The sequence below is a fragment of the Mustela putorius genome, unplaced genomic scaffold (genome assembly GCF_011764305.1).
Source record: "Mustela putorius furo isolate JIRA1106 unplaced genomic scaffold, ASM1176430v1.1 tig00000129_pilon_pilon_pilon, whole genome shotgun sequence".
NCBI lineage: Eukaryota > Metazoa > Chordata > Mammalia > Carnivora > Mustelidae > Mustela > Mustela putorius.
In genome coordinates, this window is record NW_025421290.1 from 21,631,825 (window position 1) to 21,774,247 (window position 142,423).

Here is a 142,423-nt window from a genome sequence, read left to right on the forward strand (position 1 = left end):
AGCAGGAGAGGATGTCCCCGAGAGCGCTTTGGTTTTCCTCCCTGCTGCTCTCCACCTGCCATGCGCTGTAAGGACACACTTGGCCACTGGAGGGCAACATCGACCCAGCTCATGTTAAGACCCGCTTTCCCAAATGGCATTTTCAGGTAGTAGTGTGCAGAGGGAAGATGGAGGCCCTAATGGGGGCTTACTGGACTCTGGGTACGTTGTTTTACCGAATGCCCGCCCTCCTCCAGGCAGCGCTTAGTGGACAGATGTGCCCTAAATATAACCTATAAAGAAAAGTTTTGCAAAAACAACTGTTTTCCCATTGTCTTGAATTATAAAATGGGAATTTTGCTCCTAAACCTGGGGTCTCCGGCAAGCGCCCAGGGACAGTTTTCTGAGTGCCCACCATCCTGACACCAGATTTCCCCTCTTCTCTGCAAGCCCACAGCAGGCTCCCTATCCACCCCCCACCCCAGCCTCCAGCCACCAGATTCACGTGAGGAACTCGCGGGGTGCAGCCTAGAGAAAGGAGACGGCTCCCTCCCTGCACACTTGATGTTTCTTTCTCAACCTGGCAGCAGGGATAGGTTCTCCCCAGGTCCCAGTGTTCTAGGACAGTGTTTGGACTGAGTGTGAGAATCCCTTGGAGTGCATCTCAAGGGTCAAGCTCTCAGGTCAAGTTGCTCTCAGACATGTCCCTGAGAATGGGCTGTGTGTTCATTTGGCTTAGCCCCACAGCAGTCTCTTGGTGGCTGTTTGTGCTGTAAGCTCAGTGGGCAGCTGGACTGACTCCTGTTGGGGTAACACTGTGAAACTGCAAAACCCGAGACTCAATGCCATCCGAGGAGGAGGGAGCTGGTACGCCTTCTTCCTGGAAGCTTCTTCCTGGTAGCCCGCCTTGTCCTCGTCCTCAGCCAGCGTGGTGCTTGGTGGCTCTGGGAGCAAAGTCCCCAGGCACAGAGATGCAAGAGCTCGAGGTGAAAGTTGACTGGGTACGAGTAGGACAGTGACAGCAGTTGCCTCTGACTCAGATGCTGGCCACCCATCGTCCCAGCCCCAATTCCCCTGGCCTCCAGCTGCAGCCCCTCATCAGGGCCGGGAATCCATTCTTTCCCACTTTCGTGGAGCATGTCCTGTTTGTTGGCTGGCCAGCATCCACCTCTGGAGAGTCCACTCCTTATGAGAGTTTTGTGGGGAGGCAGAGGCTGTGTGTCGCTGGCAAGGAAGAGTCCTGTCACACCCAGACCAAGTCCAGGTGGCCTGAGTGGGGCTGCACCCTCCACTCCCGGGGAGCACACAGGCCAGGCTGAAACCAGAGAGCAAATCCCATTGCCCTGGCTGAAGCCACCATGTTCCATACCTCTGGGGGACTTTATCCGGGTACCCCCGCAGCTCTGCCTCAACCTACTTCTGTGACCTCAAGCAAGGCATTGCTCTCTGGCTGTAATCTTCTCCTCTGTCAAATGGCAAGGTTGGACTCCGTGACCCCCACATTGCACACTAACATTTCACATTCTGGTCCTTCATCCCACCGTTCGCCCGCCATGGAGGCCCATTTAAGCTTCCCTGGAAATCTCTCACCCCTCCCGTGGCACTCCCCATGCTCTTACCTTGTAATGGCTCCTTCCTCTCTTCCTGAAATGCTGCTTTCCCCACTGGGCCCAAATTTGGAACTAAAAAGAATTTTTGCCGTGAGTAGAGCCTGAGAGGGCTCCCAGAAAATTCTGGGAAGGACAAGGGGACAGCTCCATTAGATCTGATCCGAGACGACTGAAAACGAAACAAAAACCTCAACTCCTGATCTTCTCCAACAACTTAGTGTCCAGACTGTGTCCTGCTTGCAGCCCTCAGCCCCGTGCCACCATCCAGCTCCCCCACCTCCTGCTGGGCCCAGCCATTCTGGCCCTTTTGGGTGTAGCTTCCATCTCCCTCCTCTGTGGGCTACTGTGTTTAGGGTTAGGGGGTCTGGTCCAAAGGCTGTGTGGCCACCCCCCAAGCACCAACATCGCCAACTCGGGCCTTTGAGCCTGGAGTGGTTTCTCCAGAGCCTCAAGCGTCTAACCCAGGCCACTGATATCAGGGAAGCAGTCAGGCTTCCCAGAGACCTGGACAACAGAGCATGAATTAGTTTCCTACTGCTGCTGTAACAAACTACCACACACATAGTGACTTAAAACAACACAGATTTATTATCTGTGTCTAGCTCGGAGCTCCCCCGGGTTCCATTCTAGATCCGGACCACAACAGAGCAAACATCACAATAAAGCCAGCCAGCTGAAATGTCTGGTCCCCCACTGCACAAAAAAGTGGTGTTTGCACTATACCGTGGCCTAGTATGTGTGCGATTAACATTGTGTCCAAAAAAAACGACGCACATGCCTTAATTTTAAAATGCTTTATTGACACAGAGACATAAAATGAGCAAATGTTGGAAAAATGGCACCAAGACTTACTCAACGCAGGGTGGCCACAAAGCTTCAACCTGTAAGCAACACATTATCTGCGAAGTGCCATACAACAGGGTATGCCTTATGCCTATGGTTTTGGAGTTCAGAAAGCCAAGGTCAGTAGCAGGGCTGCATTTCTTCGGGAGGTTCTAGGGGATAATCCATTCCCCTGCCGGTTCTAACTCCTACAGGCCGTCCACATGCCTCGGCTTATGGCCCAACAGCGTTCCAGCCTCTGCCTCCATCATTTCTCCTTCTCTGACTTAGACACTCTGGCCTACTCTTTCTGAAGGCCCACCCAGACCATCTAGCATAATCTCCCCATCTCCAGACCCTTAATTGCCTCTGCAAAGTCCCATCTGCCATGCAAAAGATGTCATCACAGGCTCCAGGGACCAGGGCCACGATTCAGCCCACCGCGGAGCTCTAAGACTGGAAGAGCACTCCCCTTACTAGGATTTTTCTAGGGCCAGGCCTTTTTGCCTTACGAATATTTAAAATAGCTTAACAAAGGACAGATAATTAAAAAAAAAAAAAAAAACTGTGTTAATACTTACTGTCACCAATTAAATGCCTACCACCGGCCAACTCAAACAGAAAACAGCATTGTTGACACCACGTGGTGGGGGGGTGGTTAAAGATTTTATTTCTTTGACAGAGAGAAAAAAACAGCAACAGGGAACACCAAAAGGGGGAGCAGTAAACAGGGGAAGAAGGAGAAACAGGCTCTCTGCTGAGCAGGGAGCCCGATGCGGGGCTCGGTTCCAGAACCCTGGGACCAAGACCTGAGCCGAAGGCAGATGCTTAATGACTGAGCCACATGTGGGGAGGTTATGCGCCCAGCTGGGAAGTAGCAGGGCCCACCCGAGCCCATGTCTCTCCTCTGAAAGGCACTGATGTCGAAAGAGGTTGTATTTCTTCCCTTGGTGACAGGAAGCAGACCTGTCTAGGGCTGGGTATAGGGTAGGTGACCCAGAGGCATGCCCCACCCCACCTTTCAACACCATCCATGCCCAGCAGCCCTACCCTTTGGCACAGGCCAAAGAACCCACAAAGCCTCTAAGCTCCTTACAACCTAAGGAAACCTTATTTGTTCTCAGTTCTGGTAACTCGCTCACTCTACTGACTGTACCCTTCGGGCATCAGTCTTGTATCCAGGGGACTGTTCTGAGTTGGCCCAGTGACAGGACACAGCAGATTCCTGAGACAGGCCTGGGATGTGGAATGTTCGCAGCATTTTATGGAAGGCTTGACAGGCCAGAGAAAGAGCAGCTGTATTTACGGACTGGCCTTTATCAGGCTGTCAACAAAATCCCTCCAAAGGTATGCGGCAGAGGCAGATAAAAACACAGAAGAAATCCATGCCCTACCTCGGCAGGAAAGATGCAATGTGTTCATCCCACCGACGCAGGATCAACCTTCGTCGGGGTAGGAAATTCCATGCACCCAATCATTCAGAGTAAGCTGGAATGGTTTATGATGAAAAGTGGCCAACAGTGAGACACAAAAGACCATCAAGGGAGTAAGGCGACAGGCTGCAGTAGAAGTGCCCGAGGAAGGGCCTGGGCTCAGGGGCCCTGGTGACCCAGCAAACAACACTCGACTCTAGAATCGATGCCCTGAGATCCCGAGGGCCCTGGGGAAAACCCGGAAGTGGGTGAACGCCTCATCTTGTGTCCTGCTTCAGACTCCCCATGTGACACATGTCACAATCCTCAACCTGTAACCCGAAAACCCAGCAACGAATGCCAGGGGAACTTGAGATCTCCTAGGTAGAAAGAAATAGAAGGATGAAATAGATCCAACTCTTGGCATGAAGATTCAGAGGTTTTATACTCATGAAAACCTGTGGATTAATTTAAGGAGCTTGAAGTCCTAAGAGAATCTGGCATATATTCACTTTGGGGTTTTTACCTGGAATGTGAAATTGAGATTAGATGTGATTTTCATTTTAGAGGTAGAAGGGAACTGTCAGTAAACAGCTTTGAGCTGCCCCAGAGGACTCGATTTCCATTTATAGTATTTCAGTTGCTTTGTGCTGAGCAAGAATTTGTGGCCTCAATTTAAATTTGTCTCAGTGGGGAGCCTGAGGTACCGGGAATAATTATTAAAATCTGTAAGTATGTTTAAAATATTTACAGGAACTTAATTATTTTGGGAGAGTTAAACGGGGTTGTTTGGGGAGTGGTTAATTGTTACATGTGTGAATGATTAGAAGCAAGAGTGTTTTTATTCTTATAGAAAAAAATGACATTATCCATATAAGAGGAGTGTGATGACCTAACCAGCTTCAGAAACGGATTTTAGAATGTTTACCTCTTTAACAGACTGAAAATTTTAAGTAACTACAGCCATCTGCACACACATAAGCACACTTGAATATTGGGAATATCAAGTAAGGGCATTTCTTTAAAGGATGTGGACTAACTCAGTAAAAGCATACTTTCGTCCAAATGACACTTACACAATTCTTTTCTAACCTGAGTGGTGAAAAGGCCGATTGATCGTACCTCTAGAAACTGTGGTATAGTCAAGTGCTTGTACCCTGGGTTTAGGAAACCTTCGGGTTGGAACAATTTCCCCCTCCTCTACTCCTCTACCACTGTGCTCTCAGTTAGACTTGCAAGTAAATAGCTAATAAGACAGGGAATCTTGTGTATTAGCCTTCTTTAAAAGGACTTTGAGCTTCTGAGGCCAGGTTCTGGCCTTGTTCCATGTTCTTCCCCCATGGGGCTGCACCCATGGCAGACCAACAGTGAGCATTTACCGGACTTTTAACCAGCTAGTGGTTAATCCGACAGGAATGTCCCCAAAGCAAATGCCAACCTCTACCCCATGTCCTTCCTTCTAAACAGTCTGCTTGCCTCTTTCCCTGGGCAGTGAGTATTCTAGAATGTTCTAAGATTCTAGGAGCTCTATGGATATGCACTGGCTTTCCAACAGCACTGTTATTGCCACTTAATGGCTGAAGGAACTACAGTACAGTCTCCCCACTTTGGAAATGGCAGTCTATTGCACTGGTATTACCACCGATAGTCTTCTCTCCCTGTCCTGTAAATAAGATACAGCCTCAGGGAGGAGATACAGGTAAGGAGGAAAAACTGGAGAAGCTAGAGGGGAGCACACAGATGCCCTGGGGAGCTTGTTAAAATGCAGATTCTGAAAGTCTGGGGTGAGGCCCAAGACTGCATTTCCAGCAAGCTCCCAGGTGATGCTGGGAGGCTGCTGTTTGCAGGACATTTTTTTTTTAAGATTTTATTTATTTATTTGAGAGAGAGAACGAGCGCAAGTTGGGGAGGGGCAGAGGGGGGGGCACAAAAGCAGACTCCCTGCTGAGCAAGGGAGCCAGAGATGGGGCTTAATCCCAGAACCCTAGAATCATGACCCGAGCCAAAGGCAGACACTTAACCGACTGAGCCACCCAGGCGCCCTGACTGGATGACATTCTGAATAGCGAAAAACACGAGGACTCTTTAAGACAGTTCAGTGTGGGGGCGCCTGGGTGGCTCAGTGGGTTAAAGCCTCTGCCTTTGGCTCGGGTCAGGATCCCACGTCGGGCTCTCTGCTCAGTGGGGAGCTTGCTTCCTCCTCTCTCTCTCTCTGCCTACTTGTAATCTCTGCCTGTCAAATAAATAAATAAAATCTTTAAAAAAAAAAAAAAAAGACAGTTCAGTGTGTTCCCTTATAGGAAAAAATAGGGAGGGGCACACAGGTATCACAGAGCTGATGCCACAGAAAACAAAGGTAGGACTTATCATTACAGAGTCCCTTCCTTACACATCCATGACCTTATCTTCAACTCATTTAAGAGACTTCTGAGGAAACCACTTTTTTTTTTTAATTAAATAAACATAGCGAAATATAGGAGGATGGAATGTGCCAGAGTCAAAAACCTATTAAGGTTGGGTAGAGGTGGACCCCATCATCCTTGACCCCACACACCCTCCTGGAAAACAGTAAGCAAGGAGCAGGCCAAGAGAGGTCATGGTAGCGCTGTTGCTTTAATACGGTGTGTGACAAGTGGTATCAAAATCGTCCACACTCTCCAATCTTGTTCATTTTTAATCAGCAACATTAAAACTAAAGGAAAAAAGTGTGTTAACCACACCTCTGGGCTTAAAAACGAGAAGACAAGACACAGAAATTCTCTTCCTTAAAAAACAGCCATTTCAAAAGATTTTTTTTTAATATCATAAAATATTTTCATGGACAAGTGAGCTAGCAAACACACATGCACCAATGTGCCTTTTGACAAGATATCCCCCTACCCCCACCCCTCCACTCCCACAGCAAGGTGGACATGAGATTGGAGAAATGAATACAGCAGATGATACAGAGAGAAAAAAAATTGATAAAAAGTATAGAATAGAACGTTGTGCTTGGTTATTGTCCTATGTCACAATAAAACAAAACATTTCGGTGCAAACAGTTAATTTTTCCTCTTTTCCATTTAAGTCTGGTGGAGAAAAAAATACTTTTTCTATAATAAAATATGTGGTTTTTTGGTTTTTTGTTTTTTTACTTTTTTTAACGTAACTTTTCTTTTCTTTTTTGCAGAAAATAATTATGTAAACTGTCACTTTGCGGGCAGGGAGGCTCGATGCCACGTGGGTCCCAGCTCTCCCGGTTCGAGGCAGAGCACAGAGACCACACCTGGGCGGGAGAGGGGGCAGCGGGGGCGCAGGGCAGGGGCGCACAGCGGGCAAGGCAAGGGCGCTGGCCTGGGCGGGCGGGTTAGAGGTCGCTCTCGCCGTAGAGCGCCGTGGAGAAGGACATGTAGTCCAAAGCACCTGGCACGGCATCGGGGCCGGTGTAGGGGGCCATCCGCGCGATGCAGTACTCGGCCTGGTCGGGCGGCAGCTCTCGGCGCAGCTCATCCACCGTGATGTAGTTCTGGGGAGAGAGCCGGCAGGGGGACCCGGATGTCACTATGGGCGACAGCACCCCGCCCCGTCCCCTACTCCTGCTTCTGGATACAGAGACGTGCGCACACGCACAGATCCACAGGTGTATCCCGTATACATATATAACGTGTGTGTTTATAATGCATACACGTGCATACATACACATGTGTGCATATACAAAATACATGTTCCTTTTCAATCTCCTGTTTGCCATCTCTGTAGCAGTCTGGCCTGTTTCCAAGCTAATTCAAATGCTAACTGCACCTGTTATTTCAGGTATCACTCTGGTCTGCAGCAATCACAGGCTAGAGCCACCCGCAGGGACTCTGGTAACACAAGGGAGGCACACCCACTCAAGCAAGCACTCTGAAGATGATGAATATCCACAAATACAGTGAGCATCCAAGTGGGACATCGCTGCGGGGGGACAGCTACCTCCACCAGGTTTGCAAGATGCAGGCCTGCCCGCGCCTCCCTGGTCCCCAGCCCAGGTCTATGCGCACCCGTGACAGGTCTACTGGGAAGTTGGTTCTCTGGGGAGTTTAGCCTCCAGAACAGCTCACTCGGAGGCTTGGCCCCACGAGGTGGGCCCCCAGCACCTTGCGCTACCTCTGCCAAAGCCCCCTACGAACCAGCTTTGAGGAGAATGGGGTCACCCCTAGGTCACTCCAAAAGCCAGGAACCCAGGCCCCTTTCTGGACTTGAGAGACCCAGAGTCACTTGAAGGAGATGGTTTCCAAGGGTCATTCCAACTCCAGGTGCCAGGACTCTAAGAGGGTGTCCTTAAACTTTAGGAACTGACCTTCAGGAACTTCTCTTGGCTCAATCTTTCGCTTTTATAGACTGAGACATTTCAGAAATGATGCTCCCCACTGGCTTTGGCTTTTTATAACTCCATCTTTTCAGTCTGAAGGAAGGACGGCAGAAGGCCTATCCTATGAATTTTACAGAAAGGAAATCTGACCTCCAGACATCCCCGCTTTGCCAGTTTCTGCTGGCACTCCCACTGTTCCACTGCCAGGCAGGGCACTGCAGGGAACTTGGGAAATTGGGAAACCCAAACTGACTGCTGCTCAGGGTAGACCAATCAGACACACGCTTCCCTCCCACTCCCTGATGGTGGTCCGCGCCGACGTGCAGCGCAATAGCAGGGTGAAGTCTGAGTTCTCAGACGACCCTTCCATCACCCGGTCACGTCCTCACCCCACTCTACCCGCCTCCACGACTCACCACTCCCACCTGACTACGAAGGGGTCCCGCTCCCTGGAAAGAGACCCCCTTAGACTCACGCTGTGCCCGAACACCTTAGCTGATCCCAAAACATTACAGAAATGGGGGGAGATGGACAGCAGGGGGAAGCCCAGTGGAAGAAGGGGACGCAGGGTGCAAGTGACCCCCCCCCCCACACCCTGCACAGACAGCACCCACGCCACCGGAGACCTACCTTGTCCCCAGCCAGGATCTTGAAGGAGGCCATGACCTGGTCTGCTGTGTCTGTGTCGGCCGTCTCCCGAGACATAAAGTCAATGAAGGCCTGGAACGTCACTACACCCAGGCGGTTGGGATCCACGATGCTCATGATACGGGCAAATTCTGCCTCTCCCTAGAGAGAAGAACCAACCCCAGGCCTGTCAGCCTCTCAGCCGCAGGCTGCCGGGAATGTCTCATACGGACCTACGCCCCTGGGGGCTCAGAGCTGCCTGAGGCTGCTGGGGGGGGGGGACACAGCGGCCCCTGGGGGCTGTCCTAAGGGCATCACAGGGACATTAGACCCAAGAGCAAAGACTCCGTTCAGGCTTCCCACACCCCCCAGGCTCCCATCGGAGCACATGATGACAATGCTGACGACAGCTGTAACGGCTGCCAGTCACAACATGTACCGCAAACCGCACTCTTCTGACGGCTGGATGCCTTTCACCTCTTTTCTCACCCCGCCCCCCCCCATTGTATGGCACAGGTCCTTATTACTTCCATGAGGTTTCCAGATGAGCAACTGGAGGCCCAGACAGGCTTGGTGACTTGCTCAGAGTCACACAGCCAGCAGGTTAACAGAGCTGGGATTTGAACTTGGATGGTCTGGCTCCACAACCTGCGCCCCCCCCCACCACAGTGTACTTCCTGTGTGTCAGACCCAGGAGCCACACTCACAAAGTTCCTTTGGTGAAACCTGGCCGCAGTCCCGTAGGGGTCCCCTCACCTCACCCCGCTCCCCAAGCTGGTGATGACAGAGCTGGGGTTTACTCCTGGGTTCCCTGCGTCCTAAGCCTGTGCCCTGGCCTGGCCTGGGGCAGCCCACAAGCTCTGCCCTTTGCACTGAGGCCTGGCACCTGCCTCGCGGCCCAGCTCAGGCCCCCGAGTGTGAGGTTATACCATGGAGGAGGCCGTAAAGGCCAAGGGGTGGTGGGCGTGGCTGCAGCCACCCCCAGGGCAGCCGCAGAAATCTCTGTGCTTCCTGAAAGAGGAAGTCGAGCCAAACCCTACCCGAAGTCCAAACCTCCAGTCCTTCTTGCTAGCCTTGGGGGCCAGCCCCACCAGCCACCATGGGAGAGGAAAAGCCCACCACCACAGGAAGTACCAAAAAAATACACCAGCACAGAGACCGAGGTGAGAGGGCCAGACCTCTGGGACACACGCAGTCCACGAGGCTGGGCCCAGCCTGCAGGGCTCCATCTTCCCCATGGACCAGAATCATGAGGCCCCTCCAGGGAGGGCAGCCCCTAGCCTGAGGGCTTCCAGCCTGCTCTCGCCAGGCCTCGGCTTTCCTGGCCAGACAGCGAGCCCTCGTCAGAACAGAGGGTGGGGTTTACATTACCATGTTGTAACCCATGGAGATAAGGCAGGCGCGGAAATCATCCGTGTCCATCATGCCTGTCTTCTTCTGTGGGGCCAGTGGCACCAAGACACAGGAGGGTCAGAGGCAGGAGGAGGAAAGGCCGGCCCAGGGCCAGGAAGACAGGGCACAGATGGCCAGAAGGGGAGGTCAACATGTATGATTGGGGGCGTTAGGAAGGGAAAAGGAACACAGGAGGAGATACATCCACGGGGAGGAGAGAGAACAGGGAGAGGCAACAGTCCGTCCACAGGATGGAGAGTGACGAGGAGAGAGGAAGATGGGCCCCGGGCAGGTTCCCACAAAAGACGACCGAGGGCAGAGGTCAGAGGTCGGAGCAATTGGAAGAGGAGCCCGACACGGGCCAGGCAGGGACAGCAGGAGAGGACGAGCCCCCGAGGCCCACGGGAAAGGGGAGACAGGGAGATCCAGACAGAGAGAGAAAAGAGAAAGGAGAAACGCGTTATTTCTCGCCCCGGATGCCACCCCTGAGTGTGCTCCATGCAGGAGGCGAGTACCTGGGGGTCGTTGCCAATATCATAACCCAAGCTGATGAGGCAGGCTTTGAACTCCTCGGGACCCAGCGTGCCGGAGTGATCCTGGGGCCGCCGTGCGCCAGGCAGCGAGCCATGCGGTGCCAGGGAGGTGGAGGCCGTGAGGGGAGGGGGTGGGCCATGCCCCAGGGGGGAGGGTGGTGCGTGTGGGGAGACATGGGGACAAAGGCATGCGGAGGGAGAGGGTGGTGGGTGGAAGGGGCAGGGGAGGAGGGGAAATAAAAAGTGCACACAGTTAGACACACGGACGAGGCCCAGTGGGTGCCCTCTCCCTGGCACACGCAGCCCGGCTCCGGGAAGCAGGCCAGAGGGGACCATGGTGAGCCAGGAGGGTGAGAAGCTCCCCCAGAAGGGCCCAGCCCACCCCAGCCCCAAGGCCCTGATGCCGCTTTCCAAGAGGGCTTCACCCACCCAGGAGGCTGGAGGACAGGGAAGCAGGCAGGGGTGGTGGGCAGCACCAAACCCCAAGCGCCCAGCCGTCTGGCTACCCAGAAACCCCAGGGCACTGGGAGGGATGGCCCATGTACAGCTCAACCTGTCCCAGAGCGGGGATGAGAACCCAGGACAAACAATGCTGATGCCCCCAGAGTCCCCCAAAGGCTGCTGGGGAGTGAAATAGGGGAGGGGGCCTCTGCTCCTCTGTCCTGAGGCAGAGGCAAGCTACAGTCCCCACAGAGAGGGGACAGCAGGCCGGCCCCTGAGGCTAGGGTAGCCTCGCTCCCAAGGACTGACTCCTCGTGGCAGGAGAACAAGTGTTGGGGGCCAGTGATCCTCTCTCCACTCACTGTATGAGCTCTTGGTCCAGAAAAGTGGGGAAGTTCACAGCCACACCAGGACAGGCTTTCTGAGACCAGCTGTGCGGTCCAGAGTCAAGGCAAGCTGCCTTCCTGCTTCCCTCCTCCTCTCCCTCCCTTGCCCAGGAACTGGCCCAGCATGGCTGCCCACCTCCTGGGCACACTGCCTTCCAGGGCCCTGGGGCAGGGGCTGGGGACTGCTCTAAGTGCGGGCAGTGGGGCTCTCACCCGGTCAAAGTGGTTGAAGGAGGCCCGGAACTCATTCATCTGCTCCTGGCTGATGCCCTTGGCATCTCGGGTGAGGATCTGATTCTCCACCTCGTTGATGGTCCTGGCGATGGTGGTGAGGAGCTGCTCCCAGCCCACACGGATGTGCTGGGGGAATGAGGGGCCTGTCAGTGAAGGGGCCCCAGGCCTGGGCCTTGGCTGCTCCCGGCGACTCCTCCCCCCAACCGCGGAAATGGCCCAAGCCACCAAATCCAGACTTCCAGCCAGATTTATAGTATCACTGGGCCAGAGGATCCAGATGATGAAAGGGGAAGCACAGGAGGGCAGTGGCCTCCACCTGAGGCAGCAGAGACCAGAACTGGTGGCCTGAGTCAGGGCAGGAGGGAGGGCCCTGCATATCCGATTCCATAGCCACACACACTTTCCTTCATGGTCCAAACCAGTCACTGCTTGGAAAGCGGGTGTCTAAGCCAGTGTCTGGAGATCACCTGCAGCTGAATCACAGGGGCCTGTTCAAAACATAGACTCCTCTGCCCTTGCCCAGACCTAGGGAATCAAATCCTAGAGCCGAAGGCTTGAAGTCTGCATTCTCGACAAGCTCCCTGGGAAATTCAGAAGGGCCCGAAGACCCAGAGCTCCAGAGGAGAGCAGTGGCGAGTATGCCCTCACTCCCAAGCGAGAGCTTGTCCTCCTACTGTGAGCACTTTCCTTGGAAGATGGGTAACTGCCCCCCTGCCCCAGCCTGGACGTCCCCTGGAGAAGCAAGACCGGTGCCACCCACCTCCATAGTGTAGTTGGTGTGCTTGTTGTCGAAGATGAGCGCCTCCTGGATGAGCTGGTGGTCGCCCTCCAGCTGGTCGATCTTGGGCTTGTAGTTGACAATGCTCTTCTCATACTGTCGCAGGTGGCTGAGCTGGTCCTCCAGAGTCCCGTGCATCTCAATGGAGATCCGCCCGATCTCCTGCTCACCGGGAAGGAAGCCCTTGTCAGACTGTCTGTACCACTCTTGTCGCTGGGGTAGGGACTGGGGCATCCAGGTCATTGGTCAGCCCCTCACATGATTCTCCTTGGTGCCTCCCCTTGCCTGCCACCCCAGTATCAGGGAACCCATCAGTGATAATCAGTCCAGCAAGAACAAAATCCAGTCAGCAGGGACACACTTTGGTATGGAAACAGCATCGTAAAGGGGTATGAAAAGCACTATCACTAGATGACATACCTCCCGTCTCTCGGGTGCCTCTCAGGCTCAGAAGGGGGCGGCTAGGTCAGTTCCTAACCTAAATGCTCGCTCCTCTGCTTGCCATTCAAACTCCCCGCCCAAGCTGTGTTTCCAATGATCACCCACCTCAGGGACTCTCTCTGCCCACAGAGCCAGCTTCCCCACAGCCTCAGAGCCCTTGAAGTGTCTCCTCAGTGGCCATGCACCTGCTGTTCTGCTCCTAGGCTGCCTGCCTCCGCCTGCCTCAATCCTACCTGCCCCATAGGCCGGGCCTCAGCCCCCTTTCTGTCTGTACGTCATCTATGGAAACAAAACTTGTTTGTAAAAGCCTTTTCTGTGCACTCAATTCGACCCAGCAAGTATTTCCTGAGCAGCTACTATGCACAATGCATGGTTAAGCAGGTGGGGCTGGGGTGCAGGAGAGACCACCATGAGCTTGACATGGTCTCTGCCATCAAGGAGCTCACGGGAACACCAGGCTCTAACCCAAACAGGGCCCCTTTCCTGATCTACATACAGTACCCCAGGATCTGGCCCAATAATTCAGCAAAAAACCTCCACACTTGCCCAAGGCCCAGTTCTCTCTCTATAAAGATCCTTCTCTTTGACAAAGCTCTCTGCTCAGAAGGAAGGGACACCTGGTCAGCCAAATAAGTCAACGATATATCAGCGATTCAGCAACGATACATCTGTGGCACTTTCTCATGTGGCTCTTTAGTGGCAGCCCTGGGTGGGTCTTTGCGCCCAAACCAGAGATCGGGATCAACCCATTGGCCTTCCCTGACAGGCTCCATACCCCCTGTAGGGCCACAGGCCCATCGTGGGCTTGGGACCAGCATTCCTCCCGGGATCCTGCCTAGGAGGAGAGAGGGCAGCCTGACTGGCTGGGACAGTGCTGGGAAGGGGCGGAAGCCTCCCGTGAGGAGAGCCATCCCTGCCTCCCGTGAGGGGACCCACCTCCATCTTGGTCTGAATCCAGGGCCCGATGACATTGGCCTGGGCTGCAAACTGCTTACGTAGCCTCTCATTGTGCTGCTGGCGGGCGTGCTCCTCCGTCAGGGCCTGGTCCCTCCGTGGCACCAACTGCCGCACCTGGGGTGGGGACAGTCACAGGACGTGGGTAACGGGCCAGCCGCGTGTCCCATACTTCAGACTGAGGAAATGGAGGAGGCATGAAGGGAAGGAGTGAGGCAGTAACAGAACAGGAGTGACCAGTTCCAGAAACTCCATCGCTCGTTAACTGGACAGATTGAGTGCTTACCGTGTGATAAGGAAAAAAAATAAAATCCATGAACATCAATAAAAGTCAACCAAAAAAGGGGACAAAATCCATGCCCTTATAAAACCTTCTGTAGCCCAGCCAATACCCCACCCAGCCCTTCCACTCACGTGGTCCCATTTGCCATTGATCTCCTGAGGAGTGATGGTTGTGTAGGGGTTGGTGCCCGCCATGTTGACGTGGTAGGTCTGGACGATCTTGGACACCTCGTTGTGGATACCCAGGATGGCCAGGCGCTCCTTGTCGGCATCAGGGAGGGTGGCCTTGAACTGCTCATGGGCTGTGGTCAGTCCCTGAGTTGAAGAGAAGTAGAATGACGGTGCCTCGTGTGGGCAAGATGAACTAAGGGAGCCCTACAGGTCCCACAGTAGCGGGTGGGGGCAGGAGGGCCACTGAAAGCCTGGCTCCACACCAGCAGGGAGATGCAGAGGCATCAACCAAGGATGCTCATGGCTGAGAACCAAGTGGGCAGGGCTGGCCACAGGGAGGTGAAGGCAGAGCCATCTAACAAGAGCTTCATCCTTAGGACTGGTGAAATCAGGAGCAACCACCCCTAGAGTGTATACCACCCACTGTCAGGACAAGGACAGGGTCTGCTCCCCCAGGTGACCTTCCGTAACCCAGGCTCCCTTTGCAAAATCTCTTAAATCCAAACCCCTGCAGCTGTATAAAAGAATGGGAGAGCTATTTACTGCTATGCAATGAGCTCCAAAATATTAAGTTAAAAATAAGGGTTCAAAATACGGTATATAGTAAGAATGGCTTTTTGCGTTAAAAGGGGTATGAGAAGAACACATTAATAAATATTTTGGGGTGTCTGGGTGGCTCAGTGGGTTAAAGCTTCTGCCTTCGGCTCAGGTCATGATCTCAGGGTCCTGGGATCAAGCCCCATATCAGGTTCTCTGCTCAGCAGGGAGCCTGCCTCCCTCCTCCTCCCCGCCTACCTCTCTGCCTACTTGCAATCTCTGTCAAATAAATAAATAAAATCTTAATAAATAAATATTTTTGCTTGCATAGGCAGAGATAGTGTGGGCCTACTGCTTCACTCTGGGGAGAGCTCTAGGGTAGGAGGGAGAATTTATGGCCTATCATCTTTATTTTCTAGATTTTATACCATCTGCATAGGTTGCCTAGTCAAAATACATAAAATGCAATTTGTTCAAATGAAGAAAATCCTTGGCTGCTATCCCCAGCCCCAAAGAGCAGTCCTGCAGGGGTGAGGTTTGCACAGGGGCCTGGGGGAGCCAGCCTTCAGGGGTGAGGAGTCTGCAGCACACCTGGATCTCTTCGATGGTGTGCACGATGAAGGTGTCCTGCAGATCCTCCATGGCCCCCTCCATCCAGTTGTTGAAGGGTGCAGCCCGCTTGGCGTACTCCAAGTACAGTTGGTCAATGGTTTCCAGCAGCTTCTCTGTCCGCTGGGAGTGAAAATTGGAAGGGGTGGATAGGGAGGTATTCAGCAGAGTCCTATCCAGAATTACCACTCTCTGCCCCCCGACCCCCATCCCAAGCCTCCAAGGTCCTGCTGTCCTGCCCCAAGGGGTCTAGGTGTGGAAGACCAGACTAAGGCAGGCAGAAAGAATAGGCTTTCTCTGGGACACTGGTTCTTAATGTGAGGTCTACAGACCCTCCCACACTGGATTCACCCAGCCCAACCCTCAGTCTGATCTGCAGAATAGGAAAGTGCTCAAATGGCTGGGGGTGGGCTGTGAAGTGCATGAGACAGGGAGGCCACAAAGGACGCATCTCCATCAGGGCAAAGCCCAAACCAGCGCCAGAGTGAACCTTCGACACATAGGCCACAGTGGATCCAGGGAACCAGTGGGGCCTTCTGGCCCAAGGCAAAGGGAATCACAAAGCAGCAAGAGGCTCCCAGAGCTGCTAGGGGCCGGCCCCCGTCTTCCTCAGGGGCCACACCTCCAGAGCTTCCCTCCGCTTCTGGGTTAGGGCTCCCAGGTTGTCCCACTGGTCACAGATCTTCTGGCACCGGGCGTTGACACTGGGCGAGTCATAATAGTCCAGCTCGCTGGAAGGGGAGAGACAGCAAGAGTCTGATGACCCAGGTTTCCTCCAGGGTCTGCTCCCTTCTCCCCAGCGTTGGGCACACGAGTGGTACAGGGAAGCCAGGCGTGCTCCCCAAGACCTCCAGGGACCCCAAGACCCCCCAACTCCTTGGTTTTCGGAAGACCGCCGGGAGACAAATGAAGGCCAGTTCTCTCCAGGGGCCCCTGCCACAGCTCACTGGAGGTGGTCTTGACCCCCTGAGGCCAAGCAATAGCTCTGGTCCAGCACTAATTACAGGGAAGGACTGGATACCCTCAGGGTATCGGGTAGCAGGGTCACGGGCTCATTCTCCGCCTGAGACAACACTCACTGTCTTCTGTATGGGTGCCCTTCCTGCCCGGGAGCTCACTGTACCCACCCTCCTCGTTTTGCACAGCTACATCCCCTTCCCACTGCAGCCCCAGCCCTCGCCCAGCTGCGCCTACTTGAGCTCCTGTGCAATGGCGGCGATCTGCTCCACGCGGTCCTGGTGCGCAGCCAGATCACTCTCAAAGGCCTCGTGCTTCTTGAGCAGGGCCTTGATCTCCGAGAGGGTGGCGGTCTCGTAATCCTTCTGCCGTAGCATAGCCTCTTTGCCTGCATTCGGGGGAAAGGGATACAAGGCTGAGCAGAAGCCAGAGGCCCCATCTTCTTGGACCTGCCCATCCACCCCTCAGGGCTCCAAAGGCCCCACTTCCAGGGCATGTCCCCAGATGCCCACCATACAGCGATCAACCATCGGCAGTCTGAGAAAGCAAGACGCAGCTGAACATCTGCCACAAGTCCGGGTCGGGGAAGGTGCTACTTTCCATGGGACGTATATGGGGCCACGAGGAGTGGTTACGTCCAAAGGCTACGCTGGGCTATGCCCTGTGGTACAGCCAGGAAAGAACCAGCCAAGTGCCCCATCTTTCTCCAGCTACTGTTGCAGGCCCCCAGGAGCCCTGCAGGGACCCCTCCCCTTGATTATCTGGCTGTGGTCCGCATGTCACGGCACTCTACACAGAATCCAACAGTGGCCAGAACCTTCTGTGACTGTCAGGGGCGCTGCTCTCTCTTTAGGAACAGGGTGGGCTGGCACGTCTGGGATTTCTGCTTCCCAGGAGGAAATGGGATGAGAAAAGAAGCCCCCAGGACTACTGCTACGCGACATCTGCCAGCTGTCTCATGAAGTGTCTGGTCCAGCACAGGGGACCCAGCCCGGCCTGCACGCCCCCACCCTGCACATCTGGCTGGGCCCGTCAGGGAAGCTCAGCCAGTCTCAGCAGATGAAGGCCGGGCTGTGGAGGCTGGAAGGACCGTGCCCAAAGGGGCCTTTCTTTCCTCCCCTCTACCTTTTTTTCTTTTTTTAAAGATTTTATTTTTAGGGGCACCTGGGCTGCTTAGTCATTAAGCGTCTGTCTCTGGCTTTGGTCATGATCCTGGCATCCCGAATTGAGCCCCCCATCGGGCTTCCTGCTCATCGGGGAGCCTGCTTCTCCCTCTCCAGCTCCCCCTGCTTGTGTTCCCTCTCTCACTGTCTTTGTCATAAATAACATAAAATCTTAAAAAAAAAAAAAGGATTTTATTTTTAACTCATCTCTACACGCAAGGTGAGGCTCAAACTTAACGACCCCAAGATCAAGAGTCACATGCTTTTCCGACTGAGCCAGATAGATGACCTGCTACTTCTTATTCTTTAAGTCAGAATAATAATATGTTAAGTTTACCAGGGAAAAAAAATTAATGATGAGCCTACGTATCTACTCTTTTTCCATCTTTCCTTATACAGATGCCGTGTCACAACCCTCAGGGAGATGGAAGCTGTGCTTTCAAACATTCAGCAGCCCATCCTCAGAGTCTCTACTCTGGCTTCAGTTTTCACCTGTGTCCCCTCTGGTGGCTGAGTCACCACCGGTGTGACCACCTGTCCCCCTACCGTGGGGCGTCCAGACCCCTCAGCTTGTGCTATCAGAGAGGGTCTCCCGGCAAATCTCCCTAGACGTGTGATTTCCCCATGTTCAGGGTTCATGCTTCAGACAGGTTCAAGAACTCCTGGGTCAGCAGGCGGCACCACGGCCAGGTGTGGACGTGCCCAGCGAGACTGCTTTGCCTAGAGGTTGTGCCCGCATTTGCTGCCCTCACACCAGCCATTCTCATGTCCCTGCTGGTAATGGACCGGCTGACGGGGCCAGCCCCTGCTCTGTACCTTCCTGTGAGCTGTGCCCGGGTCCTGGGGAAGCTGTAACTGACACACGTGAGTTGGTGTGATTTCTACTTCCACTCTGCACCAGGTGCACCTGGCAGTGGGGGGGCGGGGGGTTTGCAGAGAGCAAGCTTGCACCACTGTGTACTTGCAACATGGAGCTAACCCAGGCCCCCTCAGGCCAACTCAAGCACGTGCCCATCCCCCACCATGCCACAGGATATAGCCCGTCCCTCACCGTCTCCAGCCTGAGATCTGATGGGGGAGCATGGAGACACTGCAACCTACCTCACCAGCCAACAGAGGCTACGCCAGAGGTTCCAGCTGAAATGGCTGGACCCTAGGAGACGGGCAGTGTGGGTCCCTCTCCACCCCTGGCCCCCAGTTCTAGGAAAAGTCTACTCTAGGTATGACTCTTCTTTCTTTGGAGTTAACTTCAACTGCCAACAGGGAGACACCAGGTGTGGCCCCAAGTGCCTCCAAGTTTCACCTCTGTTAAAACGGCAAGGGCTCTAGGTCACTACCACTGGAGGCCAGAAAACAGCATCAGGGCATGCAGTGGAGGAAGAATCCCCAGGGCTACCATTTACGGAGTGTGCTCTACCTGCCAGGCACTCAGCTAAGCATAAAATGTCCTTACGATGCTTACCGCTACAGCAACCCTAGGGGGACGCATACCGAGTTGAATAGTGTTCCCTGAAACCCAGGTCAAGCCAGAACTTCAGAATCTGACCTTATTTGAAAAAAGGGTCGGGCGCCTGGGTGGCTCAGTGGGTTAGGCTGCTGCCTTCGGCTCGGGTCATGATCTCAGGGTCCTGGGATCGAGTCCCGCATCGGGCTCTCTGCTCAGCAGGGAGCCTGCTTCCCTCTCTCTCTCTCTGCCTGCCTCTCCATCTACTTGTGATTTCTCTCTGTCAAATAAATGAATAAAATCTTAAAAAAAAAAAAAAAAAAAAAAAAAAAAAAAAAAAAGGGTCTTTGTAGATGCAATTAGTTAAGATGAGGTCATAGGAGACTAGGGAGGGCCCTAAATCCAATGACTGGAGGCTTTATTAGAAAAAGGAGAAACACAGAAGCAGCCATGGGGGATGGTGCAGCGACTGAACAAAGCCAATGACACCAAGGACAACCACTGAGCACCAGAGGCCAGGAAGCAACACAGACAGCCTCATCCTTGGAGCCTCCAGAAGGAACCAACCCTGCTGACCCTTCTGCTTTGGACTCCCTCCTGACCTGGGAGGGAGCACTTTTCTGCCATGTGAAGCTAGCCAGTGTCTGGCCCTTGGTTCCAGCAGCCCTGGATGCTGACACAGGGGAGGGCGCTTGGTCCCCTGCATGTCACAGATGAGGGAACAAGACCTGGAGGTTAAGTTGCTGGTCCAAACTTACTCTGCTTCTAGGTGGCAGAGTCATGATGAGAACCCAAGCTAACAGCCTCAGGGGAGAAGACATCATCGCGGTGACCAAAACCAACAATGAGTCACACATACATAGCCTCATCCTAGGCAAGGAATCCTTCTCGGTACTTCCGAGGTGCTCATTCATTCTGTTCCCCTAAACCTACCAAGTTGGCACTGTGATTATCCCCACTCTACAGACGAGGAAGCAGAGTCCCCCAAAAGGCCAGTGAGTTTGTCTAAGGAAGAGCAACTAGTAAGAGACAAAGCAAAGCAAAACAAAGAAAGGAGCTGGGGCTGGTGGTCTGGCTGGTGGAGCATGGAAGCTGGTATCCCCTGGGGAGGCAGGAGGCTGGGCTGGCATTACCGTCCGTCCAGGCCTCGTGGATGGAGGCCTTCTGCCGGAACTTCTCTGCCAGGTGGTCGAGCCGCTCCAGCCTCCGGATCTCATTCAGCAGCCACTCCTCGTAGCCCTTTTCCGCCTGCTCTAGGCAGCCCCAGGCATTGTTGATGTCCTGTAGGGATGGGAGGCACAGGGTCAGGCCCTGCTGGCCCCTGAGAACCCCAGCCCCTTCCCCACGTCAGCCAGGCTCCCCCAGCGCCCCCCCCCACCAGTGTTTCCCAGGCTCTGGGGCACCAGGCCTCCTGGGCAGGACATTAGGCCCAAGTCCATATAGGCCACCCAGTTATAGGGCTTTGGCGTGCAGCCCTGTGGGGAAAAAGTCCGAGGCCCTCTGAAGCCCAGGACGCTGACAATCACAGGATGTAGGGCGAACCGGGGAAAGGAGCAACAACTGAGTGAGGGAAGCAGGGATAGGAGCCTCCCAGAATGCCCACATCTATGGATGTGTCATGAGCTCTGGGCAGTCACCTGGAGCCTGCAGGGACCTTGGTCTGGCTGAGCTGGCCAAGCATCTGAGCATAGGGACAGCTGCTGAGCCCAAACCCACAGCCCTTCAAACCTGTAGGGTCGCTCCTACAATGAGCACAGGGTGCCCGCTGGGCAGACAGGGGCAGAACCGGCCTGGATGCTATCTGGGGGCCCAGGAACAGGCTGCACCCACCCGGGGGCAGGAGGGCCCTTCTAACTCACATAGCACCCTCCAGTTAGCAGGGGCTCTAGCCATCTAAAAGCTGCTATTTCAGCCTGGAATCTGGAAAAAGACTGCAATTGGAGACTCTTTCCTCTCCTCCAGGGTCCCCGGGGATCCTGCCTCCTTCCAATTTGCCTGCTTTCCCCATCCCCTGCCCTTACTGCTTTATATCCCCACACTGTCTCAGGACTTGTCATTTTAAAGGGCAAAAGCTTATCCTGGTGAACTTTTAAAATTTTTTTGCTTGTTTCCCTGGCTCATAATGTTCCTTCCCAAGTCTGAGGACAGGATAAGCAGGAAACAGAAATAACCTAAGTAACCTACAGGAAGAGAATTTAACAACTTGGAAAACCATTCATGATATAATTTTAGTTTTTTTTTTTAAGAGGCTTATGAAATAAACATGCTTTAGGATTTTCTTAAAAATGATATTTACATAAAGATGTTTTTCCAAAGAACATTTTTTTTCGTAAGTAGGCTCCATGCCCAGCTTGAACTCACGACCCTGAGATCCAGATCTGAGCTGAGATCAAGAGCTCGATGCGCAACTGACTGAGCTACCCAGGTGCCCCTAAAAAACATTTTCTTAAAGTTGATATTGACAACTGAGATTATGAGTAATTTCTATTTTCTGTTTTTTACCTGTTTGTATCTTTGAAATAGCCTACCCCCTCCCCCAAAAAAAAGCCATTACATTTTTTGTATGGTAATACACTTTGGGTGGCTCAGTCAGTTAACTGCCTGCCTTCAGCTCAGGTCATGATCCCAGGGTCCTCGGATCAAATCCCACATCAGGCTCCTTGCTCAGCCAGCTGCTCCCCCTGCTTGTGTTCACAGTCTTGGTCTCTCTGACAAATAAATAAATAAAACCTTAAAAAAAAATGAAGTAAAATAAAGTGTATGAAAAGATTCCACAGCAGTAAAAAAATTATCCTGACTGCTACGGATGGAGCCCTGTTTGGCTGAATATGTAAAGAGGCATTTTGCTTACAAAGATGTTTTTTTGAGGGGTGGGGGAGAAGATGGTGCTGGGAGGGCGAGTTTGGCCTGGAATAGTGGCGAGGAGGGGGCTGAGCCTGGGGGAGGGGCAAGCGGGGGAGCAGCTGGTGGTCCGTTGGGGGGCCCCGGGCTCCCCTGCACTCACCGAGACCATCCTGCCCTCGGAGGGCATGAAGGCAGGCCGGTTGCTGAGGCGCAGCTTGGTCTGCAGCGTGTTGAAGTTGATCTCCAGCTGGCACTTCTCCTGCACCTTGGGCGGCTTGTGCAGGCGCCGGTAGTCCCGGAAGTCCTCCAGCTTCTGCTGCATGGCCTGCATGGTGTTCTCCGGCGCCCGGTTCTCCAGCCAGGGGATCGTGCGGCGGATCCACTCCAGCAGCTGGAGGGCGGAAGGGGTAAGGATGCTGGGAGCCGGTGGAGGGACTGCTTCCCTCTCCTCCTCGTGGCCTTTTGGTCCTTCCCACACGGGGAGGGCCGGGGGGAGTGTGCCCTCCTGATGGTACACTCTGTCCCGACTCCCACTCCCCGGCCACGAGGCCAGGTCCCAGGCCACTCCCCACCCCAGTCTGGCCACCAGCCTCCTGTTTGCCTGGGGAAGAGGCTGACTCCAGCCCCTGCTCTGCCAGACCTCCTGGAAGGTCAGCTTGACTAGGAGGAGACCTGAGCTCGGGCTCCAGCTCTACCACCTGGTCGGGCCTCCGTGTCCTCAGCTGGACCAGGGAGGGGGTGCCCAGTTGTTTCCCAAGGCCCTTGTCACCTGGCCACCTAGAATTCTAGAATCAGCATCTCTGACTCAAAAAGGAAGGGGCTGGCTTCTGGGACACAGGCAGGGAATGACGGCCTGGATGAGGTGACAATGGTGGAGAAGGTGTGGGGGAGGGAGTGTTGGCGGTCACAGGAAATAGAATGAGTGCCGGAAGGGGTCAGCCTGTCCCCTAAATGAACTCCTTGGTATAATCACCTAACCCCATGGGGTGAGGTGCTGTGATCCTCCCCCAGGTTGCAGTGGGGTGACTGAGGCACCATGAGGTCACATAACCTGCCCAGGTGAGCAAGCCGGCACGGCAGAGCAGAGAGGAAGCCCAGCACTTGGGTACCTACTACGCTGGACGGCAGATCCCCTAATAGGTTGGGCTCAGAAGGCTCAGTTCTTTGAAGGAAGAGGCAAGTGGAGCCTTCAACCCCATACAGTCAATGGAAGAAAGCAGACCCAGCAGTGTCTCCTCCTGTCCCCTGAGTAGGCCCAGCTGCTAAGCTAGCTGGAGCCAGCCCTGGTCCCTCTCCAGTTCACATCCTCCCTGAACCAGGCGTCCTCCTTTTCTAGGCCAAGCCACTCAAAGCACAACAGTATACCAGACTAGAAAGAGATCTCTTGGCTTAGCTCTCACCTGACAAGTGAAAAAAACCAAGACCCAGAGAGGTGCAGAGCTCGCCAGGCTCACTGTTCGTCGATGAGAGAAAAGGCCGGGGACTCGGCTCTCTGGAGCCTGCAGCCCAGCCCGCCTCTGCCTCCTGGGAGAAGGGGAGAGGAGCCCAAGCTTCCCTGGATCTGCTGTGCTGGGACCAAGCCTCAGACTGTGCCCCAGGGACGGGTTTGAGGGGGACACGTTCTGGGGGCTCCCTCTTTCCCCCAGGGTGGGGTAGCAGAGCCTTGCTTGAGCAAGGCCAGGAGAAGCCATGAGGTACCCACATCGCTGGCCAACTTCTCATAGTCTTCCATGAGCTGCTCATTCTCCTGGTTGACGGCCAACACCTTGCAGATTCGATTGGCTGCTGTCTCCGCCTGGCAACAAGAAAGGGGGTTGGGGGGATGCGCACGGTCAGCCCAGGGTAGCGGGAGCTCCCACCCCAGCAGCTCCCCGTGGCAGGAAGGCAGCTCTCAAGGCTCTGAATCCACATCCTCCTTGCCAGCCTCTCTACCAGCCCGTGCTGGGTCCCACAGTCAAGGGAGCCCAGAGAAAGATCTTCGTAGCTGAACTGGGGATCCCTGGAGAAAGACCTGAGTTTGAGGCCAACCATTGCATGTTGGGAAGACACTAACATAGTAATGGCCGATACAATCAAAACGTTCCGCTCAGGTAAAGAGATGAGAAAATGCACACACAGCCTAGAATCCCAAGTGGAGGATTCCCAAAACTCAGGCTCTCAGGCTGGATCGGTCAGGATCTCGGGAGATGCAGAAATTCACAGCTGGGAGTCTGGAATAAGGTGCTGACTGAGAGGCAACAGGGCCTCTCGAGATCGCTACTGAATCTGCTCCTGGCTCAAAGCCCTAAGAATATCAGAGAAGACTCAGAGACCCTCTACAGCACAAAGGATAAGACCTAAGGATCAACCCAGCATGGGAAGAATGGCCAGGCAGGCGCCTGCGGGAAAGCTAAGCACGGGTCTTTGCGCTGAGTGAGAGCTGGGCTTCTGCTAGCCTTTGGGTCCTGGTGACAAGAGGAATGAGAGAGGACTGACTGGAAATCAGAGGCAAAAGCCCAGAAACTCCAGGGGACACTGCCTTCTTAGTCTATGAAGGGTGCTGTGGACCTAACACCAGCAAGGGCCAGATGGCCCTAAGTTACCAGTTGCTCCGGTGATTTTTAAACTCATCTTTTCGCATCATGACCCGCCTCCAAGGGAAGGGGAACGCAGAGCCTTTTTGGGGTCCTGGGATAGAAAGCCTAGGGACAGGAGCAGATAATACCAATGAAAAAACAGATATGCATTCTGGGGCCCTAGAGAACAGTGACCCTGCAGATGGCAAGAGCATAAGGGACAGAAAGATGGGACCTCACAACCAGCTGATGAATAACACAAAATGAGCTTTTATTGCAGCAAGATAAATGGAGGCTAGGCATAAGGAAGAACTTCCAGAGAATGAAGGTGCTTTCAACCGGAAAGAAATATTTAAGATCCAAGTGTTTTTTCTTTGCAGAACTTTTCAAATAGGACATATCCCACTGAATCATGTGACTACGAGAGGCTGCTGGGATGCGTGTGCATGCGTGTGTGTGTGTGTGTGTGTGTGTGTGTGTGTAAGCAGGTCAGCATAAAGGTCCTTTCGAACTCCAAGTCAAGAGACTGCACTCGCCAGGATAAGGTGTTGGAGCAAGGAGACCTCCCCCAGGTTCAATTGTGGGAATGGCCACAGGCCCCCAAGACGGGATGGGTGCTTTGAATCCCAGGTCTCAAGACACCGAGGCAGGGAGTCACATTCTTAGACCCTCACCCCTCTGCCCTCCAGCCTAACTCTGCCCTGGAGATGCCGTGGCCCCTTCTCACGTGGAACCCCTGAGGGATCATCCTTCCTCTTAAGAACAAACAGGTAACCACAGAAAATTCCAAAAGGTGACGAGGAAGGAAATTCCTTCCTTGTGGGGTCCTGGAAAGAGCAAGGTCATAGGAAACAGGCTGATGTGTCCCATGAGGAGGGCTGGGGATAGCAATCCTCCTGAAGTCACCAGGGCCACTTCCCTTGAAGGCTGGGGAGGGAGACCTCCAGGTGGGCGGGGCAGTGGTCTCCATAGTAACACAGGTAAGTCAGTCCAGCGTGCTGAGCAGGTAGGTAAGAACCAGAGACCGCCACGCACCACAGGCAGGCAGCAGCTACCACTGCCATGTTTCTTGGATAAAGCCCTCCTTGGCCTCATTACCTTCCTGATTCATCTTGAAATTCTGAGTTCAGTGGTCCTAAGCTTTGACCTGTGTGCCGCTTTGTCAAACCAACAGACTGAATGAGGCCTGAGTTCATGGCATGGTAGGAGACAGATCCTGGGAGCCTCCCCTGGGAGCCCTGCCCTTCCTTCGGAGCCTGCCTGCTCCAGGGTCAATAGAGGGTCCTTTTGGATAAAGTCTGGGGGAGCCAGTTCCCCAGTGGGCCACCTGGGGATTTTTCAGAGAGTCCCACCTCTTTCCCAAGCCTGCAACTCAGCCTGCTCACACCCAGGTGGCTTTACCTGAGGAGACTGAGAAAAGCGATCATTATAACCAGGAAATGTGCCTTCGGAAAGAAAGCACAGGCGTCACAGAGCAAGAGTTTAGAAGTGGCAACAGCCCATCTGCAAACTCCTCCCAGCTCCCACGGTTCCCTCTAGGAAAGAAGCAGGCTCCTGGAATCCAGACTTGATTTTAAGGAGGGAAAAAAAAAAAAAAAAGACAGAAAGATCGCTGACCCGTTTCTTCCGCTCACTGCATAACTCCCCCTGTAGCAGCCTACAAGGTGACACTTGCTACCACACTGGTCCCTTAAAGGATCCAGTCATCCGCCACCCCCCACCCAGGAGGCCACAGAGGCCACGCAGGGAAGGCAGACCTGAGGGACGCACTCGCTGTGGTGAAGGCAAGTGAGGTCCTTGAGGGTGGGACCGAGGCCTACCTCAGTTGTCCCACTTTCTAGTTTTCTAGAAAAGATTTCTCCCATGGCTACAAGAACTTCATCACTATGGGGGATTCGGGAGAGAGGTACCGAGGACCACCAAGTCATAAAGACACCTCAGAGGAAAGATTTGTTCTAGGGGAGGAAACATTCATTGTCTGAGAGAAAGAGAAACCGAAGCCCCATCAGGGGCTTACCACCCTGAGAAGTGCTGGCCTCAGGCTCTCCTGGGCTCTCCCAGCAGGAGGAGATGGGCTGCTTTGGAACGGAGAGGAGAAACCAGACGACCCAGGCCTCTCTGATGTTAACAGAATTTGCAAGAGATAAGGGACATAAGCACAGATATCTTTACCGGGCTGAGAAAGTATTTTATAACATCAGGCAAAAGGACTACTTGTAAATGCCAAAGGAAGGCTTCTAGAAATTTGCATTTACCCCCCCTTGGTTTATTTTTTCATGACTTGCTTTAAGTTGTATTATTATACAGCTTAATGCAGAACAATCTGTTTAGTTTCCTATGAGTGTTTTATTTATTTATTTATTTTTAAGTGAGGGACTATTATTCTTGGAGTACTTAACAACTTAGCTAACCCACGTGAAATGCAGCTCTCCCAGGCCAGACTGCTGCCCTACAAAGCAACATCAAATTCGCTGGTCCAGGTAGTGAATTCAGGTGGCGTCTCGTCTGTCATCCAAATGTGGCCAAATGACGCACAAATATCTCTGCCACCCACAATCCACAGGGATTCACGTGAATGCTACCAAAATGTCGTCTGTGATCTTTTTCTTCAAAAATTTCCCATATCTACCTAGAATTGCCCATTTCCTTCCTCCTACAGCTCAGCCCTTCCCTGTATTTAAACCAGCACCCAACTCCAGTGTCCCCACCAACAGGGCCCACAGGCAAAGGGGCTCAGCACGCTCCCCGGCTGCCATCTCTGGCTTCCCCTGGGGGCCTCGCTCCAGGCAGTGGGAGAGACCTGGCCAGCAGGGCGAGCTCACCCTCCCCTCGCAGGCTGCACTGTCCCCCACACTGGGACTGCCTTCCCCACCCTTGCCACATCTTCACTTGAGGACCCCTACCCAACCCCGAAGACCCCCAAGCTCAAGGGCCTCCTGTTCAAGAAAGCGTCCGCGTTATGCGCCCAGCAGCCCCCCTGGCCTGCCCCTCCCCTGCTCAGGTCTGCAGCAACGTGGGCACTGACTGCACCACAGCCACCCATTGTTGGCTTCTGGGTGTCAGGGCTTCCCCTAGAGAGACCATGTATCCCTTGAAAGCAGGAATGGGGTTTCTTTCCCGCAGGAGATTCACAACATGAAAAAAAGCAACCGAAGGGCCAGACAGATACAAACATCACCATCTACTCCTCAAAGTGCCCAGAAGTACCTACAGCAGAGCCAGCCTGGGCCGTAGATCGCTATTTCTCATGGTCGTTCCCAACAGACCATGAACTTTAAAGCACCAACTACATAAACAGAAGCTGTTGCTTTCTGTTGATTCTAAATTGACATGGGGGAAGAGGAGGGGAAAAGAAAACTGAGAAAGAATCAGAACCCAAACCATCATGTCAAACAGAAGTTGGTCCTCGTCCGACAAGGAGGACCAAAATGTCATCTGTGATCTTTTTCATCAAAAATTTCCTGTTATCTACCTAGAATTGCCCATTTCTAGTAGACGTGCACTTGCACGCCACATACCTGTATGGGCAGGAGGACCACTAGACACGCGTGCATGCACACACGTGTAGACACGAGCCTGCACATGAGGCACTCTGCTGCCTTTCTAGTTCCACCCTCCAACGCTTGACAAGAGAAAGATAGTGGAGGGGACAGAGGGTACGGGGCATGGGTTTCAGGATCTGTCCCTGGACCGGCACGAGATATGGAAATGGTCAGGACAAGAAGAGTGTGTGGGTCTGGAAGAGCCCTCTTTCTTCCATAGGAGAGGGCGAAGTTTCCCCTCCCCTGGCCCGCTTGGCTCTAAGCAGGTGCCTGAATCCTTGGAAGTGTTTAGGGTTGACTCTGGGAGAGGCTCTCAACCCCAGCCTTGAGAGGCACACCACCACCCTTGTCCCACTCCCCGCCCCACACTGATGACCTTGTCCTTGAATGTGGACCAAAGGAGCGTGAAATGGTTGCAACAAGGATGAGAGGGAGGGAGGAAGGCATGGGGGAGGTGGCATGAGATCGGGGTGAGGGCGGGGGGAAGCAGGCTGCTACATGCACACACACGTACACACACACACACGCTCTCGCACGCACGCACTCCCATCCGAGCATCATCAGCCAGGACACAGGGAAGGCCAGTGTCAGCAGGCATGAAGCCCAGGACAGAACCCTCGGAGGAGCTGCAGAGAGGGACGAGCTAGAAAGAGGGAAACCCCGCAGCAGAGCGCCCTCTAGCTATGGATGCAGGCAAGTGGGCCCTCTGTGGGTATCAGGGTGGGGGCAGGGTGGGGGGAGGGGCCGCGGAGCAAGTAGACAGATGCTGCTCACAGCCTGGCTGAAAGGTGGGGGGTCAGAGGGGCCAGAAGAAGTTGGCAAGAGAGCAGCAGTGGTGGTAGGACAGAGAGAAATCGGAAGCAAGAGGCAGACCAGAAAAGAGGCTGGAAAGGGCTGGGGATCCTGGGAGGGCCAGGACACCTGTGAGGAAGCCTCCAAGCAGGATAGCTTTCCTGTCTCCATGCCAAGAAGGCGAGGCCGGAAGGAAGGCAAGGAGGGTTCTGGGTGCCCACCCAGCCAGGGAACAGGGCTGCAGCTCACCCATACGGTGCCTCTGAGGAATGGCTTAAAGGTGCCTCTTCCCAAGGCACTTCCAGTGGAAAACTATCATCCTGGTATGGTAGAGCCTATTTTTCCTGCCATCTGCAGGATTACTTCAATAACAAGTATTCAAATCCCCACGGTCTATGGGGCACCCATGCCTCCCTTGTGGCGCGTGCAGCTGCACCACGTCTACGGGGGAAGGCAGGGCAGATTTCTCCCTGCCCTGTCTGCTGGGTAACTTGAGAGGATGGTCCTGCTGAAGTGGGAAGGAGAGAAAACGAAGGGGTTCCTCAATGTTTCAGGGAGTAGTCGGGAAGCACAGCCCGGAGCTCCACCACCTGGGATAAGGGCCCTCGACCTGGGGTCCAGGGAAGGAGCAGAGATCACAAGCTCCCTTCCCATCTAGGGCCTCCACTAAGCCCAGCGTGTGCGGACAGAGACACACGGGGCCAGCCAGAGGCTGGGGCTCCCCGGCACCTTCAGGTGTCCTGGCCAAGGTTCAGGAGAGCACAAGAGGCAAAGGGGCCTTCTCTAGCCCCTCCTGTCACTGCAGGGGCCACGGCCCCATCTGCCCGCGGCTGGAACATCCCCGGAGGACGGAAGAGGTGGGTGAAGGGCGGCAGGGAGAGCGGGCGAGGCCGAGGGAGAGCTCACCTTCTGCGCACCCAAGAGGGCGTGGCAGTGACATGAAACAATAGGTCACCTGGCCTTCCCATCCGGCCTTAGCGTGCCTACACATCTGCACAGAGAAGGAGAAGAGGTTGAGAGGAGAAAGGGGAGCGGCAGCAGCACAGAATAAACCCAAACAGCCGTGGTGGAGAGAGAGGACACAGGACGGTTGCAGAGACGGCAAATGAGGGAGGGGCAGAAAGAGGAGAAATGAGACGGTGGGAGGAGAGGGGCGGGGGTGCGGGGCAGAGCACAGGCGGAGACAGGGAAGGGGGGAAGAGAGCAGAGGGGAAGGCTGGGCAGAGGTGGGGGGAGCACCCCCATCATGCATATGGAGACAGGTCACTTGGACCCCATGCGGAGGGTGGGAAATTGGCCTGAGCACATCCACGTGATGGGACAGGTCCACGGCCTGAAACCACGAAGGCCCAGCCTGTGGTCTGTAGTTGTGTCGACCTGCATGTTGTGTTTGCAGGGTCCAGCCCATGAGAGGGGTCTAGGAGAGGGGACTCTGCTGCCTGAGCTAAGCCTGGTAACGAAAATATTCAAATCTTCAATGTCTGTGGCATGAATGGTGCTCTTTAGTTGTGGTAGCCTTGTGCAGTGCAGAATATGCACAACTGGACTCTAAACTCAGGTCTCCCTGAGCAAAACTGAGCCAGGACATTTGAAGGGGCTCACGGCTGCCCACCTTCTCCTTCCTCCCCCACCCCACTCCAAGGGTTTGTGCTTATGTCTGTGAATACAGAGTGCAGAGTGACCCCACATGCGGGTCCCAGGTAGGATACAGGAGGATATAAAAGGCACCAGAGTCCAAAAAAGCTGTGGATAGATTTGCTAAATCATGCCCGTGAATGGGAGAAAGGTGGGGGCTTCGTGACACCTTTGTAAAATAAGTCAGTGGAGACAGGAGATACCTCCCCAGGGGACGCCCCATAGCTCCATGAAAGCCTGTAGCTTCAACAAAGGTGGGCACAGAGGGGCTGCTGCCCACTGCGCCTTCCAGGCATCCAGAACCCCCAGCCTGATTTCACACATGCAGCTCTTCCTGCTCAAGCCAGCCCTCTGGGCCCCAGAAGGCAAGCTCTAGCCCAGTCTTCTCAGAGACCGCAGTGGAAGACGAGAGAAGGAGCAGAGATGCAGGGTAGGAGGCGCCGAGCAAGGACAGCACGCCACGCTGGCCCCACGAGCTAACTCTACCAGAGACAGACCCTCTAGGACCCCCTGCCAGGGAGAGGCGGGCAGGGCGGGAGCACATGGTTTGGGGCCTGGCATGAGGTGTGCTGTGCGAGGAAGGAGCAGGGGGCCCCAGGTACCTTCTGGGCTCCAGAGAAGGCATGGTAAAAGCTGGACACGTAAGTCATGATGGCTTTCTCATCTGGGCGGGCGGTTCCGACGATGTCTGGCAAGAAAAATCCGGAGTTAAAAGCCAGCTGGCGAACACATGACGCTCTTCGTGATGTGACGTGGAAAGAAGCTTACAGAACCTCTAAGTCTTCTATGCCCAAATGCTGAGCCTGAACCCTACCCGCTTCTGGCACCAGCCTCCACTTACAGGAGGAGAGGGAGCAGAGAAACAGTGTCCCAAGGAAGCAAACAACAAACCCAGAATAAGGACCATTCCATGAGCAGCCAGCCCGGCTTCTGCAACAAGTTCAACGACAGGAATAAAAAGGAACAGGGCGGGGGGGCGGGGGGGTGGGGGGTATGCTACAGACAGGAAAAGACAGAAGACAGAGAACTACTAAATGCCACATGCAGACCTTATTTGGATCCTGATTAAAACAAACCAACTCTCGAGAAAAATAATCAGGGAAATCTGATTTTGAATTGGGCAAGAGATACATCAAGGAATTGTAGTCACACAACTTCCTAGGCATGAAATCTGCTTTATGGCTGCAGAGAAAGAGATCCATTATTTTTAAGGCATGTATTCTCAAGTATGTAGTGGTGAAATGCTGTGATGTCTGGGGTTTAAAATATTTCAACTAAGAAAAATCAAAGGCGGGAAAAGTGACAAAATCTAATTGTGTCTTCGGGAGGAGGGGTATACGGAAGTTCATACACTGTTCTTCCTGGTTTTTACTGATTTGAAAATGGTCCCAGATAATGTCACCAACGATCACCTCTCCCTCCTAGACTCCTAAGGGCCCAGGCAGCTTTCTAAAAAGTCACTTGCTTTTCCATAAATGCTGACTGTCCCCCTCCCTTTCCTCTACAAGTCAGGTGTGGCTTTAGATCCCAAATCTCTAACCACCCCTGCCAAGTACTCATCACTGAGAGCTCTCTGTGAATGCACTTCTGTTTGCTTTTCTCTCATTAATCTGTCTTTTGCCAGTCTAATTTACAGGATCCCACCCGGAGCCCCTAAGGAGGTAGGGGAAAGAGTTTTTCCTTCCCCTACAACGAGGAACACTGCTCCACCCCAGCACCCACTACCCCAGCTCCAAGACAGAGAACCATCCTCAGGCAGCAGATGCCGATCAGGTAGCCTCCCCTTCAAACCACTAGGGAATGAGGAATCCCTCACAGGCAGGTCCCACCACATTCCCACCGGGGTCCCCAGATGAGGTCGCAGAACCAGGCCTCACCCCCTCCCACCTCGGGCCCCACCCGTCTTGGCCACCATAGGCCGGTGAGGGAAGAGCCAAGGCACAGAAGGAAACACCTATTACCTTCAGCATCCAACATCTTGGGGATGTCCAGGTACTTCTCTGCCACATCAAAGGCTGTGTTCAGATTTGTGAGTGGGTCATCCTAGAGGAAGAAGAAGATGAAGGCATGGTGGGGTGGGGGGAGAAGTCTGGGTGATCAAAGATGGGGGCACAGACAGGATGTCTCTGGCCCCCTGGGTTTGATCCCCAGGGCCCAGCTCTTGGTGTGCACAAGGCTGGCTTCCCTCTAGAGCTTGCTGGGTGGGTGGTTAAAGGGCCATTTTTCCTCCTCAGTTTGTCAGAGAAAGAAGGTGAAGCGTATTGGCCTGCAGCCCAAGAAAAAAACGGCTAAAAAGCACACGCCGAGAGCAGATCACTGACCTGGGCGCTGCTCCTCCAGGCTTCTGGTTTCGGCTATGCCGCTCAGCACCCCAGCCTCGGCCTCCCCTCTGCTATTCAAGCAGCTCAAGGAGACCTCGAGCTGCTCCCTTTCCATGAAATTTGGCGGCTCCTTCAAACAGCCACAATGTGACTATCCTGACATGTGCTACCATCTCCAGAACGCGAATTGGGGACTGAGAAAGCAGAGCCCCTGGGCACACAGTGTGGGGGGACTCGGACCGCCACAGGACTCGCAACCCCACTTCTGGGGGTACCGCCCCAAGAACTGGAAGCAGGGACACAAATCGCTATCTACCCGCCCATATCCAAGGCAGCATCATTCTCAAAAGCCGCGAGGCAAAATTGACACAACTGCCAGCTGCCACATGAGCAGGCAAACCAAGACGGTGTCCCTATAATGGACAGGTCCCCGCCTTCCGAAGGAAGGGGAGTCACACCTGCTACCACCTCGGTCAGACTTGAAAACATTTGCTCAAGGAAAGAAGCCAGACACAAATACTGTATGACTCACTCACACGAGGCATTCACAGCAGTCAAGTTCAGAGTCACAAAGTAGGACAGTGGCTGCCGGGGGCCGAGGGCAACAGGGAGCCGGGCGTGACAGTTTCACGGGTGCAGGGTCTCAGCTGTGCAGGACGAAGAGCACAGGGGGCGTTCCCGCCCCCGCCCTGAACACCTCAGCACGGCTCAAGTGTTTAGATCACCTATGCTTTGTGTTTCTATATACATTCCATTTTATGTTATGTAAGTTTACCATAATTAAAAGAATTTTTTAACGGGCGGGGGGGGGGTGGAATAAAACCACCACACAGTGATGGGACTTCCTTGCTGGTCTTCCCACACTATTTCTGGGTTCCCCAGACTAACCTACAGCAGCCTGGTTTTGTCAGCCCAGGACTCAGTGTCCCCATGTGCTAAGACGAGAATCACAAAGCTGCAAAGAAATAAATACATTCACCCGGATGCTTTCAGGAAGAAACTGCTCAAACTAAGAGTAGGTAGAGTCCTCCTGGGAAAGTTTCTGATAGCTTCCAGAATGATTAAAAAAACAAAAACAAGAACATAAACAATGCCAAGCTGTGGAAATCACTTCCATCCAGGACATAAAGCAGCCCTCGGGACCAGGCTACACCTGCTGGCCATGCTCAATTTCCACAAACAGCCAGGGTCCCATGCCCAGCTAACACCACAATGGGAAGGAAGAGGTTCCCAGCCAGAGTCCCAGAGCTCTCCAGCATCCAAACACCGCTTGGCTCCAGTAACCTGTACTTTCTGGAAAGCATCCGCGGTTCAGTACGACCAGGTCTGTGCTAGTATCTGGGCTGGATTTTAATAATGCTACTGAATTAAAAAGAGGAGAGACAGACACAGTGAAACAGTGAAAAGACAAGACACATGGGTGTGGGCAGCTGACCAGGCAGCAGACAAAGAGCCCTAGATTCTCACCTCCTGGAAGGCTAAGACCCTGTAGTCTGTGGCATGGGGGAAGGGACCAGACAGCCACTGTCAGCAGGGCCCCACTTTATACAGGGTGACAAACAGCTATGGATTAACTAACTGGCTGTCCCCTCAGCACACAGACACACAAACAGACACATGCATGCCTATGACCGAGGTGCATCAGACAAACAGTTAGGGGGTATGTGATGATGCCTTTGAAAAAAAAAATCATCACCTCTAGGGTTTCCCACCTCAGCTCTGTCTGATTCGGCCACATAGCTTTCAGGTAAGTCAGGGGATTCTCAATCTGATTTTCTTCCTCGCAAAGCAGCTGAGCTAGAGCACAGGGACCCTTCCACCCACTAAGATGGTGGCTTGGGAAGAGCTGGACTGACCAAAAACGTGTGCAGGGCCAGGCCGTGGGCGAGGGGCACCTTGGTGGCTCAGTTGGTTAAGTGTCTGCCTTTGGCTCAGGTCACGTTCCCAGGCTCTTGGGATCGAGCCCCATATCACGCTCCCTGCTCAGCCGGGAGTCTGCTTCTCCCTCTGCCCCTCCCCACTGCTTGTGTGCTCGCTCGCTTGCTCTTTCTCTGTCACTCACTCTCTACTAAATAAATAAAACCATTAAAAAAAAAAAAAAAAAAAAAAGAAGTGGGCCCAGGGCCCAGCCTCAGACTTTGGCCTGGCTTCGAGCGACCAGAGGAAACGGGAGTCTACCCCTTTCCTCCACACCCTGGAAATGGGAGGCCCTGACACCATCACGGAGTTGTCAAGGCAGCTCCCACAGTGGCGACATCAAGCCTGGCCTCTGAGGCCAGGTGGGGTCTTCATTGAACACTGCGTTCTCCAAGCGTCAAGATCAAGTGGAGAACAGGCATTCCTAGAAGCTGCCTTGTCAAGAGAGTCACACAGGGACTGACACCATTCCAACCTGAGCTCCCGATCATCAGCTGGGGGTCAGGGGAGGGCTCCACGGGCAGCCTCTGGGCACCGGAATGGGCTCAGAGGAAAGCTGGTGAGTGAGTTCAGAGTGGTCCCGGACAGACTTCTCCAAGGTCTAGGCCAGCCCAGACCCCATAACCACCTCAAGATTAAGAACAGCTTCCACCTCCCAGTCTGCCTCTCAACCCATGCACAGGTTCAGGAAAACCCCCGCAGCTTCAAGCCAAGAGCCTAAGTGAAACTGAGCAGCAGCTAAAGGAAATCCCCCAGCCAAACTGCAGCAGTGAGCCTGGCGGGTACGTGCAAGGGCTGCCCAGCAAGTCCTGGCCCTGGATAGGAACAAACGCCTCTAACATACAACAGCTTCAATTACGGAAGCAACTACATCCACTTTATAAACCCCGGAAAATAGAAGGGGAAAATGGTAGTGAGGGTCCCATGACCCCAACAATGCCCTACGGTGGTTCCCATACGCTATGGGCTGTTCAGGTCAGCAAGGGCACGGTGTCGTGCACGTGGGACACCCAAGTGGCCCTCACAGGGAAGAGGCTTTCCTCTTACTTCTACAGATTGTCTCTGGGGCCAGTCTAAGGGGAGTGACACCCCTGACCATGGCCATGGGCCCTCAGAAGAGGGCCCCGGTCCTGCCCTTCCACCCCCCGCCAACACCCAGGAGGGACCCAGCAGAAGTCAGACAGGCTCACGTACCTTCCGCAGCTTCCCGTAGTCAATCAGCTCAGGTCGGTGTCGGTGGATCAAGGCACAGAAGCCAAGGCCGTCCTTCCAGCTGCCCAAGGGAGAAGGCGGGGCAGGCTGGTGAGTGGGGCCAGGCACCACCCAAGGGGAAAGCTCTAAACCAGGACTGGAGGGGCCCACCTTTTTTCCAGAGATGAACACACAGTGCTTTGGAGCAGGAGTGACTTAAAACAGGATGGGAAGGAATATTTCTTCCTGCCACAATCCTGGGCCCTGGGGTCAAGATTCTGGGGGGCCTGGGAAGCTAAGACACCTACTGCATCCAACTCTACTCTTTACCCAGGTCTCTGTTGTTCCCCTGCCCCACCCCCCCACAGAACTTTCTGGACACTCTCCTTGGGGGGGAAGGTGGCATTGGAAGGTATGTGGCACCCCTCACCCCCCGCCCCGCAGAAAGTAACTTCTTCTCCAGGGACCTCTGCTCTGTTCTAGAGCTGAGACTACCCCCAGCCAAAGGGAACCGAGGAGTCTTGGTGGGGAAACAGTCCAGGTTCTGCAAGAACCTGTCAGCCTTCAGCCACTGACCTTATGTGGAAGTTCTGGATGTTGACGTTCTTGTAGGGGGCTGTCTTTCTCTGACACCACAAGAGCAGCCCTTCTTTTGCAGAAGTCTCTGTGAGTAGGGGGACAACGGGAGCAGAGGTCAGTGGGCTGGCTCAGCACAGGCAGGGGTGTTGGCTCATGGGAACCCCACCATGCACACAGGGTCCATGCTTGTTCATGAGGGGTCCATACAAAGACCCCTAGATTCCAACCCTGGGGCTACTAGGCCACTAAGTCTGTTTCCTCAACGAAGTTTGACAAGTTATTTGAGAAACAGAGAAGCAAGTGAGGCAGCTTTTACAAACTAGCCACATAACACATTTAAATACTGATATAATGGCCTTCCAAGCTTTCAGAATATCTCCCCCATTATTTCCCTTAATTCAAAGACATCGAGCATTACAAAGTAAATCAGCAATCTATGTCAGGTCTATGTCTGATCCATCTATGAAAAGTCCCAGGATCTCTGGGGAGGGGTATTCCGGCCATGCAGAGTGCACAGAGCCGTGTGTGGGGCAGAAGTGTTAGAATATCTAAGAAGTTTCCTTATATTTAATGCATGGATGGACATCACTGCTGTGTGAAGCAGACCCGTGTCTGTAAGGTAAAGCAGGTGGGTGTCTGAGGGGACCCCAGGAGTTCCGAGCACAGACGGCAAACCACACTGTCCCCTTGTGCTCGCATCCATGAATTGCAGAAATGGTACCCGGAGGAGAGGGTTCATGGGTGATCTCATTTACTTTCAATTCACAAAATGGACTTTTAAATGACATGAAAGGATTTCTGCAAAGATAGTATTTCAAGCACAAACAAACAATAAAAAAAAAATCAGCAAAGCTAATGCTTCTCCTCAGCTCAAGCTCATCAGCTATTTTACAAGACTGAAGTAACGACAACTTAACCAGAGCTGAGAAGGAATCAGTCCCCAAAGAATCAAACTGAGCTCATCAAGAAGGCAATTTGAAAATGGATTTATAGCTACCATCACTAACAAGATCCATGTTCAAAGTGACTACTGTGGACACCTTTTCAACTACTTCAGCCCTAAACGTAGGCCTTCCCATGGTTGTAGCATCACATGTCAAACAAAAATTTCCATAACAAAGCAATTTATTCTACATTCTTTCCATCAAAAGAATTACTTTGAATAAAAATCTACGATTCCTGGGCCATGAAAATGAATAAAAACATATTTCGTAAAGTTTATGTGTTTATTTATTTATTTATTTTAGGAATCTCTGCACCCAGTGTGGGGCTTGAACTCACAACCCCAAGATCACGAGTCAGCACACTCCACCAACTGAGCCAGCCAGGTGTCCCATGAATAAAAAATACTTTAAAAATATTATCTCCATCTCACCTGTTTAAAATTTGTTTTGGTATGTGTGTTTCATGATACAAATAACAATATCTCAATATAATTTATTACAAAATAGATGTACACACATCAGATATAAAGCTCAAAAAATGCCAGAGTGTGGGGCTCCAAGTTTAACGAGATGGCAGCCCCAACCTAGAGCGGCCTCTTAAAGATCTGTGAAGTGGCCACAAGAGGGAGCTATGGGAGCAAAGTGGAGGACCTCGGGTCCGCCAGGAGCCCTGCTATATGGCCTCCCGGCTGCTAAGCTATTTCTCTGCCCTTTTGGATTTAACAACCCAAGAGCCAATACTTCCCCATGCACCCTTGGGCAGTCCCCAAGTGAGTGGGATTCCCTGGGGCCAATGCGCCAGTGGAAACCAGCACCTGAATAGTTCCAGTTTCTCTACAGAAACTAGATGCCACCAATGGGCAAGAAACCCAGGAGGCAGCCCATGATTAGGCCCCCACTGAAGGGGGTCAAGGGTTCCCCAAGCTGAGCTCAGGGAGGAAGACGTGATGGTGAGGGTCGGGGAGAAGAGGGGGCTTGGGAACTAACAAAGCAAAGCAGGAGACTCACCTTCCACAGAGATGTCCTGGATGGCAAAGCGGAGGATAATGGTCCAGATCATGCCCAGGGTCATTTTCACGTTCCCATCCACAATTTCTACAGAAATGGCATCGGGACACTATTAGCTGGGGCAGGATTAACACTCCCGGAGTGCCCAAATCACTGCATGAACCATGCAGGAAATCAAAGACCACACAGCTCCACCTCTAGGGAAAGGAAGTTGTTTTTCAAAGTACCATCAGGTTATCACAGGTGCCAGGAGAGAAGCCTCCTTGGGGGTGACCGGGACACGAGATAGGTGTGATCCATTCCGGTGGGTGCATCACAGAAGGCAAGAGAGACGGACAGAGAAGAGGGACAGGTTTCTAAATCATCACAAATGTTCTGGCAACTCTGTGAACCATCCACACCCAAAAGTGCAGGCACAACTGAGAGGAATCGATCAAAAGGAATCAACCCCATGCCATTACTTGGGCACTAATGTTATTTTTAAAAAATCAAACAACAAACTTCACAATTAAGAGATAATCCATTAAAAATTCAGTCTAAGCAACACTTTAAGAGACTTTTAAAAAATGCTGTAAATTCTATGAAGTCATTTTTTTCCTTTACCAGGCCCGGAGGCAAGGAATATAAACAGAAAAGAGGAAAAAAAAAACAAAACTCTCTTTAAGGAGCCTAAGACATGGAGCCACTTAATAGTCTTGGGAGCTGAACTGATGCCAATCAAATGTATACTCCTTACCCTCACCTGTTTCCAAACCAGCAGACAGTAACCCAGCCCCACGGCAAGGTACTCAGCTAACCATCTGGCATCCAAGAAATATCTTATTTTTTCCAACCTGAAAAACTGACTGTAGGAAAACACTAACAAGACCGGGAGAAGGGGTAACTTCCAGGAACTCCCAATATCCCGAGCCCACGTCCACTAGGGTCTTTCCCGCAGACCCTTTAAGCAAGAGTGAATTCCACTAAGGAAATTACATTCTAAGATCTTATCATCTTAAGACCTCAAAAGGGAGGGCAAAACCGCATGCTGCTGTAGGCTCAGCAAGGGGCAGAGTATTGCCGGCAATACCTGGGTGGGGGGGTAGGCAACTCTGCTGAGCCCCCATCGGGGTGCCGAGGAGGAAGAGGGCCCATATCGGGCAGTGGACAGCCTGTGACTCTTCCTGCTCACGAGGGCCTCCCACAGCCCTCCCAGAGCCGCAGACACCAGTGGGCCACAGACCAGAGTCAGACTGCCTGGGTGAGAGATGGAGAACTGAGCAGCACACAACTACCTTCCTTAAGCAGTAGAACAGCCAGCCGGCACCGCGCAGAGCACACTGGGAGACGCGGTGAAGGTTACTCAGTGAAGAATCAGTCCTTCAAGACTTGGTTCTTGTGTTTTGTTTTGTTTTTAAGATTATTTGTTTATTTATTTGACAGAGAAACCGCAAGAGAAGGAGCATAAGCAGGGGGAGTGGGAGAGGGAGAAGCAGACTCCCTGCCGGACAGGGGAGCCCAATGCGGGACTCGATCCCAAGATCCTGAGATCATGACCTGAGCGAAAGGCAGATGCTTAAAAACCGAGCCACCAAGGTGCCCACAGATTTTTTTTCAAAAACGCCCTTTCACTTGTGATTTCCAAAGGTTTCGTAACGTTTAAAGGGTTGATATAAATTGATAAGGAAAAAGGTCTAAATTCACAATAAGCGAAAGACTTAAATAAATATTTCACAAAACACAAAATATAACCAATTTATACATATGTTCAATCTCTCTTGTAATTAAAGAAGATAACATTCTGGGACACCTGGGTGGCTCAGGTGGTTAAGCGGCTGCCTTCGGCTCAGGTCATGATCCCTGGGTCCTGGGATCAAGTCCCACATCGGGCTCCTTGATCCGCAGGGAGCCTGCTTCTCCCTCTGCCTCTGCCTGCCTCTCTGTCTGCCTGTGCTCGCTCCCTCTCTCTCCTTCTGTCTCTGACAAATAAATAAATAAAATTAAAAAAAAAAAAGATGTTAACATTTTCCTAGCTATTAAATTAGCCACTTGAAAAAACAAGGAACACACACCTTCACGTGGGTTGATGGTAAACAAAGGCTACAGACCACACTGTGGATACAAGTGTAAACTAGTGTGAAAAAACACTTTCTGGGGTGCCCGGGTGGCAGACGCAGTTTAGCATTCGACTTGTGGTTTCGGCTCAGGTGGTGATCTCTGTGTCGTGAGATCGAGCCCCGTGTCAGGCTCCAAGTTCAGCACGGAGTCTGCTCTAGATTCTCTCTCCCTCTGCCCCTCCCGCCCACACATGCTCCAGTGCTCACTCGCTCTCTCTCTCAAATAAATATAATCTCTTTTTTTTGAAGATTTTATTTATTTATTTGACAGACAGAGATCACAAGTAGGCAGAGAGGCAGGCAGAGAGGGCGGGGGGGGGAAGCAGGCTCCCTGCTGAGCAGAGAGCCTGACACAGGGCTCAATCCCAGGACCCTAGGATCCTGACCCCAGCCAAAGGCAGAGGCTTTAACCCACTGAGCCATCCAGGCGCCCCTCAAATAAATAAATCTTTAAAAACAAAAACAAAAACACACTTTCTGAAAAATAATTTGGCAACAGGATCAAGCACCCTGAAGTTTTTCGACTTCTGGACAGTGAACTCTCCCTCTAGAAAATCTATGCCTAGCCGACGGTCGGACACGCGGCGTAAGGCTGCTGTATGACAGGGCCTGTTGTAGGGTCATTTCTTGTGGCCCGAAGTTGGAAAGCAGAAATACACCCAGTACAAGGTGTGATGGAGTAAATGCCCTCCCTGCCCATCACCCATTTGCTCAGGACCTCCGCGGTTTCCCACCTGCCTCAGAGTCCACGCCCATGACCAGTGGGGCCCTGACAAACCCCTCCCAACTCTCCCGTCACGTGGCCTCCCCACAGCTCTCTCCTCCCCAGATATCCACGAGACTTGTCCCGCACCTCCCTCCATCTCCGTTTCATCTTCTCCTGGAAACCTCCCACCTGCACTTCCTGCTGGAATCTTCTCCACCTGGGGTGTGTGTGTGTGTGTGTGTATGTATTTTCTCTCTCTCCCCTTCCAGACCATAAGCTCCATGAGGGGAACAATTTTTCCATTCTGCATCACTGCTTAGAGCCCAGCAGAGGGAGTGCCAGGCACAGAGAAAGCCCCCATCAACATCTATTGAATGAATGAATGAATGAATGAATGAGGGAGCACTGGAGGGCACAACCCACGTGCGGGTGAACGGGCAGAGGTTACTCAGGCCCGTGGCTGGGAGATCATAACCGCACTCGGGCTCCTCCAAGGCAGGACCCAGGTCTGGAACAGAGTGCCGCTGTGCTCAACCATGAACACAGCCACTAAGAATTGCCTTCACTAGTTTTTAATGACCTGGAGAAATCTTTACAATATGGAAAGTGGAAAAAGCAAGTGTGAAATTTCATGGACAGTGTTTCCAACACAGGGGATTATTTTTTTAACATCTAGAAGAGGCTCAGGTGGCGAGGTCTTGACCTTTCCGAGGGCAGAGGCTGCAGCACTGGCCCCCTGCCTCTATCCCATCCCATGGCTCCCCCCATACCTGACCTGTGAAGGCCAAACACCTAGGCCTCCTGTGGCCTCGAGTGCGGTGCCCTCCCAGCACTAAGGGAGACAAGAGGGGCTTCTTTTTTGCCTACTTATTCCTCCCTCCCTTCCCTAGAAACCCCCAGGGATTTCTGCTCACTGAAGTCTCACTCATACCAGATCCTGTAGGACACAGGAGAGCCAAGTACAGGCAAAAAGAGTGGGTTGACATCCCCTACGGCACCCCAGCCTCAGGGCCTGCTGCCCCCCATCCCACCCCCAGAGCATAGCCCCTGCCCCCCCCCCAACCCCGAGGGTCCCCAGAACAAATCCTTTTCCCAGGCATCTGTGGGTCTGGATCACGGATGCCCATCTCACCAGAAGCCTTATGTCAGGGGACTGCCAGGAATGCTGGGTCTCAAAGGAGGGTCCCAAGGCCACACTGGGCCATGGGGACAAAACACAATGACAGACTAAACTGTCTACTATGGGTACAGGAAGAAGGGGAGCCATGTTTCTGCCGTTCCTGGTCTACAGCCTGCCACGACGCATTCACACCCTGCACTGACCCCTGCCCCCACCCTATGGAGGCAGTCACCCCGTGCATGACTCAGATGGTAAAATGAAGACATTCCGCATGACAGAAACTAGACCGCCGGGGGTCACGGGCTCCCAGACCCATGCTTCACCCCCAGTACAGGTGACCCATCATCAAGACCACGCCGAGGCTCCTGGCACTCAAAGCCATCAGGCCTTCCCCGCCCGAAGATCTTCAGATAAAAAATCCTTCTGGTCCTCTCACAGGGTTAAATACCAACCACTCACCTAAGTCAAGTCTCAAGTCCATGAAGTCTAGACATTCTAAATCAAGTGTATTCTAAACTTTTTTTTTTTATAAAGATTTTTTTTAAATTTATTTATTTGACAGACAGAGATCACAAGCAGGCAGAGAGGCAGGCAGAGAGAGAGGAAGGGAAGCAGGCTCCCCACTGAGCAGAGAGCCTGATGCGGGCCTCGATCCCAGGACCCTGGGATCATGACCTGAGCCAAAGGCAGAGGCTTTAACCCACTGAGCCACCCAGGCACCCTCAAGTGTATTCTAAATCAAGGATCTATTCTAATCCCACCTGGATATAAGGAAATCCCTTACTTTCAGCCTCTGTGCAAACACCATCGGGGACTGGGACCACAGGCCCCTCCAGAGCACCCATTCCATTCCCAAAGGGCCACCTGGGCCTGGGTTTGACCATCAGGGGCTCACCAGAGTCTAGTCCTGCACCCTATGATAATCCTTTAAAGGTCTGGGGTCTCGCCCATGCCAGGCCTGCCCCCGTCAGCCCAGGATGCCCCTCAGCGTACCCAGCAACATCTCTCCCACCCAGACCCCCATGAGTGCTCACTCCGGGGATCTGCTCCACTGCGTTTTATGTTAGTCTACAGCAATAAACCGCATCTCATTATAATAAACAAACCCCATTTGTGGCCTCATCCAGTTTCCTGGCACGGCAGGGCAGGCATCCCAGCACATGATCTTAGAGCTCAGTCTGAAACAGGAAAGGTGATTTCAACGTAGAAGGCTCGGCCTACAGCAAGGAATCCCGAGGGCAGTGAGGAGGTCAGGATTATCTCATTTTAAAGGAGCCTTTCAAAATCTTCAGAGAAGCGAGGCCCGTGTGAAACAAATCAGAAATAGTGGCCAGCTTGGTTGACTTCCTGGAAGGTCAAAGGCACCGGATAGAGTTTATGCCTGGGTCTGTCTTTGCTCCTCGCCCTCTGCCGGAACAGGCACAGCCAAGCGGACCCAGCCCTCCGTAGCTGAGGACAAGCACATAGTAAAGTCCTGCCCTCGGCCCCCACATGCCGTGTCTGCAGCGATGGGAAGAGGTTCAGATCTGAGCTCTGGAGCCCGAACTCCCGGGTTCAATCTGGCTCTGCCCCACGGAAGGAATCTACCCACAGCCTGTGCTCAGCCACACCACCGGCTTCCACCCGGGCAACTCTTCTCAGCCTCAGCTGCCGGGATTACACAATGTGGCTGATGACACCCACCCGACAGGCCTGCTCACGGGCAGAAAGGGAGAGCCCAGCCAAAGCATCCTGTCTAGCCAAAGAGCTGGGAGCAAGTGCTCTTCTCTCCCATCGTCCCCTTTCCTGCTCCCCTTCGGACCTCAGAGGGTTCTTTTTAATTTTAAATTTTAATTTTTTATTTTTTTAAAGCGTAGAATTATTGCTCAGAGTTAAAAAAAAAACAAAAACAGAAACAAACAAACAAACAAAACCTGTTAGGTAGCTGTTTTTCTTTCTAAAAATCTGGATTTCTGGCTTCTTTCAAAAAAAGATGGAAAGCTCTTGCCATGATGGACCTGTATCCCCCTGCCCCACAGCAACAATCAATCAGACCTGCCTGGCAGGTGCCCCGATTAGGAGGAAGGACCTGCTTTCCCTAGTTCTCCACAATCCCCACCCATCCCTACCATCACCCCAGCTCTCCCTTATACATCCTTTACTGCCCTGCCCCAGGGGGACATGTAAGCTTACACCAGACCACCCCAGCGCCGTCTTCTGGTTTCCCAGCCCTGCTTCATGGAAACTTTTCCTGCCAACTCTTTAATCTTCCCTAATAGAGCAAACTACTCTTTCAAGAAGCAGAGACTACGTTTCCACTCACAAAACAAGTACCCCGCTAGGTGTGAGTCCTTCAAACATCTCCTGAGCACCTGCTGTGCGCGCCACACAGACGCAGAAGACACGGACTTTGCTTCACAGCCGAGGGGGTGCTGGGACACACTTGGTGGCACCCACGACCGCTCAAACGTGAGCCTGAGTCCCCAGAAAGCCTGGGCTTGGTGAAATTGTTCTGCAAAAGCCTGATAGGAAATATTTTCAGGGCGCCTGGGTGGCTCAGTGGTTAAGCCGCTGCCTTTGGCTCAGGTCATGATCTCAGGGTCCTGGGATCGAGTCCCGCATCAGGCTCTCTGCTCAGCAGGGAGCCTGCTTCCTCCTCTCTCTCTCTCTGCCTACTTGTGATTTCTCTCTGTCAAATAAATAAATAAAATCTTTATAAAAAAAAAAAAAAAAGGAAATATTTTCAGCTCTGTAGGCCATACAGTCTCTGTCACAACTTTTCTGCCAACGGTAGCAGGAGAGCAGACAAAGAGAAATGTAAACAGACAGGTGTACAAAAACCCATGTCGGCCAGATCTGAGACCGCGGACTGTGGTTTGCCGATACTGCACTAAAATTTGCCTTTGATGTAGCAATATAAAATCCCTCCATTTCTAGAAAGGAAGGTGGGGGCGGGGAGAGCTTTAGACTCCTCCCACCAGAGAAGAGATGTGCTCCTCTGGTTTACTGGAGCGAGCCCCCCACCCTCTTCAAGAGGGGGGTGGGGGAGATGGGGGGGTGATTTCTCCAACACAAACCTGGTCTCAACTCTGGCTTTGCCCCTTATAGACACTGGGACCTTCAGTACGTTACCTCATCTCGTTAGGCATCTGGTTTCTTCTCATCCAATGAGAGTAACGACGAGAGCCACCAGGGAGGCCATGTGAGGGATCAGTGAGATCGTCTCCCGCCCAGAACCCGCCAGGGCGTGAGTGCTCCGGCATTCACAGCCACGCGCGCATGTGAAATGGTGAGTGAACGGATGGAAAGCTTCCCAGCTTTAGATTTCTGGTGCCGCACCACAGGTACCCAGGGAGTCCTGATGAATCCACGGGGCACAGTGCTGACACGGCCTGGCTACGGTGTTCCGTTCTCCTCCACCCTCCCCAAATCCTTCCAGAACACCACAGTGCACACCGAAACAAACTGCACTGCCTCGTTTAAACCATTAAGAACGAATAACAATGTATACTGAGCTTTAAAAAAAAAAACTGTTTTCAAGTGAAAGGAAAAGAGTCAAGAACCTAATCTGTACAGAAATGCTATTAGGAAATGTTCCTGAAGGCTTCTGGACATCAGTCTTCCCCACAGACCCCTGGGAAGACCTCCACCCAGCGCATGTCTGACACTCTCCAGGCAACAGAATTCTCTGCCTCAGGCAGCAAAGTGCAGGCAGGCCCGTGGGTGAGGGAGGTGGCACTCCACTCTCACAGGATCTCAAGGCACCAGGATTCGGCTGCGGGTGGGAGGGATCTAGGTCAGGACCAGGGAGCAGGCCCTTGGTTTTCCAGGGGGCAGAGCCGATGTGGGGGGTGCCGAGATTGGACGGAAAGTGCAGCTGTTACATGAAGAATCCGCATGCCCCCCACTTCCCAATGCACCCAGCAGCGTGGGAACCCAGGAGTCAGGGCAGAAAAGGCCAAGAGAACAGGGAGCAGAAAATCAGGCTCTGCCGAGCAGCCAGACGGCGGGCCTCACTCACCTTCGGCTCCAATGGACACGAGCTTGACCCCCTTGCTGGCTATGAAATCCAGGGCCTTGTTGACATTGGAGATCTTGTGCACTCTCATCTTGCCTCTCTCCGGCTTGGCCAAGCGCTCCCCTGCATGCAGATCAAGAGGGAGGGCAGGGAGGGTCGAGTGCTGCTTCCTGGGAGCATGGCTGCTCTCGTGACACTCTCGCCCAGGAGCAGCGAGGGGCCCCCTCGCAGGGAGTGACAGGGAGAGTCGACCCTGCCTCTTTCCTGCCACTTCTCAGACCTCAGTGCTTGCCCCCACCCAACTGATCTGTATTAAGCCGCTATGTCTGGGACCTGGCAGGCGCTAGGAATACAGGGGTGAACAGAACAATTCCCTGCCTTTGCACACTTCTGGACCAGGAGGAGACAGAGCTTCAACAGAGAAACACACAAATACATGTAAATGTATTTGAAGGATAAATGCCTAAAAAGAGGATGCAGAGGAGGACAGGTGGGGCATGAAGGAGTTGTGGAATAGTCAGGAAAGGCCTCTGAGTGGGAGGGCAGCTGCGCTGCGACAGCAGCCAGTGATGATCAATCAAAGCAGAAGAACAGCACATGCAAAGGCCCCGAACCTCTTCTACTCTATACTGCTTGGTCTGGGAAGATGTGTGGGCACTTTAGAATATTCTGAAAAAGTCCCCTAGTGTTCAAAGAAAGCTTCCCACGGTGTTCCTCGCTTGCTCGAGAACCACCACCTCCTGTGGGCATCCTTGGCTCAGCTCCAAGTCAACTCCCCACCCTCAGTCCACCCCCTCCTCCAACACAGGTTCCAGGGTCAGAAGCTGCAGGCAAAGAGCTGGTTCTCCAAAGACCCCATTAAGAGCACTTTCAGCTCAGAACAAAGGCATTCAGGGACCTCTTTAAACTAAAACTCAAAATTAAAATGTGCAACATGCATGCCCATACCAGGGAAGGACACATAGCTTTAGAGTCTCTAAAAGGCTAGGGATCCCAGGAGGCTGAGTACTGTCCCAGAGCCCAAAACTCAGGACCACTGCACCTGCCATGGTCTCCAGCCCCACCCAGCCACAATCCGCCCCCCCGCCACACCCAGGACATTAGCAGCCTGGCCAAGAGAGCTCAAGGAGCTGGACAGCCGCAATGTGGTAGCAGCGCTTCTCCAGGGGGCCTCCCAGGCCCCCTCCACCCCAGCTTCTGGAGAACAGACTTCCTGCCACAGATGTGATTAGGCCTGGCAGCTCCCAAGGAAGCACAGCTGGGGTTTAATGATTAAATTAAGACCTTCCACTTGCAGCTCTCCCAAGGCTGTGGCCCCTGCTCAGCCTCCAAAGCGAGGTACCCCATCAATCCCCTGGGCAGACAAAATGCCCCGGGGACTCCCTCCCATTGGACGGATGAGGCAGCACCCCATTCCGCCTCGCGCCCTGAAGCTCTCCTGCTGAAGCCCTAGCCCTTAGGTCCTGCCAAGCCTGAGCTCCCCAGCCAGCCCCCCAGCTGTGTACCCTGGCTGGAACAGGACTTCTCCATCGGGACAGTGAAGGCAGCGAGGCCGAGGCCGGCAGTTCTCGCAATTCCAATGCCCAGCCCCCTTCCCCTGCCTCCTAATTTTGAAAATTAGGAGGTCTGGGGTGTGCCTAGGACTTTGCATGTGGATAAGCTCTCCTGCAGATTCTGGCGGGGGGTGGTCTGGGGACACTCTTCAGAGGACCACTGGGGGCACCAGCCCCTTCCTTCTGTCCTCCTACTCCCCTCGCAATGCTCAAGGAAGAAAATGCAATGTCTCAGTGACTCAATGTCCCCCACCCCCAGGAAAGAGAGAACCCCAGTTCACGGACGTGCACAGGTCCCCTTGGGCACAGGCCCGCCTGTTCGGTGGGGAATGTGCAGCTAGTCCTGCTGAAAAGCCGGGCATCCGGTCACTCCAATATTTGCTGGCCATCACACACATGCCAAGCACCGTTCTGAGCCCTTGGGACACAGAGATGAGACCATCCCTGCCCCAAGCAGCTGAGAGTGGGATGCGAAAAAGCACAAATGGGCCCAAAATGATCATACCGTGGGCAAACGACATGACAGGAATAACAAGAGGAATTAACGGGGTGTGACGGGAGCCCAGAGCTCCTGTCACTCCTGAGGACAGCCACTCATTCGGGGAAAGCCTTCCTGGAGGAAAACCCTGAGCTGAGCCGGGAAGAATGAAAAAGACCACCACCAGGTTTGTGTAAACTAAGAAATGTTAGAAGAGGAGGCAGGGGAGAACACTCAGAAAGGCAGTTGGAGGAGAACAGTATGGTGGATCCTAAAAAATTAAACCTAGGATTACCATATGATCCAGCAATTCCATTTCTGGGTATTTACCCCAGAGAACGGAAAGCAGGGGTTCAAACAGATATCCGTACACCCAAGTTCACAGCAGCGCTAGTCGCAAGAGTCAAAAGAAAGAAGCAGTTCCAGTGTGCACCAGAAGATGAATGGGTACACAGAACGTGGTGTGTATGTACAGCGCAATGTTAGCCTCAAAAAGGAAGGAGAGAGGACACATGGACGAACCAGGAAGACATTATAATAAAATACGCCACAGAAAGACATATATTGTAATTCCACTAATTCCACTAATATGAGGTGCCGAGAACAGTCACACTCACAGAAACTAAGACAAGGGTGACTGCCGGGGCGGAGGGAGAAGGGAGCGGGGGGGCTGGTGTTTGATGGGCTTGGGGTCTCCATGCGGGGTGACAGAGAAGTCGCAGATGGATGCTGGTGTGTCTGCACAACAAAGGGACTGTACAAAATAGTCCAGGAAATTGAAAATGTTCAAAACATTCAATTTTCTGTTTCGTGGGTTGTACCGCACACACACAATCCCTCCTTCCCATCTTCATTCACCCACACACAAATTTCACCTGCAGGAGGATATTTAAAAGTTCCGGGGAACGAGTTGGCTGGAGCTGGTGCAGAAGCACAGAGGGCAGAGAGCCCGTCCCTGGTGAGGACTGCGCGTCTCTTGGGGTGACAGAGGGTCTGAGGTCTGATACCTTTTTGGGAAGTTAGCTGAAAATGAAACAGGTGCCAGCTCACAAAGGATCCTGCAAGCTACGTGAAGGAATGTGGGCTGTAGGCTTCGAGCCCTGGGAAGGCACTGAAGGGCTCTGAGCATGAGACAGCAAGACCTTATTTGGGCCTGAGCCGGCCCCTTGGGCTGCCATGCAGAGGATGGACTGCGGTGGGGAAGAAGCTGGGAGGGTCCAAGGCCTCTGCGGATCATCTAGGTGAGAGCTGGCAAGGCCCACACTGATACCACATAGCAGAGGTTAAAAAGGCTAACAGAAGAAGGAAATAGAAGGAATGGAACTTGAATGCCAAGTTGGAAAGCAAAGCAAAGGAAGCATTGTCTCAGAGCTCTACATTAGGTTTGGGAGAAGAAGACAGAGAATATAGGAGGAAAGAGGTCTGTCGGGGCCAAGGGTAGTCTGCATAGTCTTGGGCACACTGAGGGGATGCTGGGGGGACATCTGGGTGGAGGTGGGGCCTGAGGGAAAAGGCTGGACTGAAACCAGGTCTGAGCATCACCGATAATTGAAGTAGAAAGTAAAGTGAAGAGAGTAGCTAAGATTACCCAGTGTATAAACCAAGGCGTGAATGTTGGAACCACCAACCTTGAAGGCATGGTGGAGGAAAGGTATTCCTAAGAAGGCAGAGGACTACATTCAGGAGGAGTTTGTCTCTCCAGATTTCTGGACATCCAAATTCTTCACTGGGGGCCAGATAAGGGAGTGGGATCATCTGGATAGAGGTGGAGAGGTACTAGTAGAGCCAAGTTTGGAGATGGTCAGCCATGGTGGACCTTCTTTCTTTTTGCCAATGAGGGTGCGGAGGCAGAAAGACAGTGACTTGTCCAAGGACACGTGGATGGTTGGCAGCAGAGCCAGGACCAAACCCAGTCTCCTAGTCTGAATTCACACATGGCGCCCCCAGCTTCTTCCAAGAGACCCAGGGCTCACCACAAGCAAAGGCAGAGTAGAAGCTAATGTGTCAAGGCAGCGTTCCCCACCCCCACCCCCGGGGCCGAACCCAGCAGGCAAGCACCTCACCCTCGGCCGGGGTGGCCCCCCTCACCTGAGATGACCTCCAGCAGCAGCATGAGCTTTAGTCCGTCCCGGAAGTCCTCCTCGATGTTCTCGATCTGCGTCCCCGCCTTGCGGAGGTGGGAGTTGCACCATGCCGTGAACGTCTAGGCAAAGGGAAGACGAGCAAGTGGTCAGGCTCCCCACACATCCCAGAGTCCCTGAGGCCTTCATAGGGGCCTTGCTGGGTCCCAGGCCCCGCCGACCACGCCCTCTCCGGGCGCTGTGTGGATGATATGGGCGGGCAACCCTGGGACGGACCCTCCTTTGCGGCCTCTCCATGCGCCGTTAGAAGGGCTGGCAACTGACCTCTTAGGTTCTTAGGCTTAGTTTCCATCCTCATAGTTACAAGGCAGAATATCCCAGGGGAGGCAGAGTGAGCCTTAATTAATTACCAGGGCAAATGAGTTGAATAAATCTTTGTCCACTTGGCAGCTGGCTTAGGAAAGAATTAGTGAGTCTTGTTGAGTTCACAATTCACAGGCGGTATCAGGACAAGGAGAGAAAGGGGAGGACCCCAATGCGCCCATGTATGTATGTGTCTATCTGTCTGGAGTCAGGGTGTCAGGCACTTCCAGCTGCAAAGGTGTGAGGAAGAATTCCAGAAGGGACTCTGAAGAGACTAAATGAAAGCCCATCTATATTATGATTTTCCAGTCTGCGGGCAGGGGTTGCGGAGGGGGGCAGGGGGCAGGGGAGAGCAGCAACACTGAAGCAGCCAGGGACCAGCCAAGCAGTCCCGCAAAGACAGCGCCACCTCGTGGCTCCCACAAGGAACAGGCTGACCCCAGGAACAGAGACAGAAGCAGGTGCTTCCATTTCCCAAGCCCGCCTAGAACTGGGGCAGGGTCTCTCCCCAGAAAGAAGAGCTCTCCAGCTTCAGATGCAATCTACTTCTTGGCAACTCCAGAATTCTATGCACCAAACGGCATCTTCAACAACACAGGGTCTCAAGGGCCCATGTCCAGCCCCCCGCCGCCCCCAGCAGCGCCAGTCAGCAACCCTCCCACCCGCCCTGCAAAACTGCAATGGTGAGCGGTGTGTTACTCAACCAGTAGCAGGCACACCAGAACCACCCCTCCCCCTCAGAAAGGTCACCAGACTCATGACCCCCTTCCCCCACCACTTCCTCTTGCCCTGGGGGGGAACAAAGGGAAGTGGCAGGGAACAGGCCGAAGAGAGGAATGGCACCCCAGTGGTCGTGAGCAGAAAAGAAACGGCTGCTCCTGCTCGGGTTTCTGAGCAAGAGCTGCAGAGCCAGTGAGCAAGAAGGAGGGACACGTCGTCAGTCCACGCAGGTGGGGAGGAGGAGGCAGCGCGACAACACCCCAAAGTCCAAGCCTCGTCTTTAAATCACGCCTCACGAGGCGATTTCGCTCTCCCTAAAACGCTACTCCACTCTGCCAGTCGGCTCCCACGATGGAGAAGAGGCTTGCGGGTGCTATCCAGAAGCTTTGGGAAGACTGACACACAGATGAGAATGAGCAGGGATAGATTCTGATCCTCAGCCTGGAATGTCCTCCATGCCACGCTTGGCTAGCTCACACTCATCTTCCAAGATCAGGCTCAGCGATCACCTCCTCCCGGAAGCCTTCCTGACAGCCCACCGCCACACCTGGTTTGGGGGCATAGAGCCCAAAGCACCCTGCACCCACGCCATGATTGCCCCTATCCCAGTGCACGGTCACTCCCTGGCCACTTGTCGGAGAGGGTGTGGCCTCAGTGCTCTGCCTAGAGTTCCAGAGCACAGGGTAAGGGACACAGCAGTGACCAAAAGAGCAAAAACCCCTGCTCAACAAAAACCCCCTGTGCAGCAGACATTCCAGACAATGTAAAAACTGGACAGCTGGGTGAAGGAGCATGGTGAAGGAGCCTTGCAAAGCTAGGGGGATGGGGGGATGGTTCTAGAAGACCCAGATGCACCTGTGGATGATGCCGGGAGGTATCCGGGCATCGGGCTGTTGGGCCAAACAGTGCCCTTGGGGGCCCTCCACCCTCCAGAAGCGTAAGACCACTCAGAGGAGGTCTGTTTATTGGGTGCCCTGCCCCTAGTGTTGGCGCAGCGAACTGGCAGGAGACTAGGGGGTACTTAGCCTTTTTCATTTTGTTAAAATTTTTTTGTTGTAAAACATATTAGGGAACTTTCTCATCTTGAAGAGAATTTATCTTGTGGTTCCATATCCTCTCCCAGCTGTGACCTGTCCACATACTTCCCGCCCCGGGTGTCACCACGATCGGTATGCGGGGGGAGGGCAGCTTCTTCTCATCTACCACCATCTGGAATTTCCACCACGCCTTGCTCTCACCTCCCTTCCAGGCCCACACTCAGCCTCTGCCCAGGGTTTCCTACAGACTCCAAGGGAAGTGCCCCCCCCCCCGGCAGGGGACAATTTCGGGTCCAATGTGACCAAGGTCCTGGTGGGGATCACCCACACTGGCCACAGCTGGGGGCCATGAGATCTGTTTATCGCTCAGCTGTGGAGCGGGGTTGGGAATGAGAGGAAGAAGAGGCTGGTTTTGAAAAAAAAAAAAAAAAATACTGCTTTTGCAAGAGGAAAATGCTGTTGAAAGCAGCCGACCCCATTTCCTGGGGAAGCCAGGCTCAGCACTCTGGGAGACAGAAATGCACCTGTGTTTGCTCACGGCTCCCACACAAAGCCCTGGTTCTGAGGCCTCTGGAGCTGCGCGCCACTGGGAGACCCTCAGTCTCCCATCCCGGGCCCCACAGGTGACTGCCTTGAAGGGGCGCCTGAAGGAAGTTCCACCAATAAGCAGCACTTCTCACGCAGCTCAGGCCACTGGACGGAAGGGGTGGAGGTCACTTGCGGGCTGAGACCAGGCATGTCGGGGTGCACCACATCTGGTTCAACTCTTTTCCAGCTGTGTGACTCGGAGATTACCCTCCCTCAACTTCAGTTCCCTGACCAGTAAAAGCCAGACAGTGGCGGCGATTTATGAAGTCAGGAGGGTTAACTAGAAAACACTTGTACATTGCCTGTCACTTTGAAAGCGTGCCATTGGTGATAAGGAGGAGGAGATAAAGCAGCTGCCCTCCCCGTGGACTCACCTGCTCTGTGCCCCCAGCCTGCAGTCTCCTCCCTGCCCTCAGCCACCAAACTCTGTCTGGGTACCACCCCGAAGTGCAGCCCTGAGCTCCCAATATGACACCCCGTGTGTCTGAGAACTTTGCTGTGCTTTGGGAAAGGACTAACATTGTGGTGTGGGGTGCAGGAGGCCCATGACTTGGACAGCGGCTCTGTGGATCCTCACCAAAGAAGAAACCAATGGGGCAAAGGAGTGGGGAGGACAATGTGAGCACCACACAGCCATGTGCTCGCCTCCAGCGTACAACCCCACTGTTGTGTCTGGACTGAAGAGTCATGGTTCCCTGGCCAGGGCAGCCCTCCAGGAGCTCCTTAGTGAAGGACTTATTAAACTAAATTCAAAACACAGAGTTCCAGTCATTTCCACCAGATGAACAAAGGATGGAGCTGTCCCACTTGCTGGTGAAGATGTGCGAACAGACCTTGGTCTTTACGTTCACCCTCCAACATTATCACAGAGGACGACACCTGCACCTGCTCCTTGGCAGTGCCCCAAAGCTCCAACAAGGACAAAAAGCCAACAGCTACAAGTGATGTCCATAGTTAGAGACCCAGGGCCCAGCGCCTCCAGCCCATGCATCCCAGTGTGGTGAGGAGTGCTACCCCAGCTGGGCTAGGGTCCAGCCTCACTCAAATGAAGGGCAGGGGGCTGTCTTATGGCCTTAGTCCCAACCTTGCCTCACCCTATCGGACCTTCCTATTGCTCCAAGAGCCCCATCATTGGGTCCTTCTTCAGATCAGTCTAAAGAGACAGAAGCTGCTGATGGGGGACACCTGGGTGGCTTAGTTAAGCGTCTGCCTTCCGCTGAAGTCATGATCCTAGGGTCCTGGGATCGAGCTCCCTGCTCAGCGGGGAGTCTGCTTCTCCCTCTCCTTCTGCCCCTCCCTTTGCTTGTGGATGCTTCCTTGCTCTCGCTCAAGTAAATAAATAAAACCTTAAAAAAAAAAAAGAAGGGAAGCTGCCAATGGGCCTTTGGTGGATGCACTCTGCAGCAGAAATGGGCTCAGGGGTGCTGGGAGATCTCAGGAAATGTGCTTGGGGCCCCATGCTGGAAGGGCTCATTCCTTTCCCATTTTACCCTCCTCCAGCTGCAGCCTCGGAGGGTGCTGGGAGACAGGGAGGGGCTGGCAGAGAACCAGAACCCAGGTTCAACCTCTCTCAGACCTGGTCTACCCACCTCCAATCTGCATATCTAACCCTATCTAATGGCTGAAAGTCAGGGCTGCCAATAGGCCTGGCCAGGCCCCAAGTTGGGGGTGGGGGGACAGATGGACACGTCCTGACAGGGGGGACAGGGGAGAAGAAGGAGGGTGCTTGAGCCCAGGCTGAGTTCCATGGAGCTAGCCATGGGGAAGCACCTTTGTCTACCTTCTTTCTCTACGGGCCTCAAAGTCCTGCTGTCACAGAAAATCCTCTAATACTTTTCCATTACGTCTTTAACAAGTAAATATTTCCCCTAAAATGTGCAGAGAAAACAAGTGGCTTTTGAGAATGTGCTGTCGCCCACTCCCAGCTCAGAGACACCAGAATGTGACTTGAGTGACACGGATCTCCTTGTGCCTCTGTTTTCAAATCTGTAAAATGGGAATAGACAATAGCATCTAGTCGGCAGAACTGTGATGAAAATGAAATAAGATATAAAAGTAGACAATAAAAACTTAGAAAAAAGAGAATATTAACCTTAATATTGCTAATTTATGCTAATGATGATAACATAGTATTGATATACATCTGAAATACAGTAAATGCGTTAGAAATAGTCACTAGCATCATCATTATTGTCTATACCTTAAGATTCCAAAAGAGTATCTGTATTATTATATTCAGCTTGGTTCTGGAGTACAGAGGATCACCCCATAAGCACGGGTCAGAGGCTGAACCTTTAAAGTCAAGCAGCGTTCAGAGCCTTCATCTTAGTGGGAGAAGGAGTGGTCAAACGTGAGATGCTAAAACACGGGAAGTCAGGGCACTTGACTAGAGGATCACTCTGGACAGCAAGCATTTGGGAGTCTGGAAGGATTCACTTTAAAGAAGATCATGCAAAGCCGGGTCCCACCACTTCTGGGTCACGTGGTAATGGTGGGCAAGCGACTCAGTGTGGCTTTGCTCAAGGTGCTCACCTGTAGAGCAGGGATAATATGAAGAGGGTAAAAACACATGGGGCCAGGGGATTCCGTAAGATGAGGCATTTAAATCACCGAGAAGAGCCTGGGACAGAGTGGCTGCCTGATAGTTACCTATTCTCACTGCTACCACAATAATGAGAACTACCATTATTACAAGTTTTTGCTGCCCAATACATTTTGCTGAAGAACGTTAGAGCCAGAAGCGATGCTAACAGCACCCACGTCAAAGCCTCCCTTTACAACAGAGGACACGTGACCAGAGAAGGCAAGTAGCTCTTCGCAGGCCACCAAGTCGGGTATGGTCGCAAGCAGCCTCCTGACTCCCCGTGCCACACACTTTCCATTCCACCAGGACACTGCCGATTTCAGTCTGCAGGTACGGTGGGCTGAATCTTACAAAGTATCATTGAAAATGGGTCACTGTGAAATGACACCAGCAACCAGATGGAATCTGGGTGACTCGGATCAGCTGTGGCACAGAGTCTGAGCTGATGGCCCATCAGGAGAGCTGGTGTGGGAGGGGCAGCCTGTCTGGGGGCAGCGTGGTAGAGAGGTGACGGGAGCAGAGCCAGGAAGAGGCAGGCAGTCACCAAGACATGGGAGAGCATTCTGGATGGCGAACAGATCAGAAACATGTCTTTGCGGGGAACTCTGAGAACTGGGGCTGTCTGACCAGAGGACAGAAGAGAGGACTCAGCGGCTCACTTCAAAGATTTGAAAGACCTTCCCGTGGATGAGCAAATAAGTCTGCTGGACAAGTCAGGAGGCAAAGTAAGGAATATAGATTTGAGAGCAAGACTGACCAGGTCCAGTCCTAGCTCTGCCCCTGAGCGACTGTGGGCCAGTGACTTCACTGGCTTGCCCATCTGTAAACTAGGTGTAAGAACAGAACCCACCTCCAAGGATGGTGAGGGGATGGGTGCAGCAAATACATGGCAACCGCTGAGCACGATCTCCCATGCGTTAGGTTCAAAGAATGGTGGCTACTAGTATTAGGATGGAGGACAGTGCCGGGAAGGCTAGAGCTCAGTGTGAGAACAGACCAAATGTCCAGTGTGCTACCTGCCAACAGCATATGCTTGGTGAGGGTGCTGCAGAGAGATCCATACACCCCTCGGCACGATGCTGATTCTCTGAGAGACCAAGGCAGTCCTTGAAAAGGTTACTTTAGAGATATGTTCAAAGAGCTCATTACCAAGAGTCACACTTAAACGTGTGGGCAAAGCTTCTCAACCTCTGTACTATTGGTACTTGGGGCTGGTTTCTTGTCAGGGGCCGGGGGGGCCTGTCCTGTGAATTACAGATGTCCAGGATCTCCCCTGGGGCCCTCCCGTGAGATACCACTAACATTTCCCCATTTCAAGTGGTGACAACCAAAGGTCACCATCTCTTGAGAGCCCAGAGGAGACAAACACATGCCCTAAATAACAATATTAGCAGCTAACTCTACAAGCACATCTGTGGACTAGACCCTCTTCTGAGTGTTTCACCCTCTTTAACTCTGACATCTTCGCAACACCACTCTGAAGCAGGGGTTCTTACCGTCCTCATTTTACGGATGAGGAAACGAAGCCTCAAAGAGGTTAAATAAATGAGCAGAAGAGGCAAGTGTGAGGAAAACGGGACTGGGGCGCCTGGCTCGCTCCGTTGGCAGAGCAAGTGACTCCTGATCTAGGGGTTCTGAGTTGGAGCCCTACATCGCCTATAGAGATTACTTAGAAACAAAATATTAAAAAAAAATTTTTAAAAGACTCCTAGGGTCTCTAGCCCCTTAATGGGAGAACATGGAATCTTCCTAAGTCTCCTAACAAAAAAAGCGGCACACACAGGAACAGGATCGTACAAGATATTGATGGCAAGTACTAAGCATGCAATGGTATGTGCATTGGCACCCCTGCAGCCACCACAGCAGGGGTGCCAGCCGCCTAGGGATCTCGCAGCAAAACCTGACAGGACTTCCTGTTGGGGAGGCAGTAGCTCCCCTCACTTGGGCTGGATCGAGGACTGATACCTGTCACCAGGGACAGTGAAAGGTACCACTCTCGCTGCCATACTTCAACTGAAACAAAGGGTATCTTATCGACTGTCACTTGTTACCTTGGCAAAAGTAAGTTTCTGTTCATTCCCATAGCAGGGTGGGTACCCAGACAAGGCCCCGCAAGATGTCACAGCAGGCGGGGATGACGTCACAGTGGGCAGGATGACGCCCTACGTCTCCTGAGGAAAGCTTCCCACCAAGGGGAACTGAAGTGCACGCAAGCCCTAGCCTAATGCTTAGGCGCTATTCTGGGCAAACACTGCTAAATTAAGGCCACGAGTAAGAAAATGTTCTTGTCAGCATTACTTGAGAGGAAAAAATTAGAAATGGCTCCAATTATACTAATAAAGTATCAGTAACGTAAATTATGATTCATCCACTTAATGGAACATTGCACGGCCAAAATGAGAGGTTCTGAAACTATGTATTATTATGGAAAGAACCCTTAGATACAATTAACAAAAAAGCAGGATACAGAACCGTATGTACAGCAGCAGGGTCAAAGCTAACTGAGTGATCCCAGGAACGTGAAAAGCACCTGAAACAAAACCCATCCACACGTGAAGACACCGGGGTTTCAGGAAGCGAATGCCCGACATTCTCTGCTTCCCTGGATCAGGCATCTGCAAATACGACCTGCATTAACGATCTGCTCCCTCGCCCTTCTCCCTGCGAGCACTTTCCTTTTGGATGTTTACTTGCCTCAGAACACAATCCAGGCCGTCCACTCTTGGCTGACCTCACCAGAGAAGCCTCTGTTGACAAAGGTGCCTTTTCTATTGGTCGCACGACAGAGGAAACAAGATAACCCACCTGCAGCCCAATAAGATGGCCTGGCCGTGGTGGGGAGACAGCAGCGCCGTCTCATCCCACCGCCCATCCATCCAGGCCTTGGGCTCATGTGCGGCCCACACCTCTCCCGGGCACACCCTCCCACTCCTCTGGGATCACTCCAGGGGAGCCATTGTTCAGAGGACCTGGTGTGCGCATGTGATCCCAGATAACTGACCTCGACCCCTTCCAGCTATGGAACCCCAAACAAGTCCCTCACACCTGGCAGGCTGGAATCCAGCGACTTTTCCCATCATAACGTGCCTAATTCAAAGACGGAAGCACAGATGAGAGCTACAATTGGGGTGAGCATAGCATAAGGTATAGAATTGTCCAGAATGACTACTGTACACCAAAAACCAATGGAATGCTGTGGCAACTATACAATCAAAAAAAAAAAAAAAAAAAAAAAGGCACAACCACAAAGAGCACCAGGGGCAATCTTCTGTTCCTTGTAGGGCTGATTCCGATTGGTAGGCTCTGCTCCTTATCAAAAGAGGCCAATAAATTCCATTAGGGACAGTTTCATCTCCATGAACTCCAAGTATGATCAGTGTTTCAGTCTCGAGACTGACAGCTCCCGTCCTCACAACCAGACACCTGCTGGGAGCTCAGGGGATCACCCACAGAAGCTGTATGCTGGAATGTTCCTGGAAGAGAGGGGAGCTGGGGCCTCCTGACAGGGACGGAAGGACATTTTTTTTTTTACAGAATACCCTTCTGTTTCTTTTGAATTTTATACTGGATACAGTCATTACCTATTTAAAAAAAAAAAAAAGAGCTATGCAAATGTAAGAAAAGTCTGTCTGCAAACATACGCATTTATCTAAGTTAGACCTCCGGGATGGGAAACAGGGAACTTCCCATTGCTCTGGGAATTCGGTGGGGGGTGGGGGGGAATGCGTGCTCATGTATTATCGGGGCGTGGGGAGATGTTTCCAAAGAAAAAAAGTAATCAAAAGGAAAAAAACTGTCCCATCTACTTAAAAGAATTAGGAAGAGAATCAAATAAGATACCACACAGAGAAAGGGTTCTGAAAAACTTTAAAGTGCCTTATCCATGTAGAATATTCCAGGGAAAGTCATAATCGGGGGCAGGGACAGGAGGATAAGCCAGCAATGACACACACATCCACCCCAATAGCTGGTAAACTGCTAATCGTGGGGTGAGAGGAAAGGCAGCACTCCCTAGCCAAGAGGCTCCAGAAAACCCCAGTCTAGTTTCTCAGCCTCTTAAAGGTGGTATGTGGCTGCTCATTCTCAGTGCATCCCCTCTATCCCGGGAGCAGAGCAACCAGGGACGTGGTCTAGGCTCCCAGAGTCAACACCAGTTCTGCAGCCCCCCCTCCCCGCGGGTGCTCCACCACAGCTGCCAGTTGGTGCAGTGGGTGGGCATCGGGCCCGGGACCCTCAAGGGGGCTGGGCCAGCACGTGCACAGGGTCGAGTTCTCTGCAGCATCCGCGGGCACTGCCAGGGTGCCTTCTCTCTCCCGCCGGCCACCCTGCAGACCCTCTGGTCCCCACCTGTGGCCAGGCCAGCCAGGGTGTGGGCACTGGGTGGTGTGTGTAGGCCAAGAGCTGCCCAGAAGTGATCTCAGATACCCACTGCTCTCATAACATAAACAGGAGTATCTGGTTCACTTATCAAGGGCACGCTGCCAGCCTTTCAAAGCAAGCTGTCAGCTGGCTTGCTCGGAGATGAAAAGCAGAGTCCTCAAGAACATCTCCACCCAGATCTGTGTACTTTCCCCCAAGCTGGGAGCGGTTGCTGACAAAGTTGAGAACCACCGGGCAGCTTCCTCTGTTTGGAAAGGGTACCTCTCGCACAGCTTGCCCCCCAGGCCACATGAATGCTGGCATCCTAGAGACTCAGGGTGCAGGTGGCTGGGGCGCCCCAGGGAGCTGGACTGCAGAACCGGGCAGAGCTGGGGCTGCGGTCCTAGTCTACACCTTTCATCAGTTCTCTCTGGGCAGGATTCTTGGTCTCAGCCTCAGGATGCCTACCTATAAAATGGGGATAATAAGACACAGCAGGATGCCTGGGTGGCTCAGTAGGTCAACCGTCTGCCTTCAGCTCAGGTCATGATCCCAGAGTCCTGGGATGAGTCCCGCATCTCAGGCTCCCTGCTCAGCGGGGAGTCTGCTTCTTCCTTGGCCTGCTCTGCCTGCCATCGCCCCTGCCACCCCCACCCCCACAACTTATGTTCTCTTTCTGACAAAAAACAAACAAACAAAACCACAAGACCTACACGGCATGGCATCAGAAAGGACCAAATTAGATCTTATGTACTTAATCAAAGATGGCCTGGCGCTATGTCGACAGCAGACTCAAAAAATCTCAATCCAGGGGCGCCAGGGTGGCTCAGTGGGTTAAAGCCTCTGCCTTCAGCTCAGGTTGTGATCCCAGGGTTGTAAGATCAAACCCCACATCGGGTTCTCTGCTCAGTGGGGAGCCTGCTTCCTCCTCTCTCTCTGCCTGCCTCTCTGCCTACTTGTGATTTCCGTCCGTCAATTCAGTAAATAAAATCTTAAGAAAAAAAAATCTCAATCCAGCCCGCCTCCATTCCTCACTGGCTGCGGGACCTGAATTAACCTGTCTAGGCTTCCATTGCTTCATCTGACAAATGGGAACACATACTATTCCTACTTTGCAGGTTGCTGTCAAAATGAGGCCAAAGGAAGCAAACACAACAGAGCAGGAACCCATACACATCTGGGGTCATCCTGCTTTCACTTCCCAACCCCTTCTGTTTAATCAAGGTTAATCATTCACAGAGCTCTACAGGCTGGAAAGAAAGCCGTCCTGTGGTGGTTTTTCCTGTGGTTGTTTTTTCCCCCCCGAGGAAACCTGGAAACCAGCCTGCCAGCCAGGGGAGCAAGGGCCTGCCCATTCCCTCGTTTATGTCCACCTGCAGCCCAGGTTGGGAGACAAAGGAGCAGGGGCCTGACTGGCTCAACCCGGCAGGCCCTCCGACCTGATGAACACACCCAGGTTGGGGAGAGCTCGCACTGCCTCCCTGAAAAGGCCCTCAGAAAGCAGAGGGGAGCCTGGACAGCTCAGCACCTTCCCTCCTGTGTAGGTGGAACTTGCCAGCTTCTGAGAGAATGGGAAATGGTTTTAAAAGACTGGTGGCCCTGTGATCCCTGTGAGGAAGCCAAGGCCATCCCCTGAGCTCCTGGCCCACGAAGGTCCGCGACCTCCACCATCTCCACGTCCACAGCCTGAGACCAAAGAGTGGCGGTGCAGCCGTCCGCCACCGTCAGCCAAAGATCCCCATCCCGGTGGCCTTTGTGATCCTGATCCACCAGGCCTCAGTTGTCACATCAAGAAGACAAAGACAAATATGAGCATCTACTCCTCACGGTGGTTGGGCGGGAGGGTTGCGCGAGCGAATCCAAAGGGCTTAGCCCATGACCAGACGCAGACTGAGGGCTCGCTGGATGTTCAAAACCGAAAAGCTATCTACAGAGACACAAAGTGAGTCCTCGGTGCTTAGGACTGGGAGCAGAGGAGAAAGCGGGGTGAAGCGAAGGGGCACAGGCTTTCTTTCTGAGGTGATGAAAATGTCTTCAGGGGAGCCTGGGTGGCTCAGTCATTAAGCATCTTCCTTCAGCTTGGGTCATTATTCCTGGGTCCTGGGATCGAGTCCCACCTGGGGCTCCCTGCTCAGGTGGGAGCCTGCTTCTCCCTCTCTCTCTCTCTACCTGCCACTCTCCCTGCTTGTGCTCTCCTCCCTCCAACTCTATCAAATAAATAAATAAAATCTGACAGGAAAAAAAACTATTCTCAAGCTGATGGTGAGGAGGGTTGCACAGCTGTGAGTACGCTAACTGCCTTCCAACCCTACCCTTGACATGGGTGAACTGTATGTAAATTGTATCTCAAAAAAGCTGTTATAAAAAAAAAGACAAAAGTAGACTAAACTGTTCCAGGACCCCACTAAGCCTTTTACTGAGGTGCTGTTGTTGTTTACCCGTTAGTCCCACTGGCAAGAAACCAGCCACAAAGGCATGCCCTGGACCCTCCCCTTGTCCAGGCATCCAGGCGCGAGGGTATGGACTGAACCAGGCGCGAGGGTATGGACTGAACCAGCCAGCTACTGACTGTGGCCCGAGAGCAAGCTAGCAGGAGGTTTCCAAGGGGACAGGGACGGGTCTCATCTTTGGTGGGGCCAGGCCTGAACCATGAGGTACAGGAGGTACCACTGGCCTTCTTGATGTCTCCCCAAGGAACAGCTAGCTACTCTACGGGGCAGCTCAGAGCCCACAGCATCTGCTCCTGGCCACCCCTGCCGCAGAGCAACACTTCGCTCTGGAGACCAGTGTGACGACAGCCTGATCCCCACCGTGGACCCAGAGCGGGCCTCGCCTGGGACGCCTCCCCCACATCTGGAGTCCAGTCCTGGCCCGCAGGTCCGCTGGCATACAGGGCTCAGGAGGCTGGAGCTCACAGGAGTAGCCCACACATTCCTTCTCCAAAGAAGGAAAAGCCACCCAAAAGTGAGGTCATTTGGTTTTTCTGGCACTGACGCTCACAGCTATGGGCCACTCGGTTCCACAGAAAGCTTCCCCGGATGACAAGGATTTGGCCCAGCCTCATATTCATAAAATATGGGGCTCTGTGGTCTGGCTGACTTGCCCATAGCTGGAATTCCCTGTGTTGCTGAGGTGTGACCCTTGACTTTGCCTCTCGGAGCCTCCATCTAGGAGACCACACTCCGCAGAAACAGGCCTCCAAGAGGACGTGCACTGTGTGCGAAACGGTCAGTGGGCACCACGCGGGAGTGTGGGAGGTCCCCTCGGTGCGCGTGTGTCCCTGAATCTGGGTCAGCACACTGTGGCGGGCCCCTTGGCCCAACACCTCCGGCCCTGGCCTCCTTGACCCAGCCAAGGACACATGACCGATGGGCCCTCGGCACCAACGCCAACGCCGCGATGCTCCCACCGCACTCTGGAGGGGACTGCCACCCAGTCCATGTGACCTCTCACCAAATACAGGTAGAAATGTGGCCTCCCAGGGGAAAGCTCCAAGCTCCGGGGAACCCAGAGATGCCCCAAGCAGAAAGCAGAGGTGGCGGTGCCAACTCAGAGTCTAGGGCAGTGTGGGAGCAGCACAAGCGGGTTGGGGGGTAGGGCGCAAACTTCCTGAGCAACAACAGACTCAGTGCCACTCCCCCAGGGAACGGGGCTTTCTGCAGAAGATCTCTGTCAATCTCCTTTGGGACAGCAATTACCCCATGCCTAACAGGAAGTTTCTGGTTCCTGGAGCCCTGAATGGAGAAAGGGAACAAGAGGCAGGGCACAGAGTACCTCCTGAGTCACACAATTGTCCCTTTACACCTAAGAGACTGGTCAACAATTAGGATGTTGTTGGGGTCCAGGGAAACAGGGACTCGTACGCCCTGCTGGAGAGCAACCCAGCACTAGGTCGGGAACGACAGTGGGCACACCTGCTCGGCCCCCCAGCAATGCTCTGGGCTGGAAGTCGCCCTCCCAGAGACCTCCTCCCACGGTGACCACTGGGTCCAAGGGAGAAAATTCATCTTCCCATCAGCTGTGTTGGAAGGGGTGCAGTTGGGAACAATTCGCAGGTCCACTGTAAGGAAGACAGTGGGTAGAGTGGCCGGACACGGACCTGCAGTGACAGTGGGCTGTGAGCTGAGGGCCTAGTTAGGTCAGTTCTCCTCACCGGAGGTCCCGGAAAATAAAGTTTCTTCTCTCAAAACCCAAACACAGATCGGCACATTATAAAGCAACACAGAAACCCCCAAATCCCCCAGTAAGGCCCCAGAGACAACCTGTGAGCCAAGGAAGAGCACAGCCAGGCCCAGGCTGATGCCACCACTGCCCGCACCAGACAGGAGTACGGGGGTACGGCACATTGGCAGCCAGCATGGCGGGCCTGCTGGCCACGTGGCCGGCCCAGCTCAAGGGACAGGGCAGCAAACGGATCAGCAGCAGGAAGCAGGAGGCTGAAGAACAGGAATGTGTCTGCAGAAACGTCCACATTTTAGGCGGGGCAGGTGGGGAGGGGGAGAAGTGTAGTTGCAGGTGGGTCTGGCCAGGACCCTCCAACTCTGCTGGGACCAGGCAGGACATGGGGCATCTATCTGTCTGTGGGGGCGTGTGATTGCAGCCTCCCCCAAAGCAGGAAGAGCCACAGGCACTCTGTCCCCCAACGCTGGGCTTAGCCTCAGAAACTGTGCAGAGAGCAGGAGCAGCCAGAGGGCAACATAGCCTCCCCCTAGTCCAAAGAAAAACAGAGTGTCAAGCCCCCCAACAAAAGGGGCACTAAAGGCAATGGGGACCTCTGGCCTCCAGGAGGGGGTCAGAGAGGGAATGAGATCAGAGAGGTTGGCTATCCTTACCACTTTGTGAGGCACCCAACACTTCAGCAAACCTGCTCAACAATCCTGTGCTAGAGGAGGAAACCAAGGGTCAGAGGTGCTCACAACCTTCCCAGACACCCAGCTAGTGAGAGGCAGAACTGAAATCTGAACCAGGGTCCATAGGACACCAAAGCCTCAGCCCCAGGAAGCCTTCTATTTTCACGTAGGCTGGGAAATAAAGGAGGAATCAGCCAGCACCACCTGCCCCAACCACCCAGCTTCACCCACCATCCTGCATCAGTCCTGCACCTGTCTAGAGCCACACGGGCACCTGTGCAGCTCAGGCCATCCCTGGGCCTGGATCAAGGAGGGTAGCTAAAGGTCAGCCTAGGACACAGGGCTAAGAGTCACCTCCAGTGCTCAGATCCAGCCATGAGAGAAGGTGCTGGACCTGGTGGCTCCCTGGGGATGCAGAATGGGCCAGGCAGGTTTTTCTTCAAGTCTCAACTTTAGGGAGGTAGAGAGAGGGTTTGAACTCTGGTCTCTTTTGGCTTTCTGAACAAAGCCCATTGACAGAGATCAGGAATAATTAAAGGGGCAGCCAAGTCAGGGGTGTGTATGCCAGAGTGTGGGCAACTGGCTTGTTTGGGCTTGGACTGGCCTGATGTCAGCAGCCTCCCCCACAGCGGTCCACTGCAGATGCCCTGACTCGCCCAGGCTCCAGGATCCCCTGCCTGGGAGCTGGGAGCTGGGAGCCAGATTCACATGGGCCCTGGGGTCACACGCTGGGCTCCTAAATCAAGGAGCCTTCAGTCTGCTGGGGATGACCAATGTTAATCACTCATATAAATGACTGTATATTCGCAAGCTGAGATTAAATGCATATGGGGAAAGTTCCAGAAGATCTGGGGCTAAAAAAGGGCCCTAACCTGGTCATGTGTGTGCAGGAGTGTGCATTCACACCCATATGAACTGCTGCCTTGAGGAAGTCAGTGGATATTCTTCTTTTTAAGATTTACTTATTTATTTTAGAGAGCCAGAGAGTGCAAGTGGGAGGGGCAGAGCAAGAGGGAGAGACTCTCAAGAAGACTCGGCCCTGAGCGTGGAACCCAGCACGGGGTTGGACCTCAACACCCTGAGACCATGACCTGAGCCTGAGATCATGACCTGAGCCAAAACCAAGAGTGGGTCATTTAACGGGCATTTTTAATGAATTTTAATGAATTTTTAAAGCTGGGATTTTAATTAGATGAAAAGACTGTGAACGTGAAAGGGAACCAGGTAATTTATCATCCAAACCGGGGCACTTCAAAATAAAAGGAGATGCTGTTAATAATTACATCGGGGATATCAACTGATGAACAGATAAAGAAAGTGTAATATATATATATATATATATATATATATATATATATACACACACACACACACACACATACACACACACACACACATATATACACAATGAAATATTACTCAGCCATCAAAAAGAAATCTTGCCACTTGCAGTGACACGGGTAGTACTGAAGAGTATTACACTAAGCGATATAAGCCAGAGAAACACAATTATCGTATGATCTCACTTATATGTGGAACTGAAGTAACAGGACAGAGGAGCGTAGAGGAAGGGAGGGAAAAACAAAACAAGACAAAATTAAAGAGGGTGACAAACCGTAAGAGACTCTTAATCACAGGAAACAAACTTCGGGCTGCTGGAGGGGTGGGGCTGAGGGAATGGGGTAACGGATAATGGGCATTAAGGAGGGCACACGATGTCGTAATGAGCACTGGTATGGTATGTAACTGATGAATCACTGATCTCTGCCTCTGCAACTAATAAGACACTGTATGTTAACTAATTAAATTTAAATTAAAAAAATAATAATTACATCAGGGTAACAGGTGCAAACCAAGCCACAGGGTCACCCTATGCAGATGTGTGGGGCTGGGCGTGGTCAGGCGGCGATTCCCCATGCAGACGGGGCGAAGGATCCCAGTGCTCAGGCACAAGGACCCACTTGCTCAAACCACTAGAGATGGTGCAGGAGGAAGGTAGGGGGCAGAGGCTGAGGTCAGCCAGCCACCAGGACTTGAGGTTTTGCGGGAGGTTAGGATGGTTTCTCCTAAGAACAACAGAAGCGCCTGAAGAAGTCTGACTTCAGCGGAGGGTCGAGGGGTGAGGATGAGGTGGGTGCTGGAATCAGGTACTGGCTGACCCACAATTACACCTGCATCTTGGAAAGAGACTCCTAATTTTGGTGCGAAGCACAGATCAGACGTGGACAGGAACGTCAGCAGAGAACGGCCAGGGGACCACACAAAGGCCCGGGCAAGAGAGAAAAGTGGCTTAGACCAGGGTGACGGTGGTGGAGACAGGTAAGTGGGTGGGCGCAAGTACACCTGGGGGTCAGGGAGGGATCAGAGGTCACCATCAGATTTCCTACCTGAGCCAAGAAATGAAGGAATGAATGGATGAAGGTGCCATCCACCGAAACCCAGCTTTCCACCAATTCCCCTGCCTACCCAGACACCTCCAGCAGCTCACCATGACTACCAAGGAGGGTCTCGGCAGCTCTCAGACTGACAATCCAGTGTGAAAGTCAAGAGAGAAAGGATCTGAGAGACCAGGATACCCTCCCAAGCCCACTGTCAAGTACTCGGTCAGCATCGGCACCATTAATCCTCCCAATCTCCCTTATGAGGTACATACTATCATCAATCCCATTTTACAGATGAGACAGCACACACAGAGCTCACAAAGTCACTCAAGGTCACCTCAAACAGCACATGGGGGAGCCAGAATTCAGGCTGCAGAGCCTATGCTTCTAACCACAGGCTCCGTCAGCCTGGACCTCCTCTCTCCTGACTCTCCCAAGCGCCCAGCAGCAGGTGATGTGCACAAGCCCAGCATGAGGCTTGTCCCCCCTCACTGCCCACTGGCCCATGTCCCACCAACCCAGGCAGATCACCCTCCAGGTGTGGAGCCCGCACAGGAACACCTGAAGCTCCCCAGGGAAGCTATCCTAGGGAAAGGCAATCCTACTGCACAGAAGGGACAGACAAGCTGAGCCTTAGAGCAAAGAGCCTAATGGAGCAAGTTCAGTGAGTGCCACCCTCCTCTCCGAGACTTTCCACCAAAATCCGGAGACAAGCAGGCTGAAATCATTAAGAGCTTCTTGTAGGGAAACTGAAATGGGGGGGGGGGGCACACAAAGAACCTAAAAAGGTTTTCCTTCCATGGACCAAGCCAACCTTGGGAATAAGGAAGGAGGGAGGCAGCAGACTCCTGCCCCTGGAAGGGCCATTCCTCACTTCCCACACTCTCTGCCCTCCACCGTCTGAGCTGGGGGGTTCGCCCTGCCTGTACTTGTAGAGGGCTTCCCAGACCTAATCATAACAGGGGGGAAGGACGGGAGAAGTAGACACTAGCTACCCACAGGACTTCCAGGATTCCACCAGCGGCCCTGTTCACCCGGCCCCTCCTGCCTCCCTACCCTCCTTCCATCTGTGGATCCTCAGTGGCCCTGGAACAAAGCCCACAGCTCCCCATGCTCGGCTGGGGCCCGACTTTCAGAAGGCACACCTGGGGAAGCTCCACCTGCCCCACAGCCCTGCCACCCACTCACTGTAGCTGGTCTGCAAGGGCCTCCCTCAAGGGGCGGCAGCAGCAGGTCACCGCTGTTCCCCCCCGCTGCTACCACCGCAGCAGCAGGTCACCGCTGTTCCCCCCCCCCCCCGCTACCACCACAGCCACGAAACTCACCTCCTTCCTGTCACCCCACCTCTCTCCATCCCCCACCTTTTCCATGCTTCAGTAGAACGCTGGCAGGCACAATGGGCACACACGGCACTGCGAGGTCCGAGTTCTAATTCCGCTTCCACGGCAAGGGAACACAGGGCCTGAGTCTGTCCCAGCAGCCTCACGGTCTCCTCACTAAGGAAGTCTTTGAGAGGTGGCGCCTGGGTGGCTCAGTGGGTTAAAGCCTCTGCCTTCGGCTCAGGTCATGATCTCAGAGTCCTGGGATCGAGCCCCACATCCTCATCGGGCTCTCTGCTCAGCAGGGAGCCTGCTTCCTCCTCTCTCTGCCTGCCTCTCTGCCTGCTTGTGATCTCTCTCTGTCAAATAAATAAATAAAATCTTAAAAAAAAAAAAAGTCTTTGAGGTTATGGGGGGCCATACCTGCCTCACAGCTGTCTCCGTGGGCTCTTGTGAAATCAAACGATAACAGCCGCTGGGACAGGAATCCGAGAGTAGCAAATGCGAAGAGTTTCCAAAACCGGCCTCATTATAAAACATGCTGAAGATGCAGATCCCACCCCAAGAACCGCCGTTCTGGTTCAGGAGTTCTGGGGTGGGACCCACGAATCAGCATTTTAACAAGTAACAAGTACTTCCAGTGAATCCTGTCATCGAGCAAGCCGGGGTAACTCTAGGCTCTAGAAACGCAGAGGAAGTCTGCACCACCTCCCCCGTGCAGAGAAGGAAAAGAAGGGTTTGCTGAAAGCGCTCCCTGGGTCTGTGCACACATAGCAAGTGTGCAGGGAGCCCACGCTTAGGGAGCCCATCAGGTCCTGGACACCCACTAGGGTGGCCGATGTCCCTCCTCTCAGTTAATCCTGGCAGTGACCCTGCAGGACAGACTGCAGGACACAGGAAGAAGATGGCAGAGCTTCCCTTCACCCCGGAACTGCCCACACAAAGCTGGGCTCCTCTCAGCACACTGCAGCCTTTGAAAGACGGACTTTCCCGCAGGGTAGGACAAAAAGAAGACAGCAGCAAGCAGGACTACCCCTGCTTCCTCCCCCGTGCCTGGATGGGATCCAAGCATCCTATCCTGCAGGAGAAAGGGGCATCCACTCCCTGGAGAGGGAGACTGCTAGAGTCCCCAAATACAAGGAGGACAGGAGTCCTGGAGCCTGCAATCTAGGAAGGTAGGGGGGACCCACCTAAGAAACAGTCATACGGTGACCCAGCTTAGAGAGAGTAAGAGGGTCTGGCAGGAGAGGGTGCCAGGATCTAAGAACACGTGGCACTGGAATGAAGCCCAAGGTACCCCGGCACTTTTCTTCCTCCAAAACACGTAATCCCTGCTAAGCGAGATGCAGCTGCCCCCATGACAGTGATGGGGGGTGGGGGGAGAGATCCACCCCTCCTCTGCTCATCCAGACTCTCCCAGGGGGCTCAGGGCAACAGAGGAAAGCACCAGGCAGTCCCCAGACCTCGCCTTCCTGCACTGGGTCCTGACCCAGGCCTGCTGGCTGGTGGCTCCTCTCCCACTTAAGAGGACACAGCAATGCCCACAGCTTACTTTCAGTGACACCTGCTTACCAAGCAAGCACTATGTACCGGTCATCACGTGGACTCTTCACCACTACCTTGTAAGTCAGATTTTGACCCCCATTTCAGAAGTGGAAAAACTGAGGCTCCAGAGGGTTAAGCACCCCAGCTGGCAAAGACCAAGCCCTCAACCGAAACCCAGGAGTTCCCTAGCACCCAGTTCCACAGTTCCTTCCCCTGCTGCCTCTGCCTCCCTTGCTGAGCCTCAGGGAGCCAACATGGGGCAGAAAGATCACTACACACATTGCCAAGTGGGGCACCCAAGAAGGAATGATGCACAGATCCCTGTAGGGAGCCAGGGTCCTGGCTAGTGGTGGAGGTCTACACCAGCCAGCAGGCAGAAACCGGTTTACTCCACACGCGGCTCTGGGATGGAGCCATATTTGAGGGCCCAGCTTGAACCACTGGTCCGCCACAGGGGCAGCAGATGTGGAGAGGAGTTCCTGCTCTGTTATCAAGAAACAGACAGGGGCTCCTGGGTGGCTCAGTCGTTAAGTGTCTGCCTTCGGCGCTGCTCATGATCCCAGGGTCCTGGGATCGAGCCCCACATCAGGCTCTCTGCTCAGTGGGAAGCCTGCTTCTTTCTACCTCTGCCACTCCTCCTGCTTGTGTTCCCTTTCTGTGTTTCTCTCTGTCAAATAAATAAATAAAATCTTTTTTAAAAAAATAAACAAAGAGAACTGCTCTCCAAAGGAAGCTAGGAAATTTTATATTAGTCTCTGTAACGGGCCAAAAATATATCTCACAATTACCCTCCAGGAGAGCCTCTGGCACAGAATCAGCTCAGGACAAGGGGTCGGGGAGAGTGGGGCCCGCAGGTTCTGGGTTCCCACTCCTCCCCAGAGTGGCCAGGACGCTGCAGTCCCCCTCCCAGGATCTGTAGCAGGAGCAAGGCTGGGACCAGGGCCAAAAAGGCCCTTCTTCAGCAGAAGATGCCAGAGCTTCTCATTAGCTCAGCGGCCCCAGACTTCTCCAGTCTTCTGTGCTACAACCAGCAGTAGCCACAGTACCCCCGTGGTGACCCAGCTGGCCAGTCTTCCCACCTCTGCGGGCAGCTACTGGGGCAAGGCCAATGGACCAGGGACCTGGCCCTGAGGAATGAGGAAAAAGGGCAGGTGTCCAGAGCCCTCCGCTAACCTACCAACCCTGCCGTGGGGGCTCAAAGTGGCCAAAAAGCATAAACAGTCAATACAAAAAAATAATAATAATAAAAATACAAAAAAACAAAATAAACAGCCAATCCATAAAATGTAGCAACTGCACTTCCGGGTAGATACAGAAAAGAACTGAAAGCAAGGACTCAAACAAATATTTGTATATTTGTGAATATACAAATATATTTGTGAACCCGTGTTCACAGCAGCATCACACACCACAGCCAAAGGGTGGAAGCGATCCGAGTGTCCGCCGAAAGATGAATGGGTCAGCGGCATGTGGTATACGCAGGCCAGGGAGTACCGGTCAGCCAGGAAGAGGAAGGCCGTGCTGACAGAGGCCACCACACAGATGAACCCAGAGGACAGGAGGCGAAGCGCATAAGCCAGATCCGAAAGGACAAAGGGTGCACGACTGCCCTTCAACCCGGTACCTAAAGCAGTCAAATTAACAGGGAAGATGGAAGGGTGGCTGTCCTGGACCGGGAGGAGCGGGCCATGGGGAGTTCGTGTTTAACGGGGACAGTTTCAGTTTTGCCAGATGACAAGTGTTCTGGAGCCTGGATGGCGGTCTAGTCACACGACACATTCACAGTAAGTGAATGCACTTACTGTCATTGAACAGCACACTTAAAATGGTAAAATGGGGGGCACCAATTGGTGGGCCAATTGGTTAAGCATCTGCCTTTGGCTCAGGTCATGATCTCAGGGTCCTGGGATGGAGCCTTGTGTCGGGCTCCTTCCTCAGTGGGGAGCTTGCTTCTCCCTCTACCCCTCCCCCTACTCACGATCTCTCTCTCTCTCTCTAACTAAATAAAATCTTTTTAAAAAATAATAAGTGATAATCTTATGTATACTTTACCATAAACTTTCTCTCTATATGTAAATAAAAATACAGAGAGATGAAGATTAAACACAAAACCTTATGTGTGGCACAGAAAAAATAACCGTATTACCTGCGGGGAATTTTTTTTTTTTTTTTTTACCATGAGCAAGTTATACTCTCGTAATAAAACAGACATAAAGACTTAACAACTCGACACTATTCAAATCATGACCAAGGAGCTGCCCACTCCACACAATGGGGCAATGCCATCGCCCAACTGTCCCCTTGCCACCAGCGCCAGCCTGCCCAAGAAACACACCCCACCCTGAAGGCAGGAAAAGTGGACTTTCGGGTGGGGGCCAGCGATCATGCCCAGGGCCTCCCACCCTTTATGAAAACAGCAGCAGAGCTGTGCCCCCAGGGCCAGAGCCCAAGGACTACTAGGGTGCCCCTCCCTGGGCTCAGACTCCAAGATGACTCCAGCTCTGGGAGGAAATGAGCCAGTCTGCCCCAGTTCCCCTTCTAGGAAGCCACGAGGGAATGACTTAGCCCAGTCCCTGCACAGGAGGGCTCTGGGGAAACCACCGCCCATCCTCCACCTCCACTTCAGGGACACAGGAAAAGGGAGACGGAGAAACCGTTCATCTGATGGAGGAAGACACAGGGTGGAGAAGGCGCAAAGGACAGGCGGGCCTTTCCTCTCTCCACCCTCCATTCCCTCCGCGAGCACACAGCACGGCTGCAGCTCCTTTTGGCTCTGAAACCAAGGGCTTCCGTACCCGCTGGCTGATATTCCAGAACTGGGAAAGGGCTGGAGAAGACAAGACATGGCCTTGGAACAAGGAGAGCCTCGAGACAGGGACCCATGCCCGGTACCCCCCTGCCCCCCACCCCCACCCCAGGAAGCAATGCTTCTAACAGGAGCACTAAAACCCCCACCCTCAGACCACGCCACTCATTCACTTCATGTTTTCTAAGCTCTCGCCCTGTGCCAGGGGCCGTGCCGGAGCTGGGAAACCAGTGAGCTGCCCAGCCTCGAGGCACTCACAGCCTCCCGGATGTCTCCACCCCACCCCCTGTCCCCATGCCAGCCCTCAGAGCAAGCAGGACCTGCAAAAGTAATACAAACAGCAGGCAGAAGGAGAAGCCATACGGGGCCCCGAAAAGAGCACCAAGTCAGCTGAGAGTCAGGAAAGTGGTTTGAATCCCACGTCTGCCGCTGATTTTCTGTGTGATTCTGTGTGACCTTGGACTAGCTTCTTCAGCCCTCTGGGCCTCAGTTTCCTGATCTGTCAAAAGGGATCTGAGACTGGTATCTGCAGGGCCCTCCAGTTGACAGCCTGGAACGCTCCTGGAATGCCAGGATCCCAGCAGCACCGCTGACCCCTGACCATCCGGGACCTGCAAACTCCAGACAGGCCGAGCTGACAGCAGGCCAACTCCGGGGAGTTCTGGGGCACCAGGGACAGAGCTCAGCCCCGCGATCCCAGCTGCTGGAGGCCGTCTGAAGGCGAACATCTGCTGGAACTTCAGGGATAAAATGGACGTCAGAGAGTTCCCAAAGTCGGAACCTTTCAGCTCAGGATGGGGTCACAGGACCAGGAGGAAGCTTTGTGCATTCTCAGTGCCCCAGTGCCTAGTAGGGGAAAGGGGCGCCCCTCCCGCCCCAGCTCTGCCGGATCTGAACCATAAACACAGCCCTTTTCTGAAGGGAAGGGCTTAACACAAACCAGATGTGGTAGGGACTTTCCCCCACCCCCTCCTGGCCCTAAAATTAAACATTTGGTGTCTCCTCTGCCAAACTCACTTGAAGGCCGAGCCTTAAAGAGCCAGCCCCTCCGGTTCTCACTCTCACACGCTCTCAATCACATCCCTGCTTAAACAAAATGTCAAAGTCCCCAAATGGTAAGTGTGGATGGGGCGGCCCCCCAGAAGCGCCTGGCACCCAGGCAGGCCAGGGACAGATTTAAAAGGAAAGGTCCCTGGAGAAGAAAGGCCGCTCCTCTACCACCAGCCCAGGAGGGACCAAAGGGCAGTCTACCAGAGGTGGTTCCTGCGCCAGGGATTTGCCCCTGGAAAGTGCGGAGGGCTTGCAAAGTCAGGGCGGCCAGCTCCTAGGCAGCACCTGTCCCTCGAGGACTCTGGAGATTCCTAGCAGAGTCCATTTCTAGGCCTAGAGCTGACAGTCTCTACAGATGAGTAACAGGCGTCTTCTTTCTCTCTGCTCTCACGCCAAGGCTGCGAGGACCCAGGCAGAGCCCACCTCATGAGAACTGGACTCCGCTGGGCTGCCAGACTGGTTGCTCCCCTGTCTGGAAAGCTCTCCAGGTCCTGCAGGTCCTTCCCACCCCAGCTGAAGGCCCAGACCATCCACCTATCCTCCGCCCACCTCCCCAGGCCCCTTATCAGGGCCAGGGCCATGCCTCAGCACCAAGCACTAATCAGCAGGCCCATCTCCCCAACCAGGTGACACATGTCCTGCCCTTCAGCTCCGGGGAACCACTCTGTATACCTTCTGTGCACTCCACACAGAACGCGGCATACACTGAGCATGCTCAGTACACAAGGTAAAATCTCACGGAGCCGCCATTACTCAGGCAAAGGGCCGGTGACCTCAAAAAAATATTTGGAGAGGGATGGTGCTTCAGGTAGAAATTACCTGACTTGGGGCGCCTGGATGGCTCAGTGGGTTAAAGCCTCTGCCTTTGGCCCAGGGTCCTGGGATCGAGCCCAGCATGGGGCACTCTGCTCAGCAGGGGGCCTGCTCCCCCCCTCCCCCCCGCCTGCCTCCTCTACCTACTTGTGATCTCTGTCAAATAAATTAAAAAAAAAAAAGAAAAGAAAAGAAAAAGAAATTACCTAACTTGCTATAAAACTGAAATACTATTTTTTCTTGAAAAGTATTTCATCCCAGGGCACCTGGGTGGCTCAGTGGATTAAGCCGCTGCCTTCAGCTCAGGTCATGGCCCCAGGGTCCTGGAATCAAGGCCCCAGTTGGGCTCCTTGCTCAGTGCGGAGTCTGCTTCTCCCTCTCCCTCTGCCTGCTGCTCCCCTGCTTGTGTTTGTTCTCTCAAAAAACAAAATCTTAAAAAAAAAAAGGTATTTCATCCTACAACCTCAACAGAGACATTTTCATTTTTGCTTCTTATTTTTGTTTACACCAGTTTTGACGGCTGCAATGGATTACAAGGCACATACCGTATAGTGTTCTGTAATAATCAGCAGACCACTGAGTATTTCATTTCTGTGTGATCTTTATAAATGTCGTTTCAAAGGCTGAAGAAATGTCCCGACACTATCAGGTAAGAGAAGGTTTGTGAAATTCCTCCCCTAATGTTCCCTAGACATGGAAGCTTGGGAGCTTTTTTCCCCAGATAGCACAGAGAATATCCTTAGGCTTTTTTTTTTTTTTTTAAGATTTTATTTATTTATCAGAGTGGGGTGGGGAGAGAGCGAGCACAGGCAGACAGAATGGCAGGCAGAGGCAGAGGGAGAAGCAGGCTCCCTGCCGAGCAAGGAGCCCGATGTGGGACTCGATCCCAGGATGCTGGGATCATGACCTGAGCTGAAGGCAGCTGCTTAACCAACTGAGTCACCCAGGCGTCCCTCCTTAGGCATTTCTATTTCAGCCGGACAGCTCTCTTCGGACAAAATCCTGGAGGCTGGGGGTGTAGAACCACCTGGCCGAAGGGTGTGAGCACTGGCACAGCTTTCACCACCTCAGTGAGCCAAGACACTGACCCACGGGCCACACCAATCCCGAGCATCCTCAGAAAGCCGGGGACCCACTTGTTTAATCAACTAGAACCCTGCCCGACTGGATGCTTCTTCTTGGCGAAACTGTTTCTCAGTTAACTGTATTGCCTGGAAGATTTCGTTATCTCTGGGCCTTCAGAATTAAGGGCGCCACGGGTCCTTTAACTTGTGCCTTTGCTCCTCCTCCACACTAACCCTGCTAACCCTAGTCCATTCTGATGTCACGAGCAAGTCAGGGCTCCCCTGAGGCCTGCTCTACCAAACTCAATCTCCCCCACATCTGAGATCCCTGATTGCCTTTCACACGGTGGGCCCCGCAGTTCCACATCCCCCCTGAGAAAATCCCAAGAGAGACAGGCAGCCAAGGGCTCCTTGACCTAGAGCCCACAAAATGATGCCCAGGGATGTCGAACTACCCTGGTAAACGGGAGTCTCACAGGCCTTGTAGGCTTCCCGTTGCCTGGGGCCACCTCCAGCGGCCAGTCTGAGTCTGTGCCAACAAAACACACTGCTACTGGCAGCCGCCCAGGCTGGACAGACCCAGGAGCGTGACAACGAGAAGGCGCCCACGGTCCAGAGCCAACCCAAACCCCCCCAGTCACGCCGTCTGCCTGAATGCTAGAAGCCAGACAACAGTCAGCATCTGGCTCCGTGGACACTAGAGGGTCAGAGGTCACGAAGGTGGGACAGGGCAGGGTGCAGGGCGAGGCAGGATGCAAAACTTGAAAAGCCCTCTCTCCACAGGAAACCAAACAACAGAGCTGGACGGTCACTGGAGGACACAGATGTTTGTGCTGGGGGAGCAGGGAGGGTCACCTGTCTGGCAGAGGGGGCCCCTCAAAAACCTTAGGGTGAGAAAAGCACGGCCTCTACCTTGAGCACTGAAGGATTCCTTTTTTCTTTTCTAAAGGTTTTATTTATTTATTTGACGGGGGGGGGGGGGGCAAGGGGGATGCACAAGCAGGAGAAGCAGGAGAGGGAGAAGCAGGCTCCCCACTGAGGAGGCAGCCTGCCTCTCGGCTCAATCCCAGGACCCCAGGATCACAGCCCGAGCCAAAGGCAGGTGCCTAACTGAGCCACCCAGGTGCCCCCTGCAATGCTGCATTAAAGCCACCTTGCAGGAGCATCTGCTGGCTCAGTCAGGAGAGCAAGCTGACTCTTAATCTCAGGGTTGTAAGTTCAAGCCCCACAATGGGCATGGAGCCTACTTAAAACAAAAACTGGGGCGCCTGGGTGGCTCAGTGGGTTGAAGTCTCTGCCTTCGGCTCAGGTCATGATCCCAGGGTCCTGGGATCGAGCCCCGCATCGGGCTCTCTGCTCCACAGGGAGCCTGCTTCCTCCTCTCTCTCTGCCTGCCTCTCTGCCGACTTGTGATCTCTGTCAAATAAATAAATAAAATCTTTTTTAAAAAAAACTGAATTAAATTTAAACATAAAATAAAACAGCCTTGCAGACAGCCAACTGGCCCCAAACAATATACAGCCAGGAAAGCAAGAACAGATTTTTCCTTCCTTTCCTTACTTTCCCACTAACTGATGTGGATTTAGAACCCAGAAGAGACACTTGGTTCACATTCTGGGAATTCTTCTGCATTCAGACTGAAGCAATAAGATTCTCCAGGGAATCCTTCACAGAAGTCTCTAGTGTCATCCAAAAATTAAGCAGGGTGCTTGCTAAAAATGCAGATTCCTGGGCTCTGAGCCCAGAGCATTTGGTTTGGCAGGTCTGGGCAAGGCTCAGGAGGCAACAGTTCATACATGAACCTTATGTGGGCCAGGGACCCCCTCCCCTTTTAGTAAATATGGCCTTGGAGTGAAACTCTCCCCAGGGGTGGCAGAGAGTGGACATGCCCATGGGAACCAGAAGACCTACAAGGAAATTGTGGTCACCTGGAGTGGGTCCTCAATCAATCAAGTGTAGGCAGGAGGCCTGTCACTGTCCTCTGCCTCACTCCTCAGAGCAAAGCACAAGCCGGCTGGCTTCCTCAGGAGTCCTTCTCTCCTTCCCAATTACCAGAAGTCTTAATTGGACCAGCCTTGACAGTTCCTTGCGGTTTTCTGGGTGGGGAGAGGCGAAGAGGGTAGCGTGTCTCCAAGTCAGACAGAACAAATCAATCCCAGCCCGTGCACATGGCCGCAAGCTGGGGCAGCGTGAGGCCCTGACAGGAAGCTCTTTACCCGGACAACACGAACAGCAGCTGGGACATTCCAGTGGCTTCCCCCTTCAGTGCCCCAGAGAAAATGTTCCAATGCCAAGAATCCCTCTGGTGAATCCCACGGCTCTAAACGTCTGGTCATCCACAGCCCTTGGACACCGGAAATCTGGGCAATATGTTAGATGGGCTGGTCATAGAACACTCAATGTTAGGGACACTCAGCATTAGCACCCCTAGGTGCACCTCTGATACACCCACAGGTGGGCACAGAGGCTTGGGGAACTCTACGACACCGTCACAGAAGGGCCACCCTCTTCCTCCCCCAAGAAACACCCATGGACCTCCATATGCGGTGCCCAACCATAGCACACCCAACTCCACATATCCAGGGCTCAGGGAGGCTGAACCACAGGGAGGGCCAGAGCTGCAGGAGAAAGGAAGCTTCTGTGCCTCGCCTCTCACGCCTCGAAAATGATGCAAACATCCAGGGGTGTCACTGGTGCATGAGTGCTCCAGATGCAGCACCCATGTGGGCATTTGAGGCCACCTAGGAAATCTTCAGCTGGCTCTCAGAGCTCCCAGGGACTGAGGCCTCCGCAGGTCAAGTCATTTCATGAACAGTCCAACTTCCTCTTCCCATCCCAGCATCTGGGAAATTCTGTCAGATACGTAACCGCGCAGGTGAGAGCAGAGCTGCCCAGGGACAGGAGGAAAACCACAGGTTGGGGGTGCGGCCACCCTCAGCCCAGACCTAGCCGCCCAGCCCAGAGTTCAGCAGGGGCCTGGCCAGCTCAGGAAGCCGGCCCTCCCGCCCCCAGGCTTCCTCCCACAGATAGGGGTACACGAGAGTGGAGCCCAGGCCAGGGAAGTGAACGGGGAGAAGTGAGAGGCGGCAGCTTTAGTTCTCTTCTACAACTTAACCCACTTCCCTCCAATGTTACCAAACACCCTGGTCCTTCTGACAAGCCTCACAGAGAGACAGGGAACTTGGAGACTGTGGTCAGCAGCCAGGTCTGGGCAAAAACTTCCAAGACACGGATTCCATTTCTCCCTGAAAGCTCCTTCAGCTTGTGCCCCTGGCCCTGAGATCTCGCCCTGGCATGCTTGGGGGGGGGGAGGGATTCCTGAAGAATCTGCTAAGTTGTCACTGGGGGATAATATTTCACATCTTCCTCCCAAATATTTAAGTCCTGACAGTTTTCTGAGTCACCTTCCACACATTTAACACTAGATGAGCATGTGAGCAAGGCCTTCAGGTTAGAAATGTAAGCCCACACCCAGGCAGGCTAGTGGCTAAGATATTTTGGGTCAGGGGAAAATCGGGCGCCCCTGCCAGGTAGGAGACACCTAGGACAGCCATTCAGAGGAGACTGTCCCAGCTCCGACCCCAGCTCCGACCCCGGCCTGACAAGGGGCAGCAGGTTCACTCCAGCAGTGCCCAAAACCAACACCTCCATACTCTTCAGCATGGTAGAATTCCAGGTCATCTCTCTTCTCGTCCTTATACTTGGCTATATTTTCCACAATAAGCATTACTTTCCTTTTTAATTAGCTAAAAAAAAAAACCCAAAAAAACAAAAAATAGGTTGTATATTGCTGGTGGCATATTAAGTCAATCCATCTTACAAAGGCGACTGATAAATATGTAAAATGGTCATCTCCAATTAACTCCGATCCCAAATATTCACCTAAAATGCAGGGAAGTGTCCACATGAAAAGAGTATTTACAGAGGCATTAGCTACGATAGCCAAAAACTGGAAAGCATGGAAATGTCCACCACTGGGAGAAGGAAGAGGAGAAAACTGTCACCTTGGTGAGGAGAGAAGCAGCTGGTAAAGGTGCCACGCCAGGCACAGCCTCAACAGGCAAGCCAATTTCCCCCCGCAGGGCCTCATCCCTGCTCTGCAAGCAAGGAGCCTGGGCCAGAAATGCCTGGCTGAGACAAGGAGCAAATCCGAAAGAGCTTCTAGAGGACATCCTTGACCTCTACCGCCTTCCTTCTGAAAAGGGAGATGGGCCACACTCTCTCATTTTCCTAGCAAAAGAGCAGTTTTGGTCCTCACATGCCTCATACCTAAAGCAAATAGTTCTCGTCTCTGTAAAGCTCTTGGAAAACCTCGAACAAATACAGCGCCAGGAGTCCACACGGAAGGCTCTCCAGGCCCGGACAACCGGCCTCAAGTGAGGGTCTCCCATAAGAAGCATCTGTAAGGAGTAAGGCCTCACCTAGGCTGAACCTCTAGAGGCAGAGGATGACATTTCATTATTGTCTTTTCACAGAAATGCCTTCATCTAACTGTGACTTAACATCATGTCTCCTGGGGTGTGACTTAAGAACCAATATGCAGGGGTGCCTGGCTGGCTCAGGTGGGGCAGGTGACTCTTGATCTCAGGGTTATAAGTTGGGTGTGGACATTACTTAAAAATAAAAATCTTTAAAAAAAAGAAAAAAGAGAGGGCGCTTGGGTGGCTCAGTGGGTTAAAGCCTCTGCCTTCGGCTCAGGTCATGATCCCAGGGTCCTGGGATCGAGGCCCGCATCGGGCTCTCTCCTCAGCGGGAGCCTGCTTCCCTTCCTCTCTCTCTGCCTGCCTCTCTGCCTACTTGTGATCTCTCTCTGTCAAATAAATAAATAAATAATCTTTAAAAGAAAAGAAAAAAGAGAAGAACCACTATTCAAAAAAAGATCTCTGTGTTCCATGAAACCACTACTGACAGCATCGGCTGGCGTACCACTCTCCTAAAATGGAAAAGTTCCTGGTATTCAGTACTTAGAAAAAAGTCTCTCTCTCATGAACTGATATACTTCCTTTTATTAGAAACAAACGTATGATAATTCAAATTTCCCCTTTTGCTCTGGCTACCAGGAAGCTCCAAACTAGGGTCAAGGCAAACTTACAAAAACTAACCTCTTATAACACTGTTTTCTCAACTGCCTCCTCCTCACCCTGACAAAACTCAGATCTTGCAACTTTAAAACTTTGTTATACAAGAGTCTTCTAATGTGCTCTTCTCTAACACTTTCTGGAGACAGGCAAAAAAAAAAAAAAAGGTACAAATAAAAAAATATTCATGAAGCAAACTCTATACTTGGATCTCATTTTCTCCAGGGAAGGAACACAAAGGCTGTGCAGCTATGTATGGAAAAAAAAATCTTTGATAAAATCCCATGTGGAGAAATAAAAAAGCAGAACTAAACTGTATATATACTATGATTACCACTATCAAAAATAATGCATGTATGGGAGTGAAAACAAAAACAGGTTTCTGAAACTATGAATTGTGTGTTTAGGCAAAAAGAGTCAATGGTCATTTTTCACCCCCCGGAAGTTGTTTATCTTCTCGAATGGAAACAGAAGCCCATGTGGGTGAAGGAAGGAGGCAAGCAGAAGCCAGAGCTCCCTGGCGGCTCTGGGGACCCGCACCTTTACTGTGTCCCGTTCTTCTCCAGAGACGACAGCCCACGTCAGGCAGAGAAGTACTGGTGGTCTGAGGCACAGCCTCGCCCTGGAGAGCAAGTAGGAGGCTGACTCACCACCTCGCAGGTGGAGTGAGCTCATTCCCTTCCAGGGCATCCTCAGAACTAGAAACCCACAGCTGAGATGGTTCCCATGGCAACCAGCCAGCACCTCCTCCACCTGTGCCAGGGGTCACCCACCCCACCCTCCCTAGCCTCAAACCTGAGACCAGAGTGAACGGGGGCCTTGGGGTCCGGGCAAGGCAGGGCCCTCCTCCCCCCATCCCACCCCCCATCCCACCCCCCACGGGCTTAAACAAGTCTACCCAAACACACCCGAGACCAGAAAACTCATGACCCCGCAGTTCATTCCTTCTCTGGAAAGTCTGACCAATTCGAGCTAGACTCCATCTCCCCCACACAACTCCCACCAGTAGAGTACTTCTCTCCCCTGGGCCTTGCTACATGGCCTGGAGCCTTCTCTACCCAGCCAGGATCCTTCCACGACTCCTGACACGGCGGCTCCCATCCTCCCCACCAGACCGCATGGCTCTCCAACTCTCTCAACATGCAGTGTCCAGTTCAGACAGCCGAGCAGGACTCAGGACAAGCCCAGAGCCCGCAGCTGCCCCCTAATATGGCCGCACTCGCCCCTCTGCTGACTCACCGGGTATGCTGCCACCCACCCCCAGGCCTCTTTCTCTCCGGCTGCTCCCAGCCCACTCCTTCTCGCTCATTCCCTGCCCCGCCCTGCCCAGAGACTGGTACTCATCGCTCATGCCTTTGGTCACACTCTTTGCCTGGTTCACGTCCCCGCCCTTTGCACCACCCCCCACCCGGCCTGACTCACCCGGACATTCCCCAGATTTGATTTTTAGCTCACTTTCTAACTCCTACCTGTCTCCTCCAGGGTGGGTTGAGACCTTCCCCAGGCTCCCTTCACTAAACTGCACGTGACATCTTTTACTGTGACAAGGAAGAGCCAGTTAACAGGTCTGCCGCCCCCTGGCCTCTCAAGTACCTGACCCTGACCTGGAAAGAGCAGGTGCTTGATACCTGTGAAATCTAGGTGGTCAGCACATCGGTTTTCGCTGTACTATTCTCCATACTCTTTCTCGGATTTAAAAACGTCACTTTAAAAAATGAAATGACCCGGGCGCCTGGGTGGCTCAGTGGGTTAAGCCACTGCCTTCGGCTCAGGTCATGATCTCAGGGTCCTGGGATCGAGTCCCGCATCGGGCTCTCTGCTCAGCAAGGAGCCTGCTTCTCTCTCTCTCTCTCTCTGCCTGCCTCTCCATCTACTTGTGATTTCTCTCTGTCAAATAAATAAATAAAATTTAAAAATAAATAAAAAATAAAAAATGAAATGACCCACAGTGTGAAATGACTAAATGAGTGTGCAGACGATCATTGGCTACAAGGCCTTCGGCCCCACAGTATGTCTCACCACCTCAAATATCTGGCTGAACTCATCCTTCGGAGACTTTCTTCCCACCCTGGGGCTGCGGCCGGGCCATGTGGCCAGTTACCAAGCAGTTCAAGCCCGGAGCACGGCCCTGTCCATGCCCGGAATGGAGGTGACACGAGGGTGAGTTTGCATTAGGGCTGTAAGGTCACCTCACCTGTTTGTCCTTTGTACACGTGAGTAGAGCCGTTCGCGCGACACGCAAGCACACACATCTCCCAGCAAACTAGCCCAGAGGGCTAAATGTTAACAGGGCAGTTTCGCTGCTGGGTCATAGGTACAGTGGGATTCATTATTCCATCCTCTACTCCTGTATCTGAATCTTCCATAGTGTAAGTTTTTTGTTTTTAACTTATTCATGCAACTAACATTCCCTAAGTGCCCTACCACTTGCCAGGCATGGTAGATAAAGTGAGAAATAGGAAACAACCCCCTCTCCCCTGGCCATGAGTTGAAAACTGGATTAAATTCTAAATTATTGGGCGCCTGGGTGGCTCAGTGGGTTAAGCCTCTGCCTTCGGCTCAGGTCATGGTCTCGAGGTCCTGGGATCGAGCCCTGCATTGGGCTCTCTGCTCAGCAGGGAACCTGCTTCCCCCTCTCTCTCTGCCTGCCTCTCTGCCTACCTGTGATCTCTGTCAAATAAATAAATAAAATCTTTAAAAAAAAAAAATCCTAAATTATTTGCTATCTTATCCCTCCTGGAAAATTCAACACCTGCTGGCACGTGCGACGTGAAGACAATTCTGATCTCCCCAAAGGGCAGAAGAGCTAAGGAGGGGCTTTTGGGTGCCGTGTCTCCTGGGCTTGTCTCCTCAGCCCTGCCTCCTTACTAAATGGGACAGCCCCCCCATTTAGTACATGGCTGTGGGACACCAAGGGTGGGCCGCAGGGCTGCTCCCGATCTCCCAAGCCCACGGGCAGCCAGGCCAGGATACCTGCCAAACAAAGACAGCTTTCCCTCAAAGAGCAGGACCCAAACGCCCTTCATTCTATCATTACAACCTTCCTAAAGCCCTCTGAGTATCAGGGGCTAGGCCAGCTTGGGAGATTGAAAAAAATTCCACACAGAGGTCCCCAACTTCAAGGGAATCACGGTCCTATTGAGTGGAAACCCTTGGACTCAAATCCTTGCTCTGCCACCTACTACCAGCTGCAGGACTCAGGGTGAATTACTAAACTTCTCTGGGCCTCGATTTTCCCATCTGTAAAATGGGGATACTAATGCCCACCTCGAAGTGGTGGTATGCGATTTTATGGGTCAGCGCATGGAAAGCCCTTGTCCCGGTGCTTCGTGGTAAAAAGCCAAGCCCGGCGTCTGGCACTCGGCATTAAAAGAGTCACTTCCAATGACTCCTGCATGAGTGTTACCCACCAGGCCCCTCTGGCCTAGAAACAGGCCCCGGTGATGATGGAGCTTGAAAGGCAAAGAACAAAATCCCAGAGGCAAGGCTAGATTCCAGACAGGCCCAGACTGGCTCTGGCTGTCCTTGCACCAACACCCTGGCCTGCCTGAGCTATCTTGAGTGATGCCTCAGCACAGCCTAACGGGTAAATGTTGCCCGCGAACCTGTAAAGCTTCCCATCCGGCCAGCGCCTCCTTCTCCCTAGCCTGCCCAGACCCAGGATGCTGCAGCCAGGCTAAGCACTGTTTCCTTGCCAGTTTGGGCTTTTGACTTTTGGAGCCAGCTGCCACAATTTCTGTTCCCTCTGGGCCTTGGGGGGCATGAGCAATTCAGCCCCCACAGACCTGTTGACTCTCAGGTGCAAATCTGAGTCTCCAGCACATTTGACTTCTCGGGGTTTTGATCCCCTCACCTGTAAATAGCCTTGATGCCTTGTACCTTGTTGTGGGGATAAAGCAAGAGCGTGATGTGAAACGCAGGGCCTACAACCACCAGAACTGGGCCGGAAGGGAGAACCTGGGGCACCTCCACAGACACGGGGTCAGCCCAACCAGACAAGGCCAAAATCTTGAGGTGCCAGGGCAGCCAGGAGAGGCACAGCCAGCACCCCTGGGCTGAAGTCCCAGGAAGGCAGGGACTTCAGCCTCTCCCCAGAGGCAAGGCCCAGTAGAACCTCATTCCCAAGACCAGTGTTGGGGATGGCCAGTGCCTGGGGTGCCACATGGAGCAAAAGGGGAAGAGAAAAGACATGGGGAAGAAGGGAAGAGGCCAAGAGAAGCCCACATCTAGCCCTGACATGTCCACTGCCTCACACAGTGCGGGGCCCGGGTGTGCAGCAGCGCTGACAGCAGAGCACCCCCCATCCTATCACTAAGCCCCCCACATTGTAAGGTGAGGTGCAGGGTTGGCTTGTCCAGCATCATGCAGCAGCCATGGGCAACCCGAGGTTCTGCAGTAAGTGAAGGAGTGTGTGTGTATCTGGGGCCCAAGGAGGGTGGAGACCCAGTTCTGTCCCTCATGAGGGGCTCTCAGTCCCCAGTCAGAGCAGTGGTGAGGACTGTGGGCTCCGGCCAGGCAGCCCTGGTTCTAAGGCTAGAACACCACGCAAGAGCTGTGTGGGCTGGGACAATTATTCGATCTCACTAAAGCTCAAGTTCTTGTGTAAGTGGAGATGAAAATGGAAGAGTACCTTTACTCCACAGTGTGGAGTTTGTGTTTTAAAGCTCATCACTGGGTGATACCACAGGGCTGGGTATGCGGGCGTGTGAGCTGTAAATATCAGGACCGTGACCACTAGTCCCATCCACACTGCCAGCCCTGACCCTTCGGCTCATTCCTCCCTCCCTTCCTCAATGGCAATCTCAGAAGGGAGTCCAAGGAACATCTGAGTATAAGGACAGTCATACAAACGACTCACCTGTCCTTCACCACCTCCAATCTGGCAGAGCACAGCTGTCGTCATGTGTGAAACCCACCTGAACTCAACCACCCACACGCTAACCAGAACTGCAACAGCTCCATCCCTCTGCCTTCGGAAACAGCAGCTGAGGCTGCCTGCCCGCCTGTCTGCAGGTGTTCTCCAGCCCACCCACAAGCATGACCTCAGAAGACGCTGCACAGGGGCTTGAATAAACAGTCCTTAACCAAAACCAGCCCCATGAGGAATGAACCCAGGGCAGTGCTTCCTTGCATAAGTCAGATTACCACTATGGACCTCAGTCTCTTCATCGGTGGGGGAAGAGGGGGGCGAAACCAGGTGACAGTACAGTCCCCTCTGGCATTCTATGGTTCGATTTCTTCCCACTGCTGCAAGGGAAAGAAGGGCTAGAGCTGGGTTCTGGAAGTAAACAAAGTGAAGGACAAGGCCGCCTATTGACACCCCTTGGGCGGATTCCAGGCTGAAATCCTTGCTCCCTGGTGCAGGCTGGAGTTTCTCCCACCTCGCACCAGTCCCGTGACGCAGCTAAGCCTACACAAAAGACAGATTATGAAAGGTTTACCTTGCAGTGGGCAGAGATGCTCTCCCACCCCCAGACCGCACCTGGAGCACCCAGGCCAGAAAGCTGAGCTAAGGGACCCTTCACCAATCCCAAATAAGGCTCCCTCCCCTCCACAGGCATCAGGCTACCCACATGGCCACACCCAAGCAGGCATTTCCAGAATAAGAGTACATGCAGGGCCCAAAACACAGAGCACCACTGGATCCATAAGGGAAACTCATTCACCTGGCCCCACCCACACCCTGCCTAGAGGGTGGGAACAAATTCCTGAAAGCTGAGGACACGGTAGACTTCTGAAGATAAGAGTCTCTGTGTGTTGGCAGAATAGTTCAGTTCAGGGCCAGGCTGGGAAGCCCAGGAATCAACCTCAAGATCACCTCTAGAAGTGCTTGGCTCTACCAACCCCCATCAAGAGGGCAGAAACATGGAATGCTGGCATTGCCCAGACCTCCTCCATGTGATGACACAGGTAAGCCATTTACAACACGGCCCTCCCACCGGGCTCTAACCCAGCCCCCTCATGTTGCAGGTGAGGCTCCCCGCGTGGCTTGTCCAGCATCACACAGGGCCTGGTACATCCTGCACGCCTGTTCTCCGCATTCCCAGGCCATAGAACAGGGTCCTCCATGGCACTCCCAAGCTCTCCGAACCGACAGTCCAAAAAGAATGGCTTTTCCACACCTGCTCCTTTCCTAAACGCCACCCACCAGGGTCCCCACAGAAAGGGAGGCAGGTGGACCAAGGTCCTGCTGGACTCCACATGCTGGTGAACGGGAGGCTCTGAAGCTTCTGTCGGGTTCCACCGCCCCCCACCCCCAGGCTGCTGTGGCCAAGGACAGCAGGCTGCTGACATCCTCTGCCTGAGAGAGAACCCTGAGGGCTGGGGCTGGAAGGAGGTTTTACTTCCTTGGAGGCCCCAAACCCATACAAGAAGACCAGAAACTCCCTAAGATTTTCTGAAGTAGGGGCCCTAGCCAAATGCGACCAGGGCAGGGAGCAGAGGGATGTGTCAGCATGGCCAGGACCTCAGCAGAGGAATCCGAAATTGGCCACTGGCCACAGGAGGAAAACACACAGCTGGACTGCCTAAGAGGGAGCTGGGGGGGGGGGCGGGGCGGGGGGGTGGAGTGCACAGATTCCAGGCCGACCAGCATTCAGACACCCTGAGAGGGGGTGCAGAGCAGCGTAGCAGGGCCTGAAGTCATCCTAGTCTCAGACCCCACCTCCAGCTGATGCTTCCCTGGCCTCTGGCCTTCTCCAGACTCCAGGCCACATACCTCTGATACTGGGGAGCCAGGAGGGCTCTGCTCTGGGCCCTAGATTCAGCCCCTACTGCTGTGCCCCTTGGTGACCTGGGCTTTTGCCACCCTGCCACACCCCCTCCCAAGGCACCCAAAGTCACCCAAAGTCACTATCTTTGTCAGGACCTCCACAGCAGACTGCAAAAGTAGCCCCATTCTTCGCCCCTGCCTGTGTCTAGCTCCTTTGCTAGTAAATTTGAGGTGCCTGCTCGCTTGTTAAAAATGCAAATTCTCAGGCTCCTTCCCAGAAAAACACAAACCCTGACAATGGCATCCAACATCTGCATTTTACCAAGCCTCCTGGGTGATTCTGGAGTCACCCTTCCACACTTCCAGGCTCTGGGATGAGGTGACGTGAGTCTGTCTAGATCACAGAGGCATAGCCTCCAGGAGGCCCAGATGACAAACCCCCTGGGGGGGGGCCTCCTGAGACTCCTCCCCCCAGGCCCATGTCCAATCATCCAAGGAGCCCCAAGTCATTCATAGATCAGTGACCTCCCGAGAACTCTCCAAATGTCCTCAGAGCCAAGCGTTTCACAACAATGCCCAAAGCGAGGGTGATGAGGGCTGCCAACACGCCTGTCCCTTCCAGCTTCCCCCCCCCGCCCCGCCCATCCTCTGCCCAGGCGCTAAGTGGGCAAGGCAAGTGCTGAGGGGCCAAGAGCCAGCAGAGAAGGAAGAAAAGGCCAGAGCCAGGAAACCAGGCCAGGGGCACGGAGACATAACTGGAATCCCACCGGCCACCCCTGGGGCCCGGCCAAGAAGGGCTCAGATGTGGCTCCCCACCTCGGCCTCTTCCCAAACCTTACATGCAGAGGACAACTAACTTCCCAATGCTGCAAGATGCCAGTGTGAGACATAAAATGCAAACTCATTTAGAAGCACTCCCAGATCCACAGTAGCTTTCTGTCACTGCGCATCTGCTTCATCAAGAAGCCATAAAAACCACAACTGCTACTCTGGGAGGAGAAAAACTGGCAAAGCAGCGAGTCCCTAAGAAGCTGACTCTTGGAGGCCCCGGGAAAGGAGGGCGGCGGGCAAGGGTGCAGATGGCCCCCAGGAAATGGGAGCCGGGTGCCCAAACACATGTGGGAGGAAAGGAAAGAGGAAACTGAGGCTGGCGTGCAGTTGCCCTTCCTCCTCAAATATCAGGAGTCTTTGAACCCCGGGGGCGGGGGGGAGGCAGGGGGCAGAGCAGCAGGTGTAATACCCGCAGAGGCAGGAAACCCAGCTTCTGGTCTTGCCTCCACCTGGAAGCCCCCGTGCCACCAGGCCAAGTCCCTCAGGTCCTTCAGCCCCTCCAGGCCTCCACCGTGGTCTCCCCCATGAATCGGGGTAGGGTAGCGGGCCAGGCCAACCTCAACGGCTCCAGGGCACAGGAAAGGCATGAGCAGAAAGGACAGCATGCACACACGGTGCCGTTGGCTGTGCCACCACTTAAAATACAGACAACTACACAGGCAGGGATTGCACAACACAACACACCCTGAGGACAGAAAGCACAGAGCACCAGACCTCGGTACTTCCAGGGAGGATGGGAACAGCACGGGAGATGGGCACCCCAGCACCTCACCTCTACCAGTAACACAGGTGGTCTTCGCACACCGGCCTAGAAAAACCTAGAAATACCAGCTGGAACTGTCTGGGCCTTTCAAGGCCTTTCTAAATTTCTTTACCTCCAGCTAAGTCATCTCATAAGGGCGCTGTAAATAAATGAGGGGTGCCTAGCAAATAAGTGAAGCGTCTACCTTTGGCTTGGGTTACGATCCCAGGGTGCTGGGATCAAGCCCTGAACCGGGCTCCCTGCTCAGATAGATAAATAAGTAAGTAAATAAATAAATAAATAAAATCTTTTTAAAAAGACTAAATGAATTACTATCTGGGAAACACTTGACCATGCCTGGCCCACAGCTCCCTACTGGGCTGGTGCACGCGGGGCGGGGTAATGCTTGGCTCCACGTTCCCAGACCAATTCCCTGGGCCTGGGCCTCCTGAACCAGCAGCTCCCACAGAAGGGGACTCAGGGACAGGTCCCCAAGCCTGGCACCCCTGTGCCCCACTGCAGCCTTCCTGCTTGTGGCAGCAGCCCACACAGGCCCAGTGGACGGACACCCCAGTGCAGCATTCCTTAATTTTTTTTTTAAATTTTTAGTTATGTACAACGAACCTCTAAATTAAGTACTGTTTAACTGAAGCAAAAACAGTGGCTTTCACATAGACTCAAGTTTGGGGAAACGACTCAAGTTTGGGGAAACGTCGAAATTAAAAGAAGGCCTTGGGGTTTCATGCCTGCAAAGATGCCTCCAAACAGTCCCAGCCAGGATCCAGGATGAAGGGCAGGAAACCAGGGGTCTGGCCCCGCTTCCCCTGCTCCGGGAAAGCAGGACTCAAGAGCCGCCGCCTCCATCTCCCGGCTCCCAGAGCCAAGTCTGGAAAAGTACTTCAGGTTCCTGGAAAGAAAGGCCTTTCCGAAATATCAGGAACTCCACTGGAAATTGCCATTATATATGACCAGGAGGATGTCTGTGGTGTTTGCAAGGGAGCCACTCCTCTGCCAAAGTCAAGACTGCGGCCAAAATCAACACAGGGGCTTCTGAGAGCCAGAGAGACACACACATGTACCTGCATTCACACGTGTGCATGGCCTGCACACCCAAGACAGACATGGAGGCCTCGTGCCCCCTTCCCACTGCAGACCACAGACTGGGGGGCGGTGGGGATCCTGTTTTCCTGGCGTTGGGACTGAGAAGAACTGAAAGCCTCACTTCTCTCCCTCCTCAAACGCGAAGCTGTGACAGTGGAGAGTCCCACATCGAACACAAGGAGAGAAGACAGAATCGGACGGCACCAAGCCCCCACCCACCCACCCACCCACCCACACGCAGGGCTCAGGGCTTGCCCTCCAAGATGGAAAGCCAAGCTCCATTTGGAGGCCTGCACGAAGGAGGCCACCCACCCTGATGTACCCACCCCTCCTGGCGTTTCACCTACAGAGGACTTGAAAATAGAGCTCAGCACCTTCCATTCTGTTCCCGCCCGTTTCTAATCAGCTTTACAGATGGCTTTTAAAAAAATAAATCTTCGGGCCCATAAAAATGCTCCCGTGTGGGCCCTGCCCTGGCCTGTGTCTGCGCTCTGACCGGGCCCCTGGTACCAACCAGCATGCAACAGGTAAACCAAGGCAGAGAGGAGACAGCTTGTCACTGGTTCCCTCCCCCACGCCCCCTGACCGCTTTTCCACCACCCACTGAACCACTGGGGGCCTCTGATTTACACCCTGAGCTGAAAGTGGAGATCACGAAGGGCACTGTCCTCCCCGCCCCCCAGGGTTGTCCCCTGCCCTGGCCTGCAGCACTGAAAAGCCTGAACTCACTCCAGCCTGAGCACCCCAACTTTCCCTCCTCAGCTTTCTTAGCAATCTCACAGTTTAAACAAGAACCTCCAGCTTTGGGTTCCATTTAAAATCAAAATAAACAGTGAGCCTAGGCTCCCTGGTTCAAAGCCCGTTCCCCTGGTGACCAAACAAAGGGAAAGACAACCGAGCAGGTGAGGCTCAGGGAAGCACAGCAACAGAGGAGGGACAGGGTTGAGTCCTGAAACAGGGAAGCCAGTTCCCAAAAGCCAGGGTCAGCTCTACAGAGGCCACCGGGGACAGAGGGGGCCCTTCAGGCTCAGGGGACCTCAGTCTACTCTTGTTAGTTACTACTTCTACTCAGAAGCGTGGAGAAATAGAATCAGAATGCTCTCCTAGGGCACCTGGGTGGCTCAGTGGGTTAAGCCTCTGCCTTCAGCTCAGGTCATGAGGATCGAGCCTCACATTGGGCTCTCTGCTTGCAGGGAGCCTGCTTCCTCCTCTCTCTGCCTGCCTCTCTGCCTACTTGTGCTCTCTGTCTGTCAATAAATAAATAAAATCTTAAAAAAAAAAAAAAGAATGCTCTCCTAGGGCACCTGGGTGGCTCAGTGGGTTAAGCCTCTGCCTTTGGCTCAGGTCATGATCTCGATCCCAGAACCGAGCCCCACATTGGGCTCTCTGCTCAGCAGGGAGCCTGCTTCCCCTTCTCTCTCTGCCTGCCTCTCTGCCTACTTGTGATCTCTGTCAAATAAATAAATAAAATCTTTAAAAGAAAAAAAAAAAAAGAATGCTCTCCTACCTTTTCAATCAAGAAAAATAACTTCAGGTCGGCCCTGCTCGCCTGACTTGGGCTCACACCCTTCAGTCAAAGACTTGGATTCAAAACCAACTCAGCCCATGTTCAAGCTGAAAGAGAGACCCTGGCAGTCATTTAACCTTTCTGAACCTTACTTGCCCTCTGTATAGAAAGGGAGTAAGACCTCACAAGTTTGCTCATCATGATTAACAAAGAGAAAACCACGTGTGAAAGCGCAAATGTTAAAAATCATGAATCATGGGGCACCTGGCCGGTTCAGTGAGTAGAGCGTGCGACTCTCAGGGTCATGAATTCGAACCACCTACTGGGGACAGAGTTTACTTTAAAAACAAAAAAAGGGGGGCACCTGGTGGCTCAGTGGGTTGAACCTCTGCCTTCAGCTCCGGTCATGATCTCAGGGTCCTGGGATCGAGCCCCACATCCAGCTCTCTGCTCAGCGGGGTACCTGCTTCCCCCACCCCGCCCCCGCCCTCTACACCTGCCTGCTTCTCTGCTTACTTGTAATCTCTCTGTCATAAATAAATAAAATCTTAAAAAAAAAAAAAAAAAACACAAATCCTGGGGCACCTCGTGGCTCAGTCAGTTAAGCATCTGACTTGGTTTCAGCTCAGGTCATGATGTCAGGGTCATGAAATCAAGCCCCACGTCTGGCTCCACACTCACTGGGGAGTCGGCTTGATACTCTCCCTGCCTCTCTCTCAGCTCCTCCCACTCCTGTGCTCGCTCTCTCTGCGTCTCTCAAATAAGTAAATCTTTAAAAAAAAAAAAGCCCCAACCATGAATCCTATAATGAGTGCTTGATTATAAACGATCTTTAGCTGTTCTTTACGATCTCATTTACATAAGCCTTATCTCTCAAAACATTAACTACAGAATACCAAAAGGTTTGTCGGTACTTATGGTTAAGAATTGAGTTCCAGGGGACGCCTGGGTGGCTCAGTTGGTTAGGCAGCTGCCTTCGGCTCAGGTCATGATCCCAGGGTCCTGGGATCGAGTCCCACATCAGGCTCCTTGCTCGGCGGAGAGCCTGCTTCTCCCTCTGCCTCTGCCTGCCTCTCTGGCTGCCTGTGCTCGCTCTCTCCCTCTGTCTCTGACAAATAAATAAAATCTTTAAAAAAAAAAAAAAAAGAATTGAGTTCCAAGGTCGATCTGCCTGGGCTCATTCATAACCTGGCTTACTGGCTGGTTGAGCTTGGAAAAGATACTGAACCTCTCTGAGCCTCAGTTTCCCTGTCTGCAACAAGGAAAATAACAGTACCTTCCTCCAAGGGTTGACAGATTGAGGTAATTCAAACCATACAACCCTCAAATAGTGGAACAATCAGTCATTTTACTTTTTTGGGGAACCAAGATATTCTTAATAAATACTGGTGGGCTCATATGAAGCAGAAAATGCTCCTTTCCAGCCTTCCCTTTCTCATCTTCTCTTCCCTCCCAAGGAGGTAGACACTGTTTACATAACCTCCCAGGTCTCGGGCTTGGGAAATACTTTAAACCAAAAGGTTCCCCCTTAAAGACCAAGGGCAGGGCGCCTGGGTGGCTCAGTGGGTTAAGCCTCTGCCTTCAGCTTAGGTCATGATCCCAGGGTCCTGGGATCAAACCCCACATCAGGCTCTCTGCTTGGCAGGGAGCCTGCTTCCTCCTCTCTCTCTCTGCCTGCCTCTCTGCCTACTTGTGCTCTCTTGTCTGTCACATAAATAAATAAAATATTTTTTTAAAAAAATAAAGACCAAGGGCATCAGCATCTTCCTTCCCAGGCCCTTCTCACTCTGCAGCTGGCGAGCATGTTACTTTCTCTCTCCTGGCTTGGGACTTTCATCTGTCAGGAGTGATCATCCCACGTCTCCCTTCCAAGGCTGCCGTGGATGCTAAATGGAGAGAACATGTCTAACATGCAAGCCACGTGCAAGAGGCGTTTCTCTGTGTCCCCCACCCTGCAGGCCTGGAGAGGACCCCATAGCCTCTCAATGAAGAGCAGACCCCAGCCCCAAAGTAGCCAGCTACAGCCAAGGACCAAGCAGGCAGTTTCCAGGGTAACAGCATCCTCTGCATTTACTCCCGATTTCCATCCCCGGCTGCTTTTGATTCTCTTCCCGCCTCTGTAGTGGGCTAAGTCACCTCTTCCCACTATTGCTAAGCAACCCTGAGAGTGTGCAGCTGCCTCCTGGGGGAGGACCCTGGCCCCCGCTTCCTAGGACTCGGGCCCTGGGGAAAGCTGCCCCTCCCCGTGGACACTCCTACCCCACCCCACCCCATTAACCCTGGGGATGGAGGAAGGTGGGAAGCCCTCCCAGCCAGCAGGGTTTAGAAGAGCAGGTGTGGTGGGACTTGGCCTTGGGGAAATGAGGAGAGCCACCCCCTCCCTCCCCACCCCAGCCTTCTACTTGCCTGTGCTTATGTGTGATCTATTCTTAAGCAGTTTCCAAGCACAGGGTCGCATCAAGCTTTTTATGAAAGATGCCCCTCTTGATTATTTTCCTCTTCTGTGGCTCTCCCACTCAGTCCCCATGAACCTGGATCCCTGACCTCAGAGTAAACAGTGAGCAGCAGAGAACAGGTAGACACAAAGGAGGAAGAGGGGCCAGGAGACAGAGAGCACCAGAAACTCCTGAGAGGCCGCTGAGCTCCGGAGGTGGGAAGAAGGCAATTGTCACTTTCTCCTCTGTATCACTTAGCATGTTCTCAGGCTTTTTAAATGAAGACACAATCATACCATACAAGTCACCCATCTGAGCGGGTTCTAGAAGTTCTGCTTATATAGTATATTTATATATATTTAGACTGTATGTACATACATTTAGTGTATACATATTTTGAGCAAGTTTTAGTATATTTAGTATATGGTTTTTCATGTATGCACAAGGTTGTACCACCATCGCCACTATCTAATTCCAGAATGTTTTCATGTCTGTCTGTCTCTGGTCAGATGTTCCCAGATAACACAAGCATTTCTTTGATAAGCAGCCAAGTGGTGAGGAGGCAAACAGGGGAGCCACACTGCCCAACCTGGGTTCCAGATCCTCCTCTAACCGGCTGTGTGATCTTGGAAAATTACGCTGCTGCTCTGAGCCAGCTCTCTCATCTGTAACATGGGGATAAAGTGCCCGCCTCACGGGACCAGATGTGCTAATTCAACACAGGGTCCCCAACACAGAGCCTGATCCTTGGCCTGTACTCAAGTGGGGGGAGCCACTATAAATATGATAAGAAAAAAGCTGGTTGGTTTTTGTTTTTTTTTTTTTTAAGTACAGTTCTACTCCCAGCTCTGGTCTGGGAAGAGGACTGTGCCCAGGCTGTTGGGGACTGCCACTGTTTTTGCTTATTTGTCTGGGAGGGCTGAATGGGGCACACATTGGGGGGCGGGGTATGTTGGGGTCATCATGGTCACCCACGTGGCTTTGGGGCCGATGCATCACTCTACCAGACTCTTGAGGTGCCTAATGTGCTGAGAACCTGCCAGATAATCCCAGGCAGGACATGGGAGCAGGGGTTAGGGTAGACAAAGCAGCAACAAAAGCACCTGACCAGCCCTCTCTGTAAAAATTTACCCCCTACCCACTGAGAAGGAAGATTTCTGGGAGTTTGGACTTGATGCCTACCTAGCCTGGGACCCAGTGCGAAATCCTGATGAGGTGGGGTGGGGGGATGCCTCGCTGGTTCAGTTAGTGGAACATGAGACTCTTGATCGTGGGGTTGTGAGTTCAAGCCCCATGCTGGGTATAGAGATTACTTAAAAATCTATTAAAAAAAAAAAAAAAAAAAGAGGAAAGTGGGCTTCCAGGCTGGCTCTGAGCACTGATTTGCTGGGTCTCCTGCCCCCACCACTCCCAAGGCCTCTTGCCTCCAGCAGGACCAGGTCTGGGCAATTAGTGCTTAGCAGGACACTGGTACCTCAGCAGTGAGACCCCCCTGGGGCTGAATCAGGAGTCTGAGTGGGCTGACCCAGTGTGGCCAGGACTTAGGAACCAGGCTAAGGGTTTTCCTCCGCCTACAGCCTCTTGGCCATGACCTTTCCACGGACTAATCTGTCCAAACCAGCCAGTGGGCTCTGAAGCCTCTCCAGTGTCGTTGGTGAGTAACCGATCCCAGGTCCCTAGGCCCCGGCAGAGATGTGTGCCCACTGAGCATACTCAGTGGGGAGAAAAAAAAGGCTGGGGGGAAGGCTCCCTGAGACCACAGGCCTTTGGCTGCACACCCGCATCGTAGGAAAAGCCTCGGCGAGTTACATGTGGGGGCAACTCAGGTCAGGTGAACTGTCTGGAATGGTCCCCATGATGCTTGCACAGGTGAGTGGTACAAAGAGCCTGGTCTCTCAGAAAGGTGAGAGGTCAGGTCGGGAGGAAGAACGAGGAGGGAGAACAATGGGAGCAGGTGCTGGCCAGGTGAGCTGAAGCAGCTTAGACACGCCTGCCCTCTGGTCTGCCCTTCCACACTTCTCCTGGCTCCCTCCTGCCCGGCCCTCGTTTACACACACACACACACACACACACAGAGCCCAACTGCCAAGAAAAGGGGGGGGGGCTTCCCAACGCTGCCAGTCCTTCAGGAAGCAGCTCAATGGCCCCAGCTCTTCCCCTTCTCCACCAGCGCAGACAGGGAGCAGGGCTGGCTCCTGCCCCACAGCAAGCCAACACCACACCTCTGGCCCTCTGGGGCACTGCCTGGTGTGACGTTCTAGCCTTGTGGTTCTCAGTGAGCTCCGGGCCTTCTCGCATCCGTCCTAGGGAAGCCTAGGTGACAGCCACAGCCAGCCGTGCAGCCCCAAGGGTCCACGCCCCCGTCCAGCGTTCTTTCGGGTTTTGGCGATCACTGGCAAACCATGGGGCACGTGTTCTCAGAGCACCCACAAGAGACAGGTTTGGGAGGGAAAGCGGCTGTAACCAGTCCTAGAGCAAAGCATGGCTGGCAGGTTGCCCAGAGGTGTGGGCAGGGCCTCAAGAATGCCCTCAGCTACTTGACCGTGGGGCCTGAAGACACTCCAAGCCGTATCCGGAGGACTTCATGGTTTGGGATCATTTTACCTGTCCTGTAACAAACTGACAGAGCTTTCAGGAGCTTCACATTCATCTCTCCATCCTGGATACCCAGAAGGTAAGTAAAGGGTAGGCAAAGATTCTATACCACTCGACAGTGAAGGGACAGAGCAACCAGAAAAGTCCAGTGACACAGAATGAGCCAGAGTCCACTTCAAGGCCCAAGGTCAACAAAGACACAGCTTTGCATACTCCTAGCCCCATAGGAGTCGGCTGCTTCTAAGATGGGTTTATATGCTACACCTTATCTCCAAGAATATGTGGGAAAGGCCACAGAAACTCTGGCTCCTCAAGAGTTAACATGTATTTACTGAGCACTCACTGTTACGTGCTATGCTAAATTCCCTACACACCTTACTTGGTTTAAACCTCCACTCAACTCTTATCGGGCAGGAATGATTAATTTCCTCATTTCCCCACTGGCATCAACAGGCACAGAGCAGGCAGGTGACTCACTGAAGGTCACACAGGAAGTCCATGGAGGGGGGCCAAGATGTGAACCCAGAGTGCCCAGAGCACGTCTATCTGCAGAGGCTGGAGCCAGGATATAGCCCCAAGATGAGGCGGCTTGTCTGGAATGTAAAGTATCCCATCTCTGGCCCTACCTCCCATCCCGGAGTTGGGAGCCCTGCGTGGTACTATGTTTCCCGACACCTTGCCCTGTACTAGGCACCAGGGACCAGCAAAGAACACAAGAAGCTGGGTCCTGCGGCCATGGCCACAGGCACCGACTGAGGTAGGCAGGAATGCAGAACAGTGAGGGGCAGGAGGACTGAATTGAGTCAGTTCTCTCCTCCTGCACATTTTTTTTTTCAAGATTTTATTTATTTATTTGACAGACAGATCACAAGTAGGCAGAGAGGCAGGCAGAGAGAGAGCGCGAGAGGAGGAAGCAGGAGCAGAGAGCCCGATTCGGGGCTCGATCCCAGGACCCTGGGATCATGACCAGAGCCGAAGGCAGAGGCTTTAACCCACTGAGCCACCCAGGCGCCCCTCCTCCTGCACATTTTACTTCTACTGGGCATCACTCTGGTTTTTGCAGCCCTAACCTTCAAGGCAAACGGATGTCCTGAAAACCCCTCCAGGTAAACCCCTCCAGGTAAACCCCTCCATAGCAGGCCTCCCCCTGGACCAGTGGCCTTGGCCAGCTCGTACAATGGTCCTGCAGGCCAGCAGGGAGTGTAAACAAGGAGCCCATCTTCCTGAGACCAGGCACGATGTGGGTGCAGAATGGGTGCAGACTCAGGACGTGGGCCTTCATTCACCTGCCAAGTGAATGCCTATTTCAACACCATTAGTTCAACAAACATTGACTAAGCTCCTACACATAAAAATAAAATAAATAAATAAATAAATTTTTAAAAGCCCCAGGACTGGCACCTGTGGGAATACCCATTAAACCTGAGCCTCCAGGATTCAAAAGACAAGAGAGCAGAGAGAATAAAACTTAACAGCTGGAAACTGCCATTTTACAAATCTTTGTCAACCCAGCAGGTGGGGATATTAGCTCCTTTTTATACATAAGGAACTGGAGGCTGAGCGGTTAAAGTAACTCGCCCAAGGTCACAAGTCTGTCAAGTGGAAAGCCAGGGTGCTACTCAGAGTCCATGATCTCTCCAGCTGGCCTGGTATCCGACGGGCACACATAGGAGGGTGTGCGCAAGACACACGTGAGCCAAGAAACCGGGGCTATCGTCACCTGGCAAAGATGGGGCGTTCAGACCTGCTCCCTTCAAAAAGGCAGCTTCAGAACTCAGCCTTGAAGGTCAGGAAGATGAGGAAGGCCAGCCTACTCCCTAAGCCACTGCATTTTGTGTCTAGAGGCAGGGAGGCCAGCTCCGTGAACTCTGCACAGAAGCATTCTTTGAAGCCGGGCCAAGCCACAGCCCACCGATGCACAGACTTCTACCTGCCTCTGCCTAGGCCTCCCCAGTCACCAGGGAAGTACTTCCTGCCGCATCATTCCATCAGAGGCCTGTCAGAGCCCCTGAGGGCTCGGCGGGGCAGGGCGGGACAGGAATGCGGCCCATTTACAGAGGAGGAAACAGATTGGAAGCACCTGTCCGGAGCTTTCCAGCGCTCGGCTGAAAAGCCCCAGCACTTGGAATGGGGACTGCCTGCCAGGGTAGGTGCTCCCAAAATATTTGCTGAATAGTAGCTCAGAGAAACTATGCCCGAAGTCTCTCCAACTGTTGTAACTGCACCACAGCCAAAAGCAGAGCCTTCTGCCTCCCACCCAGAAGCCTTCGTATCCCACCACTGTGTCCTCCCACCCACCCGCTCGCTCTCATCCTCCTGCCTCCATCCAGAATAGCCGGCCTCCTCTGTCCACTAGTCTGCTCTGATCCCCCTCATCCCTCACCTCCCACGCTCAGCAGGGAGGCTGTCGAAACACCCAGGTTGGGGCGCCTGGGGTGGCACAGTTGGTGAAGCATCCAACTCTTGGTTCTGGCTCAGGTCGTGATCTCAGGGTCATGAGATCGAGCCCAGGCACAGTGCTCAGCTCAGTCTGCTTGAGAGCACGCTCTCACCCTAGCCCTCTGCCCCTCTCACTTGGGCATTCTCTCCCTCAAATAAAAAAACACATCTTAAAAAAAAAAAAAGGCAACAAGTTACTTTAGGTCTGATCTCCCATGTAATACCACTTCCTTATATCCCCACCACCCCACCGAGAACTAGGTGAAATTTTCAGACAAGAAAATGAGGCCCACGTCAAGATTATAGAATTCACGGAAGGGGAAAAAAAAAAAAAAAAAACCCTTGGATTTTCAAAGTCAGGCCCAGAGCCTATCCCACACGCCCACTCCCTCCATCAAGCCTGCCAAAGCACAGGTTGGCTCCCCTTGGTCCAGAGATCTTCACAGACTCTAGACACCAAGCTCAACTTTCTTGCCTTCCTCACTACCCAGGGACAAGTGAGAGGAAGCTTCCTGCCCCTAAGATGGCTGCATTCCAGCTCCCTCCCCCCATGCACCAGTTAGGACTCTGGACTGCTTACTACCCTCTCTGTGCATTTCCTCAGCCTCAGGTGTGTCAGGCTACCATCTACCAATGTCAGCTCTTCAACCACCAAGTTTACCCCCTAGATCGCCGGATTTCTCAGAGGACCCTGTTCCCACCTGGCTGCGCAGAGGCCCGAGACACACCCACCAGCACCCACGTCAGAGTTTCATGAGTCTATATATGTATATACAGAGAAAGAGACAGAGACAATATAATTTTTCTCCCCAATTATATTTAATACAGTTACTCATTTGATAATACACAATACTATACACGGGTCCAGTGACCAACACTGGGGAGACAAGAGTTTCTGCCCTCCCAGGAACTTCATTCCACAGTCCTGTCACTTGTGCCACAACGAGGCATATAGTAGGTGTTCCGTAAACAGGGATGTTTCCTCTACTCCCCATGGAAGATCCCAAGACATCCACCGCCCTAATCCCACCTCCCCCTATCCAACTTAAAATCTAGTCCCAAGAAGGCCTCATCCTGAAATTTTAAAAAGCCCCTATCCTTGCCCCCATGAGAATCTCCAAATTACCCACTCCATTCACAGCTCCACCAACAGCCCAACTGTGCCAGGAAATAAGCCTGGTGAGTGGGGGGCTGTCACAGCCTCTCCCCCAGATCCACCCCCCCCAAGACCCTGAGAGGGTGGGGGCAACAGGAAGAGGGGGAGGATGTTTAAGCAACTGTCACAGTGCAAGTAAGTCAGCTCCAACCCAGAGACCTTCTGCCGTTGCCCTATAGGGCCGGGCCAGCCGAAGCCCACGCCTGGGTCTCAGGTCGCAGTCTTTGAGGAAGCCCTTTGTGCGTGTGTTTTAAATTACCTCTGCTTGTCTGATGAAGTGAGTAAAAGGGCCCCGATTCAGGGCTTAGGATTCCTGAGTGAGCTAATACAGGATGCCTTTGGCTGGAAAAAAAAAAAAACTTCAGTCGGCTCCCTAAACTCCCCCCCTTTTAAGTTTAAAAAAGGGAATGAATGTTACCATTTTTGGACATGAGCGTTCTCCCTCAAGCCCAGCCCTAACCGCACTATCCAAAGGGACGCGCCATCCTGTCCCCCCCCATTCCCAGATCAGCGGGGGGTGAAGGGGGGAGATGAAACGAGGAGGGACCGGATGGGAGCGGACGTGGGGGGGGGAGGGGGGAGGGGGAGGAGGGTGTTCAGGGTACGTGGCCGCCTGGGGCAAGAGCTCACAGCACAGGCAGGAAGCAGAGGCAGGGTTGGGGCGCCCTCCCCTCCCGCCCCACAAGAGGGGTTTCGGACCTCTTCCTGCCACCGGCCACTGTGCCCGGGTCCCATCGCCAGCTCCGAGCCAGCCCCTGTGACGGCGTGCGCACCCAGCACACCTCATCTGGGATGCCTGGAGATGGTGGCTAAGCAGGGATTCCCCAATGACTGACCCCAAATATCCCAGTAAACAACCTCTTGTCCTGGAGCCTGTCAACTCTGATCAAGTTGCCCAAATTCGCCTTCTCCCAGGAATAAGCGGTGTCGGAGGGGCAGGACGCAAACGCAAACCCGTGTCGGCCCGCAGCTGAGTTAAGCAATAAAACGGTTTGCCGTCCTGACCCCGCCCCCACAGTGCTGGCTGGGGAACCGGCTTCTGCCCCCTAGTTTTCTCAGCTCCGGCCCCATTCCAGCAGGTCCACACCTCCAGGCAGACCCAAAGGTGGCTGCCAATCCCCGGGGCGCCCGCTTTCCACCCGGCCTGCGGGCTAGGCTTGGAAGGTGCAGAGTCCCGCGATCCTCGCCCCCCGCAGGTACCCAGCCCAGGGCGGCCCAGGAAGCGCGCTGCCACCGCACGCCATATGGAGAGGCGGCCAGGGGGCGGGGAAGGGAAGGGGGAAAATCGATCCGGAGCAAGCAGCCAGCAGCTCAGCCCCAGACTCCCAAGCACCGCCTCCCACCCCCTGCCCACGCGGGGACCGTGCAGCTGCAGCCGGGTGGCCTGAATCGCGAACCCCAAGGCGACCTGCCCGCCGGCGGCCCCACCTCCCCGCGCTCGGGCTCTGCGTTCGCGGGCTCTGGGAAAGGGGCTCTCCCCCTTCCGCCCGCGCCTGTAACCCAACACCCCACCTCGCAGCAGCCGCGCATCCCCCGCCCCCGCTTGTGCGAGCCTGGAGCCCGTTCGGAGCCGGGAGCCGGGAGCGCGGGTGGAGCTGGTTGAGCCGGGGGGTTGCGGCGGGCTGGGGAGGCTGCTGACCTTTCTCTGCTGCTTCTCCCAGGCCGGGTCCAGGAGCAGGTCCCGATCCCAGTCCTCTTCGGGCTGCATGTAGTCGTTGGTTTGCTGGGAATCATAATGGTCCATGATGGTGCGCGCGTGCTACGAGCTGGATTTCTTCCTCCACCTTCTCTCCCCGCGGCGGCTGCTGCTGCTCCTGCCCCGGCGTGGGGAGGGAGTCGGGCTGGGCTGGGCTGGGCTGGGCTGGGCTGGCGGGGCCGGGCTCGCTCCCCTGCGCCCGGTTCCGCCGCGGCGCTGCTCGCGATAGCTGCTGCCAGAGGAAGCGGCGGCGGCGGCTGAGGCTGGAGCTCTCGGACTGCCTCCTTTGGACCTAATCTCCACGCACAGTGAGCGAGGCGGACACACTAGAGCTGCGGGAGCCGAGGCGGGCGGGGGCGGGGGAAAGGGGCAGAGCCCTCCCGAGGTTCTCCATTGGCCAGGCCGAGTTGCCCAAACTTCCCCCCATCGCCTTTCATTGGGAATTCCTGGCATCCGTCAGCCGGGCCGCGGCGCATATAGGTGGCTGGGCGGGCCCCCTCCCGGCGCGCACGCCCCCGCCCACTCCCCGGGTTCCCACTCCTCCGCCGCTCATGTGACACCAGTTTAAGCCGAACGGGACCGAAGCCGGGGGACGCTTCCCCGAGCGTGAGACCGAGCGGCTGCGCGTCCCGGAGCTCCAGTCGCCACCGGGAACGGGACCCGCTCCGCGTCCGCGGGAAGGCGGCGAACTCGGGCGAGCCGGCCTGAATTTGCCCCCCCCCCCACACGCGCGCCAAGCCCCAGGCGGCCAGAGGCTGGAGAAGGGACGCGAGCAAACCCGGAAAGTATTTCATTTGTCCTGCCTAGGGTCCGGAGAAGTCAGCACCCAAGGAAAGGGGGCAGGGAATGCCTGAATGGAAAGGAATTTCCTGGGAATTTCCTGACTCCGTCCCTCCCGCCCCCGCCCGGCCCCGCCCGTCGCGACCTAGCCGACCCCTGCGCTCCGAGAGACGGGGGTCTGACCCGCGAACGGCGTTCGGAGGCCGCAGAACTTTCCCGCCTCGCTACAGGGTCCTTTCTGGCCCGACCTCCGGCCCTAAGGACCGTTCTGCCTAAGGGCTTCCCGGTGGCGCCTACATCGCCGGGCTTCCCGGGATCTCCTGCTGGTCCCCGCTGGCGGGCAAGCAAGATCTACCCTCTTAGGCCCGCAGCACCCTGAAAACTGGAAGGGAGGGCCCTGAGTGGTCTACCTACTACACGCCCCGCCCCCAGCACACACCCCCTGACAGATGGGCAAACTGAGGCTCTAAGGGTTGGGTTGGAAAGGGGATTTTAGCACGTTTTCAGGACTCCAAGGCCAAGCCTGTAACCTCAGGCCTGACAGACAAAGCCTTAATTGTTAATGGAGGAAGAAGGAGAGTAAGATTGGCCAAACACCTCTAACTTCTTGGTGCCTGCCTGGGCTTCCTTCCCTGGGCCTAGTCAGGAGAGTCGAACACACCACCCGAGCTGTGACAGATCCTGGGAAGAAGAGGCAGGCTCGACCTCCTGGTGGGCTCCTCTGGGGGATACCTGATAGATCATGCACACAGTAGTGCTTTTATATTTCTGCCCCGAGGACTGGCTGAGCCAACCGGAGATACTCCAGCTTTTCCATCCAGAGGCCAGTGAAGAATTAAAGAGAAGAGTGAATCTCCAGAAAGAACCATGGATTAGGATACTTCGAAAGGCCACAAGGACGAAAAAGCTGAAGACTGGGCCTCTGTCTCTCAGAACCGCTGGCAGATGCTGTTGTAAGCAGATATCTGGTGTGGCTCCCCACGACATTAGTCAACCTCACATTTATGCAAGTGTTACCGGTCAGTGCCCTGCCTGCCACAGCCCCTGGCTGGGGAAGCCCTGCCTTGGAGCCAGAGAGAGTAGATTCATGGAGTATTTTATACCCATTTCTAAACTATGGCTCTAAACCTAACATAGAGGGTAATATGGTGCTGTAGCCATTCGCTCACTCAATAAATACTTGCCCCATCTGCATGTCCAGGAATGTGCTAGATGTTATGTATACAGAGATGAAAAGACACAATGCCTTCCCCATGCAACCCAGCAGAGACAAGACGCAGAAACAAAAATGCAGCGCAAGGAGACAGCAGCTCAGACAGGGGAAACCTCTGACCACTGAGCCCAGCCGGGGAAAGAAGGCTCCGGGTGTAACTTTTTGGAGCAGGTGAAATCCAAGTGGGCCTTCAAAGCAAGTTGGCAAGATGCAAGTGTGGGAGGCTCTTCCAGGCAAAAGGATCAGTCTGAGTACACGGGGGCAGGAAACGGGTATAAAAGGAATGCCTAACATTTCAGCGTGGCTAGACTAGAAATTCAAGGCCAGGAGGGGCAAGAGGTAGGGCCACGGAGGTGGGCAGCTGCCAGCCCACAGGGCCCAGGGCAGGGTGGGAAGTGCAGATCTCAGGGGGAACAAGCCTGGACAGAAGCTGAGAGCCAGGTGCAGAGCAGCTGCAGTCAGCCAGGTAGGAACGGTGTCTTGGTCCATTTGGGCCACTGTCACAGAATACTGTAGATCGGGTGGCTTCAACAAGAACACTTACTTCTCACTGTTCCGGAGGCGGGGAGGTCCAAGGTTAGATTCCGTGCTGGTGAGAGCCCGTGGCCTGGTTGCCAGAAGGCATCTTCTTTGTCCTCGTGTGGCGGGACTCTGCCCTCATGCCCTATTCACCCTCCTAACAGCATCACTCTGGGGGTTAGGCTTTGCGACATAGCAGCATTGGCAGGACAGGAACATTCAGTCAATTGCAAACAGAGAAGAGTGGGTAGAAAACTCAGAATATAAAACCGAGAGGACTCAGAGTTTCAGTGTGAGGACAGAGAGGAGTTTTGTGCCCCACTAGGGACAGACCATGCACTTCCTGTATGATCTACATAAGCCCTACCTATGAGAAGAGAACTACCTCCACCTTACAGAGAAAAACAGCTAAGGCTCAGGCAGGTAGCTAACTCATGCAAGGTTACACAGGATACCTGACTCCTTAACCCATGCTTTGGACCCAGTGTTTCTCAGCCCTGGGATAGCTTGACACCCTCCCCACCAGGGAATATTTGGCAGTGTCTGGAGACATTTCTTAGTTGTCACAATTGGCAGGGTGGGAATACAGCGGCATACAGCGGATAGAGGGTCACTACTGGCATACAGCGGATAGAGGCCAGGGATGCCGCTGAACATCTATGAGTGGTACAGGACAGTCTCCCCACAACAAAGAATGATTCAGCCCAAGATATCAACAGTATTAGAGACGAGAACCCCTGCCTTCACTGCCTGTTTTTAGCTGGGATGATCTGGCAAATGGTGGCAGAGTACAACCAACTGAGATAAAGAATTTCAGACTGGGGAGTAGAAGCCTGGATTGAGTTTGATTGAACACATTGAACTTGAAGTGCTCTGAGAACCTTGAGACTCGGTTGTCCAGCAATCAGTCGGCCGCAGGGCCCTGAACTCAGAGTAAACAGATCTAGAAATGAAGGGTCTACATACAGTATTGACAACCATGAGAGCATCAGAGGTATCAGGAAAATAAGGCCTGACAGCATTCTTTGCATGTGATCATTGAAAATTCAGTAGTGTCCTTTGCCTGTGGAATTTTAGTAGTGTGGCCAAAGCTGTGAAGTTAAGAGACACTAGGCAGCGAAGAAAGGATATAGAAGGGATAGAAGGGAAAAATATATATATATAGGGTATTCCTGGTGGGGTCCAAAAGAGGAAATTTTTTTTTTTTTTTAAGTAGGAGAAACTTGAGCTGTTTGTGGTTTAAAAGGAAAGATTCAGTTGAGAGGAAAAAATTGAAAATGCAAGCAAGAGAAAAGTGAGAGACAGAATAGTTCTTGAGGAGACAGGACCATGGTGATTCAAGAACACAGGCTAAAGGATGGACCAATAAGAGGAAAGGGGTGGCTTAGTCAGCAGAGCATGCGACTCTTGATCTCAGGGTTGTGAGTTCAAGCCCCATGTTGGGTGGACAGATTATTTAAAAACAAAATTAAAAAAAAAAAAAAAGAGGAAAGGCCTTGGTGCTCTGAGAGGGGGGAAGGGTTCCAAGGATGAGCATGGGTGTCTATCAGTGAATGGGAAGAGGGTCAGGGAGTGAGTGAAGCAATACTTGATGATCTTAGTCTTCTCTATAGGGAGGAGGCCCCGAGGGACGGACGGAAGGTGATGGATTGACCATTCTTTCCATCCAGGACTCACTAGTGGCCTTCACACTGGTGATACTAGTCCCATACAATAGCGCGTTCTATAGAGAGAACAGAATTATTAAAATGTTAATTTTTTAGGGATACTAAGGTATATGCATGTTTATAATATCCATTCTTTTTTTTTTTTAAGATTTTATTTACTTATTTGACAGAGAGAGATCACAAGTAGGCAGAGAGGCAGGCAGAGAGAGAGGAGAAAGCAGGCTTCCCGCCAAGCAGAAAGCCCGATGCGGGGCTCGATCCCAAGACCCCGGGATCACGACCCAAGCCGAAGGCAGAGGCCTCAACCCACTGAACCACCCAGGCACCCCCATTCTTTTTTTTCAATTGGAGTATAACATACAGGTGCACTTAACTGGCTCAGTCGGTTGAGCATGTGCTCTTGATCTAGGGGTTGTGATTTCGAGCCCTATACTGGGCATAGAGATGCCTTTAAAAAATAAAATCTTTTTTAAAAATGGGGTAGAACAGGGACACCTGGGTGTCTCAGTTGGTTAAACAGCTGCCTTCGGCTCAGGTCATGATCCCAGGGCAGGGTCCTGGGATCGAGTCCCACATTGGGCTCCTTGCTCGGCAGGGAGCCTGCTTCTCCCTCTGCCTCTACCTGCCTCTCTGTCTGCCTGTGCTCACTTGCTCTCTCTCCCTCTGTCTCTGACAAATAAATAAAATCTTTAAAAAAAAAATGGGTTAGAACACATTCTCCAAGGGTGCTAATCTTCCGCATACAGCTCAGTGAAATTTCTCCTGGGTTTACCCCCATGAAACTACCACCCACATTAAGATAAAACATTTTCAGCACCTCAGGTTTCTCGTGCCTCCTCCCAACCTATACTACTTGCAATCAACATAGGAAACCATTAATCTGACTTCCTGCTGCCAATAATTGTACTTACTTGTTTCTAAACTTCATATAAATGGGGTCATACAATCTGTACACTTTGGTTTCTGGATTTTTCACTCGATTCCATATCTATGAGAGTTCTTTATCTGGGGGCTTGCATCAGTAGTTAATTTGTTTCTGTTTTTCTGGTTTTGCTGTGTAGTATTCCGCTGTGTAAGTATATCCTAAATAATTTATTCACTTTGTTATTGATGGGTTTTTGCCTTGTTTCCAGTTTGGAGCGACTATGAATAAAGCTGCCTTGAACACTGTTTTGTTTTTTGTTTTTTGTTTTTTAAAGTAGGCTCAACATGGAGCCCAACTTGGGGCTTGAACTCACAACCCTGAGATCAAGACCTGAGTAGAGATCAGGAGTCAGATGCTTAACTGACTGAGCCACCCAGGTGCCCCTGCCATGAACATTTTTACATGCATTTTGGTGAACGTATGCATTCGTTTCTCTTGGGTATATACCTAGGCATGGAATTATTGGGTCATAGGATGGGTCTATGTCTCCTTTTAATAGATATTGCCAAACACTTTTTCAAATGGGTGGTAGAAATTGGCTCTCCAGCAGCAGAGGTGAGAAATCCATTTGCTCCTCATCCTCCTACCAGGTATTACCAATTTTTTAAAAAATTTCAGCCATTACAGTGGGTGAGGAGTGGGCTCTTTTTAGGGGTTTAATCTTCTATAGGCTTGTCAACCTTTTAACTTCCATTCCTGTGGCTATTCATTTTAATGGCAACTGGTTCTTTTTTTTCTTTTTTAATATTTGACAATTTTTAAAAAGATTGTATTTATTCATTTATTTGATAGACAGAGAGAGATCACAAGTGGGAAGAGAGGGTGGGTGAGGGGAAGAGGGGAAGAAGACTCCCTGCTGAGCAGAGCCCTATTTGGGGCTTGATCCCAGGCTACATCCCAGGCTCCACCCCAGGACCTGAGATCATGACCTGAGCCGAAGGCAGAGGCTTAACCCACTGAGCCATCCAGGCGCCCCAATAGCAACTGATTCGTAATGTGTTAGCTGCTTGAGCAGCATCTGGGTGGCTCAGTCAGTTAAGCACACAACTCCTGATCTCACCTCAGGTCTTGATCTCAGGCTGTTGAGTTCAAGCCCCATGCTGGGACTTGAGATAAGGGACAACGGCAGGCATATATCGGTTTCCCCAAGTTTAATTCATTCAATATTTAGCAAGCGATTGCTCTATGCCCAGCACCACGCCGGATAAAGATGCCAGATGGTCATGTCCCTCTTAGAACAGGCAGTTGGTGCTTAATAAGTATGGCGTGAATGATGGTCTTGGAGGCTGTTTGAGCCCTCACTGGAACTGTTTGTCTGGGCTTGTTTTGGTGGGAAGCTCGAGCATGTCCACTTCATATGACTTTTCAGTTAAAAATTGAGAAGAAAACAGCCCCTTAAAAACAAAACAAAATCCTTGGGGTCATGTGGGCACAGCCAAAATGGAGTGAGGTAAGGTCATGAGAGAAAATGGAAGGATTCATCTGTGAAGCAGTCCTGACCATTTTCTCTCCAGAGGCTCAGCCTCTGTTGCCCCTTTTCCATTTATCCTCTGCATTTCTCTGGAGGCAACCACAAAGGAACCAGGCTGTGGGCAGAGCTCTTGCCAATCTACAGGCCAGGGGGGGCAGAAACGGAAGCCCAAGAAGTTTGCTCAAGTCAAGGTGGGGAAGACAACATGCTCCTTCAGGCCCCCCGCAGGCCTCTCCCCGGAGCTGCTCAAGGAAGGGAGGTCTCCTGACTTGCCAGCAGCAGGCTCTGAGACTAGCCTCACTCACCACCAGCCCTGCAGGCAGCTGTCCCTGCCCCAGTCTGGAGTAATGAGACATCCAGAAAGCCATAGGTGCTTTGCTATTGAAAGAAGCTTACTCTGGAGTAGATGACCCAGTATCCTTAGAACGAAGGAGGAATTCTCTTGTCTATGAGTTCTGGAAGTACTTACTGGGCACCCACTCAGTGCTAGGCAGCATGCTAGGAGACACACAGAAGAGCCCTATTCCTCCCAAACCTTCTGGTCTAGCTGGGCCCGAACAAAGGACTTCTTCCCCTAGCATTTATCATCTAACATATACTCACAGACAGGCACAGGCCAAGAGAATAGAAACAAATTGGACTGCCCCATGAGGTGACATCAAGAATGTAGAGGGCCAGCCCTGTGTCTGGAAGGCAGCAGACCACTTAGATGCCAGAAGTTCCTTTTTCTTCCCCCACTCTGTGTCACTGGCCATGTAAGTCCCCATGGGGAAACACAGAAAAAGTAGGATTTGCAAGATTCTAGAAATTAAAAGTACCGTGGACCTCCCAGACCAAAGATCTGGGTGTTTCCTTCATCATGTCCTGAATCTCTTATCCCTACCCCACTAATGGTAATAGGGTCCTTCTTGGCTCTTCCTAAGAGAGCTAAGGGCACAGCAGTATCTGTAGAAGGCTAAAAGGAGGGAGGGAAGATCACTGATCTAGCTCAGTTGGTCAGAGACCTTAGTTTTGTTGCCAGTCCCAGCAGCGATCTAATTCATGAACACATTTTCTCCTGACCTCCCTTAGACACCATTTATGACTGAGGTAACTCTCTCTGCTTTCTTGTGTTCTTTGTCCACATTCTTTCCCACTGTCCCTGTCTGGTCTCATCCCTTTTCTTTCTCCCACACAGCTTAACACAAGGCCTAGAACACTCTAGGTGGTCCAGCTCAATTTTTGCTGAATGAAAAATGGCGTTGGGCACATTCTAGCTCTGTGCCTCAGTTTCCCTCATCAAGCTGTGAGAGGCCCTGGAAGGCCAGTCCTTTGACATAGTCCATGTAAGCATTTCCTCGGTCTTCTGACCACCGGGGAAGCCAGTGCTGGAGACACGGACGTGGCCATCATGCTCATGTGCCTCAGCCCTCAGCTCCCAGCCCTCGCCAGGCCCCTGCCTTCGCCATCTCTGAAAGGTTGCCTATAGGCCAGTTCCTGCCCCTCCCACCACAGGCTGCTCAGGGGAGGAGAGAACACAGTCAGTTTCCCTCTTGCAGGGCTTCTGGTGAAGGACTGGCCCAGAGCAGGCAGAAGTTTTTTTAGTTTCCATGTTCCTCCCAGTTCTCCGGCCTTGGGTGTCAGGGGATGGAACATCTGGCCTCTCTGCTGCCTTCTTTTTCATCTTTTTGCATATATCCCTACTCTGGTGTGCAGAGATAGTCATGCCGGGTGGCTGCCCAACCTCACTCCTCCAGGGAGGGCCATGCACTCTCCCCTAGTGAGCTCTAACTTCCCCGCAAATACCAGAGCAAAACCCCCACGTCACAGGCTGGGAAACTCCTGCTGAGTAGACACTCCCCTGCTGCATTTTAGGACCTGGTGGGCCAGCTGTGGGGCTGGGGAGTGAGTTGCTGCAGGGGAACTCGATTAACCTCAGCTTCCCCCTCTTAGCCGCTGAATCCCACTGGTCTTCAGAAACTCAATCCTGGAGGCCTGCCCAGAGCACTTCCTAGAAGTGAAAGAATATCTGCACGTGCACGGTGGGGGGGGGGGAGGCACCTGGCTGGCTCAGTCAGGGGCATGCAACTATTGATCTTGGGGTCATGAGTTCGAGTCCCATGTTGTGGGTAGAGATGACGTAAATAAAACCATTTAAAAGAAAAAAGAGTATCTTCTGGAGGACAGGTATCCTTATCTGGCTGGCAGGATAACATCAAAGAAAGATCCTTGGGATCTGAGGACCTGTGCTCCCTCGGTCGGTTTAGTGCCCCACACAGTAAGAGCTTGGTGGTCCTTAAGCCCTGAGCCCTGTCCTAAGAACATCTTTCTCAGGCTCCTTCTCCCTGCCACCCATGACAAGAAGGACTGAGTCTTCTGAAACCCGGCTTCTCTCAGTCTTGAACATAAGCACGGTCCTCTAGAAAGGATACAAATTCTCACAAAGTTACTTAATTTTTGTTTTAATGTTTCTCAAATGTTGACGAACCTAAAACTCCGTACAAACTTCTTGAGGTTTTAGGTTACAAGTAAAATCAAAACAAGCTTACAAATCCCTGTCCACCTGAAACGATTAAGCCAGTAAGACTCAAAGTAGCCACGTTAATTTGAAGGTGACTGTTGCTACTTGCTGAAAGGAAGCTGGGGGCTCCCAGCGCTGACTGCGATCCAGCAGGTGCCGGGGCGATGACTCAGTTCTCCCGCTCCGTTCTCCATCAGAACCACCACTCATCAGGGCACCATTTAACCTTCACTTGGTGGGAACACACTGTAATGCCTTAAGTTCCCCTCTGCCGCGTTCTCATTAGCACGCAACAATTAAAGGAATTTGGCGTTTTGGGTTTTTTTTTTTTTTAAGTTCTTTTTCAGCTTTTTGCCAACAGGAATCCTTCTCTCAAGTTTCAGTATCCTGGGGTGGGGGATGGGCAAAATAGGGGGAGGGGAGGGAAGAAGAGGTGCATTCATTCAGTTATAAAATAAATAAATCACAGGGATGAAAAGTCCAGTGTAGGGAATAGAGTCAATAATATTGTCATAACTTTGTGTGGTGACAGATGGTAGCTCCACTTATCATGGTGAGTACACAGTAACGGAGGGAATTGTCGAGTTGCTACGTCAGATACCTGAAGCTAATATGAGGTTATATGTAAACTATGTTTCAGTGAAAATGTTTTTTAATTTTGGAGTGCCTTTCAGCCTTGGTCGGCAGAGTGTGCTGCTCTTGATCTCAGGGTCATGAGTTTGGACCCCACGTTGGGGGGTAGAATTTACTTAGAAAAAAAAATGTAAGATTTTATTTATTTGACAGAGAGAGAGCACAAGCAGGGGGAGCAGCAGAGGGAGAGGGGTAAGCAGGATCTCTGCTCATGCAGGGCTCGATCCCAGACCCGAGCTGAAGGCAGATGCTTAACCTACAAAGCCACACAGGTGCCTGGAAAAAATTTCTTTTACTCTAAAAACAGTTTCAATGGGGGCGCCTGGGTGGCTCAGTGGGTTAAAGCCTCTGCCTTTGGCTCCCGGGGTTCTGGGATCAAGCCCCACATCGGGCTCCCTGCTCAGCCGGGAGCTTGCTTCCTTCCTCCTCTCTCTCTCTGCCTGCCTCTCTGCCTGCTTGTGATCTCTGTCAAATAAATAAATAAAATCTTTTTAAAAAAAAGTTTCAATATCCTTATCTATAAAAGAAGTATCACCAGGGCACCCGGGTGGCTCAGTTGGTTAGGTGTGTGATTCTTTTTTTTTTTTTTTAAGATTTTATTTATTTATTTGACAGACAGAGATCATAACTAGGCAGAGCAATAGGCAGAGAGAGTGGGGAAGCAAGCTCCCCACCAAGCAGAGAGCCCGATGCGGAGCTCGATCCCAGGACCCTGAGATCATGACCTGAGCCAAAGGCAGAAGCTTTAACCCACTGAGCCACCCAAGTGCCCCTAGGTGTCTGATTCTTGACTGCAGCTCAGGCCCTGATCTCCAGGCTGGAGGGATGGCTCCCCACCTCGGGCTCCACCTCACCAGGGAATCTGCTCCAGATTCTTTCCTTCTGTGTAGTACCCCCCGCCACGCACAACCTCTCTCTGTCTCAAATAAATAAATAAGTCTTTAAAAAGAGAGAGAGAGAAAGAGAGGGAAGGAGAATCACCTTGATTCTACCTACTTTACAGGATGACTGTGAACATTCATTCATTCATCCTATCATTATTTATTGAGTACCTACTATGTTCTAGGCACACAGGGTATAGCAGTGACCAAAATGGACAAAAATCCCTGCCCTGTGGAGCTGACATTCCAGCAGGGGAGACTGATAATAAGATAAATAAGAAAACACTATGATAGTATGAAGGAAAAAGGACAAGCAGGGAAGGGAACAGCTTATGGGGATCTGATAATGTGGGTTTTTCTATATCACCAAGCAATTCCCTGACACCAGCAGGTGTCCAACAACTCAACTCCTTTATGATCCTACCTGGTGCCAGCATCGGGCCCCACTGGTTAAGTTCCCATACCTGCAAGATTTCAGATGCTAATCCCAAGTCCAGGATGTCACCTCGATTTTGGACTGAATGGCTCTAGATTCCAGGTCCCCACAGCCCCCTCCATGGGTTCGATTAATTTGCCAGAGTGGTTCAGAAAATTCAGACACGTTTTACTTACTTGATGATTGGTTTATTATAAAAGAATATTGTTCAGATGTAGCCAGAAGGAAGTGGTGCCTATGGGGACAGGGAGCCATTCTCCTGGGTTCTCCACATGTTCACCAACCCAGAGGCTTTCCAAACCCCATCCTTTTTTGGGTTTTTATGGGGGATTCATTACATAGGCATGACTGATTAAATCACTGCCCACTGGCAATTGATCTAACCTCCGATCTCTCTCCTCTCCCTGAAGGTCAGGGGATGAGACTGAAGGGTCTATCCCTTCCAACACATGGTTGGCTACTCCCACTCCCTCTTCTTCCCCCCCTCTCCCCCTCCCCCACAACCAGCACCACTCAGTGCTTTCCAAAAATCACCTCATTTACATAAACCCAGGTGTTATTAAAAGGAGTTCAATAAGAGCAACTCTGTTGGTCTTATCACACAGGAAATTGAAGGGTTTTAGGAACTTTGTGCCAGAAATGGACACAAAGACCAAATATATATTTCTTATTATAAATCACAGTATCGGGGCACCTGGCAGACTCTGTCAGAAAAGCATGTAATGCTTGACCTCAGGGTCATGAGTTCAAGCCCCACTTTGGGTATAAAGATTACTTAAAAAAAAAAAAAAAACTTAAAAAAGTCACAATATCTCAGTGGAGAAGTAGAGGGAGGTGACATTTTTAAAGTGGCATGTTCAGGGTGGCTCGATGACTCAGTCATTAAGCATCTGCCTTCAGCTCAGGTCATGATCCCAGGATCCTGGGATCGAGCCCTGCATTGGGCTCCCTGCTCTGCGGGGAGCCTGCTTCTGCCTCCCCTGCTCCCCCTGCTTGTATTCCCTCTCTGGCTGTGTCTCTCCCTGTCAAATAAATAAATAAAATCCTCTAAAAAAATAATAAAATAAAGTAAAATAAAATGGCGTATTCAGGGGAAATTTCATTGAGTAACATTTAAGACCTAAAGGACATGGATGAAGGTAAAGTATGTGAGGAACAACCAGGAGATCAGGTGTCTATTGTGGAGTAACACAGAGCAGACACACACACACACACACACACACACACACTCGCCCACACAAGGACAATGCAAACGTGGGTATAATAGATACCCATTGTTTCACTGCCCAGCAACCATTTCCCCTCCAGGCAACTCAACCCTGATTTTCCTCTGGGGAGGCACCTCCCTTGCCCCAGGCCCCATCCTGCTGGTAGGGTGGCCCCACCCCTAATGATGGCAAATGACTGGGCCTGGCCAATCAGAGCACAATAATTGGTTTAGAATGAGCATGGGACCCAATCAGAATGAAAGACACACCCTTGGGACCGAGACACACAGACTCTTCCCCTGGAGATCTTAACCCCAAGGATGACCCGGAGCCTGGAGCTCTCAGGAGCCAACACTGGAGAACCTGAAAAAAAGCGGATGCAGAGGAAGCCAGATTGAAGGGCTAAAAGAAACGAAATCCTGGAGACATATTTTGATCCCGTGCATCAAGTCGTACCTACTTCAGAATTTCTCAGTTCATGTGCGCTGATTAATTGCCTGTTCTGTTGGGTTGCATACGCTGGTGGGTTACCTGACGCCGCACAAACCAATGAACTACGGCAAGATGTGGTAACTGACATCTCCCATTTCATACTTCCCATAGGTCAGGGATTTGGGGGTGCTCTTAGCTGAGCAGTTCTGGCTCAGAGTCCCTCCAAGGAGTTCAGTCTGGGTATTACCAAGGACTCTGAAGGCCTGACTGGGCTAGGCCTGAAGGATATGCTTTCCCAGGGGCTAGCAGTGTGGCCAGTGGTGGGAGCCCTCTTCTCCTTGTCCCATGGGCTCTCCAGAGGCTGACTGAGTGTCCTCACAGCATGGCAGTTGACACCTCCACGACTGGATGTCCAAGGGAGCAATGAGGAGTGCCTTTTGAATTGGTCTCTCAAGTGCACGTGGTGACGTCCGTTTACTCTGCCGGTTAGAAGTGAGTTGTGACGTTAAGCCTCCACTCAAGGGGAGGGACATCCTTCTCAAAGGAAGAAGGAAGATCAAAGAACTTGTGGACATATTTGAAAACCAGCGCTCCTAGTCTGATTTTGGTTTTCCTTCACTGGCAACCAACAGCGTGCTGACAGTTACTCAGGAGTTTATCACTATTGTATTATTGCTGTTATAACATGGCTCTTGGCAAAACAAAAAACCAGCAGCCAGTGAAGTGCTAACAAAGTACATCTCAAAAAGGCCAGTTTGACCCTGTCCTACCTAAGCTCAATTCCCCAAAAGGTCAGTTTTCTCTATGGGGCACAAGGCCACCAGGGCTTGTTCCCAGAGCCCTTGTCCCCGCTCTCCCACAAGCTCCCTGCTTCAGACTTGTCACGCTGCTCGCTCTTCTCTGAATACGCCGTATTTCCACATCTTCATGCCCTGGTCTGTGACATTCTGCCCAACTTCTCCCTGTAAAGCTCCGCTCAAAAGCCAGTTCAAATGTCACCTCTCCTGTGAAGATTCTCTGATTTCACCTCAGAATTGATACTACTTTACTGATGCCTCCTGAGCATCGGGTCCTTCGTATTTATGAGGTCCAAATTGCAAATCCATGACCCTGAATATACGTGCTATTTATATCATCCCCATGCGCAAATAAGCAGATCCAGGCCTTCTCAAGAGGTTGAGGAACTTGTGGCAGTCGTCCCTCGGGTGAGTGGCAGAGCCCGCGTTGGCTAGTGAGTCCTTCCTCGGCTCCCAAACACTGTGGTCATGTATACTGCGAACAATTATTAACGAATCTGTCTCCCCTGAGAAGAACTTCTTGGGGGCCAGGCCCTCATCTTATGTAGCCTCCTTTATTGGAGCCCTCACTGTATGTGTGAAGCCCAATGATGAATGTTGCCCATTTTCCAGATGAGGAAATCAAGGCTCAGAAGAATTAAATGACCAAGGTCTGACTCCAACCTCCGTGTCCTCATCCCTCACTTGGAACCGTGCATGAGAAGCAGCAGGGGCTCAATATGTATTTGCTGGAAAGCCTGACTGGAGCGAGTAGGATGGGGATGGCTCCATGCTCCCCATCCCCCACCACCTCCAGCTGGAGGCTTCAAGGTTGCTGTTTACTTGCCTCTGGTGGGGCGGGGTAGCTACAGGCAGGTGGAGTGGAAATACTTCGGCTTCTGGGCCTGGCTGGTCCTCTATCTAACTCGGTGACCTTGGGTGGGTTTTTGCAACGCCAGGTGGGATTTGAGATGACTCCAGATAAAAGGGGCAGCCCAGACTCCTGTGGGTCTAGCAGCTGCTCAGGAAGCCGGAGCCCGGGGTCCTTCTACAGCAGGCAAGTTGCGTGCTCTGCTACCCCAGGTGGGCCTCTGCCCCGACTGGGCAAGTGCCCACTCCCCATCAGGACCCCACCCGGAGTCCTCACCGAAGAAGCCGAGATGAGCTTTCACTCCTTGTGCCTTACCTTGAATGGGCTCAGGGTCCATTTTAGCCACCCTCCTTGCCCGGGACGCAGAGATTAACTCCATCTGGAGTTTCTCACAGACCTTGCAGCCGGCCAGCTGAAACGTGTCTGGATCAACAACAAACTTCATCAGCTCATTTCCGCCTCCAGCCCTCACTAAATGGATTAGGCAATGGGAGCTCTGGGGTTGACCTTTGCAGCATCCATTGTCAAGGCTGTGATTGCCTACAGAAAGAATAGCCTGGACGATAATTCGTGGTTAATGGTCCTTTAACCAGAGGGCTGGAGGGTTCTGGGAACATTATTTCAGGGCTCTCTTGGCAGGTCCTCCACAAGCCTTTTCTTCAAACCCTCTTTCATGCTCCTGCCTTCTGGAAAGCCTTCCTCCATCTTCCCTAACTTCACTGTGGCATAGTTTATGACCCCGCTCCCGGGTTCCAGCCTTGAGCAGAAGCCTCACAGAGAACACTGTCCAGGCCTCACCTCACCGATCTTCTCCCACCTCTGTCTGCCAGCCCGAGCCATCCCCTTCACCGACCTGTTTCCCTGGATGTTCAGAAGGAAGAAGAATTGATGTGCTGAAGTGTTTTTGACTAGGGATAGGGAAAGTACCTGGGCAAATACAATCTTATGGTTGGTATATGGCTTGCTGGTTGTCGGTGCCCCCTGTTCCTGGTTGGCCAGAGGCTAAGTTGTCTGCGAATACAAGTTGTTCTTGCAGAATTGTTACCATAATGTGCACATCAATTTGGCTGTTGGGTGTTGCTATTGGTTTCTTTCCTCTCCTTTTTTCTTCCTTTCTTTCCTTTCTTTATACCATCAAAAAGAATACATTTGCTCTAGCACAAAAATTACCCAACCTATGGCCAAGAAGCAGCTCATCTACTGCCTAGATTTTGGAAAAACACAGTGGGTCAAAATGTATGGCCGAACACCTTTCCCTGAGTTGTTTTGGAAATAAACCTGCAGGAAGGAGGAGATTGTCTGGAGTGAGAAAGGAATGTGTAAAGAGGTGGGGAAAGGCATGGAGATTAGGCACAGTCTCCAGGAAATACAAGCCTGCTCTCCAAAACAATGATGTGGCTTGACAACCAAATGGAATCATGTGGGTCCTGAAATATTTCCAACTGTTTAAAAAAGGAAGTGACTGCACCAATGAAGGCCAGCAAGTGTGTTTTAACTCCCCCAGGAATATCGACTTGGCTTTGAAAGAAGCAGGGAAGAATCACAAAGCCTAGATCCAGGCACATCCGGGCCCAGGTGGGCAGAGGGATGGAGGCGGGGCATCCACAGACACAAGGTGCGCCAGATGCGCAGGCGCAGATCCGAAGGAAGGAAGGAGGAGAGCAGAGCTGGAGTAAGCGGGATCCAGCTGGTGCTGCTGGAGAGGGCAGGGCAGCGTACACCTGAGTGCGGGGGGGGGGGGGGGGTGGTGGCCCTTTTCTCCATCTGTAAAATGGGAATATTAGCAATATCTGTGAGGCAAGGTCGGGGTGACTGGAGAAACAGAACCAATAGGATATATATGGAGAGAGAGAAAGAGACTTATTATAAGGAATTGTCTCACCTGATAGCAGAGGCGGGCAAGTCCCAGCATCCCCAGGATAAGCTGGTAAACTGGAGACTCGGGAGAGCCAAATGGTTAGTTCTGGTCGAGTCTGAATGTCTGAGAAGCAGGGGAGCGGATACTGCAGTCCCAATGCTCAGGTCCACAGGCTCAGGACCCAGTCCACAGGTTCAGCCCAAGTCCAAAGGCAGGAAGAAGGCTGAAAAACCAGTTCAAAGGCCATCAGACAGGATGAATTCTTCCTTACTTAGGTCAGAGTCAGTCTTTTTGTTCTAGGCTGACCTTCAACTGATTGGTTGAGGCCCACCCACATTAAGGAGAGCAATCTGCCTCACTCCATCTACTGATTTCAATGTTAATCTCCTCCAGAACCACCCAGCATAATATCTGACCAAACATCTGGGCATGAGTGGTTCAGTCAAGTAAACACATAACATTAACTATCACACAAGGTCATCTGGATGGCACAGCACGTAAAATCACTGTGTCCATGGAAGCAGTTCATTTGTAGTCATGTAAACAGATGGCTGGCGTTTGATTAACTGCTACAACTGTGTCTTGCTCTTGGCCTGAAATTCCCTCCTGTCGTTGTCCTTGACTTGAGGGAAGGGAGTAGAGAGAGCCAGGGAAGGGAAATGGCCAAAAGGCCATTTCAGCTGCAGAGAGCTGACAGAGAGCTGGGACCAGAACATCCTGGGAGACTTTGGGCTTAAGAAAAAAAGACCACTGGGGAGGCTGAAATAGAGGGGCTACAGAGGGAGGGGCCATGGAGGCCAGGCCTGGCCGGTGGGCAGGCTCCCAGACGAGCCTTGGGGGAGGCAACCCCGCCCATCCCTGCCTTGCTTCCTTTAGGCTCTTTATTCCTATCAGGCGCAGGTCCAGGGCCAGGAGGTCAGCCCTTCCTCATGTCCCAAACTGAAGGTTATGGGCACTGATGCAACAATTAATCCCTGTAAGGCTAGGTTAAATTAAATTAGAGAAGGACTCAAAATCTTATCAGAAGAAAGGTAGTGACAGGAGCTTCCTTTGGCCTTCAGAATTCTAGAGGAAGTGGCGAGGGGTGCCTGCCTGCCTTCATCCCTGGGAGGTGAGACCTCACTGGAAATGTGAATTTCTTACCCTATTACAACAGAGCTTACTTCATAGTTCCAGAGGAATCAACCTCTAACCATCCCGTGTGATAAGAGAATGTCTGCAAATACAGGCCTCTCCTGGTTCTTGACCCCGACCGTGTCACTAGGGCTATAACCTCATGTGGGGGCTGAGCAGAGTCAGAACCCAGGAGCACTTGAGCACTGCCTGTCTTCTGCATTCCAGCAATCCAGACAGCACATCCCACACGGAGGCCTTCCAAACAAGGGATCCAGCATTGCTGGGGCTGATAAGCACGTTGCAGACTGTTTCTCCCTCGCCGTCCCTGCTGGGACCCCAAGCACAGGGAACTCTTGTGGGTCAAGGAGGGTGGGCGTGTCCAGAGGAAGCTAGGGTGGTGGGAATGGACTTGAAGTTGGTGGGTGACTTGAAGCCCAGCTCTGGGGCATGGTTCCTGGGCCGCCTTGGGCTAGGAGTTACTGAGCTGCTCCGGGTTTAAATTGTCCTTTCTTCTTAACACAGTGGTTCTCAACCCTATGTTAAAGTCACTTGATAAACTTGAAAAAAGCAACGATACTTTTATCCATCCAGCTGTTGGAAAAAGCTGACTCTCTGGACATTGTAGGTTAGAGACGTAATGTGCATGTTCATCTTTTCCATTTGCTGCTTCTAACCTAGATAACCGAGCTTGTTAGGACAGAGTGTGGTGTGGAGAATGGTGGTGATGAAGCCGAGTCTGTGGCTCCAGGATTCAAACTAGAGCCCTGGGAGCAAATCACAAGGAGGCAGATTTTGGTTCAGACCAGAAAGAAATATCTAACCATTCCTGAAACGCCTCTTCTGGAATCGCCTTCATGACCAGTCTATGAACCCCACAAGATGATCAGTCTTGTGTAAATTTATACTGAACATGCCTAATTTTGCCAAGTTGGATGTATTACCTAGATTACTAGACTTGGCTCCAAATAGCTTTCGGCTGTTTAAAAAAAAAAAAAATCAAGTCCATTCCCGAGAGTTATTGCACTGCCACTTCCTGCAAGTTCCTTACCCTCTCTGAGCATCCCTGGCTTGTCCTGAAGATGGCTGGGGGCTGGGATGATTGTCCACATGCCTTCCAGTGGGGAGATTTCAACGACATAGTGAAGGAATGTGAAAGTTCCTGATTGCCGGGTATGAACCTGAGTGAAGGTGAACCCTCACACCAGCAGTGAGGATCTGGAAGGACAGCAGTCATTCGAAGTTCTCAAGGTCATTCTGACCTTGGAGTGGAAAGCTTTGGGCCAGCGTTTGACTCCCAGCCTTACCATCCGCAGGTCCCATGGCTTGATCTCGCTAAACGCCAGTTTTTTTCATCTGGTAATGGGACTATGAGGGTCCAATGAGAAATACCCAGAAGTTTCTAGCACAGAGCCTAACACTTGGTAAAGGCTCCATAAATGCTGATCCCTTGCTATTATAATCACCTGGGATACAAATGTGTGGCTCACTGAGGTGACCGTGTCGTAGGGGATGACACTTCGGTGGATGTTTAAGTCTGGAAGGTTCGTTATGAAGGCAGTCCCTCCTGTGGTCACAGCTCATGGATAGGCTGGTTGAATTCCATTCAAATTCAAGTCCCAGGTCCTTGGCTCAGGAGCTCCACTCCCACAGAGCACGTCTGGGCGTGAGAACAGAAGCCAAGGCAAGTGTTTGCTTTGGAACAAGGAAGGGACAAGGATGGATTCCTGGAGGCACTCGCCATTTCAGAGCAAGGAGTCATCTGTTTCTCATAAGATGGAATCCATCTTTCTGAACTCTCTGGGATAGCTCCTTACTTGTCGGCCACAGACCCTGTGGGTTCAGAGAGCAGCTGAAGTAGGACCAGGGCCTCCCACAGCCAGGCCCAGACTTTTTGAAAATGGACTTGACTTTCTTTGGAGTCTTTAAAGTTTCGTCTAAAAGCATTTCCAAGTTGCCCCCATCCTCTCCTCCATAACTAGACCTGTTGGGCTGGGGGATTTCAGTGGGGAAGGGGTCCTGAGTCACTGGCTCTGGAAAATTCTGCCATCGAACTAATTCAAATTCCTGAGAACACTTTAACCTCTCTTGTCCCCTCCTATGGGTGGGATTCAGGAAACTGCTGTCTTGAGGCACCTGAACGTATGTATGGGCCTGGTTGCAGGAATCCCCACACAGAGCTGTGCCTCCCACAGACCCTGCCATCATTCACAAGGGAAGGGTGCTTTCCCCGGGGGGGGGGGGGTTCTCTCCATTGAACTCTCAGGCTCATGTTCTGTTCCATGCATCACCATTTCATTAAACCTTCCTCTTTAAAAAAAAAAAAAAAAAAGGCACTTGCAGCTCAGGTCTGTTTTCACTTTATTTATTTATTTATTTATCTTCTGTTGTTGTGACTAGAGTCAAGGCATAGATGAAGTGAGGCGCGAGGGCCCTACTACTGGATGCCCATAGTCCCAAATCTTTCTTCCCTGTTTCATGGCGCCAAGGGGACGGTTCACAGTAAATGCGGAGGGCTCCCTCCCCTCCCCCACCCCCACTCCCACGGTCCCCTCCCACAGGACAGAGGCAGCTAGGGGCCAAGGAAGGGAGAAGGCGCAGCTGCCAAGGCTTGTTTCAAGTGGAAAGTGGACGGCAGAAGCCCTCAGTCCCAGTTGCTCAACAACCCCAAACTCCTGACCGGGATGTACATGGAAGGCACAGAAGTGTGGACAGACGGAACTCAGAAGAACTGCTGCTTAATAACGATTATGTGCCTCCTTCCCTGGGGAGCTACTGACCTCATTGTCACGCCCCAGGGGTCCACAGGAAGGGCCGGTCAGGTAGCCTCCCTGCCTTTGCCAAGAATGAGCATCTTGCTAAGGGAGGGCAAGGGGCAAACGTGTAGTGAGCTCTTTCCGTGAGCCGACACTGAGCACCAAATCTGACACCCATTCTCTCTCTCTCATTCAGTCTTCACCGCAACCATGTAAACCGAGTGTCATTACTCCAGAGGAGGGGAAACTGAGGCTCGGTCTGTATGTTCATGAGGCCAGTCTCGGCTGTGCCGAGGTAACAGACGGTCCCGGGAATCTCAGTGGTTTTATGTAGCTCAAGTCCATTTCCCACTTTCATAGCAGCTCTCCGTGCAGTGACTCAGCGATCTCAGTGGCCTTGACCCTTCCGCACACCGTGTCCTCGCCAGGACTCCTTCCACAATCACCGGGGCAGGGCAGGAGGGAGCCTGGAGAACCAGGCCCACGGGGTTCACTCCGCCTGGAAATGATCTAGTCCCATGGCCCCACCCAGCCGCCAGCGAGCTGCATCTTCACACTCCTGGGAGAGGAGGAGGCCCAGAGAGTGGGGAACCCTAGAGCACGTGGACCATAGGGACGTTTCACGACTCGCAGGTAGTAAATGGCAGAACGAAAACGTAAACTGCCCCACAGCTCAAGAAAACCGAAACGAGGGAGGTGAAAAGACTTGACATGCTCAGAGCTCGTCCCTGAAATACTCAGACTAGAACTCAGTTCTTCCACAGCCTAATCTGAAGCTCTTCCCAACACGTAAAAGTCTCTGTAAAAGATCACCTTTTCGGGGAGCCTGGGTGGCTCAATGGGTTAAAGCCTCTACCTTCAGCTCAGGTCATGATCCCAGGATGCTGGTATCAAGCTCCTCGTTGGGCTCTCTGCTCAGCAGGGAGCCTGCTTCCGCCCCCTCTCTCTCTGCCTGCCTTTCTGCCTACTTGAGATCTCTGTCAAATAAATAAATAAAATATTAAAAAAAAAAAAAGATCACCTTTTCCCCTTAAACCATCTCCTCTCTACCTCCTCCCTAATGCCTCAGATCCCACCATCAGGACTTGGTGCCTTCGTGGGGCCCTTCTTTGGGGGAGGTCATTGTCAACGCATACAAAACCACTGAAGTGTCATATTGTGTAGCCAAGAACATTCCAGACAGAATTAAGAGAATGGAGAGATCAGGGTGAATGGGAGAGTCCAGGAAGGCTGCACTGAGAAGCCGCTGGCTTTGGTGAGATGTGATTAAAGGGGGAGTTCATTCCCAGTGAAAATTCCTTCCTAATTCTCTTTCCTCCTCCATTCTGTTCTACTGCGTTTAAAAGTCTGCAGAGAGGTGCCTGGATGGTTTGGTCATTGGGCATCTGACTCTTGCTTTTGTCTCAGGTCATGATCTCAGGATCCTGGGATCAAACCCTGCGTTGGGCTCCTTGCTCAACAGGGAGTCTGCTTGTCCCTCTGCCCCTCCCCTCTTCATGCGCGTGCACACACGCACATGCTCTCTCTCAAATAAAATCTTAAAAAGAAAAGAAGATTCTCTCTTTCCCTCTCCCTCTGCTCCTTCCCCCTTGAATGAATGAATGAATGAATGAATATTTTTTAAAAATAAAAATCTACAGAGTGCCTTTCATTTACCATTTTATTTAATTTTCTGAACAATTCTATTAGGGAATTGAGAGGTTAGTCAGATCTTTCTTCCCATTTGACAAAAAACTGAAACCTATAAGAGTATAAAGTGGCTTAGAGCAAATCAGAGCCTAAACCTGAATAAAGAAGCAAAACTATTAAAAAGGAATAATCATCAATCTTTGTGTGTATGTAAGGAAACTTTCATATTCAGAACCACCTGGTGGTGTATAAATTAATACACTTTATAAAAATCAAGTTTTTGGTATGAAATATTTCATACTAATAACAGAATTTATATAACACATATATAATATTTAGAATAATAAAACACTCTATCTACCACCTTGCTTATGACCAATGTTCTAAAACATTAGGTCACTTTAAGTTTTACAAATGATATATACCAAAATATTTAGCCAAAATTCAAATCATGCAGAAGATGGAAACTTTAAAGCCCCCTTTCTCATCATGTCAACCTCTACATCCCACACCCCAGGAATAACAACTGTTAGCACCTGGACCCGTGAACTCTATATGTTCATTCTGGAAAACAAGCCAGCCATATACACATATGTGTGTGTATTAAAAGTCATTTTAAAAACATCTGTAACAGGAAGCCAAAGATAGTTCAGTCTGTTGAGCATCCCCTTGGTCATGAGACCAAGCCCTGCGTGGGGCTCTGTGCTGGGCATGTGTGCAATCTGCTTAAGATTTCCTCTCTGCCCCTTGGGGATAAAAAATATATTATATGTTTATTAAGAAATTTAAAAAATTAAAAAAAAAAAGATTCCTTCTCTCTGTCTCCCTCTGCCCCTCTCCCTGCTCTTTGTCTTTCTTTCTCTCAAATAAATAAATAAATAAAATCTTTTAAAAAAATATCTATACCTTTGGTCCTGTCACTCCAGACCTCCCAGGCTTCCATCTTTCCTAGAAATGGCCAAATTCATTCCCACACGAGTCTTTTCCCCTGTGGTTTCCTCTGGGACTCTGTTTACCCAGACTGGCTTATGGTTGGATGTCCATTCAAGTCTCAGCTCAAAAAAAAAAAAAAAAAAAAAAAAAAAAGTCTCAGGTCAAATGCCACCCTGAGAGGCTGCTCATGGTCACCTGTCTAGACTTGTTTGCTCCCTCTCCTCACAAAAACCTCCTGGTACACATTAGGAATGCACATTTTAGTCCAGAGGATAAAGATCCCCTCGTGAAACCAGCCCCTGGTCTACTTTGGTGAGGGATGTTATTTGACTTACCTTGGAACCCTGGCAGCTACTTCTGCAAAGAAAGAGTTCTCACTGCCTTTCAAGACTCTAAAAGACTAGCTGAGTGGGAAGGCAGGCCAGCCTGGGGCCAACCTGACTGTCATTTCTTCCAGCAATCTTTCAGATACAGATGCTGCAGGCAGGAAAGTTGCCCTCCCACTAACACGTTTTCCTTCTTGGCTTCTAAAACAAAGAAGAGGTAAAGAAAATTCAATGGGTGAGAGTCTCTGTCAAAATAACACCTAGGCAACACTTAATTAAGATGAATAATTTCAACACTCTCAAGTCAGACAATGGAAATATTAAGAGTTTCCACCAAAACATAAACTGGGCCAAGTGGGCGGGGTCTCCAGAAGCCTCTGAGAACATTCCCATTTGGGGGAGTCAGGGAGTGGCTTCTTGCTTAGGGGTGGGGAGGGGGTTAACTAATGACTCGGTTATTTCATGTGTTAAGCATTAAGCTTGCCACCTGTGCCTTTGTATTTCAGATGTGCCTTTTCTGGCAAACCCGGGAGCCTTTCCAGCCCTCTTCTCCATTTTCTGCTTCCTGTTATGGACAGTGAAAAACCCCAAAATTCACTTTCCCTGTCTCCCCAGCAGCTAAGCGTGACCTGTCTTTGCCGATGAGAACCAAGGGGACATCTATACAAGGATCTAAGAATGTTTTTTCCCTGCTTGACAAGAGGAGAGAAGCCCAAAACCAAACTCATCATATGGGCCCTGCACCTCATTCCCAACTTTTGACCCCTGTCCTGTGGGTGAATGATTCCAGGAGCTATGGCAGCCATTTTGCAACCATGAGGTGACCAGCCCAAGGATCAAAAAGCCCTCTAATAATGGTTTGTCCTCATTTACATCAGGGAGGAACCCTGGAATCTAACTCCTAAAATAAATTTCTTTACAGTTCCAGTTAGTGGCTTTCAGAGTTTGTGGTTAAATTAGCATGTTGGAATCACCTGGGAAGCTTTTAAGATTCCTGATGCCCAAGCCACAGCCCCTACCGGTAAAATCAGCATTTCTGGGAGGTCTGCGGAAGGTGGGGTGGTACTCAGGCACCAATATTTTTAAAAATCTGGTGATTCCAACGTACAGCTAATTTGAGACCCAGCTGCATAAGCCAGTATTTATGTGCTTACAAATCACCTGGGAATTCATTAAACTAAGACTGATTCGGTAGGTCTGAGCTTCTATATTTTTAGCAAGACCCCAGTTAATGTCGAAGCTGTGGGTTCAGGGACCATACTTTGAGTTGCGAACATCACTGTTACATTGGTTTAAGGCATCCTAACTGGTTCACCCAGGTTCTAGAGGTAAAAATCCATCCTCATTATTTCACTAGTGTGGGTGGAGGAAGCCCTCTGGGAATGGGGAGACAGCAAGAAGAGCCTCTCCCTTCTTGCTGTAGACACAGAGGTCTCCCTTCTTGCTAATAGACACAGAGGTCTATTAGCCCCTTTGTGTCACCAGGCCCCCAAGCAGAGCCGATGGCTTCTTAAGCCAATGCCTCATCTAAGTAGTAAGAAAATCCTGGGCTGTGAGGCTGGCTGTTTGCTGATGTCCCATCCCGTGCGGGATCCCAGCCTGGCCAGCTCTTAGGACCCACCCAGGCCTATGGAGCCTGGGGCAAAAGGGCTCTAAGTAGAGCTCCCCCTTTATCTTGGGGCCCTTCTCCACCCGTCTCCATCTCAGCTCTGCTCTTGGCTATTTAAGCATCTTTCCCCTTGTTTGCTAAAAGTCAGAGCCTTTTTAGTCTTGGCAGAGGCCCTCCATCCCCTTCAGAGCTGCCTGCATATTTCTCCTTCCTTATGTCTTTCCTTCCAGTCTCCGGGACCACATGCCGGCCTCCCGACTGACAGTCCGCGTCTACTTCTGCAGCTCTGAAAGTTCTCAGCAAGGTCATCAGGGCCCGCGGCCTTCTTCACCCTGCAGGTCCCACTGGCTAATCTCTGGCTCCATTTCCCTGTTCCCTTGCGTAGCAAACACCCTTCAGGGACATTTGTCTTCCCTTGCACCTAGGTGTCCCGCTGTCCCACGCATGCCTGCACCCACTCTTCCGAGGCCTCAGTCCCCATCACCCCGCTGAGGCTCTCTTGTCCACGTCACCCGCGGCCTCCAGCAAGCGGGTCTAAGTGTTCTCACCCGTGAGCAGTCTGGGTGCCAGGTCAGCCGGCCCCTTTCCTGCCAGTGTGCCTTCACTTGGTCACCTCGCCTTGCCCTCTGGTTTCATCTTTCTTGTCCAGCTCCTCTTGTCAGGTCTACCTGGGCTGGTTCGGCCTCCTCTGGCGGACCTCCGTGGTAGAGGCCTGGGGCTCGGTGCTCACTTGGCTGCTTCTCCCTTCTCAGTTTCTCCAGGGGTCCCATCTCTCCCAGAGCTGTCAGCTCCACCTGTCAGCCCCACCTGTAAGCCAGCCCCGACCCCACCCCAGATCCAGCCTCACAGCCTCCCATCCCCAGCCACAAGCCAGAGTCTCCACAGTTGGACACCTCAAGCGTCATGGGTCCCCAGCAGAATTCTTAACTTCCCCTCGCCAGCACTGGGGACTTGGAAACTCAGGAGGCAAACCTAGGAACCCGCCTTGCCTCCTCCCTTTTCCTCACACCTGCCTCCATCCCAGCATCGAATCCTCCTGTCTCAACTTCCCCGAGAGTCGGCAGCTTTCAAATCCCTCGTTCCTCGCTCCTCCCAAGCCAACCTGTGGCCTCCCGTCACGACGCACAGAAAAAGTGGGGCCCCGTGGGTCGCAGAGATGCAGCCCTGCCTACCTCTGCTCCCCCGTTTGCCACCACACTCTCCTTCCCTGCACGGTAGCCGTGCTGACCTCCTTGTCATGCCTCAAGCTCCTTCTGGGAGCAGAACCTCCATACCGACGGGTTCCTTCCCCCCTTCCCTCCATCCAATCTGTGAGCTCCATTCCTTTCCCTCAGGCCTCTGCTCACTGCCTTCCAAGGCTTCCCCCGCCCAGGAGCCGAAAGAGCTCACCTTTCCACCCCAACCACTCCCTCTCCCCTTATCTCGCTTCATCTTTCTTCCTGATACCACTGACCTGATTAGGTTCTGTACTGACGTGTTCGCAGTTTGGTGTCTGTTCCCCTCCTTCTCCACCAGAGCCTGGCCTTGTTGGCGTCATTCAGGGCTGACTTGCAGAACCAAGCAAGGTGCCTGGCTCCTAGCAAGTGTTGACTGAATGCGTGAGCCTGTGTTGCCTGGACTCATGCTATGAGAAAGGGGCCTCGGCTCAGGCTAATGCACCTAAAAGACCACAAGTCTGCCCCAGAGCCGCTTCTGGAATAGAAGCCAGAGTCCGTTCCCGGGATGGTCCCGTGGTCACTGGAGCCACAGCTGCTGCCCCCTGGGGTCAGCCTCCCAGGGATCCCTCAGCCAGCCCTGGGGGCCATTTAGATCCTGGTCTCTTTCATTCCTGGTCCTGGGGCGCCGCAGGCCCAGGAACAGCTGGGTCAGATCTGTGGGCTAGGAGCAGGGGTTCTCGGAGCTCTCCTGGGACTCAAAGTCACCCCGCCCTCCAACAGGCCTTTTCTGTCTGGCATGCAGCTTCCCTGGGGGTTGGTGTGAGTTCTCGTATGGGTCTCTTCAGCCAGGCTGGGAGGTTAGAGAAGCCTATCTTGGAGGCTGTGCTAGGGCAAGCTGATTAGCCCCAGGAGCGCATTAGAGGAAGCAAAGAAATGAATGGATGGATGGATGGATGGATGGATGGAGAAGTAAGTGAAAGCTCCTCTTGCCTCTTTGTTTACCATCCTTGAAATTCTACTCTTAGAAATTCATTGTTTTGGGATGCCTGGGTGGCTCCGTCAGTTAACCATCTGCCTTCAGCTCAGGTCAAGATCCCTGGGTCCTGGGATTGGAGTCCCTCTCAGGCTCCCTGCTCAGTGGGGAGTCTGCTTCTCCCTCTCCTCCCCGACCACACTCTCTCTAGCTCTCTCTTGCGTGCTTTCTCACACAAATTAAAAAAAGATTTTTTTTTTTTTTTTTAATGTAGGCTCCACACCCATCATTGGACCAAACAGGGTGCTTGAATTCACAGCCCTGAGATCTAGATCTGAGCTGAGCTCAAGAGTTAGACTCAGGCGGCTGAGCCCCTCAGGTGCTCCAGAAATTCATTCTTAGGGAATGAGAGGAATGTGGCTCTGCCTCCTTCAAGAAGCCCCCACCCAGCCCCCCTCAGCAGACTTGCGTCCTCATGCCCCCAGGGGCCCCCCCCACCTCCACCAGGTAGCCCTGGGGGCCAGGCCTGCTTCTTCCTCACCCTGGCGTCCTTCAGAAATTCCTACACCTTACTGTGCAAATAAAATCATAAGAAAATAAGAAAAAAGGAATCCCTCAGGGATGGGTCAGAGGCATAGATTCATCTGGTTTGGGGCCCACGCCCGGAGGCTGTATTGTAAGCTAACACTCCTGTCTTGTCACACAAAGACCCTCAGGCGACACCAGAAGGGACTGTGTAAGCCACACGTCTGCCTGGGCCTCTGCCACGAGACCTTGATTTGGATGGTCTGGGGCACCCTGGGCCTTGGGACCTGAATGCCCTTGGCTCCCACACCCACAGCGCCCCCCGTGGACACCACCCCGCCTTCCCCGGGTGCCTGGGCCAGGGAACCACTGACTCCAGTCTGGCTAACAGGGGTTGACTGGCCTGGAGGCCCTGGTCCAAGGGCATCTCTCCGGATGGGCTGAGTCACCGGGCCGCGCCGCCAGCCGAGAACAATTCTGCCTGGCGAGCATTTCTGAAGAAGCCCTGTGCCAGGCCCTTGTTGGTTGCTGGGGAAATGCAGGGAGACATGGTCCTCTCAGAGTTTCCATTCACCATGAACAGTCAGAGCTCGGGAAGCGGCTGGACAGCCTCGCCAGGCTCTGGTGATGAAGTGCAGGGTAGGGGGAGGAAATGGCTGTGGGCGAGGGGCTCCTAGCAGTGCCAGACTGGCTCAGGTGGTTTCCTGCCCCAACCCCCACCCCAAACCTGCGGGGAGGACCTGTTATGGGAGCGGAAGCAGTGTCCACAGCGTTGAAGGTCTGGCCCTGTACAACAAGTGTCTTAACTACTGTTCTGTCTCTGTCTAGATGCTTTGTGGGGGCCATAAAGAGAGTCCAGGGAGCCAGACTCTGACGTTTAACCCTGAGGGTTAGAGGGATCTTGGATGCTTGCCGTCCTGGGGTTAGGATCCCTCCATCAGCTGGGGAGTTGGGAGCAGCCCCAACCCCCTCAAGTCCTCTGTGTCCAAGAGCCCTCAACATGCAACATCCTGGCTCGCTCTGTCTGCTCTAAGACCCTAGGGATTCTGCCCTTACTCCCCTACCAGACTGGGAGACCCATTAGGGGTGGGGGAACAGGATTCCCCCTTCCCCACCCCACCTCTCCTGGGCAGAGCAGGCCCCCAGCCAATCAGGTACCAGAGGGCTGTCCTTGGCACAAGACTTCTGGGCCAGGGGTGGGGTGGGGGGTGCAGGGTCTGCAAAGCTGAGAGTGGCCTTCGGCTAGAGAGGCGATGTAGAGAAGCCAGGGGTCAGCAGCCCAACCCAGCCTAGCTGAGTGACCCTGCACTTAAGCTGTCTGTGCCTCAGCATCCTCAGCTACAAACTGGAGAAATTTATTGTTGTACCTACCTCCTCACCTTGTTGTGAGCGTGGCTAGAGCACCTGTACAGCTCAATACATCAGGATCAAAGTATTGTCTGTTGCTGTTATTGACATCATGCTATCATTACTGGTGTCTAGTTCCCAGTTTGGCTCCCGGCCAGCCCGTTACCAACCTTGGATTTTGAGCTTGGCCGGGGCTTCTCTGCCCTGTTTCTTAATCCTGGGGGTGGTCAGGTGGTGGGCACCATATCCGCAAAGCCAAGGGCACTCAGCCTTGGCTGCATGTTAGAACCACCTCCAGCTGGGGAACCTTTAAAAGTCCCCATGCTCCATTAAAGAAAAATCCATAGCTGTAGGACCCAGGCATCAATATTTCTTAAAGCTCCCCAAGAGAGTCCAACCGGCAGCCAAAACAGAGACCCAGTACTCGATGCTCATTTCTCATGCACAGGAGAGCCAGTGGCTGGAGGCTGGTTTGGGGGTCAGACAAGTGGCTCTTGACCTACTAGCCACATGACCTTGGGCAAGTTCCTTAAGGCTTCTCTGACTCAGCTTCCTCATTTCTAAAATGGAGGGCAGTATCGGGGCTCCTGAGTGGCTCAGTTGTTAAGCGTCTGCCTTCAGCTCAGGTCATAATCCCAGGGTCCTAGAATCAAGGCTCCCTGGAACTGGGCTCCCTGCTCATCAGGAAGCCTGCTTCTCCCTCTCCCACTACCCTTGCTTGTGTTCCCTCTCTAGCTATGTCTCTCTGTCAAATAAATAAATAAAATCTTTAAAAAGGGGGGGGGCAGTGCCAACCTCACAGGTGGGTTTTGAGGAATTACATCAAGTTAAATAGGGTGCCTGATATGTAATAGGAATTTAATATGTATTATTATTAATAGTCCATAGCTCATAACCTCATCGATTGAGTACACCTTCCAACACGCTCAAGAAGATGTTACCCACCCTCTCCACACACATACATTTAAATCTTCCTCCTGAGGGGCACCTGGGTGGCCCAGCGGATTAAAGCCTCTGCCTTCGGCTCAGGTTGTGATCCCAGGGTCCTGGATCGAGCCCCACATCGGGCTCTCTGCTCGGTGGGGAGCCTGCTTCCTCCTCTCTCTCTGCCTGCCTCTCTGCCTACTTGTGATCTCTGTCTGTCAAATAAATAAATAAAATCTTTAAAAAGAAATAATAAAAAAAAAATCTTCCTCCTGAGACTGCATGAGTCCAAATGTGCCGTTTGTCAGTCCCACTCTCGCCTCACATTATTGCCAACTAGTTTCTTGGGATTATTTTAATGCTTCTAAGGTTGCCCCTGGGTCCCATCTTAGAAGGTTCTTTGTGTCTTCCTTAGGTCTGATGTGTGAGGCATTGCTATTACTAGGGGGTCCCCCCAGGACAGGACTTTCTCATTTGGAGTCTTCAAATCCCTGGGTTAGGAATGGAGAAGGACGGTGCCCCATGCATTCACCCACCCCCTCAAAAAAAAAAAAAAAAAAAGCTGCACAGCCTGATTGAAATGTTGTTTCCTTGCTTTGGGCTAAAATTATCTCACCTCTTACTGATTGGAAGCCCTGGCAGTTAAATGCCTTTGATTAATTAAGATGCAAAAATAGATCAATGATTACCTATTACATTCATTTTTCCTCCACAAACCTCTCAAAAATGAAGATTTCTAGGGTGCCTGGGTGGTTCAGTGGGTTAAAGCCTCTGCCTTCAGCTCAGGTCATGATAGCCAGGGTCCTGGAAGCATCCAGCTCTCTGCTCAGCAGGGAGCCTGCTTCCTCCTCTCTCTCTGCCTGCCTCTCTGCCTGCTTGTGATCTCTGTCTGTCATATAAATAAGTAAAATCTTAAAAAAAAAAAAAAAGAAGATTTCTAGAGAAAAATCCTGGCCACAGGAGGGGTCATTGGTAATGGCACAGTCAGGGATCCCTAGATAGGACAGGATCAATCAAAATGTGGTGGTGATATGAGTCTCCCCAATTCATATCCAGGCATTGGCGCTCAGGTTAAAACTAAGATGCTGTTCTGGCAGGAAGGGCTGATTTTTGTCCTCTGAGGAAGGATCAGGAGGCCGGACCCACAAAACCTGTCTGCCCCACTAGGCCAGAACTAATGTCTGAGCTGAGAGTTAGGAGCTGAATTATAGGGAAACCACCATGGTCGAGCCTCTGCCTTAAGAGACATGATTATTATAATAGATGCCATCTCTGTGCTCCTACCAGATACCAAGCATCTGACATACCCTCTCTTGCTAAGTTCTCCCAGCAATCCTATGAATTAGATGCTAATCTCCCCAGAGAGAGTTTCTTCATTCCATCATTTACAAAAATATTTATTGAGCTCTCCCCATATGCTCAGCTGTTTTGGGGAGTGAAAGCCAACACAGTCCCTGCCTCACCAACTTTACGGCGGGTCTAGTGGGGGAGACTAATATTACTTGGACAATACATAGATCAATGTGTCAGAATCCTTTTGGCAACATGTCAGATTGACCTATTTCAGTTTTCTTTTCCCTTGCTACCATATGCTGCGTAGAACATGAGACAACACAGCTGAGCTCAAAAGAAAGAAAAGAAAATCCTCAGATTCCAGAGATAATGCACAAACTCAAATCCAGGGTAAGGAATGGGAACTCCGCCTAAGATTCATGGGGTTTTGACTAGGCAAAGGCTCTCAGGCCTGGAGCCTGGAGTTCTAAGGTCCTTTCAAAGACTGGAGATAGCCCTAGGCTGTTTGAGGCAGGAGAGCTGGAATTCATCTCCCTGAACTTATCCTTTTAAGGCTTGGAACCTTAAAAAAGAGCCCTAGTCAGGGAAAAAGGAGGCTGGGAAAATTCTACCAACCTGGCCTGCATAAGGAGCAACAACACTTTTTCAGCATCCTGGGCTTGGATGAGAGAAAAGTTGCTGTGAAAGGTGGAAGTTCTGGGCCTGACCCCCATGGAAGAGAGGTGGACTCCTCTCACTCCATCCCTGGCCCCAGGACTCTTGCACCAAAAGTTAATGTACAAATTAGCCCAGAACTTAATACCCTGAAAGAAGCAAGCCCCAAAGCACTCTGTAAGAACATTTTCACAATGTAGGGCTCACAATATCCCATTAACAAAAACAACTCCCAGTGAAGATGAGTTCCCAATCAAAATTACAAACCATGCAGTGAAAGAAACTCTCAATAAGAGAAATCAGTAAAAGAAGAAGAAGAAGAAGAAGAAGAAGAAGAAGAAGAAGAAGAAGAAAAGAAAGAAAAGAGAGAGACAGAAAATCAGTAAATACAAAACAAAACATGAGAAAAATGGCAGAAGAATTCACCCTCTCAGAAATAGAACTAATAGACAAATCTAAAAACAAAGTAAACATTTTGAGTGATTATAAAGAGTTTTTTCAAAGAAGGGATGCCTGGCTGGCTTAGTCAGTAGTGCTTGCAACTCTTGATCTCAGGTTTGTGGGTTTGAGTCTCACACTGGACATAGAGATTACTTAAGAATAAAATCATTAAAAAAAAAAGAAAAGAAATAATAATAGAGAAAGGATAATACAAAAAAGTGATGGAAGAAAAGCCAAAAAGAAGTTCTAGAAATGAAAAAATACAGTCTTAATAAATTATTGATTAGGGCATCTGGGTGGCTCAGTAGTTTAAGCTTCTGCCTTTGGCTCAGGTCAGGGTCTCTGGGTCCTGAGATTGATCCCTGCATTGGGCTCTCGGCTCAGTGGGGAGCCTCCTTCCCCCTCTCTCTCTGCCTGCCTCTCTGCCTACTTGTAATCTCTGTTGGATAAATAGATAAAATCTTTGTAAATAAATAAATGATTAAAATTAATAGGTTGAACAGCAGAATAAGACACTTAGCAAGTTGGGTTATAACTCTGGGAAAAAAATCACTCTGCTAGTACACAGTGAGAAAGTGAAGAGAAGAAAAATATGGGAGCAACCATGGCCAAGAGATATAGAGAAAGAAATGACAAGCTCTAGCACACCTTAGCCAGCACATCCAGGAGAATGAAGAGTGAATGGAGAAGGGGCAATATTTGAAGGAAAAAAATGGCTGGGAAATTGATCAAAAGTGAAGAAAAAACCTCAATCATCAGAGAATAAATACCCAGAGTCCCGAGAAAATAGATGGCACAAATTCGCACCTTGGACACAGGGTGGAAAATCTGTAGAATAGCAAAGCTAAACAGATAGTATTAGATAGTGTGGTGTTTCTATGAGGGAGAGGTACCAAGTTCAAGAATAGCATGTAGGTATGGAGTACGGAGGAAAGGGCGTGCTCATCTTCCCTAGAGGTCAAGGAAAATGTGATTAATTTTACATGTCCACTTGACTAGGCTGCTGTACCCAGCTATTTGGTAAAATGCTAGCCTAACCGTTGCTGTGACAGTATTTTTTTAGATATGATTAACATTTACAATCAGTAGATTTTAAGTAGAGCAGACAGCCCTCGACAAGGTGGGTGGGTCTCATCCAATCAATTGAAGGCCTTAAGAGGAAAGGCTGAAGTCTCAGAAAAAGGGATTCTCTATCAAGGGCTCAGTCCACGATGCTAGGGAGTGGAGGACAGAAGAAGGGAAGGACAGAGCAATTGCCTCATCTTCCACCTCCAAGAAGAGTGAAAGTACAAAAATCTTTGCATAAGGCTGACACACAGCCAGAATGTGCCAGAATTGTTTAAGTGCTTCCATTCTGCTTGGTAATTAGTCCCAGTCCTGATCTCCACCGCCTCCCCCCACCTTAAGTGTCCCCGGCGCTCTGGGGGCCCCTACCCTTCCCTGGAGACCCTCACCTTCAGCCAGGACCTGCCCTAGCCCCTCAAGCTACATTAGTTCTGTTTGCTCACTTCCCTGGTGTGCTGGGAGCTGTGTGGAGTGCCACACCCTGCGTGGGTTTTCGGTACTCGGTTGGGAATGCTCAAAAGAACTACTTAGCCAAGACCACGGAGGCTGACCCATTTGATAACAACCAGAGTGAAATCAGGTGACATTTGGCATTCTTGCCTGGTTTCTCACATCCAGGGAGTGGCTGCACAGGGTTTTTGGGGGTCCCCTGCAGCCTGTGCTGTCAGAGAAAAACCATTGACCTTAGAGCCAGAAGACTTGGGTCCTGCTCTGGTTCTGAATATCCTAGCTGTGTGTCCTTAGGCAATTTACCTAACCTCTCTGAACTCCTGAAAAATATCCCTTACACAAGATTGCCAGGGGGATGATCATACTGAAACCTTGGGAGCTCAGTCCCTTGTCTCAAGGTCCTGTGCTAAATGCAGACCTATAAATATAGCAACAAGGATCTGCCCCCGCCTGCTGGCTCCTGCTGTTCCCAGTACTCTTAGTCCCTGGTGATCGTTACCAGGATGCTGGCTGTAACCAGGTGCTCCCTTGGCCAAGGACAGACTTCCCTACTCCTCGGAGGGCCTGTGGATACCAGGCAGGGAAGTGACTGAAGGGGCGCTGGCCACACGCCTTTTCTCTGCCCTGTATAGTTCCTGGTGAGTGGAGTTTGTTGCTGGGGGGTGGGGGAGAGGTGGTCACCCCCCCCTCCAGAACTCGTCATTATGTGGATTGTCTTGTCTTCCTCCAGGCCCAGCCCACCTCACACTCCCAGACGCTACACCTCCAGGCACACTCAGGAACACAGCAGATCGATCAGATGCACACTTGCATATTCATGCACACTCACACACATATACAGCCCACACACCTACACTCACCTCCCACACCCTCACACTTACACACACACACATAGAGATGCTCACACATGCACACGTACTCACACACACCTGCAGACACACACATACATGCTCACATACCCTTATACACACATTCCCAAGAACATGTAAAAAGTGCAGTACATAAAATAATTTTAGGTTATTCACACGTTTTCAGAAATCCTTAATAGTTAATGATTTATTTTAATATGTAATAGAGAAAAATGACCAGCCTATCAAACCAGGGACTTCACAGCAGTGATTGTTTAAGACACAGCTAAGAGGGGCGCCTGGGTGGCTCAGTGGGTTAAGCCTCTGCCTTCGGCTCAGGTCATGATCTCAGAGTCCTGGGATCGAGTCTCGAATCGGGCTCTCTGTTCATCGGGGAGCCTGCTCCCCCCCTTCTCTCTGCCTGCCTACTTGTTAACCGCCCCCCATGAAATAAATAAATTAAATCTTTTTTTTTTTAATATTTTATTTATTTATTTGTCAGAGAGAGAGGGAGAGAGAGCGAGCACAGGCGGACAGAATGGCAGACAGAGGCAGAGGGAGAAGCAGGCTCCCTGCCAAGCAAGGAGCCCGATGTGGGACTCGATCCCAGGACGCTGGGATCATGACCTGAGCCGAAGGCAGCGGCTTAACCCACTGAGCCACCCAGGCGTCCCAATAAATAAATTAAATCTTAAAAAAAAAAAAAAATGACACAGCTAAAGAAGGTAGAGCAAGATTTAAGTGAAAGGGAGTGAGTTGCTTTAAAGTAAAAAGTTGAGGGGCACCTGGGTGGCTCAGAGGGTTAAAGCCTTTGCCTTTGGCTCCAGTCATGATCCCAGGGTCCTGGGATCCAGCCCCAAATCGGGCTCTCTGCTCAGCAGGGAGCCTGCTTCCTCCTCTCTCTCTCTGCCTGCCTCTCTGACTACTTGTGATCTCAGTCTGTCAAAAAAAAATAATAAATAAATAAATAAATAAATAAATATCTTAAAAATATATATATAAAGTAAAAAGTTGAGTAAATTGTGGCAAAGTTATATGAATGATCCCAGAAGGTCCTCGGTTTGGGGAAACACGGTTGCAGGGGGAGTGGAGGGCTGGGGCCATTGCATGGGACATGTGGGGGAGTGTTAACACCTCAAGCTGCAGAGGAAGCATGCCAGCCATGGAGGGAGACTCAGGGACTCTTCTAGAAAGGAAGGGAAACGTATTGGTTTCTTTCATTTAGGTTTACTGCTTTCTGTGTTCCATCTAAAAAATAATTTGTCTACTCCAAGTTTATGAAGAGGGTCTCCTATGTTTTCATACAGAAGCTTTAGAGTTTTGGCTTTTACGTTTAGGTAAAAGCCTAAACGTAAAACTAACTTTTCTTTGTTTCTTTTTTTTTTATACGTAAGTTTTTGGTTTTTTTTAAATTATATTTATTTTTTTAATTTCTTTTCAGTGATCCAGAATTCATTGTTTATGCACCCAGTGCTCCATGCAATGCATACCCCCCATAATACCCACCACCAGGCTCACCCAACCAACCACCTCCTGCCCCTCCAAAACCCTCAGTTTGTTTCTCAGAGTCCACAGTCTCTCATGGTTCGTCTCCCCCTGCAATTTCCCCCAACTCCCTTCCAACTAACTTTTGTGTATGGTAGGAGACGGGTCAAGGTTCATTTTTTTCTATATGAGTAACTTGTTGTTGTTCCAGCACGCTTTGTTGATGTAACTTTCTTTTACTCACTGAACTGCCTTGATGTCTTTCTCAAAATCAATGAACTATATTTTGCATGGATCTGCTTCCAGGCTCGCCTGTCCTACGACCACACTGTCTTGATCATCTTGATCATCACAGTCTTATTACAAGTCTTCAAATCAGGTAGTGTGGAGTTCTACACTTTTTTTCTTCTTCTTAAAGATTATTTTGGCTATTATTAGTCTTTTGCATTTTTAAAAAAATATTTTATTTATTTGAGACACACAGAGAGCACAGCACAAGCAGGGGGAGAGGCGAAGGGAGAGGCAGGCTCCCCACTGAGCAGGCGTGATCCCAGGACCCAGAAATTACAACCTGAGCCGAAGGCAGCCGCTTAACCAGCTGAGCCACTGAGCACCCCGGTTCTTTGCATTTTTATATAAGTTTTAGAATTTGCTTAGAATCGCATTAAATCTATTGCATTGAATTTGAGGAACCCTGATGTCTTCACAATACTGATTCTTTCGATCCGTGAACAGGGCCTATCATTCTGCTTGTTTCCTTCTCAGTCTCCTTCAGGAATGTGCTCTCATTTCCAGCGTACAGCGCTTACACATCTTCCATTCAAATTATTCCCAGGGGGTGCCTAGGTGGCTCAGTGGGTTAAAGCCTCTGCCTTCGGTGCAGGTCGTGATCCCAGAGTCCTGGGATCGAGCCCAGCATCAGGCTCTCTGCTCAGTGGGGAGCCTGCTTTCCCACCCCTGCTGCCTGCTTCTCTGCCTACTTGTGATCTCTGTCAAATAAATAAATAAAATCTTAAAAAAAAATTATTCCCAGGTATTTTATGCCATTATATGTAATTCTATTAACATATGATATATATAGTTATATATATATGATTATAATTTTATACATATATATATGCATGTTTTAAAGTAATCTCTGTGCCCAGTGCAGGGCTCGAACTCAGGACCCTAAAATCGAGGGTCACATGCTCTACCAACTGCGCCAGCCAGGCGCCCCAGCTTGTATGCATTTTTAAAATGACATACATGGCATTGTGTTGTGGATCTCATTCTGTTTCTTAGTTTTTACTCTCAGCCCTAGATTTTCAGACCCATCCCTGTTGCTCCGTGCACATCTAGTTCATTATTCACACCGAGAGCATCACTCTTCTGATCAGTAGTCTGCATTTGCCCCTTGAGCTTTCCTCTCCACCTGTCTCCTTCCTGCTCCATGCCCTGGGTTCCCTTGCCCTCCGAACTCCCAGGGGGTGTGGCCAGTCAGGGACACAATCAGGAGATCAGAGGGCAGGGAGAGAGAAGAGAGGTGTCGGGGTGTGTCCCTCCCTCCTTCTGAGCCCTTAGCTGAGTCCCTCTCCCCAAGGCCGCAGCCTCTGCCAGGTGGACCACCCTTAGCGCGACAGTTCTGGTGGATTTCGGTTGTTCTCGCCACTCGTCCCTCTTGTTAGATCTCGGGGCTCTACCATTGCTTCTTGGTCTCCCTGAGCCATGCCCACACCTTATAACCAGTCTTTTCCTAAACTATCCTGATCACTCACCCCTTTCAAGCCTGCATCTGGGTCCTGCGGGGACCCAACTGACACAGTAGCCCGTGATGGACATGCACCACACTTTGCCTCTTCACCCCATCGCGATGGACCCTCAGATAGATACCTCTGGTTCTCTGCCACCCATAAACACTGCTCCACGGAACGGTTTCCGGCAGCCTTCTACCAACTTAGGCACTGGCTTTCACCTGGAGCGTGTCCTAGGGAGCCTGGGCCTCATTCGACTAGCTGCTGTCCGGTTAAGCTTCAGAATAGCAGCTCACCTGCTCAGCAGAAGTTCATGGGAGTCCCTCTTTACCCACCTCCACACCGAAGCCAGGCTTCACTAGCTCTCCCATGTTGCCCGTGGATAAGGTGTAAAAGGAGATCTCGTTGTTCCTCTCATTTGCATTTCTCTGATTACTCATGAGTTTGAACATCTCTTCAGATGGTTTTTAGCCTTCAGATTCCTCTTTTGCAAATTCCTGGTTTATACTCCCTTATCACTCTTCTTGGGAGCTATTTAAAATGTAAAGCACTGTGCAGGCATCAGTGGGCAAGCCTGGCCTGTGGGAAGACTGTTTATAATCTTTACACGAGTCGAAGATTTTCCCTGCCTTGCCTCCACATTTTACTCTCAGTGGGTTCCCCTCCCCAATTTTGCTGCCTAACCCTCTCCAAGGCTCCTCAGCTTGACCTTTTTTTTTTTTTTTTAAGATTTTATTTATTTATTTGACAGAGAGAGATCACAGTAGACAGAGAGGCAGGCAGAGAGAGAGGGAAGCAGGTTCCCCGCTGAGCAGGGAGCCCGATACGGGGCTCGATCCCAGGACCCTGGGATCATGACCTGAGCCAAAGGCAGTGGCTCAACCCACTGAGCCACCCAGGCGCCCTCAGTTTGACCTTATTAGCACAGTGATTGGCTGAAAAGTCAGTCTATCGCAAACACTCACTCAGCATGGGAAATTGGCATATAGATAGACCTTGACTCACTAATTTATTCATTTAAATAAGCTGGACACTAGGCAAACCTCTGGGTAACATGTCCTTGAGAAGCTCCTAGATGAATACTATCCAGTGAACTCCTACTACACGGGCAGACTGGGCTAGATAGGGTGGGACAGAGAGGTCATTGTGGAATAAAATATGTGAAATCATGCTGAATAATAAATAGAATCACTTGCATTTAGGAAGCACTTAGAATGTGCCAGGCACCATGGCAACTGCTTTGCATACATCATCCTGTCTGATTCTTACAACAACCCTAGAGCGGCAGTTCTCAAAGTATAGTCTGCTGGCCTCTGGGGATTCCCAAGACCCTTGCAAAGGGATCCCTCAAGGTTAGAACTATTTGCATGATACTACTAAGATGTTATCCGTCTTCTTTGCTGTGTGGACATCAACACCAATGGTACAAAGCCATGGTGGGCTCAGGACGCTGATGTGGGAGCAGGAGTCAAGGCAGTGGCACCCAACTCTACTAAGGGCAGTGGCCTTCTTCGCCACCATACATCTGCGGATTCCAGTTTCACCAAGGAATGTCCTTGATGAGGCAGTAAGAATTATTTTCTTGTTAAATCTCCCCCTGAGTGCCTATCTTTTGACTATTCTGTGCAACAGAATGAGAAGTACACAGAAAACACAACGATTGCCCTCTACAGTACAGTGGCTGTCTCGAGGAAAAGTACTTGTATTTTTGGGTTGGGACCTAAATCAGCCACCGTTTTCATGGAGCATCATTCTGACTTGAAAGACAGCCTGACAGACAATCACATATTCATATTTGGGTATTTGGCAGGCATTTCTTCAAAAATAAACAAAACGAGCCTGCCGCTTCAAAGAGAACAGCAAATTTGGGGAAACTTGTATCTGACACCGTGAACTTGACAGCTTCCTGATGCTTACAGACTTTTCTGATGAAATTGGTGGTATTAGCCAGATGGGTGTTTTTTTTTTTAATGTTGATAACAAATGTTATCTAATGGTTTAGAAGATTTGCAGAGTCAATAAAACAATATTTTCCAAATGACAAATGCATGACATTGCAAGATCCTGCGTGGGTTCAAGATACACTTGAAGTTCAAGTTCAATGGGACAGACTATGAGAAGATTTTTGGATAGATTCAGGTTACGCATCACAGTTGATCTTTAGGAAATTCCCACTTGCTGATTTTTGGTATAATGTCGAAAAGAATATTCACAATAATTTGAAAAAGACCACGCTAAATACTCCTGTCTTTTCCAACTGTATATCTCCATGAGGCTGGATTGTCTTCGTATACTTCGACCAGAAGTACATATCTCAACAGATCAAATATAGAATAAATAATGAGAATCTGGCTATCTTCCATTGAAAAGACTTGCAAAAATGTAAAAGAACATCATTCTTCTCCTAAGTATTTTTGTTTTGGAAAGCACAAATAACTTTTAAAACTAAAAATAACATTGTTAACGTGCAATGGGTTGGCTATTGTTCTTTTTAAAGGAATAAATAAATGTGTTTTAATTTCTCAGTTTTAATTTTTAACATGATACATACAGATAAAAATATAGCTATAAATAAGTGTAAATTTTTAAAAAAGATTTTATTTATTTATTTGACAGACAGAGATCACAAGTAGTCAGAGAGGCAGGCAGAGAGAGAGGAGGAAGCAGGCTCCCCACTGAGCAGAGAGCCTGATGTGGGGCTCAATCCCAGGACTCTGGGATCATGACCTGAGCCAAAGGGAGAGGATTCAACCCACTGAG

The 142,423-nt window shown here is 52.0% G+C and overlaps 1 protein-coding gene across 4 annotated transcripts; it reads right to left on the reverse strand.

Annotated features, from left to right (window-relative positions):
* Positions 1–6,417: 6,417 nt before the first annotated feature.
* Positions 6,418–102,654, reverse strand: ACTN1 (actinin alpha 1). 4 transcript variants are annotated; one of them, XM_004739003.3, is made up of 22 exons: positions 102,176–102,654; positions 50,469–50,583; positions 46,353–46,472; positions 38,431–38,517; positions 36,476–36,563; positions 35,903–35,981; positions 32,432–32,513; positions 31,073–31,158; positions 23,649–23,741; positions 22,107–22,337; positions 20,236–20,383; positions 16,733–16,883; positions 16,161–16,269; positions 15,521–15,661; positions 14,354–14,536; positions 13,922–14,056; positions 12,527–12,706; positions 11,746–11,892; positions 10,688–10,768; positions 10,152–10,217; positions 8,784–8,942; positions 6,418–7,328 (listed from the first exon to the last, which is right to left on the reverse strand). In XM_004739003.3, exons 1-22 carry the CDS (start codon positions 102,278–102,280, stop codon positions 7,170–7,172), a joined length of 2,745 nt encoding a protein of 914 aa, XP_004739060.1. In that variant the 5' UTR covers positions 102,281–102,654; the 3' UTR covers positions 6,418–7,169. The 4 variants fall into 4 exon arrangements, with proteins under 4 accessions (XP_004739060.1, XP_044926842.1, XP_004739062.1 ...); XM_045070907.1 differs by lacking the exon at positions 102,176–102,654 and adding an exon at positions 68,669–68,728; XM_004739005.3 differs by lacking the exon at positions 10,688–10,768.
* Positions 102,655–142,423: the final 39,769 nt, after the last annotated feature.

Coding starts and splice junctions, on each gene's coding strand:
- ACTN1 (XM_004739003.3), bottom strand. CDS start 102,280: ATGGACCATTATGATTCCCAGCAAACCAACGACTACATGCAGCCCGAA. Junction 36,564..38,430: donor CCAGGACATCTCTGTGGAAG/GTGAGTCTCCTG, acceptor CCCTACTCACAG/AGACTTCTGCAAAAGAAGGG. Junction 22,338..23,648: donor ATGAGAAGTTGGCCAGCGAT/GTGGGTACCTCA, acceptor TCCGCCCTCCAG/CTGCTGGAGTGGATCCGCCG.